We start from the raw sequence: 142,049 nt of genomic DNA, 5'->3' as shown, positions 1-142,049 counted from the left end.
GATGAAGTTTTCCCGAAATACAACTAGAACATTTACATGTAGGGTTATTTCCCTAATGGCCCCCAACTTTGTGACCAGCTTCTCGCCTGGCCCCCAACTTTGTGACCAGCTTCCTGCCTGGCCCCCCTACTTTACGAAAAATATCCATATGACCCCCTTCCGTTATAACACCGTCACTCTCTCTCCTCCATCATGTTTTTTCTCTCTGCCAAGTCACGCCACATCATCTTTTACGCTACCTCATCATCTTCTCCGGCATGGGTCGCCGGCCGGCAAAATTTCCGGCCGGTGACCTTCAAAAATTTTTTTTTCTCTCTCTCTCTCTAAAAAAAAATTATTTTTTTCCTTTTTTTATTCTCACCTCTCTCTCTCTCTAAACTCCGGCGAAGGGAAACCCTTCGCCGAAGTTTAGAGAGAGAGAGAGGAGAGAATAAAAAAAAAAAAATTTCTTTTTTTTTTTAGAGAGAGAGAAAAAAAATTTGAAGGTCGCCGGCCGGCGACCCATGTCGGAGAAGATGATGATGTGGCGTGACTTGGCAGAGAGAGAAACATGATGGAGGAGAGAGGGTGACGGTGTTATAACGGAAGGGGGTCATATGGGTATTTTTCGTAAAGTAGGGGGCCAGGCGGGAAGCTGGTCACAAAGTTGGGGGCCATTAGGGAAATAACCTTTACATGTATTAACTACAAACTTTTTGAATTTCAAATCATTGTCCTTAACTACTGAGTTAAAAATTTGCAGATAGGGATGAGCTAAACGACGATGCTAGACTTCAGAATTGGCTCGAGAACCAGAAGACAAGGAAGGAGCAAAAAGGGAGACTAAAGTCAGTCTAGCTTTGGTGGAGGATAGACGGAAAAAGGTCTTCGTCAATCATTCCGACGAGGAGTCTCCCACTGGTTGGAATTTCCTGAACAAAGAAACAAAATCTATCGATGACGACGAAACAACTAAAATCCGAAGGAGATGTGATGATCCAAATATTGGTCATCAGTTGACGAAGTCAATAAGTCAAAGAAAGCCCAAGGATCAAACTGGTTAACTAGTCTTCAAGTCATTAGGGAGGTGAATACGAATGAGATATGTCATTTAAACTCAGAATTGGGAGGTCTCCACGTGTATCGTAGTAGAAATTTTGTCGATAATGAAATATATCAACAGTTTCGACCACTGCGGTCGAGATACGTCATCTTCGCCAATTAAAGAGTGCTCCATATTCTGAGCACAAAGATAAATAGAAGATAACCTAAAAAATTGATTTCCTTCAATTAAACATGAAATAAGCTTTTTTTTCTTTCCCTATTGGGACAAGTGATCACAAACACTCCCAATAGTTGAATGTATTAGTTTGCAAGATTGGGGAAATCATCTTGCATTAATGAAGCATCATTTTCCATTGATGAAACATCATATATCTCTTGAGACGTATTAAACGCCGTAAATATGAATAAACAAAGTTATAGTGGTTATTGGTGATGGTTGTTCGTCGTAGAAGAAGTAGGGTTTTATGATGGAGTTTGGGGTTGAAGAAAGATGAACATCGCGACGACAAAAAACTTTAATATATTTTAGTGGCATTTTTTAATTTAATTTTTGAATCCCTATAAATATTTATTTATTTAAATAATGTTCCTCCATTACCAAGCGGTCCAGCACCCAGCCACAGTCTTGCGTACCAACTAGGAGGACGTTTCCTATATAACCTCGTAAACGTTCATTGCTATCAATTGGGTCCATAGCTCAGTGGTAGAGCATTTGACTGCAGATCAAGAGGTCACCGGTTCGAACCCGGTTGGGCCCTTTTTTTTGTCCAATTAATTATTTTATTTGTCTGAGCCCTTCTTGCCAAATGGTGACCTTTCCTAATTCTTTTCATGTAGACTCAACGGTGATACTTTATGAATATGGCAAATTCATCAAAAGCTAACTAATCTTTTTAGTCCCCTTCATCTCTAGGATGCAGAGTGGATTCTTTGGTCTTATTTGGAGAATAAGATAATTTATTTTTCTCGTTTATAAAATAGAAGTTGATGGACTTGAAGAGTTTTTTTTTTCATTCCTAGCTAACAACTTTGAAAGTGTGTACGAGGGAAGTAATACAATTACTTAGATTTTCGACCCAGTTTTTTTTTATTAATGGCTATAAAGATTTTCAAAACACTTGATGAAAGTTTATTGTGAAGAAGATGCCACATCTGTTATTAAATCGAACTTTATTTATACAATTACTTAGATTTTCGACCCAGTTTTTTTTTATTAATGGCTATAAAGATTTTCAAAACACTTGATGAAAGTTTATTGTGAAGAAGATGCCACATCTGTTATTAAATCGAACTTTAAATAAATAAATAGCATTTTAACAAATAACAACAAATCGTCAGTTCAACAAAAAAAAAAACACAACCTCAGGGGCATAAAGACTTCCAATCATTAAGAAGACAACTTAATTTTTAAACCCAACTATCAAAATCTTTTTTGGCCTCTCATACATCTTCATCACCACAACTTCCAACCATTTGTCTCTCTAGATTTTAAGACGAAACTTCTTGTGTTGAATCTCTCTCTTTCTCCCTCTCTCTCTCTCTCTCTGGGGCTTAAGGCAAAAACATAATGAAACTTATTCCCGACCAACGACATTAATTGGTTATAGATTAAAGATGGTAAGAATGAAGAGCTCTTGCCCGTTTCAAGGTTTGAGTTGAAAGTCAATAAAATGAGCTAGTAACTCTAGACTAAGGTGCTTTCAGCGAAGGGGCGGGGGGGGGGGGGGGGGGGGGAACTGGTAGGGGCTTGGAGTCGGTGTTGAACATGAAGATGAAGAGGGGTAAAAAACAAACATGTTTATTTTTAAGTCTTAAGTACGTTACCTTTTAATAATAAGTCAATTTGGTCCAATTGGATCGACCAAAGTCTTCATACCGCCAACTTTTTTTAACTTACCCACACACTGAGGCCGCCCCGGGCCAAACCAACTAAAGCGGTCGTTTTGAGCCCTATCGTAGTTAAGGACTTCAAATTTCGAATTTTTTATGATACAGTCAAAATAATAATTATATTTCAAATAGATACAAGAGATGAGTTAAGTTATGGCTCAGTGGATAAGAACATGATTTTATGTAAGAGATCAAGGATTTCATTTCTCTTCTAAACATTATTAAGAATTTTTATTTTATTTTTTCGAATATGCACTATATTAGGGCTCCAAAGTTTAACTTCGCTTGTGGCCTCCCAAAGGGGTTAGCCCTAACTGCACATCATGTCTAGCCGAATAACCTAACTATGGATGCCGTTAAAACATCTCTTGGTTCTCATATCCTCTTTGTTCACAACATTGTTACACAAAATCAATACAAAACAATCAACAACAAATCTCAGTTACGACATCTTTTTTCCTTCAAGAGAGTCCTTATTGGAATTAATTATAGGGAAATTTTATAGGCAATGCGCCAAACTTGTGAAAGGCAATGTGTTTTCCACCTATGACTTGGTCAAAAGAAGTCGACCAACTATAGTTAAAGGGTATGTCCAAATTTGAAAGTGCGTATCACCCATATTTTATTCTTTTCTTCTTCTTCCGGCAAACAGTCGCTGGTCGGTGATCTCCAACCGACGATTTTTTTTTTTTCACTTCCTTCTTCCTCCTCCCTTTTCCTTCCTTAATCTTCTTTCTTTTTCTTTTCTATCTACTTCTATCTCTATTCTCTCTCTAGCATCTCCGACGAAGGGGTAATCCTTCGCCAGAGTTCTGGTCTGAGAATCAGACCTTGGTCTGGACTTAGCGATCCAGATGAAGGGTCTGATTTCCAGACCCTTTAAGTTTCCAGAAAGGTCTGGTTTTCCAGACCTCCGGCGAAGGGTTACCTCTTCGTTGGAGATGCTAGAGAGAGCAGAGATAGAAGTAGAGAGAAGAAAAAGAAAGAAGTAAAAAAAAAAAGTCGCCAGTCAGAGATCACCGGTCGGTGACTGCTTACTCCTTCACCAGAGATAGAAGAAGAAGAAGAAGGAATTTAAGGAAGAAAATATTTTTTGGTTATGATTGTCGGCCAGAGATTCGTCGCCCGACAATCTCCGGCCGCCGACAACCTAATATAATAATAAGGGGATGGCATTAAATTTAAAAAAAATAAAATAAGGGGATGGCATCCAAAAGAATGTTTACTGGTTAACCAAGTTTTGCTAAAAAAATTGTTTGTCCTACTTGTAAAAAATGTTGTGTTAATGATATTGAAAGAAACTGATAACACAAATATCTCTTTCTCTGTACAAACACTTACAAGAGTTAGACTATAAACACAAATATTTATAACCTTATCGATGGGCAAACCTCAGTCCCCAGATGTTCTTGGTAAACCACTCTAAATCCTCAACGATCGTTATAACTCGAAATTCAAACAGTTGTTGTACATTATTACTTTCTGGCTTTCTCATTACCTGCAGAACAAATTTGAATGGTACTAAGAAACTGAATTATGATTTCGTTCCTATTTTATAACTCAAGATTCTGCAAAATTTACTCACCAAATATACTAGATTTTAATGGAAATCGAAGTGATGAACCTTTCGTTTTCAGATCCTTCAATTGCTTGATTTTATTTGTTTTCTCGCTTTTCCCTGAACTACTAGTTTCTCCTGTTAAAGAAATGCTTCTCTTCTTCACTTTCTCGTGATATACTGTCGGTGGGGCAAGCTTTAACGGAGGCAAGTTTTCTAACTGAAACGTTCTTTGCACCTTCTGAAGATTATTCAAGATCTCAAACTGTAAAACACAATATGGAAAGGAAATTAGTTGCGGGTGAGAACAAATTAAGGAAACAGAAAACAGTTATCATCGAAATGATCTAGGGACTGATTTTTTTTTCCAACTATTATCAGCTGAAAATGTTGACTGGCCATGACATCAGAAACTTCAGACCCTATTAAAGAGTTGTAATGGGACTTTGACCCAACGGTTTGCATCTCCCTTAATTCCCGGAGATCACGGGTTCAAATCTTGGTGGAAGTTGTTTATCTCAAGATTTATCCCATATAATTACAGGACACAACAAGTAAAAGTAGTGTAGATGGGTTTTAAGGCTTCCGAAGGTGGCCTTGAACGGTCTTGATATGGCCTTTAAGGGTCCAAGTGTAGTGTTTATGGCGGTTAATCTGCTTATTCAATTCATATTGTATCCTCACAATATAGTATCCTGATGATCTATTAATGCCACGCGATGACTCTTGGAGTCCTTCGCCAAAAAAAAAAACCATAAAAAAGTTAATTGAAATTCATTTCAATGTTATGTTTCAATCAACTTTACATATGGATTAACCATTGAGGGGGTCGTGGAGTGGTTGAACACCTAGGCGTAAACTCACGAGGTGACAGACTTCGTAAACTCCCAGGCAATCTATCAATAATTTATTCTTATGTATGATATATATGGTTAAATACTTATATCTTTTTCGGCCCCAAATCACCCCATAAATGTCCAGGATTCCATTTTGGCCCTAAATTTGTCTTACTTTGCAATATTGCCCTTCAACTATTTGTCTTTAACTTCTTTCATTTTTTGTATCTTCTCTCTTATTTCATTCTCTTTTCTCTACTTCATTTCTCTTTGCTCTTTTTCAGTCGTCGCTAGCAGAAGGTTGACGACACTTTGCTGGCGAGAGGTGGAAAGGAGGAAAGAGTGATGAAGTGGAGGAGGGAAAAGAAATAAGACAGAGAGAAAAGAATAAAAAATAACAAAAGAAATTAAAGACAGCTGAAAGGCAAAACAGGAAAATAAGACCAAATTGGGAGCCAGAACGGAAACCCAGATACTTATGGGGCCAAAACGACCAATTCGTCACAAATTGGGAAAGGAATTCACACTACACACACATATATGTGTGTGTGTGTGTGTCTGCTTGTTCAGAAACTCCATTGTGCAAGAGCATATAACCAGAGAACTGTCACGCCGAATGGTGAGTAGGACACGTCCTGAATTCTTACTTCAAAACAATGGTCGGGTGTGTTAAAAGTTTAGAATGATGCATGAATAAGTGGCGATACCAACAGAAAAGAAACAAACGCAAGAAAATTCCAGATAAGAAAGAATCTTAATTACCCGCGAGATCTGCTGCAGCCCATAAGGTTTCTCTGCATCAGATTCATATGAATGTTGAGTGATGCCCGTTGTACCTTGTGTTCGTTTTGGTCTCAATAAAGAACTTTTTACCAACCCGTTATTTGTAATCACAGATTTATTCCTAGATCGTTGTTTCTTTTTCCTAGGCAGACAAACAGGGCATCCTGCTGAGGAGTCACCGTTCAAGGATTCAGTTTCTTGAAACTCGCATTGAAGATGGGTTGCATGCCCACAATTGAATACTCGAATACCAGACGTCGAATGCTTCTTCGTAAGAGAGTAATTGCAGATAGAGCACAAAAGACTCTGTGGTGCATAACCATGAGAAGCACCCTTTTTTAGTAGACTCATGGTATAGAAAGTATCTTCTTCGATCAACGATTTGGCAGTGTCCTGACATGAGAGTACAAAGTCAACATACAACTTTTAAAAGCAAAAACAATCTTTCAACATACAACGATTAGTCATAGGATATTGTAGAACATCTGAGGATCTCCATAAAATGTTTCTGTATAAAGTCCACATTCAGAGGTGTTTGGTGTCCGACAAAATGTATTTCGCATGATATATATAAATCTTTATATATATACATACATATATATATATATTTTAAATATTTATACGTGTACTTCCAATTTTAGATTCTCAAATATAAAATAGAACTCCCCCACATTTCTTCCTCTATAACTTCCCTAACATTTTTCCTATTAAGGAGGTTAAAGTGTAGTCATTAGCAGCTACTTCAAGTGATAATCATCTAACATACATGAGAGAAAACACACGCCAATCAGAAGTAACAATATCAGATATTTTTCATTGCATTGCAGCCTATAAAGTATAAACTACAACATGCACATGCTTTAGAGTAGTCTGTTTAAAGCATAGAAACCTGAGATATAGAACAACTACAAAATCGGATTGAAGATTCTGCAACCACTAACAAGTATGGGTGCATTAGTTTTATGTTTAACATTTTACAAGAGCATAAAAATTTCGTGTGAGATGCATGCTTTAATATATGCTGATAAAAAGTGTAAATAGGAAGTCGAAAATACCAAAATTCTTCTTTCGAAGCCATAGGTACCAAGCATTCCCAGTATGGTGAGTTTAAAATCGCCAAACTCTTGGTCACCATTATCAGAAAGGAGTTTTGCCATGATTGATGGAAGGCGTAAATATCCAATCATCCCCTCGACAATTTCTTTTATGAACTGCGCAAAAACTTTTCTGAAAATATGAGCTCCTTTATGGGACTGTGATATCCTCCATTTATATGTGGCTGCTTCTTTATCATCTTGCAAGTCAAACATCTCTTTTGTCTTACTAGCATATTTTCCTTCCAATGGCATTTTGCCGTCATAAGAATCTCTTAAAGGCTCACAAAACCTGCATGAAGCCCAAGGATCATCAAGATGAGAACTTCAATAGCAGATCACTTGTTGGGAGCCGCTCACAGTAGTCCATGTTCATGTCAAACGCAACATATATGAGCTAGCATGAGGAAGATTGATATTAACTTACGAATCAAGCAACTGGAACCAAAGAGACTCTGATTCCTCAGGATCCAAGCGCACGGTGTTCCGCTGGCATAAGCCAATAGAGGCATGCAATATATCGCGAATAGAATTCACCTGAACAATATCAATATTAACCATTACGCATGTTTGTTAGATTAACACTTGCCAACTTAATAAGTCTACAAGATTCTATATCCATCTACCAACCTCTCCCATCATTAAAATCGTGTTAAGCTGCCCCTTTTCAGTAGGGCTACTGCAAACTATATTTTCAACTGCCGCTTCAAGAGTTCTAAAATTTTCGTTGAGGCCTGATAGAGTAAGAAGCAGAGCACTCCCAACATCACCAACTCTTTCTAGTAAAAATGCAGCTGCATCTATAACTTGATATTCCTGGCACAAACGCAAACAATTCTCCACTCTATAGCTTTCAAACGTCTCCAAGAATTTGAGAACTGAATGGCGTTCATACTGACACAATAGCTGCAAAAGAAAAAAAAAAACAAAGATAAGACATTGAGAAGAAATGTGTATGAGGACCCTTACTAAAATTTCCCAAAAACAGCGAAGTTTTAAAAGAAACTAGAAGTCTAAACAGTGAATTGGCGTGTGCAGCTTGATACAATAGAGAAAGACGTATACAGATATCCAACAGGAAGTTCCTCCAAAATGGCCATTTCTAAACAATATGGGGAAGATGAGGTGAAGATCCTTGAAAATTGGCAAAATGATCTCCATCTATTAGTGTAATTTTTCACAAGATTGGAAGATGACGAAAGATCCTCCAAAACAACAAAAGAATTCTATATCCATTAGTTTGAGAAGAGACAGTGAATAGGACAGGAAAACTAATACCGACCCCACAAAGAACTTAATAATCCATCACAACTTCTACTTCGCAGGGCGTGAAGCATATGTGTACTTTTTATCCAAAAGCCAGCAGCCAGCCTCGTAAATCTGCCTTAGAACTAGATAATACAGCAGTACTAAAGATAATTAATAAATTAGAATGTAGCATGTTTGCTAAGAGTTAAACATAACAAATTTAGCAACATAGAGGCTGATCACTCGGGAACACAAGTTAGTTGTAAGTAACTCGTGACTTAGCTAGAGGACTGGCCTAAGACGAGTCCTATCAGATCCCCGAGTAATCACAAAGTGACTCGTGAAGTTTGGATCATGTCAGATGATCCGCATCACTTGACTTGGAGAGTGACCCGGTTGTGTTGAGTCGTAAAATGATTCTGGGACACAATCTGCTCGATCTAATTTTTCTTCTGATCTTGAGCTGCTTAAGCAACTGAAATAAATTGCAAAACTTATCCTTTTTCTTATTTTTTTCCTCTTCTCAAGCTTTATTTACTTCCACCTTTGAGATATAAGTCTGGATATATAACCAGACACATAATTGCAAAACTTGGGACTTGTTATTAATCTAGTCAGTGTCAGCTCCTAGTGCAACAGCATTAGACATAGGGTTAAAGGTAAGTAAAATTTGAACAAAGAGGCAAATCACTGCATCGTAAACAACAATACGGAGTACTCCTACAAAAGAACATACTGATACTTAGATTGACTGCTCACCTGGAGATAAAGTTCTACCACCTCGTCAGTTACACTAATTGATTTATGCTGTAGAAGCTTCGGGAAACCAGAGATTCTCTCTAAATACGATTCCACTTTTTCGTCTTTTACTCTTCTTCCATTTGGTACATCCAAAACATATTCCTTTTCCATAGCAGAGAAGTCAAGTCTCCCGGACAAGTGAACCTCAATGGTAGTCTTTAAATAAAGAAAGAGGCTTTTAGGATGAGGGTGAAGCTCAGACAGGATAGTTTGACTCTCTTTATGGAAATGATCAATGGTCAAAAAAAATGTCCCCTCTCTGCAAAAAGCGAACCACAAAGGCATGCTGATAATTAGATTTCACATAATAAAACAACAACACTGTTGATCTGTTAAACCTATTTGAAAATATACCTGCTTAGAGTAACCAGCTCAGGAACTCGGGAAATAACTGCTGAACGAAAAGTCGCTAAATTATTATCTCTCAATTGTAGCAACATGTTGTTGATAAAAGAGAAAGCATGAACAGGTTCCTCCCGATCTTTCAAATAGCTATCTAAAGCATCAACGTGCTGACCTCTAGCAGTATGAATTAAGCCACAAACCTGTGGATCGACGTACTTATCACAAATTGATATAGAATTGCCGAGTAATGATTATTTTTATTACTACAAAGAGGAATTATCAGAATCATTGTTCAGAAGTACCGCCATACTAGTTGGTAAACAATAAAAGATGTCTAAAATACCTGGTAATATTGAGCTTTCTCACAGAGATGCAACAAATGAAAAGAATCCCAGTCAGTTTCTGGAACGACCCTCAAAAGGGCAAGCACCTGCTTCTCTCTTCTTTTAGAAGTTTCGTTTTTCTGATTGGGACTCTCTGAAGTCAGGAACTCCAGGACATGACTTAGTACAGGTTCTGAAATTGTAGCTCTTTCATATGCAACAAAGCAGGCAATGAACTCAAGCAGATGACCTTTATCTTTGCTTGAAGGCCATACTTCTGGGGACCCAGTATCAACCGGAGAAGAACGGTCAACTCCTAAGATGTCCGAATCAACAATACAAGTAAGAGCATTTACTGTGTGTTGGACCATCAAATTCTGGTTTTCTTTGCTCGTTCCATTATTTTTATCGTTATCTTCCACACCCCCGTCATCCAAAACAAGGTTAACATTTGAAACTTCTTCCAAGAAAGCAAGTCTGAGAACATCTAAAGTGGCTTCAGTGTCCATCCACAGAAGATGGTAGAGATTTGGGTAAGCTCCAGTGGGCGGTTTGAATCCCTTCACTACATCTGAAAGCTTCGCAACTGAATCCTCGAGAAGAAAATGCACAAGTTCCCTTCTAACTGATGGCAAGCGAGTAGGAGAAATTTCGCCGTGTCCTGAAAGGTTAATGTCATAAGGATTCAGTCTCTCTAAAAGACTTTCCAGATGTTTATATCCACGAGAGATGTTGGAGATCCAAGCGTCTCAAAATGAAATAATCAAATTAAAGAAGGTTCGCAACTAATAATGGAAACAGTTTCACGTTTCGCGATACTCAATCGAACGGTGAACGTAGAATTGGCACATATTGGTATTAAATAGCTAGCTTTCTTTTTCCTGCTATTAAGGAATGAGTAACTAATGGGGTTTAAAGGTTGGGTAGGTTTAAGATAAGTCCAGATAAATAATACAAACTCCCCAAAACATCCTTGCATAAGTTTCAAGCACCAACTTCAAATGCATACCTGGAGGAAAAGCAAGACCTGTAAAACAATACTTCAGATAAACAAGCATCCGATACCTGTATCATGAAGAAAATAACCATTTAAGAGTAGGGATAGCTTGTATAAGCTTTTCCATATATGGTTCTAATAAAATCTCACTTGAATAACCAGAGGGAAGAAAGTAGAGTAACATAATATTGAAAATGACAATGTTAACAAATACACCAAGGAAACTATTTAGCAAATAACAGGACTCCACTGTTTTCCTACTTTATTTTCTTTCTTCCAAACAGACCAAAAATATCTTCTTTTTGTGCTTGGCAAATAGTACAAGTTATAGAAGGATACCCGATAGCAGATGCATTTTCTATGTGTTTATTTTGCAAAACCAGCAAAAGCTCCTCCAATGGTGCTCTGTAATCATCTAAACCTTTGTTGAAAAGATATATCAAAGCTCCGTATAGCCCATGTTCTCGACATAACCTTACTACCTAAAAGCCCAATTCAGAAAGAAACATCCGAAATTATGTATTTAAACTAATTCCTATGATTATACAAATTTTACTACTTGATTGACAAAGATCTTCGAGCTACATTATCAAAGTTACCTGATTGAAATCCAAAGAAGAAATGTCCATGTGAAGAACACATTGTTCAACACGTTGTAACCATCCTTTGCTGCTATAATGTTCTACCAGTGCTTGCATAATCTATAAACCAATAAAGACAGCATAACTAAAACATAACTTATCTGATAAAAAACATAATTAGAAATTCACAAAGTAGTAAACACTATGGCATGATAAAGTGAGTACTGTTCCAACCTCTAACTAAAACATCCATTTGAAGATCAGTGAACTAAATTTGAAAATATATGCTTTACTCAAAGAACTCAGTAATAACTAATAAGACATCCAAAAGTTGGCCAAAATTCACCTTTGTTGCTATACAATAAGTGGGCAAATTAAAAGTGGAAAGATATAAGCCTGAATTTGCTAAATATGGTGAATATTGACTTCTCAGAAATACCTCGGGAGGTAAACAGCCCAGCATGTCCTTTAGTATGTATGGCTCCAAAAGCTCCAAAAATGTACCTGTTACCGCGGATAAGTTGAAGCCAACAATGAACAGTCATAATATGAAGTTGCTCTTCAAAAGGAAGATATTGATAAGAAAACTGGATATAATTCATGCAGAAATATTAAAACTTAATGAGATAAGCCACCATTATAGAGGGAAAAAGGTATAAAAAATCTTCAAAAAACGCTGTAGAGTGAAGGATATCTGAACATAAATATAATTTGTAGTTAGAATGCCTGCCGAATATCTGTCAGCCAATGTGACCTGAAGCATGTCGATCAACTTTAAAATGACAATATCAAAATCAGATTAAAAAAAATGAAATCATGCAGAACGAATAGACAGCAGCACGGACAAGTATTACCATCAACTTAGTAAAATTTCAACAAAATTAAGGGGACTAACCAAATTATCAATAAATAAGGGGTTTCATTAATCAATTAACTGATAAGCCAAACCTTTTTCCATTTCATTTTTGACAAGACGATAAGAACTCAACTATCACAACCTATCCCTTTTGGACAACCACTTAACAACTTGTGAACTTGCAGCCATCCTGACAACCTCTAGACCAGTGTCATCATAACAAACCCATAAGATGGCTACAACACATTTTAATTCAGTATGTAATATCTATAACAAGTTAGTTTAGATTATTCTTGTAGCTAATTATAATTTCTATGATTCTATCACATATGTACCTATTGGAGTATATCTTAGTTTGTCTATCACACACAAATAATCTTACAAATTTTTAGGCAGACACTGGAGATATTAACATTTAGAGTAAAAGATAAAGAAAGTCCCCTAGAAACATGTAATATAATAAAAGGACAGGCTAAATATAAATATTTCCATAGATGGATGCATGGTGCCAAGTGTTGCAACTTGCAAATTTATGATATATTTCAGTGAACTTCTGTAAATAACTACATATACAATCTCTAAGAGATCCAACTCTAATTCATAGCTCGAAAAATTGAAAGTCAATAATGTAAAAGTTATTGGATGCATGTCATGTCCAAACTTCTTACCTCCATGTTTGACAGCCACAAATTTGGAGAATATGTCGTCAAAAAGTATGTCAATCCTTTTGATGTGGACGCAAAATTCTACTGCAACACCACCAACCCTAGCAAATTGCTCCTCCATCTCAGTCTGCACAGAACTACTTATACTCACTGAATCATCTAGTTGTTCCCTGCCGATTTGGTTACAGAATGCAACTGACATGTAGGAAAATACTTCATCCACGTACGATAAGACCAATTCCACAAGATATGGCATTATAGCCTCCCGTATGGCATCAACAGTTCTTGGAAGATCAATTACACCATGTGCTTGACCATCATAGAGCCTCATTGCCATGTCTAATGCACCCATCCAGTCACCTGCCTTTTGCAAAACCTGGATACGTTCCTTCCATGGAAGTAGGCGAGAAATCACAAGTTGCGTTGAACCAATTATATATACAGTAGCTCCTCTAACAGCTATACAATTGTGATAAGCCTTCTCAGGATTCCCAAAGACATTAGAAAAGTAAGTATGATAAGCAATAAGGTCATCAGCTCCAGAACCATTTGCAGAAAAACTCGACCTATGAAGCTCAGTTCCTTCCTTCGCAAACAGACAGAGATGTCCTCTCAATGTTACAACCACCAACATCTGGATCAGAGAGAACGTAGTACCCATACTCACTTTATAATAATACGCTTTTTCATATAATTTATTTTATGAAAAGGAAAGGAATAGAAAAATGCATTTCTGCATTGCTTACCTGGTCATCCAACCAAGCTACACCTATTGCTGCACTATCAAGGGTCCATTCTCTATATACTTTCAGCTCTGATTTAACCAACTTGGCGACTTGGACTTTGCGGTCCCATGCTATTGCAAGCAATGAAGCTTTGTCTGATGTCTCAGTAGAAACATTTTCTGGTAGACAAAGTAACTTCAGATAAATAGAAAGTATAGCTCTGAAATGGAACAATGTTAGTTCATACCTGTAGTCTGCATTGTACACTTCCACGCAGTGTAAGGCATGGAACCTTCTCGAACCCCATCAGGCTTAGGGAGTTGAGCATAGACTTCCAAGTTGGGAGTAAGCCTTACCTACACGAAAGATAAGGCGTTAATGCGTTCACAAGCAGGCAATTTATATGTAAGTTGAGCAACAAATCAAGTAGGCAATTCAGATATGTGGGTATTTTGAATTATCATCTAACGACTTCATACCACTAAAGCAGTTTGATGGGTGACAAAGATGACCACACCTTCTTCGACCAAGGACGATGCTTCGCTGAATAGCTTCCAACGAGCCTCTGCCCCAACTACTCCTCCAACAACACCACCCATCATGCTACCTATACCACTTGAGGAAGCTGTAGCATTGCCAGGACCAGATGTCAAAGGGCCCCCAGAGACATCAATCAGAAGAGGAGAAGCAGAGAGTACAGTGCCTGTTCTTTGACCATCAAGAAGACACTGTTTCGAGCAAGGGACAAACGAGATTCTCATTCATATGTTAAGTAGGGGAACTCAAGAACTAACTAATTAACTCCTGATTTTCAAGCAACAGTAATTCCAGACAAACCTGTGTGTTGTTGGAAAATCGATTAAGCAATGGAACCACTGAAAACGTGTGTAAGAGAACAAGCCCTTTACAATCACCAGTAACAGCTTTAAAGTTACGGGTAACTTGAAAATCCTGACCTAGAAACAGGGTGTGAACTACTGGTGCAGTATGTTCCCCAGCAATTAGTTTTGCCACTGCAGCCCTAGGGATATCCCAAAGTGTAATATGACCATCTCCATATCCAACTAAAAGAAGGTCCCCTTGCTGGTTGAAGCACATAGAGGTTACGGGAGAGACAGATTTATCACCTTGAGACCCAAGATACAACATCTGCAATATAAAGGAGATAATTTCAGCGTGAAGTAAATCAGCAGCAACTAAATCAACATAACATGAAATGTTAGTCATATGCAAACAACAAACACAGATCCTTATATACACGGGTTCCTTTTTTTCTGAACAATGTATACACTAACTTCTATTTATTATCAAAATAGTAAGCTATCCACTACCCAAAATAAAACACTCATTGTGTGAAACAGTCTGCAGATCATTGATCTTCTCATAGATTACAAAAAAAAATACATTTAGCTCTTTAAGGGGAATAATACTCCTTTTGTGCAACCTTCCACTAGACAAACATATAATTAAACAAGGCTGCATGAAATAACCTTGGTGTCCATATGATCAGCATAATGAGGAGAATATTTACTGGGAGCAACAAGAACAAGCCCTTTTGACATGCCCACAGCAATGAAGTTAGCATGAACAGCTACGACTTTAGCAGAGCCATGATCACGTCTGAATGCCTGAGACGATATTGTTCGAGTTATCATATTATCAGGATCTATTTGTAAATACCCTACGGCAGGTGGCCCTCTCCGAATACCCTCAAGCCTCATTGGTTGAGCTGCCACACCCTCTTCCCAATCCAAACCAGAAAAAGCATGTCTCTTTTCAAGTTCCTCAGCTAGCTCCAAAGGCTTCATAAATGACTTCCCGTTCCTTCTATTACTCTTCTTACTATCCGATCGCACCAATATTTGATCAACAAGCTCAGTGGTGTCACTCTTTTTAGTATCATCCACAGCAAGAGTTTCTTCTCCCTCTTTAGCACTATCTGTAATTGTATCCAACCTCAAAGAATTTAAGTCCTCCAAATATGTTGCCCCTTCATGCTCAGGACAAGAAGAAAGATTCTGCTCTTCAGCATAAGCGTTTGAATTCAATTTACCAGCATCTTCTGTAATTGCAACAGGGGCAGGTATATGATCTTCATTAACATGGGTAGAATCCAAAGTTGAAGATTTCTCATCCAAATTTGTAGTATCCTCATTTGAATCTGCTATATCCAAAACTGATCGAATTTCAACTAATTCAGAAACTTCTACTTGTCCAACTGAAGTCTCTTTAGCAGGAAATGCTTCAGTTTTCTCAGGTAAAACTTCTGCAACCACATACCCTCCTGAACCATTTTCATAAGAATGTTCTCCCACCACTGTTTCCACTGGAGAAGAGAGAAAGTTCTCGCCTTTCACATCTTCCTCGCCTAAATTCGTTTCTATCTCCCTACTTTCAGATCGAACACTACTAGAAGCATCATTCGAAGAAGGTAATCTATCAAAATTGGCATTGTTATTATCTAATTCAATCTCCGAGGCACCAATCAAAGTACTAAATTCTTCAGTTTGTAAAGATTTTCTCTCTCTACGAGACTTAATAGCTGCCGCATGAGGAGTGGGGATAGAGCGAGAAGCTGCTGCAGCAGCAGCAAGTGCCGCACCTGGTTTAGGATTAGGTTTACTACTTCCAAACAACGTAGGCAATGGACGTGATAAACTACGCCCTAAAAACAACGAATTACCAGAATACTCACCAGAACTTCTCCGATTAAACGAACTAACTCTCGAATCAACAAACCTTTCGTCCAATTTTGAACTATCAGGAGATTTTAGGGTTTCATCAACGGTCGATGAAACTCGAGAAGTTGAGGTAGTTTCAGCACTGGAAATAGAAGAAACATCTTCATCCTTAGAAGGAATTTCATTTTTAGAGAGAATAGATGAGTCTTTTCTAGAGAGAGAAAGATCAGAGATGCGTTGTTGATGAAGAATTTCGGTAGCAGAAGTAATAGTGTGAGAAGAAGTTGGTGAAGAGGAAAGGGAAGAAGAATCAGAATCGTTTAGAATTTCATCGACGGTTCGGTGAGGGAAGTTGTTGAGATCATCTTCATCGTCACTGGTTTGTAATTCGAGGAATGAATCGAGATCTAGCGCCATTGGAGGTCTGTTGAGCTTCTTCGTCATCATTGAAGAAGAAGAAGAAACTTCGTTGTCAATTTGGAAGCTTCTTCCTCGCTCGCCATCGTTTGAAGAGAGCGACCAGAAAAGATAACTTCCGGTATGAATGTTAGTAAGCCTAGCCAACTGTCACGCCTATAAAATTTTGGCTAAGTAATGGGCCCGTGATGGGCTTATGTCACACCCCTTTTCTTGACGGGAGCCTTTAAAATTGGCTATAGAACCCAACAAGATATCACATTGGGCCTAAAAAGTAGACTTGGACTATGTTTGACACATTTTATGGGCTAAGAAGGGAGGAATTACTTAGAGATATATGAAGCATTAAGGAATACTCTAGAAGGTTTCTACACACTTCCAAACCATTATATCTTACACATGTCTTAACCGCTCGTTATAAGGTTTTAGTACTAGTATAAATAGGGGTTAACCTCGTCATTTGTTAATCATCCAAGAAGTGATCCAAGCAAGGAATCAAAGCAATAGTGTAGAGTTTGAGTGACTTGGGAGTTGTTCCAAAAGCTTTCTTGTAATACTTTGAGTTCATCAATAAAGATCAAGTTCTTGCATACTTTATAAGCTTGCCTTTCTTGGAGCATTAGTGTAGAAGCTTGCCTGATAGTCAAGGTTACTTAGGCATTAGGGAGATAGAGGCTTAGACTTGTACTTAGGAGGAGGCTATGACAAGTGTCACACGGTACTAAAGTAGGAGCGATACTCTACCCCGTGACACTACGGTCTCGAACAGTTAGGTCAACCGAGCATAATATTTTCAAAACACACAGGGCGAAGTGCAAAAACTGAAATTCTAACGCCCATCCGCCGTTATGCACTCCCTCCTAATATATAGCCAGTCTTCCCGAACATCTCAAAGCATGTGCGACCGTCTAATCATCCTGACCTTGCTTATTATGTGGCATGACACCTTGTGTCCTAAGATACGAGCTACAATTGTGTCGTCTCATAAGATACCCTCGCCCATCGTAAAAGATACTGACAATAGTGTCAAGCACACCAGTCTACCATGTGGATCTTGTCATCCAATCTTAAGCTTCCGGCATACATACATCCCGGCTTACCATTTTGACATCAGGCATCGGAGCATCTCATCTTGCATAAGCTATCTTAGCTTTCATATGGCGAACATAGCATGGTCTGACCCCTTAAATAGCTTCATTCTCTCAATGTTAAAAGCTAGCACGCAGCACGGTTCGACTCAGGCACATGAAGATTAAGCATTTAGCCCAAAGGGAGGCCGCAATAAGCTATAGCCAGGTAGTACCCAAGGTCGGAGACCTATGCACATGGCACATGTAGGAAGGGAGATCACCCCTTCCTATATACGTAAAACTCCCGTTTTGGCTTCACCTGAAACGTCATTCTTTCAACCAGGCATACTTATTCATATAAATGACACTTATGTCCATGTTTCAGAATGAATGCAACGGACACCTTCCATTGGATGTCATGTGAGACCTTCCGAGACCAAAGCAGAGCTCTTACTAAGGTTTTTCTGGATTCACCTCTTCGTTTGCCTCTAGGCCATCACAAAGTTCAAGGTGCTTAGGACGGTCTTGCCGACCTCCTAAGTTACGGCTCAAGTGGCACAATTATGTCGGGTCCACTTCCCTGATGGCTTCAATGAGTATCTGCTTACGTGTAGCTTCGGTCACTCTGTTGACGTCTTTACTCGGTCAAGGCTAACCAATATTTAACTAAGCAGGGAAGACACAACATCATTTAGTCACCATAAATAGAGGTTTGTCCCAAGACAACACCTTTTTTACTTTTGAAAGCTCACAATGTCGACAGGGCTGGAAGATTTACAGAAACAACCTCGACCCGAGCTCTGCTCTGCCTAAAAAAATTAAGTACACCAACTGGAGTTAAATAGGCACAAAATTTCTCACAATGTCGGGTCTACTAGTAAAAAATTTCTCAAGGGTCACCGCATTACCATGATCAACAGTCGTTCGACCCAACTACAACGCCTAAATCAATTGTGGATACTTAGATAAACCCAAGACACAAGATCAACTACGTCCCTTCGCGATATCTCGCAATGAAAGTGGCACCCCTTGCCACGCCAAGAGACAACTCGTAATCGAGCTAAATAGGCACAAAATTTCTAAAAATGCCTCAAATAATGGTCTCCGTCTGCTTGGTGAAGCACCCCGACAACCATGATCTGTCGGACCCGTAAACTTTGCTGAATCAGGCAAGGTCGGCTGACCTCAAGAGATCCGAAACAAAAAAGTCCATCCACACGTCGAGCTACACAACTAACCCACTCATCTAAGTCACATGTTCCACGCAACAAGGGTTAACGATCTAACCAATCTTAATCCAATCATCGAGAGATCATCTTGCGTCTATAGTCCATCTACAGGCTAATAATCGCGATCGACAAGCTTTGTACCGCGAGTTTACATCTGAACCTACCTGAACACAACCACTCCCTTAGCTCACCCACTTCATACCCACTTTGAAGGACCACTGCTGTTTGGACCCCCCTCAATGTATGCCACGTATCCCCCAACAATCTGATAGTAGTCATTAAAGACACCCCTCAGTACTCTAATTGAGGTCTTTAAATACCCTGCGATCCTTGCACAAATGTTACATTATAATGTGTCCATGATCAACTCCTCTCCATTAAAAACTCCTTATCGATATAATGGGAACAACTCGAGAGACAAAAGGGATGGGACAATCCTTTGACTATAGACTATCATTTTTCTCTCTAGAAGATCACTACAGTTCAAATTCTCCTTAAAGGGGTGACACATTCATGACCAATTTTTTTATTCTGGAGTACTCTCATCCTCACCTTCGATAAGGAGTAATAGAGAACATCCAATCACCATTAATGCCCATCTCTTAGAGATTTTGGATTCTTGTTCGTTCATATAAGCATAGAGCTGATTCGTGGCCCCTCTACAAGTAAGGCTAGACTCTAACGACAATGACTTTTACCCTAACTCTCATTATTTTTGTTTCCTACTTAAATGCTCTCATAAAATAGACCATCGAAGTCCATTTAGTTGGCACCACCCCGGTGTCATAGGGCTTCAAGGTCTTTCTTTTATTTTCTTGTTCCTGGGTCTCTTCACCAATGTCGTCATTGACCACAACCACAAGATTTGAGCGGGTAACCCAATTGTAAATCTGATCCTTTGACTTTGATCATTAACCTGTTGACCATCGGTGTTCTGAACGAAGATACTTTTTACCGTCTATAGAGAGATATTCGTATACTATTAAAGTCACTACCAAAAAATGAACCATTCCTAAAGGTCTAAAATTCAATCCTAATAGGTATCAGGGACGATTTAGGATTTGTCAGTACTAATGCAACACATATAGTTTTAGGGACGGTTATTATCCTTCCCACTGTTATCTGGGACGAGTAAAGGGGATAATTAAATTGTCCAATAGTTATTGAGGACTGATTTGAGTTGTCCTTATACGTACTAGGTTTCCTCCCCGTCCTACGGACGGGGAAGATCCCTCTTGGTTAACGCCTTTGAGGAAGAGAAAAATAATTTTAAATTATAACATAAATTACATTAACTTTCCTTCATTTGTAAATTATATTCCAAAATTAATAGAGGAGAGACAACCGTGTGTTTAAAGTGGAGAGAGGGAAAACTGTATTTATGGAAGAAATATCACTAACAGAAAAGACTTGATAAAAAAAATTGGGAGATTTAATTTCAATTTTAAGTGAAATAGTTAGGAGAGAAATTAGGAAGATAGGGGAGAGTGGGTTAGTTATTTTAGATCTCTCCCACGATTTTCTACTGTAAAGTTGGTAGTTTCTAAGATGTAATCTGTGGAGGAAAAATAGGGAGAGAAATATGTGGGTAGTTATTCTAACCAATTTTGACTGATTTACATAGATACCCTTCTTTTTTAGTGTATTTACATAAAAAGATTTTATATTATCCGTCGGATGTGTTCCGAACTAAATCTCTAAAATAAAATGGATGGCCAGACTTATCCCCTGGATAACCGACTGATCTGTTTTAATATAATAGATTTTGGGACGCAAAAAAAATTCTTGACACCAATAAAAAGTCATACTTAGATTTATTAGGGGCGGTTTACTAATAGTCACTAATATGTTTCATAATATTAAATATCATTTTTGTATTTAACACTGTTCTCAGCAGATCACCCATTGATATTCTTTACTATATAGAAATAAATAAGTGTATATTTCATCCATTTCACAATAACTCTAATATACAATCTGCATTTTACTTAAATTAAACTCAACTAATAACCAACAATGTTTGAACTAAAGCTTTACTTTCTATCTATACTAAATAGCAATTGTAATCTCAATATTTAAGGTATTTATATGTCAACTAACAAAAATATTACTTAGCAAATTATATAGTTATATACCAAAAACTAAATCCATAGTTGTTTTCGCTTGAAATCTTCGTATCTAAATGACAGTCTCTTCATATAGCAATGTTGACGCACGGAAACAAAATAACACATAATAAATGAAAATTAATGAAAGAGTATAAATGAACATTTGATTAACATATTAAAAAATAACGTACATTCAACAAAAAAGTCAAATAAAGGGTTTAGAATCTCAAAGAAGTATATAATAAACCTAACACCCAAGAACCTAACTAGCTAGTTCAAGTATACCACAAAGACAACACCTTAACAAAAATACTACTTCAAATGCGAAGAATAACTTTCAATTTGATTAAGCAATCAAATTTGAAAGGTGAGCAATGAAAACTACCCTTTAAATTTATTGGGGATAAACCAAAGATATAATCTGCTCAAACCCTTTAATTAAGATTCGATTGAGATCCGTTGAATCAAAGAAAAAGACAAAAATGGATAATAATAGAAATTCAAACTATTTGAATGTATAAAATCACTTGAAGTAAAAAAATAAGTCTTTAAAAAATTACCATGAGGATAAATCTTGTTATCTTGGAATTAAGCTCAGATAAAATCAATCTGGATTCTTATTGAACAGGAGATAGACAACATTATTGGCTTCAATATTACTTTGATGCATATACAGTTATGAAACAATAGCTGCACGAATAGTTCTACCAAGTTATTAGGAAAACGATATAAATATGTGATTACTCTGTGATACATTAGGAACGTACACACCGAATTATTAAGAACATAATATAAATAAAGTATAAGAGTGGGTCAGCGTGAGATACAAGAAATTCTAATTTGTAAACATCCTAACATGAATCTTCAAAATATCTAACATTTCTTTACAAAATCCCGAACCTCGTGCCATCATTATCATAACAGAACTTGTTGCAGATAAAAATCTTCGGTCATTTGAGTTTAAAAATGAACTATAAGTACACCAAAGTGAGAACTTTGTTAACTTAAAAATCAAGTGAAGAGGTATCATAACCTTAAAACATTTCAAGTGAAGCTCGAGGGGAATGCCAACTTGCACAAAACGAGACAGACAGAGAGAAATAGATAAAGACAAATAGAAGGAGATAGAGTTCTAGTCCTTAGACCACAATCCAAAGAAAACTTAAAATGAAGTGCGATATTTGTCTTTGAGTGTGATACACTAAAATAAATAAGAGAAAGATGAACAGAGAAGCATAAACCTTCAACAATGCTGAAAATAGAAAGAAAAAAAAAGAGTAATATAGAGAACGAGTAATACGAAGAACTCAGGTGTCATAAATTATAATAGAAGTTGGCTTGAGGGGTATTTCTTCGACGAAGGGAGAAAGGTTGACCCAAATCTCTAAGAACATTTTCTTGAAACCCAAATTTGAATAACTTAGAAAAAGGTCGAAAATGGAAGCTAACCAAATAGAGAGAAATAAACAACATATGTAAGATACCTCAAGCACATTGAATATTCAATCGAGTTCTCAGCCAAATTCACGGAGCACATATTAAAATTGGGTTGTAAAGAGCATTAACAGTTATGCACAACATGGTAGGTTTACCTCTTTCAATTGTGAAATAACAATCTAAAGTGTGAATAAAGTTAGATGCGTCAATCAGTGATGATGATGACATGTAACTTTAATTTTTCTCCAACATTACATTGTCGAAGGTGAACGGATGTTCTCGAGAGGATCGCATCCTTAAGAGGGGGTGTTAATGGTGATTGGATGTTCTCGATTACTCCTTATCGAATGCGAGGATAAGAGTACTCCAGATATGCGATTCTCGCACGAATGTGACATTGCTCCTTGCCATTAAAAACTCCTTATATCCCTGTTCTTGCATATCTGGAATTCTCTCATCCTCACCTTACAAGGAGTAATAGAAAAACATCCAATCACCACTAACGCCACTCTTTTAGAGACTTTGAGCTTTTGTCCGTTCATAGTAGCTGAACCAGCTTAAAGACTCGTGGTTACCCCTCTATGAGCTAGGTTAGACTCCGATGACTACGATTTCTTTCCTCACTTTAGTTATTTTTATTTATTCCTTAAATACTTCCATAAAATAGAACGTCGAAGTCCCTTTGGCTGTCACCACCCTGGTGTCCCAGGGCTTCATGGTCTCTCTTCGACTTGTTTCCTTTCTCACATGTCTCCTATAAATGTCGTCGGTGTCCACAAATATAAGATCCAATCAGTCAACCTGATTGTCAACTAGACCCGTCGATCCGTTGACCATCAGTCTTTTGACCGTAGACATATTTTACCGTCTACAACGAGATGCTCGTATACAATTACTGTTATACCTAGTAAGTAGTAGAGTAATTTTCATTGTATTATTGAATGGAAACAATGCCTTTATATAGGCAATGTGATTAGGATTTACATATGGAAAGATTGTGTAAAGATTAGGATATACACAGAAAATATTGCTACAATATATATAATATATATTATTAACCTACTCCTATGCTATTACCCCCCCTCAAGATGAAAGGGCTAGGGAGCACCTTGAGCTTGTTTCGAAGAGCGATGAAGCGAGGTGATGGGAGACTTTTGGTAAAGCAGTCTGCTGTTTGTTGAGATGAAGAGATGTAGTTCAATGTAAGCAACTTAGAAGCAACCAATTCCCGAATAAAGTGGAAGTCTAAAGCAAGATGTTTGATCTTCGAGTGAAAAACCGGGTTTGAAGCAAGAGCGAGTGCAGAGACATTATCACACCATAGACGGGGTGACTGTGGCAAAAAATACTTGAAATCGCGAAGAAGAGAGCAGATCCATACAACTTCAGCTGCACAATGAGCTAGTGATCGATATTCCGCTTCTGTAGATGATCGAGAGACTGTAGGTTGTTTCTTGGCGGACCATGAAATCGGAGTATCACCAAGAAAAATAATAGAACCACTTGTCGAACGACTGTCAGTGGGAGATCCGGCCCAATCCGCATCAGCATACCCATGAAGGAAAAGATTAGAGGACTTAGAGATAATGAGACCGAAATCTATAGTGCCCTTAATATAACGCAATATCCTTTTAACAGCGATAAGATGAGTCGTTGTAGGCTGGTGCATAAAAAGGCATACTTGACTCACAGCATAACTTATATCAGGCCGAGTCCAAGTGAGATATTGGAGAGCCCCAACAAGACTTCGGTAGGATGTAGGATTCTCTAGAGGCACCCCCTCATGAGGAGTGAGTTTCGTACTAGGAGCCATCGGAGTGGAACATGGTTTAGCACCATCCATGTTAGCTTTAGTCAAGAGATCTAAAGCATATTTAGATTGGTTGAGGAAAATGCCTGATTGATCTCTCTTGACCTCCAAACCAAGAAAATAATGGAGATCACCCAAATCTTTCATTGCAAAAGAAAGGCCAAGCTGTTGAATTAAAGATTGGCAAGCGACAATAGAATTTCCAGTCACAATAATATCATCTATATAGACTAGGATGTATAATAAAACTCCATTGTTAGAGTAAATAAAGAGAGATGAGTCTGATAGAGATTTGCTAAAACCAAGTGTCATGAGAGCATCACCAAGACTCTCATACCAAGCCCGAGGAGCTTGTTTAAGACCATAAATGGATTTGTGGAGCCTGCATACATGATTGGGAAAATTAACATCTTTAAAGCCCAAAGGTTGTTGCATAAATACCGTTTCATGAAGAGTACCATGAAGAAATGCGTTTTGCACATCTAGTTGTCGAATAGACCAATTAAAATTTACAGCCAACGTGAGAAGAACCCGAATAGTAGTCGATTTAGCAACAGGACTAAAAGTCTCTGAGTAATCAACGCCTTCTTGTTGGGAAAATCCCTTTGCTACCAATCGTGCCTTATACCGTTCTATACTACCATCTGAGTTTTGTTTAACTTTAAAAACCCATTTACAACCGATCACATTTTGAGAGGGATCTGGAGGAACAAGAGACCATGTACCAGCCTTTTGAAGGGCTTGAAATTCCAAGTTCATAGCTGACAACCATTTTGAATCCTTTGCCGCCTGAGTAAAAGAAGAAGGAGTTGGAGGGATAGAAACAAGTAGCAGAGCAGAAGGGATTGGGTATTTTGTAGACAAAAGAGCTTTTGGTTTAAAAATACCAGCCTTACTCCTTGTAATCATGGAGTGAGAATTAGTTAGAGAAGGGGCAGTTATAGAACTAACCGTAGGATTTAAGGTCTCTGGCAAAGTGGTGTAGGTTGAATTGGAAGCATGGGTAAGTGGGTTTTGGGAATTAATAGTTAGAGTTGGCATTACAGGAGGTAAGGTGGGTGGTGAAGTAGATATAGGTGTGATGTATGTTGAATTGGAAGGGGTGGGTGAACTAACAAATGGATTGGAGGGAGTTTGAGAAGATGATGAGATTGACTGATCATTATGATTTAGTGAGGGAATAGAAGAATTGACCATTAGGTCATTATTGAGGGGCAATGGGACAGGTTGGGCAGTCTCAATAGATGGAGACAACTGAACATGGGTTGGAGAATCTGTAGGAGATGTTGAACTTTGAGAAGATTCTGTTGCATATCTTGGATAGGATAGAGGAAATAAAGGATTTTGAGAAATTACAGGTGCACCTGATGAAGAAGAAATCAGAGAGGAGAAGGGAAAGTGATCTTCATTAAAAACTACATGGCGTGAAATGTAAACACGCCCACTTTGAGGATGAAGACAACGAAATCCCTTATGAGAGCTACTATATCCCAAGAAGACACATTCAAGACTGCGAGGAGAGAGTTTAGAAGTGGAGTAAGGACGAAGCCAAGGAAAGCAAGAACAACCAAATGTTCTTAGGGAAGTATAGTCTGGTTTAGATTTAAAGAGAGCTTCCCAAGGACTTAAAAAATTTATGGAACGAGTTGGAAGGAGGTTAATGATGTGATTAGCAGTAAGAAGTGCTTCTAACCAATATTCTGAAGGAAGTTGAGCCTGAATAAAAAAAGTTCGAGTGATGTCAAGAAGATGACGGTGCTTTGATTCAGCGGTCCCATTTTGTTCTGGGGTATGTGGACAGGTAAAATGGTGAGTAATTCCCGAGTCAGACAATAGTTTAGCAAATTCTTTGTGCAAAAATTCCCCCCCTCCATCTGTACGAACAATTTTGATTGAATGACCTAACAAATTTTCTATTTTGCTTTTGAAATTTGAGAAAATATGTCAAAAATCAGATTTTGAGAGACAAAGGTAAAACCCAACAAAATTTTGAATAATCATCAATAATGTTTGCATAGTATTTGTAACCACTATTTGATGGTACAACTGCAGGTCCCCAGAGATCAATATGTAAAATTTCTAAGGGTACAGAGGTACAATTATTTGAAGGATAAAAATGAAGTTTCTTGCTACGTCCAAGATGACATTCTTTGCAAAAAATCGGTTGAAAAGTAGAAGCTTGAGGAAGTAAATGCTTGAGTTTCTTAATTGTCTGGAACGAAGGATGACCAAGCCGTCTGTGCCAGGTAAGAGTAGTAGGAGAAGACACTGAAAATGCTGAAAAGGTAGGCTGAATTGATGAAGAAGAACCAAAATGTAGAGGATAAAGACCACCCTCAGAGTGCCCGCGGAAGAGCATCTGGTCCGAGAACAGATCCTTAACAACAAAACCAAAAGGATTAAAAGTCAAGGAACAACAATTATCAGAATTAATTTTTGAACTGATAATAGATTATGAGAGGCCTTGGGAACATGTAAAATATTTTTAAGAAGGAATTTTTTGTTATTCTAGATAAAGGAAGTATTACCAATATTATGTATGGGCATACCTTCACCATTGGCTGCTGATATTTTTTCAGACCCATTGTAATTGGAACTAGATGCAATATTGGAGAGATCTGGTGTAACATGATTGGAAGCCCCTGTATCGGCAAACCAAGGATTAGATCCGAGAATATTGGCCGAAGCTAACATGGCAGCCAAATTATTTGGTGGAGCACGCCCTTGATAAGAAAAATTCATTCGATGATAGCATTCGGTAGCCAAATGTCCCACTCGATGACAGATCTGACAAACAGGTTTATCAGAATTAAATTGAAAATTTCCATTGGATTTCTGAGAGAGAGAATTGTTGTTGCTGAAATTAGGTTTGGTATTGCCCCTTCCTTTATTATGATAATTACGATTCTTATTTTGATAGTTGGATTGTTGTTGAAACTGAGATCTATATCTGTTATTAAAATTAGAAGCTAAAAAGGCTTGAGAGTGAATGGAGGTATTAACTGCTGCTTTAATTTTTTCAGAAACAGTGATCTCTTCACTAATAAGTAGATTATGTAGTTCGGCAACAGAGACAGGCGGACTTCGAATTCGAATGGAAGTCCCGAATGAATCGAACTCAGATGGCAGTCCTCTTAGAATACTAACAATCACCTCATTTTTTGATGCCGGGCTACCGGCTGCTGCAAGACTATCTGTGATCTTTTTTATATTGGATAAAAATTCTACCATTGTAGACGCCCCCTTTTTACATTCTCTTAATCTATCTTGTAATTGGAGAACATGGGCAGTAGAAGCTGCTGCAAAATTTTCTTCGAGATTTAACCAAAGTTCCCGAGAAGATGATGTTCCAACGACATATGGAATCACCGAATCAGAGAGAGTAGAATTCAACCATATGAGTAAGGTATGGTCCTCCTCAACCCATTTAATATACTCTTGATTGATAATGTTGGTTTGTCTATTTTCCTCATTAATAAATTGAGGTGGACATAACCTAGATCCATCAATGAGATCATATACTCTGAATTTCTTAAGCACTGGTAAGAATAGACTCTTCTATGGTAGATAATTGTCAGATTGTAGCTTAATAGGTATAACATTACCCATTGTATTGATTGACAATGATGTTATCCTAGGAGCCTCCATTAAAAATTAAAAAACTTGAAGAAAGGAAAAAAAAAATGCAAAGAGAACTGTGAAAAAAAAAACTCTATATTGTGAGTGGCTCGGATACCATAGTAGAGTAATTCTCATTGTATTATTGAATGGAAACAATGCCTTTATATAGGCAATGTGATTAGGATTTACATATGGAAAGATTGTGTAAAGATTAGGATATACACAGAAAATATTGCTACAATATATATAATATATATTATATATATTGCTACAATATATATAATATATATTATTAACCTACTCCTATGCTATTAGTAAGTGTAGTTGCTAAAGGGGTCGAAGATGTAGGTAGTAATAAAGATGAGGACAATTTGGATTTCTCTACAAGTTGTTTGAAGATGAACAAAATTGAAGAACACGAATTTAGGGATACATCTCCTATGTGATGACTTTGAGTTATTTTTCTAAGAGGAAAATAACATCTCCTTGAAAAATTATATAATTTTGAAGAAGATAATTTGAAAAGAAGGCCTGCCGCGGCTTCGGGGAATAAAGAAAATTCTCCGGGGAATAAATTCTCGAGGGAATCTAGATTTTTTTGAAAATTTTCTGGGGAATAATTTTTTATAGGGAATACAGAATACAGTTTTTTGAAAGTTCTCCTCAATCTCATCTGTTCTCTCTGCCACTTCATCTTCTCGACAACTCATCATCTTCTCCGGCGAAAGTCGCCGGCCGGCCAATTTTCTGGCCGACGACCTTCAAACATAAAAAAAAAAAATTAACTTTTCTCTCTCCTCTCTCCTCTCTAAAACAGATCTAGAGAGAGAAGGTCTGTTTCAATGGATAATTGGATTTTACCGCCAGCACTTTCTTCTTCCTTCTACTAAATTCTTCTTCAAGAAGAGGATTTCCTGCTCAAGAAAACCCATTAGAGCAAAACTTGAACAAAACCCCTTGGAGTATCGTAAGCTTGGAGATTCCGACCTTCAAATTAGTGAAATAACTTTGGGCACTGTAAAAATCTTATCTTTTCTAAAGCTTCATGCTGGGGTTTTTCTCTTCTTTGATTGTTTGATTATTTAGATGATATAATTTTGGGTTTTAGATTATGGGTATCATTTAATTCTTCATTTTTAAGCTTTAATTTTAGGTTACTTGAACTATACTAATGAGTAATAGACTAATAGTTCAGTCTGAAACTGTGGATTTCTCTCAAATTTGATGAGAGTAAATTTCTTTATGACCTATACAGAGTCTTACAGATCAGAGAATCTACCTATTTTAGATGATATAATTTTGGGTTTTAGATTATGGGTATCGTTCAATTCTATATTTTAAGCTTTAATTTTAGGTTACTTGAATTTTTATACTAATGAATAATAGTCAGTCTGAATTGTGGATTTCTCTCAAATTTGGTGAGATTTATCTTCTTGCTGACCTATACAGATTAGAGATTCTAACTGTTTGTTAATAAGTTTGCAAATTGAAACAAAAAAAGAAAAGTTTGGAGTTAGAATAGTATCCTTTTTCTTCAAATTCATCCGTAACACAAGTCGATACTATGAGGTAACAGGCTATGGTGGTTTTGAACGTTCGGTTGTGTTACCTTCTTTGGCTATCCACACCCAAAAACAAACGTCTAATCCATTGAAGGTCTGTTCGTGAGAACAAACCTTCTCTTTCTCTAGATCTGTTGAGAGAGAAAAGAAAAAAAAATTAGAGAGATAGAGAGAGGAGAGAAAAAATAAAATAAAAAAAGTTTTTTTTTTTTTTTTTTAATGTTTGAAGGTCGCCGGCGACTTTCGCCGGAGAAGATGATGAGGTGTCGAGAAGATGAAGTGGTAGAGAGAGGTGATGAGATGGAGGAGCCTTTTTTATAGCATCTTCTAAGATTAGAAGCCGCTACTACGACCCACTACTTTGTGACCAGCTTCCATTTTGGACCCCTATTTTTCATAAATTCAAATTTAACCTCCTATTTTTTATATTTTCATGTAAATGGCGTAACTACCCTTCCTAATTTCAAAATAAAAATATAAAAAAAATTATTTCCACCTCATCTCTCTCTCTCCACCTCACCTCTCTCTCTCTATCCACCTGACCTTTGTCTTCTCCGACGAAGGTCGCCGGCCAGAAAATGTTCCGATCAGCGACCTTCAAAAAAAAACTTTCTCTCTCTAAATACTCTGTTCCGAATAGACCTTCGAAAATCTGCTCGGAACAGACCTTCGAAGATCTGTTCGGAACAGACCTTCGAAGATCTGCTCGGAACAGACCTTCGAAGATCTGCTCGGAACAGACCCGTGAAGGTTTGTTCGAAACAAACCTTCGACGAAGGAAACCCCTTCGCCGGAGTATTTAGAGAGAGAGATAGAGATGAGAGTTTTTTTTTTGTTTGAAGGTCGCCGGCCGAAAAATTTGTCGACCGGCGACCTTCGTCGGAGAAGACAGAGGTGAGGTGAATAGAGAGAGAGAGAGGTGAGGTGGAAATAATTTTTTTTTTTAATATTTTTATTTTGAAATTAGGAAGGGTGGTTATTCCATTTACATGAAAATAGGAGTCCAAATTTGAATTTATGAAAAATAGGAGGCCAAAATGGAAGCTGGTCACAAAGTAGGGGGTCAAATAGGAAATAACTCAAAGTAAAACAACACATGGAAAAGAGAGAGTGTAAATAAAGGCCAGCGCTTTGGGGAAAGCTAAATAGTTTCCGGGGTGTGAATACTTGGTCAATTTTGTTTTAGGGGGAAAGCAAAATACTTCTCCACCTCACCTCACTCTCTCACCACCTCACCTCACTCTCTCTCCACCTCACCTCTATCTTCCCCTTCGCCGGAGTTTCTAGAGAGAGAGAGTGAAATTATTATTTTTTTTCTTCATGGTCGCCGGCCGGAAAATTTTCCGGCCGGGGACCAAATCGGAGAAGACAAAGAGGTGAGGTGGAGATAGAGTGAGGTGAGGTGGAGATAGAGTGAGGTGAGGTGAGGTGAGGTGGAGAGAGAGTGAGGTGGAGAGAGATTGAGGTGAGGTGGAGTGTTTTTTTTATTTCCCCTTAAAATTTATTTCCCCGGGAAATCTCTAAAATTCTACATATTCCCTCTAAAATTTCACACCCCGGAAACTATTTAGCTTTCCCCAAAGCGCTGGCCTATATAAACTATAAAAGTCATAATTTAGAGACGCACCTATCTCCCTGAAATTCTGAAACATGTAATAAAGATGCCATTAATTCACATGATCATGGGATTTTGGAATGTCTAAGTTAAAAAAAACAAGCGAGGAGAGAACTTATATAAAAAAAGTTAAGAAAAAAGAATTAGACCTCCATTAATGGATGCCAATAAAATAAAATTTTTAAAAAAAATTGACCTCCATTGATGGAAGTCAATGAAAGAAAGAAGGGGACAAAGAATGTAGATGGGTGGAGTTTGTAAAGAAGAAAGAAAAATAAGCTGAAAAGAGATAAAGGAAATACATCCAATAAGGGTATTCTTGGAAAGACATAAAAGTTAACCATCAGTAAATGGTCAACGGATGAAAACTTTAAAATGAGGGTCATCGGGGTATTTTAGCATAAACTAGGGGGCCACACAAGAAAATGGGGCATTTGGAAAATAACCCTATTTTTCTTAATTTGTTCCAACTGTCGTTTAGATTCCTTCTTTCCGCTATGTGATCTCACCACCCACCCACTCTTCCTTCCCTCATAAAACTCACCTTCTCTCTCTCTCCTTCACCATCTCCTTGATCTCGTTTTCTCTCTCTCTGTTCTATATAAACATCTATCTTTTCCCTCTCTAATGGCAGCTGAAGAAAACCAGCCCACTGTCCAAGACACTGAAAAACCTGAGCACAAACCAGAACCTCAGCCGAAAATGAGTGCAGAATCCTCCCCTTCATCAAAAGGTTCACCACCCATGGCTTCCAAATCCTCAAATGATAGTACCGGTCGCTCCGTTCTCTCATTTCTACTCATTTTTGTCATCTTAGCTGGTCTAACAGCTGTAATACTATGGCTAGTTTACCGTCCCCACAAACCACACTTTGCGGTTGTCGGTGCAGCCATTTACCAACTCAACACAACTTCACCATTACCATTCATGTCAACTACCATGCAATTCACAGTTGTTTCAAGAAACCCTAATAAAAGAATATCAATATATTATGATCATCTTACAGCTTATGTATCGTATCGGAACCAAGCGATTACACCGTCGGTGATGTTGCCAGAGTTGTTTCATGATAAGAAGAGTACTGTGGCTTTGTCTCCGATATTGGGTGGCGGAGAAGCTGTGGTTCCGGTGAGTATGGAAGTGGTAAATGGGTTGGTGAGTGATGAAGCTTATGGGGTGTTAGGGTTAAGGTTAGTTTTGATGGGGAAGTTGAGATGGAAATTGTCTGGTGGATTGAAGAGTAGAAAGTATGGAGTAATTGTGAAATGTGATATGCTGGTTGGTTTTAAGAAAGGGTTTTTAGGTCAAGTTCCTTTGCTTGGATCACCTGAGTGTAATGTTGATATATAGTTTATGAAAATATAAGCTCAAGCTTTTCTTTTGCAAATCAATCTCTCTCTCTCTCTCACACACATTTTTTAGCTCATTAATTATGTTCCAAGATCTTAGATCTTTCCATTTGTTAGTTCTTCTTGTTAACAAAATCTAGATCTAGATTAGTCCCACCTCTCAGGCATACATTCACCCCCTCAAACTACTTATTCCGACCAAACACTCAAACTTGCATTACTCCCAAATATCTTGAAGTCATACCAAACACTGAAATCTGATTTTACTGCAAGAAATTCATTTTTTCTCGTGAGAAAAAAAAAACGGTTTTCTTACCCAAATATTTCACACGTATCAAACGGTTTTCTTTTTTTTACTAATTGTGTCGAATATATGACTACTGTGTATGAGATCAACTATTCATTTTTCTTTCTAATTTTTCTTATGGAACATTAATTTTATGTATCCCCATTTCAACACATATAATACCCACTTATCTTTAAGTTTCAATGATATATACAGTGATATCTCATAACATAGTTAATATCATAATAATATTTTTTTTAATTTTAACGACAATGTGAAATTGTACGGCTCACAATTTTATTGTTAATTATTTAAATAATTGTTAAGAATAATACTTATTGGAAACAACATAGTTAATGAGTTCGAACTAAAACATAAAAATACTGCAAAAGATTTTGACTTAATTTGTGACTTGATGACTCAACTTTACTTGAAGACAAAAAATTTAAAATTTCGTTACGAGCTTCACCGTTCTTTTATCTGAATGAGTTGATGATTAAACTTAATTTACTCAATATCTTTTGTCCACTATGCATTTCTCTTAAAAATTCAGTCCTTCAGTCCAAATTAGTAAAACGTAGAAATCTATATAATAAAACAGAAGGGGAAACGATGACTGGGAGAAACATCATTTTTTAATAAAGGATATTGTCTAGAAGTCATTTTCAAAATTTAAAATATAGTCGTTCTTAGAAATAAAATATGTTATTTGAAGAAAAAACTAACCGTGTCCTTCGAAAAAAATAACTAATTTAAGAAAAAAAAAGATATTTCAAGGGTTAAAAAAAGAAATTAAAATCTCTCTCAATAAAATAATAACTAATTTAAGAAAAAGAAACAAGATAAAATAATACCAAAAAAGTAAGATATTCAGAATATAGCAATATTAAATATGAAAGTCGGATGACATGTTTGGACTTTGGAGAGAGCGCTTAAAACAATACTATGGGACGACGACTCCATAAGCATTGGGTTAGAATTTCGTCACATTTGATTAATACAACTATCCGTGCCCTGGGACACACGATACCCCAGTTTAATGTGGAAACTGTCAACATTTTGTCCAATAAATTATTTGAGAGTCAAATGGTAAATTTGACGAGAACTCATTCTTTCATAATTTCTCTTATTTCTTGTCTTATTTGTTTTAACTCTTTTCTTTGAGGACAAAAGAAGTTAAGTTGCCGTTTTGTTTCTAATGTTGATGGTGATCAACACAAACAACTTTTTGGGCACTTGGTTTTCCATGCAACATGAAAATGAGCCAAAAATGAAACCCTCATTCCTCACCAACCACTGTCATCTTAGGTGAGGTTACTCGTGTGGGTTGAATCTAGTGGATTACTAGACTAATCTTATAATCTAGGTGCTTAGAAAACTGTTGTCATCAAAACAAGCTTTACTGCTTTGTGCTCAGACATGTTATTTCATTGGTCAATCAATACAAAAACTTATTTTTCAGGTTTTTTAGGCACAAAAACGACATTATTTTTTATAAAAAGAAGTAAGATTTGAAATCTGATCACCCCGAAAGAAAACGTGCGTGTTTTATTATCTAATTAAATGGAGTTTGTAGTTTAGTATGTGAAGTCTTTTGAAAAGAAAATCATGAACAACAATTTTATTAAAAGAAAACAAAACCCTAAATAAATTAAAACATCACGTACGAAGAGCGATAAAAACAGTTGTTGCATAAAAACTACCGATCGAAATAACAACATGCGGAGTATATTTTAATATAATTTTGTCTATTGGGTTGTTCTATCTGAGACATATGTTATATAACCATAAAATATTAGGTTTATTTGAGAGAATTGTTTAGCTAGCTCTTATAGCCGTTTGAGGGCAACTATTTTAAATTAGCTATTTAGATCTTGATGGTCTAGTTTCTATAACCGTTTCAAGGGAAGGGCTTTTCAATTAAATAATCAGATATTAATGACCTAAACACAATTAATAGTACGTCGGTGCATTTATTGGTGACGGGAGATCCAATGCACTGATATAGCAGCAATGTATCCTAGGCGATCAGAAAATCAATTTTAAATCCCGCATATGAGATAGATATCATTTTAGGGATCTGACTTGCAAGAAAAAAAAAATCTGACACTAATAAGAGTATTGGTTATTTATCAAATGACTCTATAATTTATGATCAGCTTCCCTCGTAGCTCTCTTAATTTATCAAAAATATCCGGATGATCCTTTTTTATATTTTTCTGTCCACTTATTGTTAACTTTTCTTTTTAGGGTTTCTAAAAATACCCGCTTTTTAATTCTTCACGTCATTTCTCTCTAAAAACTCTTCGTCGTCTCTTTCTATCCCTTACGTGTTCTCTCTCTAAAAATATTATCTTTAAATTTTTTACCGGTAATCTCATCTAATGCAATTCATAAAATTCTCTGGTCTCTTCAACAACTTGTGGAGAAAAGGGGGAAATCTAAAAAAGACCCTAACCACCGGGAAAATCAAAGGATAAATGGATTATAGAATTCAAAAACCAAATCTTAATTTTAAGGGTTAATTCCGTTTTGGCCCCCGATTTGTGACCAACTGGCCGTTTTGGCCCCCGATTGTGTCCGGCAGTTCGTTTTGGCCCCAAAAAATTCCTAAATGGCCCCAAATTTTTTTAAACCTCCCAATTCTACCCCAATGACATTTCTGTAATTATTTTTTTCCTTTTTCTATGTCCACACAATTACCACATCACTCTGTCCACCTTACCCTTCTTCTCCGGCGAAAGGTTGCCGGCCGGAATAAAAAATTCCGGCCGGCCACCTTTACTAAAAAAAAAAAATTTCTTCCTTTCTTTCTCCTCTTCTTCTTCTTCCTTTCTCTCTCTTCTTCCTTTTCCCTCAATCTCTCTCTCTCTCTAAGCTCCCCTTCGCCGGCAGAAATTTCGGCGAAGGGGAAGGGTTTCCAGATCGGAAACCCTTCGTGAAACCGAGGGTTTCCGGTCTGGAAACCCCTCGTCTTCACGAAGGGCTTCCAGATCTGGAAACCCCTCGTCTTCACGAAGGGCTTCCAGATCTGGAAACCCCTCGTCTTCACGAAGGGCTTCCAGATCTGGAAACCCCTCGTCTTCACGAAGGGTTTCCAGACCGGAAACCCTCATGGACGAAGGATTTCCAGACCGGAAACCCTTATGGACGAAGGGTTTCCGGTCTGGAAACCCTTGTCCCCTTCGCCGGAATTTCTGTCGGCGAAGGGGAACTTAGAGAGAGAGAGAGATTGAGGGAAAAGAAGAGAGAGAGAAAGGAGGAAGAGGAGAGAAAAAGGAAGAAATTTTTTTTTTTTTTTTAGTAAAGGTGGCCGGCCGGAATTTTTTATTCCGGCCGGAAAAGAAGGGTGAGGTGGAGAGGAGGTGGTGTGATGGAGGAGAGATAAGGTGAAGTGGATGATAAAGAAAGGGGTGATGTGGTTTTTTTTTTTTTTTTTTACCCTTTTTCAGAAATAATTCTATTTTGGCCCCCGAGGATAATTTCGTCAAAAATTTGGTCCTTGGGGCCAAAACGAACTGCCGAACACTTATGGGGGCTAAAACGGCCAGTTGGTCACAAATCGGGGGCCAAAACGGAATTAACCCTTAAAATTAGGGTTAATTCCGTTTTGGCCCCCGATTTGTGACCAACTGGCCGTTTTGGCCCCGAATTGTGTCCGGCAGTTCGTTTTGGCCCCAAAAAATTCCTAAATGGCCCCAAATTTTTTCAACCTCCCAATTCTACCCCCATGGCATTTCTGTAATTATTTTTTTTCTTTTTCTTTGTCCACCTCATCTAACAATCACCACATCACTCTGTCCATCTCACCCTTCTTCTCCGGCGAAAAGTTGTCGGCCGGAATAAAAAATTCCGGCCGGCCACCTTTACCAAAAAAAAAAAAAAAAAAATTCTTCATCTTCTTCATTTCTCTCTCTTCTTCATCTCCTTCTTTCTCTCTCTTCTTCTTCTTTATCTCTCTTCTTCTTCTTTATCTCTTCTTCCTCTTCTTTATCTCTTCTTCCTCTTCTTTATCTCTTCTTCCTCTTTCTTTACCCCTCTCTCTCTCTCAATATAACTCCGGCGAAGGGGCGGAGCCCCTTCGCCGGAGAACCAGATCCCGGTCTGGTTTGAAACCAGATCCCGGTCTGGTTTGAAACCAGACCGAGATCTGGTTTCTAAAACCAGATCTCGGTCTGGTTTGAAACCAGACCTTCAAGGTCTGGTTCTCCGGCGAAGGGGCTCCGCCCCTTCGCCGGAATTATAGAGAGAGAGGTTAGAGAGAAAGAAAGGTAAAGAAAGAGGAAGAAGAGAGATAAAGAAGAAGAAGAGAGATAAAGAAGAAGAAGAGAGATAAAGAAGAAGAAGAGAGATAAAGAAGAAGAAGAGAGATAAAGAAGAGGAAGAGAGATAAAGAAGAAGAAGAGAGATAAAGAAGGAGATGAAGAAGAGAGAGAAATGAAGAAGATGAAGAAATTTTTTTTTTTTTTTTTTTTTGTAAAGGTGGCCGGCCGGAATTTTTTATTCCGGCCGGCAACCTTTCGCCGGAGAAGAAGGGTGAGGTGGACAGAGTGATGTGGTGATTGTTAGATGAGGTGGACAAAGAAAAAGAAAACAAGATAATTACAGAAATGCCATGGGGGTAAAATTGGGAGGTTGAAAAAATTGGGGCCATTTAGGAATTTTTTGGGGCCAAAACGAACTGCCGGACACAATTCGGGGCCAAAACGGCCAGTTGGTCACAAATCGGGGGCCAAAACAGAATTAACCCTAATTTTAAAGATACATACCCTATGGTTTCTTCCTTAACAAAAAAAATACCCTATGGTTTCTTTTTGTCCTGCCATGAACGCGCACTCGACGAAACAACATCAAAATAAAGCCACAAATGGATTATGGAACTAAAAAAACCAAACCCAAAACCCCACCTTTTTCAAATATTTTTTAATCAAACCAGAAATATTAGGATTCTAGATTCAGAAAGTGAAGTGTTAGAATTCCAAACCAAAAATAGTAGTTGAGCTAGAATCTTGAACTTATGGGCATGGATCTCTACCTATAGGTTCAAAAAGTGAATGCTTATATTAGGATTCTAGATTCTGGAGTGAGAAAATCATTTAAAGACTCTTTCTCTCTCTCTCACGTTAAAATTCCACAATCACAGAAAAGAATAAACAGTAACGGCGTAACAAGTGGAGTATTCTAATTCTAGTCCTAAAGCTGAGACATTGATCAACAAGGTCACAGACAAATTTGGTGGCCACGATTGATCATCTTCATCATCTGATTCTGATGATGATAAGTCCTAATTAAGATTTTGAGATGATTCTAGATTAAATGAGTTTTTACGTTCAAAATTAGGGTTTAATAGATAATTATATTTGTGATTTCATTTGTATGATGTGATTATTAATCTTGTTCGATAGTTTTTTTTTGCATAAATTTTTCGATAGTTAGATCAGGCGGGATTTCATTCGGTTATGCTTTACTCGTATAAATTTAGAATTTTATGAATCTGAAGTGCTTTTTAAGGAGCTCAATCACCACCAGATGTAAATTTACTTTCACCCGTTCATCCAACTTTACCTTTTGGTGGAAGCTTATAAAGGTGATTAATTGTGTTTAGGCAACTCTATAATCTCTTTCTCTTGTGGATAGGTATATGGTGTCTTCTTTTATTCAATAGGGGATCTAATTGTGGGTTTTGGTTAGGATTTTTGAGTCAACAGTCCAAAATCTGGGGGGGTAAACCCAAAAAAAATTCACTCTTGCCCAAAAATTAGTTGCAGGTCCAAATGTCAGTTTTTTTTTATTCCCCTCTTGCCCTTGGACGGGACATGCTGACGTTTTCCTGGAAAAAAAAAAATGACTGGTAAATAAAATAATTTACCAATACACGAAAAATTCAAAGTTTCAAAATTTTTGAAATTTTGAAACGAAATTTCAAATTCCCGCCCAGCAAACCATCTCTTCCCGGTAAATAAAATAATTTCCCGTATACAAAAAATTTCAATTTTCAAATTTTTTGAAATTTTCAAACGAAATATTTTTTTCGAAATTTTAAAATTTTCAAACGAAATTTCAAATTCCCGGGCAAATTTTCAAATTTTTTTGAAAATTTTAAATTCCCGCCCAGCAAAAGTGTCTAGTACAGAAAAAAATTTCCAGTAAATAAAATAATTTCCCGGTCACAAATTTTTTTTTTCGAAGTTTTGAAATTTTCAAACAAAATTTCAAATTCCCACCCAAATTTTCAAATTTTTTTACGAAATTTCAAATTCCCGCCCAAATTTTTTTACGAAATTTCAAATTCCCGCCCAGCAAAAATGTCTAGTACAGAAAAAAATTTCCAGTAAATAAAATAATTTCCCGAAAAAAATTCGTTTCTCGGGAATTTTTCGGTAGTTGTTCCGTAATTTTCTGAACAGTACAGATTCTGATGGACGGGTTGTCAGATTATTTTTCAGAAAAAAAATCGTTTCCCGAGAATTTTCGATGGCATGAACGGTAAATACTTTATTTTCTAAGAGCCCTTTACGTAATTTTGACCCCCAAACTGACACATTGGACCTCCCTTTCATTTTTAGGCAACTTTGGGTGGGATTTTTATTTTGGCCCCTTTTTTGGACCAATGGCCCAACCCCTCTTTTGGTTATTGATTTCTTCTTCCCAGTATTTTCTCTCTAAAAGGTATTTAGCGAGAAAGAAAGAGAAAAAAAAGAAAAAAAAGACAAAGAGATGATGAGATAGAAAGAGTTTTCAGAGAGAGAGAGAAAGTTGAAGAAAGAATTGAAATGAGGGTATATCTAAAAAGTTATGAAGAAAGTTAACAGTCAATAGACGGAAAAGTAGAAAAGAAGGTCATCTCGATATTCTCGATAAACTAGGGGGCCACGCGGGAAGCTGGTCATAAACTAGGTGGTCATTTGGGAAATAACTTTTTTTTTTTGTGAAAAACCCGTAAAATAGGCCTAATAGAAAATAAAGTCTACTATATAAAATATTTTTTTTTTTAAAAATCACTTTTTGAAAATTTACTTCAAATCAAACTCAACGAATTTCTATGGTGTTTTTCCCTTCTCGAGGTAACCCACTTTTCAACTGATACCCTTTCTACTCTTATATATATATATATATATATATATATATATATATATATATATATATATATAATGTTACAAACATGATTCAGTTGCTTACAATAAATTATGTTTTGCACTGATTATTACAAGTTGTAGACAACACATACAACTATGTTGTTAACAAGTCTGACTTTGCTAAATGTTTATACTTGTATGGGTCAAAATCAGTCATCTAGAGTGTTCCTAAAAATCCACGATTAATGAGTCTACGGGATAACCAAGGCCATGAACTAAATGGCAAATGGATCCGACCCATTCATCTTCGGACACCCGAAGCAATAGAAAAATGTGCAAACACCTTTGACAGAAATTCCAACTATGGATAAAGAAGTTGGTCATCATCTCCTAAGTAGATCTCCCTCCGCATATCCGTTGAAGAGGTGTAACTGTTATTTAAGATAACAGCTGACCGAGAATATCATGAATATACCCGTTAAGAGAGGGTTACATTACCTATATATATAGTGACAGTTTTGTGCGTTAATGCAATGAAGACGAAAATTTACCACCTGGTGACTGTCAACCACAAAACACTATAAAATGACTGAGGAAAGAATGATAAATGAGATGGAATGTACATTCGACAATTAACTAAAAACACAGAAAATCTTACTTTCTCTCTCACATCCAATATTCGTTTGAACAAGCACCATTACTGCCTTACATCCAATTTCCTAGAGAATACAACTCTTTATTTTGAGGAAGCAAACATCCACTTTCCCTCTCATATCCAACAACCTTACGATAGAGGTTGCTTACTTTATCTTTATCAAGGAGGTTGTCTACTTTATCTCTTCACGAAGGCTGCCTACTTTATCTCTCCATAGAGGCTGCCAACTTTATCTCTCCTACACAGAGACTGCCTACTTGAGAACGACGTTCAACTTTCCTATCACCCACGTGACTTATTTTTACAAAATACAAGGTCGAACCCTGATCAGTAAGGCATACAACCCACTTTATTTACTATACATACCCTCTGATCGAAGACCTTCCACTTTCAAGGCAGACTTCACAAGGGTTGTCTTACTCAACGACAAACCTCATAAGCTGTCATAGTCTCCTCCAAGCAAGTTAACCTAACCTGTAGAGAACTAAAGATCGAGCTCCAGCTACAGTACGAGCCACGCCATACTCCGACCAACCCCTCGACAGTAACATTTCAAAGAAATCATTCATGTGTTTATTACTTTTCTTGCAAGTTTACCGTCAGATTTCCTTTGGTCGGCAACATCCCGGCGTCTCAAAGATCTTTCGGTCACGTGTGTTTCATTTTTTGTCAGACAGGTTAAAGCACAAAATCGTCGTCAGTGCCCATATCATTGACTACGAGTGAAGGTCTGAATTCTGGTCAACGACCGGTCCCGCTGACTTCTTAACCCGCAATTTCAACCCCTCCCAATACTGAAATTCTCTTACTTTATGCCACATACATGATTCACTTGCTTAAAACAAATTATGTTTTGCACTAACAAGTTATGAACTGCTGATTGTATATAGAATTATTTTGTTAACAAGACTAACTATGTTAATTTTGTTTGTCAAATGCAAAAGACAAAACGCAAAATATTTTTGTAAAATAATTTTTAATAAAAACGAAGTTGTTCAGAAATTTACTAAATTACTGAGAGCAAATTAAGATTTGTTTTAAAATTTTCAAAAATATTTTTCACGTTGATTTGGACGAAAATTGTAGTAGAGACGAATTCACCAAGAATTTTCATTTCGGGGGTAACAATGTATTTTTACAAAGTATTTTTTCTCAAATATAATTTCACATTGAGTCCTAGTTTCCTATCATCCCCAAATTTTGAGATTTTAATTAGCTCCCACAGAGAGGGAGAGATGTGTCAGAGATGCTGGATTTGTTGTCTGTTTCGAAGACCCAACTGGGTTTAGGTTACCGGAGGCTATAGTTTAAAGCCCAAACTTTACTAAAAAGAAACAGATAATAAGTGTATCTTTTTGAATCCCTAGTCTTCCACATGCAAATACACAATTACATCAGAAATGTGTTTAGTGATCAGGGGTGGCCCGTGAGCAAAGCCACCAAAGCGGTCGCTTTGGTCCCCAAATAATCAAGGGCCTCATGTTTCCTATTTCGCATGTAACTTTCGAAAAACTAATTATACTTTAAACCAATTTCAAACATAATTTAAAGCGTAATTTAGTGGCAAAGAGTTTATATCTTAGATAAAAGGTCAAGGGTTTGATTCCTACCTTTTGCATTGTTTAAATTTTATTTAATTTTTTTCTTATATTCATTGTATGGGGCCCCAATTTTTAATTTCGCTTGGAGCCTCCGATATACTTGGGTCGGCCCTGTTATATATCTATATAATAAAACAGGTTGAAAAGTGCTGACTGGGACAAACATTGGAGATAAATCCGACCGTCCGTTTCAGATCAGAACTAATTTGAATCGTTGGATTCTTCCGTTTTAATATACACATATAGCCATTAATTCCGTTTTAATATAACATAAAATGCACGTTGATCTTTCGGGGGCCGTTGGATTCTTCCGTTTTAATATACACATTTAGTCATTAATTTCATTTTTTTTTTGTTGAACTTGTCATTAATTTCATTTAGTCATTAATTGCTATTAACATAAAATCCAGGTTGATCTTTTGGCACCCCATCTTCTCATGCACATTGAATCTAACGGCCCTTATCAACTTTTCTTTGTCCATTCATCTTCTTTAGCTTCATATCCTCTCCCACAAATCCTAACGCCTCTATTCCTCCGTCTCCCTTTTCAATGTCATTGAATTTTCAGTTACTACATCCATATCCTCATAAAACTTCTGCTTAAAATGCTTTGAAGATCCTCAAATCGATAAAACTCTCATTTGGTTTGTATGAGCGACATCACGAGCTAGGTTTTTTTTTCTGTCTTCATTTGATTTTGTTTAATCTTTTCTTTAATAATCACTATCATTCTTCTTAGATAGAGAGGATTTAATTCAATGATCTCTACAAGTCAAGCTTTTTAAAGGTATATTCACCCCTTCTATTTTTCAGTTCTTCTTTCTCTAATTTGTATATGAAATTTATTTTGTTTATTAGGTTATTAAACAACTTTGTCTGGCTACTGTTAGGAATGGAAAAAAGAAAAAGGGATATATGCCAGGGAGAAAAATAAAAGTTGGATGGGGTGAGCGCATGAAATCGAACTGGGGACCTTCATATACTCAACCATTGTGTAGTCTTTAAACTATTCTTCTTTTTCTTAGGTAAAGAAAAAGAAAAAAAAAATCTCTATTAACTGGTGTTCTTCGTACATATTTTTTTATGTTGCAAGTATTTATCTAAGAGTGTCGTATATTTTATGTTTTCCATGGTTATATTGGACATTACATGGTATTATTAGTTGTAATCGTAATTATATTAGGGGTTTTGTAATTTAAGAATCTCTATAATTGAAGTATCAATGGTTTTAATTGATTCACTGATTGAGTTCAGTAGCGGATTTTTTAGGCTTGTTTTTAATATGATAATCGATTGATATGTCCTCGATTAGATGCCATCGAATGCATTCTCAAAGTAGATTTTCAATTATTTTTCCATCTCTTAGCCTTTTAATTGATTTGTTGATTCGTTAAAGTGTTTGGTTTTGTTATCAATTCAGAGAATGCTCAAAGATCGAGGCTTTGGAATAAAATGACCAATTGGAAAGATCTTGAGTAAATGAGCATTTGTTTCTCGGGCACTCAAAGTAGATAGATAGCTATAAAATGTACTCGATCTGCTATATATCTATAAAGGACAAAGTTTGGAAACAATCTCAAGCTGACCAAGAGAGACAGGTAGATAGCCAAAGCAGTGTATTAACTCCCATAAGTGAATTCTTGTGTTTCTCAAGGCTTTTCGTACTCCACTTTCCTCAAATCCGAAGACCATTGTTTCAACCACATTATGAAAAGATCAAAGAATGGAAGACCAAAGAACTCTATCTTTGTTGGTATTTTTATAGGCAGCGGTTTGGGTTGCACCTCAAGATTCTACAACTATAAAGAATAAAGAGCAAGTAAAATCTGACTTTACAACAAAAAATGTATAACCTCGAAGCTTTTGAAATTATTTCAGATACAAACTTATGTTTAATCTTCTCTAATGTTTGTACTCTGTCTTGCAGGTGAAAGAAATAATGTTATGATTAGTGGTTTTGAAACCATTTACAAAGATTAGTGTTGAGAGCATTTATCAAAAGGAGATAAAGCTACTTCTTTTCTCTTGGCGACGACACTGCAATAAAAAATCCCAATGTTGTTTTGTCACCTTCTGATTTGGGTCGTCGTGATGCATAACTCCGAAAGATATGTACAAGTGGATCATGATCATGCTTGACGCTTACTATTTGAATAATGAAGAATATGATATTAGTAAAGTGAAAGCACTGTACAAGTGGTTCACGATTCTACGAAACAATGGAAGAAGGATTATTGAAAAACCGAAAGTGTGGGACAGAAGACTTTGAATTGAAAGATCAATGAGTTTCCCTCTTACTTAGAACAAAGTTATGTGAAGGAAAATAGTAGTTCATGGTAATTATGGGGTGGGTATTGACATATCAAATTTTGCCAGGGAATCGTCCAATATTTGTCCAAAGACGGGTTATGTTCAATTGGGTTAAAAGGGTTGAAAAGAATGAGGCTTTTGATAAATTTGGCGATCACTGTATCAAAGATTTGTTAAGGTTTTGCTCTGGTCGGTGTAATGTCATCAACCAATGTACAATAAGTTCATTTGTTTTGGGCCTTAATGGTACTTCCATCTCAGTTGTCCCTTATCTACCATCTTAAATGTGAAATTCTTGTAATCATGTTTGTGCTTCATTAAGATTTTTCTTCATTTTGATATTATTCAATGGAATCATCGTAAAAAATGTATGCATTTCTTCGAGTTTACTGGAAGTTTATATTTATGTTTGAAACTTATTTTTACTGTGCCGTAGGCACGGGCTATACCAGTGGCGAAGCCAGAAATTTTTATGAGTGGGGGCACCTTTTTGTTATAGCTAATGAAAGAATTTCATAGTACGCGATTAAGCTAGAACCGAAAAGCAAATATAACAAATTTTATTTATAGTTTAGATATTCAATAGTAATTTTAATACATAACAAGCAATCTCAAATTTTCTCATCAATATGGTTCAAGAATATTTCCCCAACTGGATTTCCAAAAGATATTGAAATAAAAAATAAAGGAGGAGATGAAGAGATATCGGTGAAGATTGAGAAGAAACGATGGTAGATGATGACGAGGAAGTGATCGTAATGGAAGAAAAGATGAGGATAAAGTTTTCTTTCTAATAACATATTTACTATGACAAAAAAATGTAAAAAAGACAATTTTGAAGTCCAAAATACAAGTCATGGAAAAATCACACAAAATCAAAATTAATGGGGTTGTTTAAAAAACTCTTCATATGCCATTTTATTAAGTTGGTGACTTTGAGTAGGTCAAAATTGAGTTATCTCAATTCATAAGAAGCAATTTTAAGCCAAGCATACTCTTCATAATATATTTTTAGTGAACAATTTCAACTAACTAACGTAGTAGACATTCTAGAGAAAAATATGTTGGTAGAAATTCTAGAAAAAAAATGATTTGCATGGTTCTCGATCCCTTGACCTTTGTGATGTAACTCCACTGTTTCACCACCTAAGCTAAGAAAGGATAGTATTTAGAAATTGAAATAGAGATATATAATATAGTAGCACATGAAGTATAACATAAGCGAGTCACATTAGGGTCGTGGGCCCCCACGGGCCCCTATGTGGACTCGCCCCTGGGCTATACCTAGTATATATATATGTAAGAATACGTTTGTTTCTTAAATAACACACACTAAGTTGCACAAAATTAAATAGTACAAGGCGGAGAGTTAGTTGCATTATGTTTCATGAAGATAACGGTGTAATGGTACCATGATTTGTAAAATTTTGTAGATTTTGTAGATTTTGTGTTATTGTTAATATTGAACTTAGGATGCTATTCAAACTAATTTTTTTGGCCATAGACAAAAACTTTCTAGTTTAAACGGCCGGACTTAATTGTGGCCCCACTATTGTGGTTTTGATGATGTTGTGAACTGTGAACCAGAGATGTCCTGTTTCCTTGTGGGCTGGGCTTAAGCACTTAGAAAACTTGTTTAAACTTTTTGTTGGATGTGAGGCTCCCAACTTGTGGTGGCTCAAAAGAGACTGTTTGCTCGTTTTGGACCACGACCCGCTCTACGACTTCCATATGAACTTTCCAAGTAAATCCATATTTTCGCCTTCCATAATATACAGATTCAGGCTCATAGGAGGGATTGTTGGACATCAAATTCAATTGAGCCTGTGAAATTGATCGGTTCTGTTACTCAGAATTAAAGCTATAGTCTAATTGAATCTTATTGCTATTAAAAGTTTTCTGCATAATTGGTTTGTTGTTTTGGTGTTTTAGAGTTTGAAGTTATAATACTCCAAAATGAAGTATAAATGTATCTTTGAACATGATTCATCTATGTAAACCTTTTAACACCAATGTGAGACAAAAATATCTTAGAAGAGAGACTATTTCATACTCGACTCGGTCTATTTAATATTTCTAATTTATTATATATCTCTAGTCTTGATCTTGAACCCGACAGACTTTCTATCTCTTTCCATAGTTGATATTGTTTGTGATCGTTAAGCATATTGTCAAGAATTCACAATCTACAAATTTTTCCAAAATGGCTTTCTCCAAGAGGATTTAAAAAATCTATTTTAAATTTTTAGAAATTATTATAGTTTAATCTTTTTTGGGTGCCCCCATTGTAGACAAGAAAAAATCCCTCTACACTTATCCAATTTAAGCACATCTTTTGCCACTAATCCTCTTATATTAATATTTAACTAATATTGTTTGACATATTGAAAGTTACTTGTTCAATAAGCAACTCGTTTCATTTGGTCATACAAAAGGTTGTCTAAAGTTAAGATTTGAGAGTAGATGGATCACAATCTTATCTACTCACAAATCTTATCCAAAGAGAACTTCTAGTGACGCTTAACATTATTGCTGTTGGCGACCCTTTGCACATGAAACACCTCCCAGTTTTGGCTTTTTAAAGGATGTCGTAGAGCCGTGTCTTGGGAAGGGCGAGCAGGGCAAACGCCCAGGGCCCCCCACCATAGTGGGGCCCACTCCTCATGATTCCTATATAATATGTAGGTCAGTTTTCTATTCTCCTCCTGCCTTTGTACATGTGGCGTCAAAAGGAGACTTTTATTCTTTTACGCCCATCAGTCAAGGTAATTTCCAACCAACTTTGTTAGTTTCCTATTCAATTATTAATTTTTCTCTCTCTCAAACTTTTCTCTCTCTAACAGACTAACAATTAATAGGGATTTCGCAAATGTAATTAACATATCATCTAATTAACAGCAAAATAGGAATTTCACATATCTAATCAACACATCATCTACCAAATCAACTTATTTTCTTGTTTAAAATATTTCATTTTTTTAGGTTGATTTAAGATTATGTTCTTATATATTTATAGGATTTAATCAATATACATTGTTAATTAATTACTAAATTATTTGTTATTTTTTCAAGTCCGAATTATTTTGAGTTTTGTTTTTATTTTACGTATAATTTTTTTTATATATTTTGTTTATACACCTATCCAAAATTTGGCCCCGGGCCCCCAATTTCTTAGACACGACTCTGGATGTCGTGACCGAAAATGTGGGACGCCTATAGAAGCACCCTATGCGAAATGGGTAAGCCAAATCTGAATTAGCTAGAAGCCTTCGTACTAAGCCACAAGGCCCACAGAATCTGGCTCGGACACATCCTCACTCACATTTTTCTTCTTCATAAGACATTGGGAGGGACCGTGGTTAAGGGACCCCAGAGTATTTGGTCCTGTCTTGTGGTTATACCTGTTCCTTTGATCCCACGGCTAGATTAATGTTAGATAACTTGTAATTCTCCAGGTTGAATAAGTCGATGGGGTCAATCTTGAATTTGATTTTCCTATTGATATTTTTTATTGATGAAAGGAAATTGCATTAAAATCATCAAAGAACAAGGTTTTTACAGAAGTTTGGGTACAAAAGACGGAACAACATTCCAAATAACTCTCTGCCCATGACTTCTACCCCATTTCGCTAAAGCATCAGCCTGGATGTTGTTTTCCCTAGGAGTATAGGTAAAGATAATGCCTTGAACTTTATCTTTTAGAGCTATCACTTGTTTCAAGATCTTTTTGGATTGCCAATGAAGCCCTTCACCGTTGCCGTTGATGTACTGGATTACTGTTTGATTATCGCTTTCTATATGAATATGACTGTTACCCAGTTGTATAGCCCATAACATACTAGAATGAACAACGATGCTTTCACATTCTTCCGCATTCTGACATCTTATTGAGTCTGCTGCTGCCATGATAAAGTTCGCATCTGCATCGTGAATGATGCATCCGATACTTGCTGGTTCAGTGATGGTGGCAAAAGAGGTGTCGACGTTGAACTTTAGGAATGGTGTCGAAGGAGGTCTCGATTTTTGATTATTTGGTTTTGCCCTGCATTTGTTAGTGATAATAGACTCAAATTTGAGTTGGGTGGTCGAAGTATTGTTGATCCTTGAGATCATTTGTATAGGGATTTGTTTATTGGTAGAAAAACAATTTTCGCATCTGGCTGTCCAGATAAATCATAGTATTTTTGCATACAAATTGTTAGTCTCTTCATCGAGGCTTTTCCATTGTTTTATCCAAAGCTGAACCATAGTTAATTGATCCGACCTGACCTGAAAATGAAACCAAATAGCTTTCGCAAAAGTACAATGTAACATCACATGATCCAGAGTTTCGTGTTCATTACAGTTAATACAGGAGTAGGAGTTGCCGATAAGCTTTCCAATCTTGTCTTTAACTGGTAGACTGTTCGTACAATACTTCCATAAAAATAGTTTAATACGAGGAATCATATTCATATTCCAAATAAAGAACCAATCATTTTGATCCTGCATAGGTTCTGCACTCCCTGCCCTAAGAAAGTTATACATAGATTTAATCGAAAAATTACCTGATTTAATCAGCGTCCATGTTGATTTGTCTTCTTGGTCTGCCTGCAAGTTTATGCTAGCGATTGAGCTGCAAATATCACTATTAAAACAGTTATTTATGACATTCATATTCCAGTTATTATTCGTTATGAGTTGCGCCACCCATTCCAGATTAGAACTACTATGATTAATGAGAGGGGGGGATCCTCTTGATACTTTGGTAGTATAGAATAATGTTTTGGAAGTCCATAGAGTCATTTAGCAGCTTGGTTAACAGTAACTTGTGTAAAATGCAACATCCAGTATGTTAGGAGAAAATTATATAAATAGTAGAGATCTAGTAGCTAGCCAGATGGGGAAGGAGCAAGCCAAACGCCACAACAACTTCTAATTACCAAATTAACAAATGAAAGAGTGAAGTTCATTGTGATTTGAGAAACTCATTCATCCCTCTATTTGGTCCCTCCCCCAGCTCTCCATATGATGATGTGGCAACATATCACTTGAGCGTGGAGCAAAAAGAGAGAAAATTGTGAAAGTATATACTCAAGCGATATGCCGCAACATTAGGCAGAGGGCTGGGAGAGAGACCAAATGAAGGGATGAATAGAATTATTGTTTCGATTTAGTGGTAACATACTCTAAACCGGAGAAACTAGATATCAAATCCAAATGTTCGGATTGAAAGAAATCATTACATAAACAACTATGACTTATAATCTGAAAAATCATAGTCGATCAATCACAGTTTAACGATTGATCTAGTCGACATTAATTTCCCAATCATGTATAGTAACATGTTTGAAAACTCTAGGTCGACCACATCAGCAGTTGCATTATAGTTAGGTCCAAATATCTAGACATAATCTTTGGGCGCATGTGAACGACAAGCTGATCTAAGGCACACTATCCACTTTTTTTTTTTTTTTTTTTTTTTGTTGAAAGAGGCACACTATCCACTTAGTCAAAAGATATGGAGCTAGCAGCCCGCCTTTGTTTACCAATTTATTAATTATTCTAAAAAACAAAAAAAAATTATTAATTATTTTATCCTCATTCAGTGAATCAAATTATTTAATACATTAGATAAAGACAAATCTCTCTCTTGTCTCTAATCCATTCTCACCTATAAATACCAATCAAAACCTAGCCAAAACTCACACAAATATTACTTCCTCTTAGCCCCCTCTGCCCTCTCACTCACTCTCTCCTATATATCAACATCATCAAACATGGCAGCAACTAACAAAGTTTTAGTATTGGTAATGGCTATGGTGTGTTTGGCAGCCATGCTTGAGATCTCAAATGCGAGTTCATTAACAGTATGGAGCGGACCGGGTTGCAATCAACGTGGAGTGATTCTAAGAAACTGTGGATGCTCAGCCATTAATCTTCATGGTGGATACCAATTCATATACAATGGACAAAGTGCTGCTTTCTACAACCAGCCTGGTTGTAGAGGTGTTGCTCATACTCGTTTGAGTTCTTCGACTTCGATGTGCAGTGGGTTTGGATGGAAGAGTATGTTTATTCAGTGCAAGAAATAGAAATGCCCCATCATCACTTCTATATATGTATAATATATTGGCCACCCTATGCATGTATGTGCATGGCTAAGGAATAAACCTTATATTATAATTATCTTAAATAAAAGCATGCCTGCATATTTTTATGTACGGTGAATGATATTAATGGAGCTATTTGGTTTGTGTATATCAAAATGAAATCATTTTCGTTAGATTGTGTTTTTTCCTATTACTTAGACACGACTAAGTTTGAATCGAAATTAGGTGATTGATTGACCCTTAACTAATCCAAATCAACTATTCAAACGATTCGGACAAAACAAATGTCCTGGTGTTAAGTTTGTGGTCGCTCAATTCAAAATCGGACATTATATTCTTGTTAATTATTGGTTTCGAACGGAAAGGATTTTTTTCTTTTCTGAAGTTGTGGAGCACGTGTGACTTTTAAGTATCTTAAATAAAAAGCATGCCTGCATATTTTTGTGTAGGTGAATGATATTAATGGAGCTATTTGGTTAATTTATGTATTTCAAAATGAAATCATTTGCATTAGGTTGTGTTTTTTTCTCTATTGTTTGACCCTGACTAAGTCCGAATCGAAATTAGGTGATTCAAATCGGCCCTTAACTAATCCAAATCAACTATTGAACGACTTGGACAAAACAAATGTCATGATGTTAAGTTTGTGGTCACCCAACTCAAAATCAGACATTATATTCTTGTTAAGGTGGCCAATACGCGGACAACCGTTTTTCTTATACGGACAACTATTTTCATGTCCGGTGTGAGTCAACTATGCTTGACTTAGTTGACTTTGATTTAATAAGGGGACAACTACATAAAGTCTTAAATACTAATAATTAGTTATTTGTGGACTATTAACAGAACTAATAGTTAAAATATGAAAACCTAAACTGTCTTCTTCATCATGTTCTTCCTTCTTTCTTCTTCCTTCTTCTTAGTCTTATTTCTCCACTACCACTAAAAGTAAACTGTAGTTTCTACCACTTTCCTACTTTTTTTATCAAACTCTAAATGGATAAAGAAGATAAAACCACTCAATATCTACCAGAAGAAGTCTTTCCAAGCATTTCTATAATAGGTATTAATGACATTGATGAGGTAAAACCATAATTTTTACGATTTGATTTAGTATTGTTGTTTGGGTGGTTTGGAAGAATACAAAACAATTTCATGACAAAATTGCTAAATTCATATATTATATTTGAAATTTTTGTAGAACAGAACATAGTTGCCTTGAAAGTCTGGCAAAGCCAGATTTTCGTGGCAACTTTGCTTCTGTTATGCCATATTTTCGTAGATTTTCTACGAAAATATGGTCTAACAGAACATAAGTTGCCTCGAAAATCTGGACCTTCCAGATTTTCGAGGCAACTTATGTTCTGTTATACATACCACGAAATTATCTTTGTTTTTCGGTCATTATCTTTTTTGGTGTTTGTATTTGTTCAAGTATGTTACGTTTGGAAAGATTCTACAACAACTCCCTTGTCTTTGTTTGATGCCATAACCACCAATGCTTCTCCAAGAAATTTCTCTCTCTAAAAATTTGGGTGATGATGAAGAACAAGTAATAGAAGAGTTGAAGACTAAACTAGGGTTTATGGAGAAAGAGGGAGGCCATCAAATAATACATCTGTATCTAAGAGGACTTGAATGAAAACAATAGAGAGTTGTCCCCTTAGAAACTGACGTCCATATAAAAAATTTGATTTTTTTGGCTTGTCCACATAATATAGTTGTCCGTATAAGAAATATGGTTGTCCGCGTATTGGCCACCCTTGTTAATTATTGATTTTGAGTGGAGAGGATTTTTTTTTCTTTTCTGGGGTTGTGGAGCACGTGTAACTTTTAAGTCTATCGTTTGTGAGTCTAGCTCTGCTACCAAGTTAAGTTTGTCGTCATCCAACTCAAAATCAATTGATAATGAGTGGGAAATACCTAAACATTATATTTTTGGTTGCTAGATACCTCTTCTCTTATGTGGGACTACTCTCACATCTGAAATCTGATTTGATCAGTTAATTCATATCTCCAGTTAGACTGGTAAATTAACGTGGCAAAAAAGCAAAAATTATGTAAACGGATTCACAAAGTTGAAAAAGGAGATTGTTTCCTGGACACTTAGCTAATAAATTCTCTCTCTCTCTAGTAATTCTAAATCAAGAACCCTAATATTCGACCTTTAGGGTCTCCTTTATGATCTTTAATTTGTGATCTTAATTTAGGGTCTTTTTTTATTTTATTTTTGCATTACTGTACTCTTTTCCCTTCATGTTGTCTTTATTTTTGTAAGTTTCATGTTGTAGTTTACTTTCGTAAATTTATGTTGTACTCAAAGGAGTCAAAACTCTCAAATCATATAAAATGTATCGAATTTAGTTTCTATATATGAATGAAATTTCTAGTTTAACTTCAAGAACCCTAAATCTCTCTCTCACGCAACTAGTAATAATTCCATATGCTTCTTCTCCAATACACATCAATATTAAAATTTCTTTGTAAGGTAAAGCTTAAGTAACTACAAAATTCAAAAACTTATAACTAGGGAAAGAATAACCTATAGGCAATGCGCCCACCATTTTGTTGTATCTTAGTCAATAATGGTATTTTTTTGTTGTGACTCGTCAATAATGTTAGCTACGTAGTAGACTAATAATACATTGGTGGGCAGCCATTTTTCGTCTTAACCAACAGAAGTCAACAAAGTCAGGTGGTTTATCACAAAAATGATCGACAGGATCAGCTATTTTATGTGTTTTTTAGCACCAGGAAATTACTAAGTCCTGAAGACAATGACAAATATATTTACGTGGATATTACACAAACTTAGCCCGATTTGGCTATATTTTTTTTCTTTTTTAATTGTTTTTTGGGTTTGTGCAGGTCACCGCTTATACTCAATTTGCCACTTCATCACCTTACAACCTTGGGACAATTATCTTACTCCAAAATTACTCTTATTGTTTTGTTTCTCTGCTTTCCTCAAGTCTAGTTATATCAAAGTGGATTCAACTGGAGTAAGTAAAACTCGGGTCAGACCCAAATTCTACTCTTAATAATTAGTAGGGGGAGTTAGCAAATAGATACTAGAGCTAGAAATAATTAATAGTTAGAAATCATTGTATCACTTATCATTATTGTATCTATAAAATACATCATACAAATGATACCATTCCCATGTTCACAATAATAAAAACATCAATCCACAATTTGATGAAGAGGCGGATCTAGAATTTAGAATCAGGAGGAATTAATTTATTAATTTTTGAATTTTTAGTCTAAAAATCTACACCTAAACACACATTTAGTCAACCCTAATATTAATATAGGATTTTAAACCAAAATAATAACTATAATGGATATTTAGTCCAAATTGACCCATCTCCAAAGAAAAAAAAGATCTCTATCACTTCTATTTAATCATAATACCCATTATAACCTTTTATATAAGAAATAACCCACTTTTGAAAAACAATCCCTAAAATTCTCTTTCTTTTTTTTTCTCAGATTTTTACAATTGATTTCAAACTAACTATCTGTTTCGCAATATACACGTTATTTAGTATCAATTACGTATATTTCTACAACAAAACACATTTAGTATAGTTAAAGTATGTCTAGATGTCAAAGTTACAATGTTTTTCTGTTTATTGATTCTTGTTTTGTTTCATAAATAACGTGTTATTTATTGCTAAAGTTTCATATTTTATTTCATTTTTTTTTATATGTGTCATATATAATACATTGTGTATCAACAATGTTTCTTTCCGTAAGAGAAAAAGACTAAAATCCCTTTCTCTAGGAATATTGGACCTTAATACCTTTTTAAATTTTATTTTGAGCCTAAAAACCATAGGCCCGTAATTTATATACCAAACAGAAAAATATTGCAAACACAATAACTAAGAACAGAAACATTATCTACATGTTGTGTTTTCCAATTATATTTTTTTAATGTTATACTTCAATTATTTTATAAGTCATAATTTTATTCTCTTACTAAGTTTATCTCTCACCCACTTTATGATTTCGTTATTATTTGTTTATATGTTATCGACCACTTCTAAAGATTGTCGAATGACTCTCCGGTTTCAATTTTTTCTCTCTTCTTTGTCTCTCTTTTATCTTGTTCTTTATTGTTTTCTATTACATTTCAACCACCACCCTATGTTTTACTTCTTAGCGAAATTAGTGTCGTATGTTTACCATAGTTTACTTTATACGAGGAAAGAGTTAACATCTCAAAATTTGTCTTTTGTCATAAACCTAAATACAAATTTAATTTTCTTTTTTGCTTCTAGAATTTAGGTATGTCTGATGGTAGAAAAATATTCTTTTATTACTATATAAAATGATAAAGTATGAAACAATTATGATCGAGCAAAAAATATCTTCATCTTGTGGAAGCAATTTTCTAGATAAAAAATTATATAAAAAGTTCACTTAAGTCAGCCCTACCTTGAAAAAAATTATAGCCTTGCTACGGTACGGGAGCAATGACTCAGAGAGGAAAACATTGAAATGTGGGTAACCTTAAGGGTAAAATCGATCATTCCAACCGCCAAACTCAAACACTTCATCTCTAAGTAAACTTTACTTCCTTAAATAATTCTTGGGTAATAAAGGCAACCATAAATTTGTCTATGGACATGATGCAGGCGCATAGGCGTGTGGGCCCACGTCCACGCGTGCCCACACCCTATTAAGTCTTAATAGTAGTATATTTAGTAGAATAGAAGTTACTTTAATTTGATGTTTCTTTATTTTAAAGTTTCTATGTTTAAGTAGTTTATTATTTTAGGAATCCTAGTTTGAGTCCATCTAGGAAGGTTTATTATCTTATAAAAGGGGATCTAGTCTATGTTATTATTCACCTTGAAGAGAAAATCAATTAAAGTTAATAAGAATTTAAGTTTAGTTTATCGTTTTCTTTAATTGTTCTTAGTTTATTTTATCATTCCGCTGCGTCTACATCAAGTGGTATCTAGAGCCATTTTTTTTTTTTTTAACCAATCACAATGGTTAATTCTACCGTTCCTACTCCAACAATCAAAGAGAAGACACCAACTTTTGCCTCCGAATGGGATAACATCAACAAGAAGTTATCCTCGGTAACAAATTTGGAAGAAGCTTTCGAAAATTTCAAGAAGGAAACCATGGGAAAAATCGACGATTACAAGAAGGAAACCATGGAAAAATTAGAAAATCACAAGAAGGAAACCATGGAAAAATTCGATCAAGTCAACGAGTCAATCATGAAGCTATCCAAACAACTCGAAGGCATATGTAAGTCCCCCTCTTCTACAACTACTCCTTCTTCTCCTACTTACATTCCAGCTTCATTATCACTTCCAACCACAACACCAACTTCAAATTCCATACTTGGTCAACCTAACATAAACCCCACACCACCACCTTTCTCTTTCCATGATCAACTTACATCAAACAAACCCGACTCATTCTCCCACTATTCCACTACTAACCCAAGTACCACCCACCCTTTTCAAACACCAAGGCCACACTATTTCCCAAACACCACCCAACTCGAAACCCAACTCGAAAGCCACCGAACCGAAACTACCCGGCCTATCATGGATACACCCATTCGTCAACACTCCCGTACCATCTCACCACATCTCACGCCCAACCGAGGATCACCAACTCATCACCACCAACCCGATTATCACCACCCATCCAATCACCACGATACGGACACCGTGACCCATCCCACTCGTGATTTCACGGACAGCTACACCCCTAACCGAACCCGCCTACCCGATTCGGCCCCGAACAAACCTACTCCAAACCGAGACGTGGGTTACCCATTCATCGATAACCAAAACCGTGAAGATCAATTCAAGGCCGAGTTCCACCCTTACCAACATGAAGCTCGTCCACCCAACCGATCCAACTATTATGAACCAACTAGATTCAAAAATAGACCAACCTATACGGAACCGAACCATCACGGTTCAATACAACGTAACAATTATATTCGTCCCCCTCACAAGTATAATGATCCGGATGACTACAACCTAGAGGATGATCACGATTCTACACCACCTTCTTCTAAGTACCGTATTCGTATGGACGTCCCGGCTTATGACGGTTCCATCAACATTGAAAACTTTTTGGATTATATAGCTCGAATGGAAATCTTCTTTGATGTTATGCAGGTTTATGGACAAGAACAGGTTAGATGTGTTACTGGTTATCTTTCAAAAACAGCGTTAACATGGTGGAAACAAGAATCCGAACAACGAAGGTTAGCTAATCTTCCTCCCATATCCTCGTGGTCTGAACTCAAGCCACTTATGATGGCCCGTTTCCTCCCTCCAGATTATGAAAATCAGTTATGTCTGGAATATCTTCGTTGTCGTCAAGGACGACGTTCAGTTGAGGAATACGCCTCCGAATTTCAGCGTTTAAGTATTCGGCTTAATCTACCCGATACTGAATCCATGAAATTGGGAAAATTTAAAGATGGTCTTCGAGGTGACATTAAGGATCTCGTCAACCTCCGTCCTTTCTCTTCCGTATCGGAATGTATTAGTGTGGCTCGATCTTTTGAATCGGATTCTAGATCAATTTTCAGGGGCAACTACAATCGTCCTAATTATATTCGACAACCTACTGATGATACTGATCTTCCGAAACAAACAGATGATGGAGCTAAGATTGTTCCCGAAAATCCTTACAAAAAACAACCTCCAGGTAAGTGTTATCGTTGCTTTGAGACAGGTCACTATTCTAATAATTTCCCATTACGCGGTAAGGCAAATTTGATGGAAAAACAGGATTACTTGGATGAGGAGGCCGACCATGTCAATATTGACCCGGATTCAGGTGACCGTGTTATGTTAGTAACTCGTCGGGTACTTTTTACTCCTCTTGAACATGATCTTTCTCAACGGAAAAATTTGTTTGTTACACGTGGAACGGTCTTGAACAAAGTGTGTACAATTGTTATTGATAATGGGTGTGTGGAAAATTTGATTTCTTCCAGACTTGTGGCTTACTTGGGTATTCCTACTATTCCTAAACCACACCCTTATAATACTGCTTGGATTCAATCCGGTACTGCCACCCGTGTTGATCGAATGTGTACTTTTTCCCTCTCTTTTGGCTCTTTCTATTTATCGGACATTACTTGTGATGTTACCGATATGGATCTTTGCCATATTATTTTGGGACGTCCTTGACAGTCGGATGTGGATGCTATTTACAAAGGTCGTTTGAACGTTTATGAATTTCCGTGGATGAAGAAGATTATCACATTATTACCGATTTCAAAGGGATCCGATGAGCTAGCTTCCATCATACATTCGGTTCGGGACGAACCTTCTGGGGAACGGGGTGCTGATGCAGGCGCATAGGCGTGTGGGCCCACGTCCACGCGTGCCCACACCCTATTAAGTCTTAATAGTAGTATATTTAGTAGAATAGAAGTTACTTTAATTTGATGTTTCTTTATTTTAAAGTTTCTATGTTTAAGTAGTTTATTATTTTAGGAATCCTAGTTTGAGTCCATCTAGGAAGGTTTATTATCTTATAAAATGGGATCTAGTCTATGTTATTATTCACCTTGAAGAGAAAATCAATTGAAGTTAATAAGAATTTAAGTTTAGTTTATCGTTTTCTTTAATTGTTCTTAGTTTATTTTATCATTCCGCTGCGTCTACATCAGGACAGCTAACATCATTTATAACACTACGTCCCTTAGATGACCACCACTTGAAATAATTGCCTCATCAAAACTTTGTCAGAAAAATTTAGTGGGACAAAGTCTAATGAAGGAAAAAATGTGCACTAGAAGAGATTTTGAGTGACACTGGATACACAAATAGTTGCCTCATTAAAATCTTGCCAGAAAAATTTATTGGGGAAAAAACTGGACAAAGGAAAAAGATTACAGAGTGTAGATATGCAATACTAGCAGTGCAGGAAACTGTACGTGCTAATATGCTTTCCCTAATGAATATCATATTTGAGACCGATGTATTCTTATATCATCAGAGTATTTAAGCGTCGCATTTTAATGTCTTCTATTAATTTTTCTGAAAGTTGCAGTAGGCAAAGACTTGTTAAACAAGACAACATAATTCTCACATGATTGTCTTCTGGATATCAGTTCCGTTATTCTTTTGAAAATGATGTGAGTAAAACAACTTCAGGAGATGTACTATTAGTCCTACCGCCTTTGATATATCATTCTCTAATTGAACAATGCATGCGGAATCATCTTCATGATGTGAGTAAAACACCGTATTAAAAGAACATTTGCAAACTCAATGTTTAGATCAAAGCTTCTGATAATGTCGTTTGCAATCAAATATTATGGTGCGTGAATAAGATGTTAAGTTTGAAGACATCCAACTCAAAATAAAACAGCAATGAGTCGATATAACCTGTGAAACTATCGTAAGAATAGTACATAGTATAAATTGGACACAAACATCATATTAGTAACTTTATTAACATAACAAGTAATCCCAAACAAACTTTATGTTAAGAGTTATAATTACTCCCCGGATATGGATATATATACATTGAAATTTTTGCATTTCCTCTTTGTTTCTCACTTATTATTTTTCATCATCTTTATTGAACTCACAACAATGAACAAGAAGCTCCCAAGTGCCCCCAACAACACCCATCTGTCAGCCTGCACTTTCAAAGAACTTAGTATGGTTATTTCAATTTTCTTTAGACTTTAAAGGACACTGTAAAATAAAGGAAAATAGTCTAAACTCCATAAAAATCTTTTTCTTAAGAAAAAACATCTATATCTAGGTTTTTACGGTTCAACCACCGTTTTGAATAAAGTTCAATTGCAAAAGATTGCGAATAGTATGTAACATATATGCATATAGTTAGTATATAGTTTGTATAGACCTACACTGTTTTACGACAATTATAAAATAGTTTACTATGAGCCCATTTCAAATTTATAATATATAGTAGGTGAACCGGGGCACGGTGGTGAACATAAAAATAAGTTCGTAGAGTATTTCCGTGAAATGAAACTTGCAACAAAAAGTTCACACTTCTCATAATGAGGGAGGCCATGAGGATGGTGTTTTAAGGACCATGGAGAGATTTAGGAAAAGTTACATAATTACTTCAAAATTGAGTAAATGATTGATTCTCCAATTTGAGATGACAATTTGAGGAATTTCAATAACTAAAGATAAATGGGATGATCAATCTCAAAAAGGTTGCCTCTAAAGGCCCCCTTCTTGCCGCTACTAGCCCATTCTTCTCTTGGCATTCTCTATAGGCTTCAGACATGCCTCAGTCTGTGTTATTCAAGCCCAGCACGGAATAGACCCAGTTCGAGTGCCCTCGGAATGTCTCAATCGTGGAGGTGCTAAAAGAGAAGCGGGCCAAAAGTAATTTTAGGGGCGCGAAGAAATGCTCCCTCTAAGAAAACATGTTTTTTAATAATGATAATGAACATAATGAATATAAGTCATTACAGGAAAATGATGGTTACCTTCTTTAGCTTATCGAAGAGATCATCATCACTATCAGAGTCGCTGTCATCGCTGCTACTGCTGCTGTGACCACTGCTGCTATCATGTTTGATTCTTTTCTTCCTCTTACTCTTTGTCCCTCTCTTCTTTTCATGATTGTCAATATTCTTTTCCTTCTTTTTCGAACTAGAACCCCTATGCTTTTCTTCCTTGGTTGAAACTAAATGGTTTGATGCCTTAGACTCCTTCGTTTTGTGTCTCCCTTGTTTCTTGGGTTCAATTACTTCCTATTTTAGAATTGAAAAACCATGGCATGCAACATTAGTACTCTATATTGTACAATTTTGAAGTTCTAGAGCATACGCGGCCATATAGCCTATCTGGAACTAGTTTATTTCAGTCCGTTTGAGAATAGTCCTACATAGACTAAGTATAATTACATCACCGAGTAAACGTTTGGTGTGCAGAGATGAAATACAATTACTACGAATTGCATTCTGAAATAGTATTTGGTACATATGAGTGAATCATATGTCACATTTGGAGATCCCCTAAAGGGGAAATTTCAAAAGGCAGGGGTGGGCGGGTTTGCGGTTCGCTTTTCGTTGCAATCACATGTATAACGTATTGTGATTATTATGAATTACATTACGAGATTGCTATTCGTAGTAATCGCATTCCATTCCCGAGCACCAAACATGGGCAAATGTTTATTTTGAAAATAGAAGGATTACCTTCTTCATCTTGTTAAGGATCTCCTCATCACTTTCACTTTCGCTGCTGCAACTATACATCCTGTAAATCTTGGCATACATCTTACTTTTCTTTGACTTCTGTGTTGATGTTTCCTTATCGGCCTGATTCTTTTTCTTTTCCTTCTCAACTGTTTCGTTCAAATCATTCAAGGTCGTAATAGTCTCGGTGTTACCGAGGTTTACGGGCTTTGAAATCTTGAAAAGGGTATCATTTGGTTCATCAATGAAATTTGTATTTTTTAGAGCGGAAGCCATGAGAAAATCCCAAACAGTTAATACAACTTTCTTTCAAGGAGCTGCATATATATTTGTAATTTATAGTATTGAGAGGAGAATCCCTTTTCGAGTTAGCAAGAATTGTTTATGCTTTATATATACTCTATCTTTCTATTTTTTGTACAAGTATGGAATAAAGAATCTCAACTGCTTGCCTACCGATGGGGTAATACTATATCGCATTTAAATCGATCTTGAGCAAAAGTTATTGAGGAGCAGAAAGACAATATTGTTTTCAAAGAAAAGGTTGATATATACTTATTTCACTATACTTAAGGGTCCTAACTTTTCCGTAAAGAGCAAAAGAAAATACATTATGTAGAAGCGTTTAAGAAAACGAAATGTTTAGAGGCCGTACAGAAATGTTCTATGGATGCAGCAAGTTATTGCTAAATCAGCCACCTTCCCAATGAAGTAATGAACCACCAAGAAATTTGGCTGCGAGTGTGGCGCCTTTAGTAGGAGGCGCACCTCCAACTGAGACGCGCATGGGCTCCGCGTACGAAAGGCCCCACTGCTAGCACCCATTAGCCTGACTCAAATGCCTAAATAGGAACTCCAAGCCTACGATGTTGTTTGTTTTTTCTGGGTGTCTGGATCTGAATTGGTTGAATCTGAATTGGCTAAATCTGAATTGGCTAAATCTGAATTGACTGAACTGAATTGGCTGAATCTAAATACTAAATTATTTTAAATTAGATGTTTGTTTGCTTAATCTAAATCATTAAATCTGAATTAGAAAGTTGACATTTATACCCTTATTGGTCTTGTAAAAAAAGAAAAAAATCCTAATTTTTCTTTATCTTTCTTTCTCTCTCTCTCTATCTACCTCCATCTCTCTCACACAATCTCTACAGTCGAAGATAATAAGCTACCCCTTGTCAGATCCAGCGAGAGTTTGGAGCAAAATAACCAGATCCGACCAGGTTCGACCAAAAACACCCTCGCCAGATCCGGCGAGGGTTCTAAATGAAAGACACCTATAGAGAGAGAAAATGAAGGAGAAGATGGTAGTGTTTCTGGGCGGTGATGGTGGTTCTGGTAGTGGCGGCTGTGGTGGTTGGGGTCGGTGGCGGTGGTGGTGCTTGTCGGTAGGGTAGATGTGGCTGGCGGTGTAAAAATATGGAAGAAAAAAATTTCATTATTCAGGGTTATAAGTGTCATTTCCCTAATTTCAGATGTTGGGCTCTCATTTCAAACTTGCTTTAAAGTCTGAAATGAGAGGCCTTTTATTCAGCCTAGTGAGATAGTAAAGTAATTCAATCCAGATTTCAGAATTTCTTAAATAAAATAACAAACATCTGAAATCTGAATTAGGCTGCACTTCAGGTTTTAGATCTGAAAAATTAAAAAAACAAACAACACCTTAGTGAAATTTTAACAACACCACACTTGTGTTATTCACACCAGTAACACAATTGAATTGGAAAAATATTTAGAGTTATTTCCTGAAAGGCCTCTACTTTGTGACCAGCTTCCCACGTAACCCCCTTACTTTATCAAAAATACCCAGATGAGCCCATTTTTATATTACCGTTAAATGTCTGTCAACTCTCTCTCTCCTCCATCTCATCACCTCTCTCTGCCACGTCACCTCTCCCTGCCATATCAACTTAATTTTTTTCTCTCTCCACCTCACTTCTCTCTTCTCCGCCAAAGGTCGCCCGACCGGAAACTTTTCCGGTCGGCGACCTTTGCCGGAGAAGAAAGAGAGAGAGAGAAAATAAATAAATTAAGTTGACGCGGCCGAGAGAGATGACGTGGCAGAGAGAGATGCCGTGGCAGAGAGAGTGATGAGATGGAGGAGAAAGTGTTAATACACATTTAGTGGTAACAAAAAAAGGGGTCATCTGGGTATCTTTGATAAAGTAGGGGGCTAAGCAGGAACCTGGTCACAAAGTAGGGGACCTTTTGGAAAATAACCCAAACATTTATGACAAAGTCAAGTTTATTCACTCTGTAACTCACCAATACATCGATCTTTCTCTCGCTAGAGAAGTCTCCCTCTAGCATATCATCTCTAGCCCATCTCTCTTTCTCTCTCTCAGTCGTAGTGAGAAAGAATCATAACCCTTAATCGAGGGTTCCGTTGGAACCATTGGAGGTTCCATTTCAGTCGAACCCTCGATTGAGAGAAAGAAAACGGTGTTGGTGATGGAGTATTCTAACAGTTTGTATTGACGAGCCCTTTATGGTGAAAGAGGTGTCCTACGATCAAGTTGACAATGCGATCAATTTGGTCGAGTAGCAAATGATGATGAAGATCATGAAGTTCAATCTTTTTGAGGATCATGGTGCTTAGCTAGAAACCAACTACGATCTGCAGCTCAATTTGGGGGGAAAGTACATAAGGCGCGGTACAGGAGTCGCTGCTACTCGTTTATTAGCAGCTCAGAGTCAGTATTTAAAACCCTAAATTTTATCTTCATTAACTGTAGTCGTTTGCTTTTATGGTCGATTTTAGGGTTTTCACTACAAATCATTTTGTTTTCTGAAGTAGTGTATACATTGTTTTGTTTTTGAACTGTAATCTGTTAATTTTTCTTTGAATCTAAACCTATTTACATCATATATGAGATCTGAGAACTCTTAGTTTTACTGAAATGATTTGTATTAGCCAATTATAGTAAGTCCAGATCTTGTATGATGTCCAATATATAGATCTTCAAAATCATATATTCTTAAAATTTTACCCTCTTATTGTAAAGAGGAAGTGAAGTACTCAAAGCCCCGCCAACCAGAAGACCGTTATGCCCGTCAGGGGGCACTCTCCATGGCGGACTTTGTGCAAAGTTTTCTTGGATTTACCCGGTCTGAGCCCACCCATTAACTTTATTGAATTTCAGAATGTCCTAGCTGAAATACCTCAGCCCCGTTCCTTCATACATACGGGTGTCCGAGCCCTGTCCATAAGCCAACCCTAGTTCCAGGTCCTGGGCGGGACATACACATATGCACTATCACTATATTATTATTATTATTACGAGGGTGTAGCCCGTGCCTTCGGCACAGAGAATATAGTCAAACATGATAGACAAACAAATACTTACTACAGACAAATTTGTACCACGGATGATCATAAATATAATGTGACATACTGCGTAATAAAATCATTTGAAGTAAAATGCTTGAAACAACACTACGTTACATAAATAGAAGATTCACATTTTCAACCATCACCACGCGCTTTCAGTTTAATTGGTTAGGAAATTAAAAACTATATGAAGGATAAAAAAGCTAAAGTACAAAAAACATCAAAATCTTTGAATTAGAAAACTGATAAAACTACAAACCTTACACCATAATAGCTATATAAATCACCAAAATCTTCGACGACATATTCTGAAACTGATGCAAAAACCTTGCTTAAACTCCTACAAAACAAATAAAATGAAGAGGGTTGCATTTAGTGTTGTTATAAAGGCCAGGCTGTCCCGCCCGGGTTGGCCCGGGACCGGCCCGTTCCGTACAGGCCCGACCCGGGCTGTACGGATACCGGGCCAGGTAAGCCCGGGTCTGTTGACGGTCCCGGGCTGGGCCTATAGTTATGGCCCGCCCGGCCAAAACCGGCCCAGCCCTGGGAAGAACCTGGATTTCGACCCGACCTGGCAGGCCGTTGAGACGGGTCGAGTTATCCGGCCCGGCCCGTCTCAACAGTCAGATTTCAAAAAAAAATTTTAACCAAGTACAAAAACGGCTATTTGTGGTTTTTACCATTTCTACCCCCCAACTAGCCGTTTTCTAGTTGTTGGGGGGAGGGGGGGGGGGGGGGTAAAAAGTGACATTTTACTTCCCCCCCCCCCTTTTGTTATAAATATCCCCTCTTCTTTACTCAATTTCCATTCAAAACTATCTCATCTTCTCTACTTCTCTTAACTTCATCTTCAAGCTCTAAAATTTTCATCTTTATTATTTTACCTCTCATTCTTTAAAACTACTAAGATTCAAGATTTCAAAATTTTCAAGTATTGGTTTAGTAATTAAAGAGGACTATTAGTCAAGAGTCAAGTGATCAATTATTGAAGACTTCAATTAATTACTTTAGTAATCAATTATTCAAGACTTCAATTAAGTGTATCAAGTAAGTAATTTACTTCCTTATCATATTTGAGTTTTTTACGTATAATTTATTTTCTCCTATCCTCTCATTTTTATTTTAGTTATGGATAACTATGATTTTGGTAGTCCCTCCGGACATGATAATGTCCAAATGTCCGGTGAAGAACCAACTGTAGAGACTAATACCCCCAGAACTCAACAATCTAAAAGAAAATTGAAATCCGATGTATGGAATTATTTTACGATGGATGAAAGAACGGTAAAAGGGGTTAAAAGTATGAGGGCGGTTTGTATGTTTTGCAAAAGAGATTATGTCGGAGACCCTTCGAAAGGATCGTCTACTTTAAAACGACATTTACAAACTTGTAAACCTAAGCTGAAGGGGGTGCTCCAACTCAAACAACCATAGTTGGAAGTCAAAATAGTAGCCAATGTTGTAAATTGTCGGTCTATTTGCTTCAATGTGTATCGATATTTGCATGCAACTTAATGGAATTAAGAGAAGGGGAAAAGATATAGGTAATGAGCTATACTAAAACAAAAGAGAAAAACTTGAACCAAACTTTATTAGCTGAATTCTTTCCAAACCTTTTCCATCTCTTACCAATTCATCCAAACAATACACCAAGTACATCTATTTATAGGGTGGGAGAAGTAATAGGAAGTTGACACATAACCCATGTGTTATCACTTGCATGGTGTGTTGTCACCACCAAGATGACACTTTGCATATGGAGTTGTAAAATGGTGACACCACTACAAAAATGAAGGCTATTGCCGACGGAGAAAAACTGTCGGTAACATAGGAAATACCGTCGGCAGTATACTTTGCCGACGGCACAAGAGTGTCGGCTTTAAAGCGGTAGGCAATTTACTGCCGACGGTTCAAAGGATGTCGGTCCCAATATTACCGACGGGATCATAACTTCTCCCTGCCGTCGGCAGGATTCGTAGGGATTCGTAACTAATTTTTATTGCCGACGGTGTTTCCTTTTAAAATCACTGTCGGCAATGGATTTTGGCGCCAAATTTTTTTCGTGCCCTTTATAGTTGCCCTTATTCTGCCGACGACTTTTAGCCGTCGCTATCAATTTTTGTCGACGGAATATATACCGTCGGCAATAATTTTCTTAACTGTTTTTAAAAATCGATTTTTGTCACCCACATACTGCAGCAACATAATGAACAATTACCTGATAAACATAAATTCGAAAGAAATTCATAACAAAATAACCAAAAGCATTCATATATCTATTATATAAAACTCCTTTCTTCAACCGTCCAACATCAAAATCATTCACAAAGCATTCATATATATAACAAAACTCCTTTCTTCAAAATTCATACTTTTCGTCATCGATTTCAATCCCTACAATGAAAAAGAAACAAAACATATCTTAGTATCGAATGGCTTAACATTGAATTTGATTCAAAGTTCACCAAACAACAACTATAGCAATTATATCAAAATAAAAAAACAACTATAGCAATTAGTACTCTCAGACGTAATCATGAATTTGAATCAATCTTTCAGGAGGAACAGTAAGATTATAACGGTTCCGTAGCCGAAATGGATATAGATTAACTAATAAGCAAGACATTGTGGTATGGCCTGGACAAAACCATTCTCTCCAAATGAAGTATAAAATAGTCACAATAGTTAAGTTTAGAACTTACTTCCACATTCAGGACCACCTATCAATTCGGTCCACTTAAGATATATTTTCTTCCTATATTCTCTCCACAATCAGGACCCACAAATGAGACTCAAAACTTCTCAATTCTCTCATGGTTCAACATTCCACGATTCCACCTAAAGACTTAATGAGCAGCATGAAGACTAATATTATACTAGAACTATAGCTAGGTTAACAACTAGAAGGCATGAATAACATGAATAAAATTAGCACTAATGGGATTAACTTCAGCAACTGTGCTCAGGAAACCTAAACAACCTAAACTCTATCTGTAGTAGTCCTAACTTGCATAGCAAGTTTACCTCAGCCAAAACATGTAACCTATACGAAAGTAACTACTAATCATAGTTGCTGAACTTACATCGTGAACTTACAATGAAAAAGAAACAACACATATCTTAGTATCGAATGGCTTAACATTGAATTTGATTCAAAGTCTTGCTAGACTAGGAGTAATTGGTTCTGGAAAGGAAAGAGGATAGCTGATTCATATCTATCACATTTGTAGCACAAAACTCAAATGACATATTCATGATCAATTGCTTATAGAATTTAACTACTTACAAGGAGCATTGGAGTTCAAGAAATGATATACGAAAATCAAGTTCCCAATATTATTCTAAATGTCTAGTATTCCCCATAAATAACTAATGAGGATTCATTCTCACATGTAAAAAGCTGAAAAAGTAAGTAGTAGTTTTAACCCTATTTTTCTTGATGAGGAAACCCTAGCTATCCACAATGTATTTGATGCAGATTCCTTCAATCAAAATAACAAAGATATGAGACAAATATTGTAGCTAGTAAGAAGAAGAAAAAAAGAAACCCTAGCTAGTTAAATTAATATTGATCCAATAAGTTTGGGTGTAAATATAGTACTAGTATTTCATCATCTACATATATAATAAGATAATACAAAAGAACATACCCCCAATCAGAGAAACTAGCTAGTGCTTACTGTTTTAAGGGTTTGAGTTGATCATCCACATTTATAGTTCTGTACTGACGGAAACAAAAGAAGAATTTGAAATTAACACAAAAACCCTAAAAAGAGAATTTGAAATTAAAGAGACTAGTTAATCAACAAGAGGCTAACCAAATAGACACCCAAACGAGCAAAAAGGTTTGATTTTTATGTGTCTAGGTTTGATTTTTGTATGTGTCTAACAAACACAGAGCTCACCGTTGATCAAAAGAAGAAAAACCCACAACTTTAAAACACAACCCAATAATCAAAAAGTGATAAAAATACAAACCCACATACGTAATCCATGTTTTGAAACTTGTTTCCACTCTAGGAGGAATTAACCAAAATTAATCCTAAGTTTTATGGTCTTCCTCCTAAGAATTCGACTCAGGCTAAGACTTGAAGCACCGATTCGACGTCGGATTTTAAACATAAATTCTATCAAGATCACACTCAAATACGACCAAGTCTCAAAAAGACACCTGTTTCTAGCAAGTCCATTGACTTCTGAAAAAGCAACTAAAAATCTGTTGATGTGTATATCGAATGCATAATCTTACTACTACAGCGGTAATCTCTATAAAACCCAAACAAATCTGGACTTTGGATATGGTGTTGTAAGAATAGGCCTGAGTTTAATGGACTAACAGCGCAATATGCCTTACTGAAATACGCTTCGGGTGCTCCTGTTCAGTTTTCATATAAGGAACTTTAGAGTTCAACTGATGGGTTCAAGGAGAAGCTCGGCTCTCGGGGGTTTGGGACTGTTTATAAAGGAATTCTTGCTAATAAAACAGTAGCAGCAGTGAAACAACTTGAAGGGATTGAACAAGGAGAGAAACAGTTTAGAATGGAAGTTGCAACTATAAGTAGTACCCGCCATTTAAATTTGGTTAGGTTAATCGGGTTTTGTTCCGAAGGTCGTCACAGGCTTCTAGTTTACGAGTTCATGAAGAATGGTTCTTTAGATACTTTCCTTTTTGCCGACGAAGGAAATTCCAATAAAATGTTGAACTGGGAGACACGATTCAACATTGCCCTAGGAACTGCAAAGGGTATAACATACTTGCACGAAAAATGTCGAGACTGTATCGTCCATTGTGATATTAAGCCAGAAAACATACTTTTGGACGAAAGTCACAAAGCCATGTCTTCTTTAAAGCTTTCTACCTCAAATAAATTAGTAATCCTCAGGTGCAAGATAAGATATAAACTAGACATAATCAATAGTTGTAATTCTCACTATAGATAATTATCAAAATTCAATAAAAGAAACCCTAGACTGGAAAACACAATTCATGGAGATTTGAGTTCATGAGTTAATAACTCAAGGGTTTCGAAATCAAAATACTTGCATCAAATGTCCCTCAACTCAAGGGTAGGAAATGATAAAAACAAACCCTAGAAGAAAAAGGGTTTCGAAATCAAAATATGATGACAAACACTAGAAAAAGGGTTTCGAAATCAATAGTTTTCTTTGGCCGAAATAAAGAAAAAGGTCTAAAAAGAAGTTTGAAGAAAAAGGGAAAGAGTAATTGAAGAATACCTGAGTTGTTTGAGAGATTTGAGTTGATGAGTGATGAAGGTTTTCCCCAAATCCTTCGAGCAAGAGAGGAAAAGAGAGATGAGTAAAGTGCGAGCTAGGGGCTAGGGCGTAAGAGGGTCAGGGTCAGCGCCGACGGGCTTCGAGAAATCCGTCGGCCAAGGTTTCGCGGAAAATATTTCCGCCAAATCATTTCCACCGCCGACGGTGAGTAAACTATTTTCCGTCGGGAAAATAGTTTCCAGAATATTTTCCCTCTTGAAATGAATTTGTAGAAGGTTTTCACAACCGGGAAAATTCGCGCCATTTCTTTATTTCGGCCAAAGTACTTCTACCGACGATTTTCCAGGGCGTCGGCCAAGTTGTCGGTGAAAGTTGGTACCGAGCTGTTAATTGCCGACTGATGAGACATGAAAATGTCCCATCTGAATCTCTTAACTCGGGATAGTTAGTCCAGTTCGAGCGGTTACTCTGATGATTTGTTTGATTTTCTTTCTCAGGTCTCATTTACGGAGTTCGATGCGAAAACATCGTGATAAAGACTTACTTGAGGGGCATTTTGGTCATTTTAATGACGAGGGTATTCTGGCCAATATTGATGATCGGGTTAAAGTAGAGTCCAAGACGAGCCCGTGGGTGAAAACGGAAATCGAATTGGAGTCCGGATGAACAAACTAGAACCGGTCAAAGTTTAAGTCAAAATGAAGTCAATATAGATTTTCAGTGACACGTGGCTTCATCTAGAATCCCATGGTAACCTCTTACACTATCCCATGCTACACCTTATGATCCTCTTAATAGCTAATAAATCAAAACAGGAAGTTCCCATTTATCTTTTATCACCCGTGATCTTTTAACGGGTCCCATCTTTTAATATCTCGTCACCATTAATAGAGGGAATGAGACAGATTGATTGAAATCTTTTGGGAAGGAAATATTCAATATTCCATTAGAGAGAGAAAGAGTTTGGAAGTTTTCTTTCAAACAACATATGAGAGAAAAGGAGAACTATCTCTTTGGGAGATTTATGCAGGAAAGGAAAGCAAAGAAGGTAATTAAATTCTTTCAAGATTAATGAAAGGAAATCTAGGGAGATTGAGAGGTAGTGATGGAAATAAACCAAGAGCAGATTTTTGAAGATTGATTCGTGATAGAGAGAGAGAGAGAGAGAAATTTATTTCTCTTTAAAACAGAGATCGAAATCACCAAAAGAAGGAAATATGAGCTGATTCAAGGAGATCGATAGAGAGACCGGTACTGAAGGAGAGGATTGAGATAATGAGAAATTGGAGATAACAGTAGAGATATTTTGGAAGACTTTTAGAAAGAAATCAAAGGAGAGATTTCTAGAAAGTTTGAAGACAGAGAAGTCAGAAGAACTGCAGTTAATTTTTCTTATCTTCTCTCTATATAAACAGGGGCATGAAGAGTTGAATCTCATCTCGGTTTGGGGTCGGAAAAAAATCACCATCTCGACTGGAGAGTTTTCCTCTGGTAGCTCAACCAAAACCGACTATATTAGAGAGAGAGAGAGTGATGTAAAGAGCTCACGGCTAAGAAAGAAAAAAAGACTTAGAGAGAGAAAGGAAAAAAAACCAGAGAGCTATAATTCATTGGATCATCTTCTTCATCTTCATTTTCTGAATTTCTTTTAGTGACAGAGAGAAATTAAGAGAGGTTGTAGAGAGATAAGAACAGTAGAGAGAGAAAGAACCGAGAAGCTTATTTTTCTGGTTTTTGTTTCTTTTATTTGTAATCTCAAGTTCTTAGTGAGAAAGAGAGAGAGATTACAGTGGAAGAGAGAGAATTAGAGAGGAAGACAGAGAGATTGTAGAGAGAGAGAGAGATTAACAGTGAGATCAATTCTCGGTTTTTAAATAAATTTCGATTTGTTTCATTGATTCCGGTTAATTAAGTTAAAGAGACAGAAAGTAAAAGCTAGAAAGAGGCTAAGAGAAAATAAATCAGAAGGTTAGAGAGAGAAAGTAATTGGAGAAGACGAGAAAAAGGCGTGGAAAAGAATTTTCTCACGGAGAAAATACTTCCGGGAAGACGAGAAAATCGTTTTCCCAGAGGGCGCGTTTGGCAGAGCAGTGGAAAATCAGAAGGAAATTACTTTCCTAAGGCTCTGTTTGGCTGGAAAATTTAGTAAGAAATCCAACTTTTCTACTTTTCTTTCCTTTTTCCATATATTTAAGCTTCCATCCTTTATCATGAAGAACTAATTTTCTATTTAGGGTTTAGATGAAGTCGTAATAATCATTTTCTCGACAATTTATTAAAGTTTTTACCATATTAACGATAAAATCTTCCGGGTTTTTAGACCGTTCATGGACTAAAAACCTGAGTTATATAAAGAACTATCTAATCAGACCAAAATTAATTTGTCGTTAGAATTGTTAGGAAGACGGATTCAGAAAACCCTAGGCTCTCCCCCATTTGAGTTCCTTGTATCATTTGTAATTATTTTCTTTCCGTAATTTTATTTTAATATTTTATTTTATTACCAAAACCTCATCAAAACCAAAAATCAAGTTACTTCCAAGTCTTAGAATAGGTTTCACTTAGTCTCTGAGGAACGAACCGGTCTTACCGGAATTTATTACTTGACGCCCGTATACTTGCGGGTGGTGACCTATTTAGGGTAACCTTTCTAGGCCCATCACCGACGGTTTTCTGTAAAAACCGTCGGTGGAGTGCACTACTGGCGACGACTAAATAGGTAAGCCGTGGGTGATACTATTACCCCCGACGGCATTTGTCTATTCCGTCGGCAAAGGCCGTCGGCAATAGAGCGCATTTTTGTAGTGCACATAACCTCATGTGTTGTCACTTGCATGATGTGGTGTCACTTAACCACAAACACTTGTCATATGGAGCTACCATAAGGTGACACCACATCAAGGTGGTATTGTAGAAATGGTGGGTTGCTATAGATATAAGTTGGATAAGAAAAAGGTATATTAAAGGCACCCAAATCCCTTGCATCATCAATGATTTTATGGGCATCCACATCCCTTATAACAGCCAACCATTATTTACATATAATAGTAAAAAAATGAGGGAAGATTTAGCTTTATATATTGCAAGTGGTGAACAACCTTTAACATATGCCGAAGATCCAAAATTACAAAGTTGGCTTAAGAATTCCGTTCAACCCTTTTATCGTAAAATTAGTAGACAAACCATTAGGAATGACATCATTGAACTTTTTAAAAATAAATTTTTTTTTGTGATGAACGAACTACAAAATGTGAACGGAGGAATTTCTTTTACTTCGGATATATGGAGTGGTTGCAACAAACTCGGTTTTCTAGTTGTAACCGCACATTATATTAACTCTGAGACATGCATTTTATGTAAACGTATTATTGGTCTTCGGTTATGTAGTTATCCTCATGATGGTAATCAAATATATCAATACATATCTAGCATAGTTAGAGAATATGGTGTTATGAAAAAATGTATTAGTATTACTTTTGATAATGCGTCCGCTAATACAAGTGCCATGTCTTTACTTCAAACTCTACATTTTGATTAATTTTACTGTAAAAAATTCACTCATGTTAGATGCGTATTTCATATCATTAATTTAGTTGTTAAAGATGGTATTAAAACAATTTCAAAAGATGAGAATCTTAATTTTATTGAAAAAAATTCCTATGCTCTTACTTACATTGATAGTTCAAATAGTAGATGGCAAAATTACTTGGAAATGTGTAAAGCTAGGGGTATAAACCCCAAAAAATTTATGGCGGATGAACCCACTCGTTGGAATGCGACATACCTAATGTTAAAATCGTATAGTGGTTATGAAAATGTAATTATAGACTTTGTTGGATTTGAAAATCATTTTTTTTTTGTTTTAAAAAATGTGATTTATTTTTAAATATTCTAAAGGTTTTTTTTATAAATTTATCACTATACTATCCGGTATTTATTATCCTACCACAAATCTAGTATTAAGAGAGCTATATGATATGACCGAAGCTTTTGTTAGTTGTAGGCATTATCAAATTTATGATAAAGTAACTAGTAAAATGGAGCTAAAATTCAAAAAGTATTGGCAAGAAATTCCTAACTTATTCATTTTAGCTTCATGCATGGATCTTAGATTAAAGGTAGAAAATACCTCTCTTATATGATTTAATATTTATGATAACCTTGGTAATCGCCCAAATTTTTCAATTGACGAATATGTGTATGGTTTATTAAAAGATTTACATGAACAATATGAACGGATATATGGTACTCAAAGGATTCAAACTAGTCAAAATATTGCTTCGTCTAGTGAAAATCATTCATGGCAAAGATTGGTACTAAGTAAAAGAAATAATCAAGGTGATCAAGATTGTAGTGATTGTTTTGAACTTAAAATGCATTTACAAGGTGTTTTAGACAATGACACAAGCATAAATGATGATAACTCCGATGTTCTACAATGGTGGAGACAAAATGGAATCTATTACCCACTTATGCAAATTATGGCACGTGATTTACTTTCTCCTCCCGCATCAACCATTGCATCGGAGTCGGCTTTTAGTGCATGTTCACGGGTTTTGACCGATAGAAGGAACCAGTTAAATGACGATATTTTTGAAGCAATTATATGCGTGAAAGATTGGGATGATTTTGCAACTAGACAAACCACTTACATAGAGGAACTTCAAAAAGAATTTGAAGATCTACAAGTGGAAGATGAAGTAATTGTTGAAGATTAGTTACTTATTTATCATGTTGTGTTTTAATTTTATTTTTCTAATGTAAAGATAATTGAAAATGATTGATAGGTTAAGTGGGTGCCAACCTAGTTGGGATGTGCTTAATCTATAGTGATCCAATTATCTACCTTTTGTTTTGTAATTTTTTTTATTTCATTTTATTTTAGTTAAATAAAAAATGACTTTATTTCTACCATTTAAATGTCTTTCATTGATGTTTCTAATTAATTTAGTTGTCTTGCAAAAGAATAAAGAAACTAAAAGAATTACATTAAAAGACAAAAGAGTGACCACTAAAAGTAACACCAATTAATTTGAAACCACTAAAGGACAAACTAATCTAGATAAAGAAACTAAGAAAAAAAAGGTAATACACAACTTATAGGCTTTATGGAAAGAAAAAGTGTTTGCAAATAAAAAAGTGGTGTTCCTAAAAGAAAAATTGATGTAAGGCCCGACCCAACTGGCCCTTTTTTTGAAGCCCGTGGGCCGGTCTGGCCCGGACCAGTCAAACCCGGGCCAGTTAACAGTCCCGGGATGGGCTTTTGTATTACCTACCTGGGTTGAGGCCCGAACCGGGACTTTTCAACCCGGGCCGGCTAGGCCCGGCCCGGCCGCCCCAGCCCCGCCTTTATAACATCACTATTTGCATTCAACAAAAATAAATTGTGATTTTGCACTATAGAACATAAGGATTGAGTAAAAAGGAGTCTTTCATGTTCTGGAGATGAACATAAATAAACAATGTTGAACTTAAGAAACAGATTAGTTTACATCTTGAGAGAGACATAGCCTAGAATGGTAAAATAAGAAATAACAAAAATAGTATCACAAAAAAGGTCAAGAGAATGAGACCTAAACAAAATTGAACAAAAATGTATTTCTGATGACACCTAAAAGCAGAGAAAAGAAAAAAAAAAAAATCATCATTCAATACATATTTGTTGAATAAACTTCTTATTAAGTTCTCACATGAGAGGTGGTCCTTAACTACGGAATAAACAGACATCTTACTTCTTTGTACGTAATTGTTGAACAAAGCTTCATTTTCTCTTTAATAGCTAGAAGTTTCTTAACAAAAGTATGAGCTAATGGTGCGAGTTGGCTGTGTTTTGATGATTATCCATAGCTCAAAATCTTCGTGGAAGCAACATGCCGATAAAAGAAAAGGAATTCTCAACTGCCTAAACTTTCCCTTATTCGTTTTCAACTCCAAAAAGTGAATATCCACTAATGAAGGCAAGCCGATCGACTTGAAAGATCATGCAAAGGGTCGGTTTTCACATGGCAGGAGAGCCCAATAGCACGGTTGCCCTTCCGCCACAAACAATTCTAGTCCAGCCCATCAAGAAGATGGTCAAATATACAACCTTTCCCTTCTTATACATACAAATACACAATTCAAAGAATAAAGTCTTATTAAAATTAAGAAAATACATGCCGTCTGGATCACAATTAAGCAAAATAAATCTAACTAAATGCATAAAGAACGCTTTAACTTCAACATTGCAAAATAAATGGAATGTCCTTAGATCGGGGGATCGGCTCGGTCTGTCCCCAATCGGGTCCATGAGTTACTTGGGTGGATCGGGGATTGCGAATATTACCCGCTAGCTTGAAACCGCCTACTGGTACCCGAGTCTGTGGCTGACCATGGGCACCCGCTACCCGTTGCGGGTAGATCCCGCCCAACCCGCTGAGATTTAGTAGGCGGGCTCGGGTAAAAATCTTTACCCGAGCATCCGCTCACACTCGAGTCCGATAAGCAAGCCCGACGGGTGCTTGTAGATACCCACTCATTTTAGTGTGCATCACAAAGCCGAAAGAAAAAACTCGTTTCAATAAGAAGGAACGTTGGCTGTTAGATGAGCGCTTTCTTAAATATACCTTATTCGTTAAATTTAGGTTAACCCTAAATCTACCGTACTCGTCTTATATACCTTCCGTACCCTACCCCATTTTTACCTCTTACAGCTCTTATCTCCCATTCTCTCACTATCTTTTAATGTTGTTAAGAATTTGAAGGATTGAGGAGGTGCTCCTTGATTAGGTTTACTTTGATGTTTCTATTATGTTGATTTTCAGATGATGGATCTAAGTACCCAATAGCTGAACTAAGCTTTTAGATTTTCATTTTCTTTTATTTTTATCTCATCTATATCTCTTCTAATCTGATATTGTATTAAGTATTTTAGATTTTATATTTTGTGTTTGTAATGTTCTTGTACCAGGTAATTGATGTTTATATTTCATTTTTCAAGATCTATTGTGTTTCATGTTTCTTAAGATTAATTTTTGTGAAATGTAGATCAAGTATGGATCTATAGAGAATACTTATAACCAAAATTAAATACAAAAACACAAATCAGTATTTGATCAGTATCAAATCCTATCTACTGAGATATGACCACAAAAATGAGTAGAATACATAGAGGAACAAATAAAAAAGTGATTCTGGGGTAGAATGGAAACTTTGTCTGAAGCCCGAACAATCCGTTGCCCGACAACTCGACTCCTGTAGCGGGCTTGAGAGGACTTTGAGCAGAGAAAAGTTAAAAACTACCCGCCTGATTCCCACCCCTAAATTCCCAACTGCGTAGTTCATCACCAAATGGAAACACTCACATAGTTCAATTTTGATTCTATAGTTTAAGGCTGAAATGAAACAATCACATATAAAACAATCACATATAAAAAGATGGCTTTTCATACTTAAGATCTCTTCATACCAGAAGATCACCCCCAAAACAGAGTTCACATAACTCGCCCCCTAAAAGGATCAATCAATATTCATTCTTTTACTGCAAAGAGCACCCTGACTGTCTTGAGCGTCGGAGCGGTTTTCGAACCCTTTGCAGGTTTTCCCCCCTCGGGAACAGACAAACAGGAGCAAGGAATCAGGAGCTTGAGTGAGGAATCAGGAGCAGGAGCAGAGCAGAGAAGCAGAATAGAGGAGCAGAGCAGAACAGAGGAATCTCCCCTCTCTAAACAGAATATACCATCATAACAGAGGTTGTCATGCATCAACTCCCTTTTTCATGCTGATTTAACCGGGAGCCAATTTTCGACATAAGCAGGGCTCATACCGCAAAAGAAAGTTAAATGCTACAAGGAGATTCAAACACAGGCCACATGGATGTAGTACAAAATACGTACCAACTTTTTTTTTTTTTGTTAAAGAGTGCTTAAATTACTCAAACTAAAAAGCTATTACAGTAATGTTTAAACAGAAAGTAAGGTACATTCTTCCAAGTTTGACGCTTGATCTTCTTCCTGGCCCATTTTGCCAGCTGGTCTGCTTGAAGGTTTAGGCTTCTATTGGCATACTTGTATATGACACTTTCAAAGTAATTCCCTGTATCCTGAATTTTATAGATATACGCTTTTGTCTGCCACTGGATTCCGTGCGTATTGTCTTGGAGGTGCTTTATAAGGTTGTGATTATCGCTTTCAATGACAATGTTTTTGTATTCATTGTCCTTCGCCCATATTAATCCTCTGAGGATAGCGATTGCTTCACTCTCTTCACTGGTTCTGGATCTGGCGTAATCTGCTTCTGCGTATATAAATTTGGTTGCTGCACTATGGGCAATTAATCCTATACCCATATAATTTCCTACTGAAGTAAACGAAGCATCTACGTTGATCTTGATATACGGGTTATCTGGAGGTTTCCATTTTTCTGTATTTTGGCTTTTTTCCCTTGAAACTTTTTCTTGTTTTTCCGGGAATTGATATATTTATCTTTATTTATCTTTATCTTCAAACTTTTTTTTTTTTAGTCTATCTTCAAACTTTAAGCGTTTATTGTAATTAGGTGTAACAGACCCAAAATTTATTTGTTTTTCAGATAAGTGAACCCTCGGGGCGGGGTCAGTGGGGCTGATGGCCGGCGGCAACTCACAGGAGACAGCTCTATCCACTACTACCCAATAAAGTCCTCTCCAACAATATAGTTTTGTAGCTTATGTTCTTTTTTTAGTACAATGAAAAAATTGTCAAGTTTCGTGAGTTTTTTTTTTTTTGATTAAAAGTTTCGTGAGTTGTGCCTCACATGTTTTGAATAATAATATATTATTAGGGTTCAGAACACCAAGGTGTGGATTCTTATATACAAGACTAGTTCCCAACCATGCGATTTAACCAAAATCTATCAACCGGCCGACATGATAAAGATCCAATGGCTTCTCAAGCCGACATCTCAAAAAATTGAATACCCAATCACTTGGAATAAATATAACTAACATCAACGTAAGCAAATTGATTAAATGACGTAAGCCCTTAACGTCACTCTTGCCTAATCTCTCTATCTTTTTACTCGAACAATAGAAACAAGGGTGTTATAGATTTTGATGACATTTTTTTTTCTTGTTTTATCATTTTTCATTTCCTCTTTCTCTTTCATCATTTTTCTCAAAGAAACTCATGAGGTGGAAAAGGGTGTTGAAATGGTCAAGTAGTTTAACCTAGAGATGGATCTTGAAAACTAGGAGAACTCCACCAATCCATTATGGAATCATGGATCAAAGAATAGAAGAAGACTTCTTGATTATTTTTCTTAGTCAAACTTTCTAGGTTTTTTCTTCCTTTCCTATAAATGGAAAGATCCACTTCTACTCTCTTTACTAATCATCACATGGAATCCATACTTATTTCTATGTTTCCAAAAACAAATACTACCCATCACTTTCTGTTTCCTCATTCAGCAGATCTCTGACTAATTTCTCTTTCTTTGTTTGTTTTAACCTCTTTCTCTCTCCTAGATCTCCCTCTCTCTCTCTCTCTCTCTCTCTCTCTCTCTCTCTCTCACTCTAGATCCCATTCTTCATGGTATCTCATTTGTACTAGAGGGATAATTGTTTCAACTTTCAAGTGATAATGGACATTAATAATAATGGGAATCAGTACTCAGAACAAAAGACTGTATTGAATGAACTAATCCAAGGGAAAGAGCTAGTGAAGCAACTAAGAAGTCATCTAGATAAATCATCTTCAAATGGAGAAGTGTTAATAAATAAGCTTCTATCTTCCTTTGATAAAGTTATTTCGATATCTACGAATAAAATTCCTATTGATATTACCTCTTTTGTACCATCCGAATCCACAAGATCGAAAAGCGGAAGTCCACCGTCGAAAAGTGGAAGCCCACAGCATGATCTTGATTCAGATGCTAACAATACACTGAAGAGAAGGTTTGTGTTAAAGATTTAATTCATGGGTATTTTGTTTTCATAGTATTAATTCACAAAGTTATTTATTGTGATAAAAAGAAAATGTTTTATAGGAAAATACAAGCTAGATGGACTGAAAGAGTTGATGTTGGATTAACACAAAGTAATGGGATTGAAGGACCTCTTGATGATGGTTATAGTTGGAGAAAGTATGGTCAGAAGGACATACTTGGAGCTATGTATCCAAGGTAAGAATAAGCTAGTTCTTTTCCGTCCAAATATATAATAGGGGAATGCTAAGTGTACCCAACCAATACTTAATTTGTGACATTCATGACATGCTGAGTTATCCAGGTAAAAGAACGGTCTATATCGTAGTCAAATTTTGAATTCTTTTGTCTTTTAGTGGAGGTGAGTCGGTATGTTATAAATTAAGTCAAAATCCTTTGTGTACTTATCACTTCCGATATAATGTTTGTTGTCACGAAGAACAAACAACCAAGAAAAGTAGTAAACAAAATACACAGTAACACGTTACACAATATATTTACATGGTTCTATTTATTAAATTTATTCCACGAAGGACAATAGTGACGTGCTGATTTTCATTATGAACGAAGAAAAAGTTACAAAGACATCTCTAGAGTTTTAGTTTATATAGTTAGCTCATTGAAAATTCTAATCCCACCGCCTTACCGCCTCTCGTTCTAATTTCGCAATATACATGAATACCCATTAGAAACAGAAGCCCTACCTTGCCGGCAACAAAGGTCAACACTGCTTATCAACCAACTTCATAGAACAACCTTGCTCTAGCGGGCCAAAATTTCGTGTCAGGGCCTGCAAGCCCAAACGGCAGTTTACCATTGTCTTGAAAGCGGTTTTACGGGTCACAAATCGGGTTAGACATCGACCTATATTTAAGACACTTTCTACGAGTCTCCACCCTGACTTGCTATACCATATCAACACCTCACGCCACGCCACTGTCGCAATCTATAAGGGCTTGCCCTCCAGGGGCCCTCAACATTTGTAGATTCCAAGCAAGTCTAAGCATTGCTTAAACTTCAAAGTACTAACTGCTTTGGTTAACATATTAGTTGGATTTTCTTCGGTGGATATCTTCTTCAATGAGATCTTTCTTTCTTCCACAACATCTTTGATATTGTGACACCTGACACCAATGTGTTTAGTTCTCTCGTGATAGATTTGATTTTTGGTCAAGTGAAGAGCACTCTATTATCATAGTTGACATTTATCACCTCATGCTTCAAACCCAAATCACCAACTAAACCCTTCGATATTGCTTCCCTCACTGCCTCTGTTGCTACTGTGCATTCTGCCTCAGTTGTAGACAATACAACTATTGCCTATTGTATTACTATCCAATTCACGACACTTCCACAAAGAGTGAATGTGTAGCCCGTCAACGATATTTTTTTTCATCAAGATCTCCTGAAAAATCCAGATCCACATATCAAATAAATAAATATTAAAATATGGGCAGGTAATGGGGCTCGAAATGTTGGTTATGTCCTTCAAAATTAATATAATGCCAAAGAACAAAATATTTTTAGCAATCTAAATTTACTTACACTTTAGAGCTTTTCCATATGTCTCAGGCTATCAAGCAAGAGAAGAAGAAACTTTGCACCTTAAAAGGAATTTGTCTATTCCTAATTTGCATGTACGAAAACGAAAACTCAAAAAAAGGTTTCTGCGAAAACACGGCGGTCAAAAGTTCGATTAATCATGGAGGTAGAATTCATATCATTTATTTTCTTGTGTTAGAGCATCTCCAAACGTGCTCTATATCTCTATATATATAGAGGTTTTGGAGCTCCAAAGAAAAGCATAGTTTCTCTAAAATGTAGAGATTTGTGAATAGTGATCCTTCACATTTGAAGGCTCACTATTTACTTCTCTAAATGATAGAGGTGATGGGACATATATATTTTTGGTCCTTAGTTCTCATAAAATTATATTTGAATTCTTAATATACTTTATAAATTGACACTTGTGTCCTATTATTTTTGTATTCTAATAAACTAATAATACTATTTAATTAATTATATAATTATAAATTACCATAGTTAAAATTTTATTAATAAAAAAAAATACTTAATGGAATACAAAAACTAGATAATAAATAAGACCATATCGCCTCGTAAAATTTAATCATTTTTCTAAGACGAAGCATTACCCCGTCTTGCCTATAAATGCTCAACCAAAGCATTTCTCAACCCGTAATGATCCTCTTTATCTTTAATTTTTTTGTCGAGATAGGAATTGTGCAAAACTTTCTTGTGTAAAACTTTCAGTGTCATCTTCTTGGATATCTTCATCTGAGTCAAATATTTCATAAATATGCTCAACATCCTTTTCACGTTCATCCTCTACGATCATGTTATGCATTATATTGCATGCATTTATTATATCATGGAGCACCTCTTTATCCCAAAAACGTTCAGGTTCCTTAATAATGGCAAATCTAGCTTGAAGAACACCAGATGCTCGTTCAACATCTTTCCGACATGCTTCTTGCATCATTGCGAACGAGCAATTGTTGACAATCCTACTTTCTTAGTTGTGGATTCTCCAATTCTTAAATATTCATCAACCGAGTCTGCTGCTTTTCCATACGCTAACATTCGGAAAACAACAACTATTTTTTGCAAAGTTGACAATCCTACTTTCTTAGTTAGCAATATTTTTTTTTTGAAAACATCTATAATGAGATTTCACTACATTGGTAATATGTAGGAATAAATCCCTTCTCATTCGAAAATGCCTGCGAAATAAATTAGATGTGTAGTTTGGATTTTCCGAGAAATAGTCGTTCCATAGTTGAATATCTCCTGCTTCTCTTCCACGATTAATCACCTTGTGTCCAAGAACTGAACTTGTATGGAATTACACATTATCATCGTCATCATCTTCTAAAATATAATTAGTGAGAGCATTGTTACGTGTATGCAAATATAAGAGAACTTTTTGTTTTCGCTCATCTTCTTTAAGTTCTTCTTGAAGTTGTTCAAGTGGATCTACATCGTAGTTAGGATTATGAGATGGCCCCTCACCGGAATTCATGATGGTGATATTGATGTGGTAGAGAAATGTCGGATAATCGATCACTCCAATTTGTGTCTATTTATAGCTTCAATATAATCTTGTGTTGGGTCTTGCTAAAACTCTTGGAAACATAAAGCTAAAGATTTTATGATCAGAAAATCTTATCGAATCTGAAAAAACTATTACAATACAAATTTCTTTATCAGTCGCGTCATATCAAATAATCTTGAAAAAAAAGCTAAAGATTTTATGATTAGAAAATCTTATCGAATCTGAAAAAGCTATAAGAGTACAAATTTTCTTATCAGTCGCGCCATATTAAATAATCTTGAAAAAAAATAAAGATTTTATGATCAGAAAATCTTATCGAATTTGAAATAACTATAAGAGTACAAATTTTCTTATCAGTCGCGTCATATCAAATAATCTTGAAAAAAAAAGTAAAGATTTTATGATTAGAAAATCTTATCGAATCTGAAAAAACTATAAGAGTACAAATTTTCTTATGAGTCGCGTCATATCAAATAATCTTGAAAAAAAACTAAAAATTTTATGATCAGAAAATCTTAGCGAATCTGAAAAAGCTATAAGTGTACAGATTTTCTTATCAGTCGCGTCACATCAAATCATCTTGAAAAAAAACTAAAGATTTTATGATCAGTAAATCTTAGCGAATCTGAAAAAGCTATAAGAGTACAAATTTTTTATAAGTCGCGTCATATCAAATAATCTTGAAAAAAAAACATGCAACAGAAATTCGTCACGTATATTAGAGCAAGTACAAATGGAGAATGTGCAAAAACATGTACCCCTTGTCGAACAAACTAAGAAGCGTCATCAACTTATGATGTTTCAAGCTGAGAACGAACGTAACAAAATAGAGGTGGAACGTGATAAAGTAGATTATAATCGTGCACAACTAGTAAACAACATTATGAAGAAAGACCTAAGTTCTATAATTGACCCAGAAGAACGTGAGTATTTTCGAAAACAAAAACAAGTAATTATGAGAAAAAATACTGGAGCGGGAGGATCTTCATCAATTTTTACTCAATTTGGAAGTAGGTATTGAGGTGGTGGATATGGAAGAGAGTATAGAGTGGTCGATACGGAAGTGGTGAGTATGAAGCTGGTGCACATCAAATTGGTAGATACGGAAGTGGTGGATACAGAGGTGGGTATGGAAGTGTAGATGGAGGTGAATCTAGAAGTGGAGGCGGAGATGGAGACTTACGGGAATACTAAATAATTTTACGGGAGTAGTTACATAACAATATTAGTTTATATTTTCTTATTTTGTGGTAATGTACGCATTGTAATATCTCTAATATTATATATTTTTTACTATAATATTTGTATATATATAATCCATATTAACTATATTAAATTTATCAAATTTTAGAAGTTATAATTAATAAAAATAATAAGTTATAGATTTAAAATTAATGACATAACAAAGATGTCAATATAGAGACTTGAATAGTGTTTTTCGTTTGGAGTGAAACTCTATTTAAGGAGTAAAAATATAGAGGTTTCACGTTTGGGGATGCTCTTAGGGTCTAAATAAAGTAAATATAGGAATAAACTTTTATGTCCCTTGGATAATTTTAAGAGTCTTTATATGGTCTTTAGGGTCCAATATGTGGTTGATGATGGTAGTTATAGGACTTATTCAATTAATATATTAATTCCTGATGTGTCCGTCCAATATTTCTTTGTTTTTGTTTTTTTTTTTTTGAGAATTCGACTACGATCTACATTAGTCGTTACAATGCATTGATACATCATGAAGATGTAATAAGCACGATAACCGCTTAATATAAACCAAGCATGAAAGAGGCCTAAAGGCCAACAAAAAAGAGGCCTAAAGCCATTACATTATTTATAGCCTAAATTACATAGGATAAATCTTGATGGCAAACTCTTTCCACCGAAGCGATCTCACGACCTCACGGGCTTAAGAGGACTGTTCAACCACTGCACCAAAGGTTGTTGGACGTGTCCGTCCAATATTGAATATAATGACTCCTGTAGTCCATGTATGAAAAACAAATATTTGGTACCATGATGTTGACTTCTAGTTCTTCAATTTACTTCTAGTACCATGATGTTGATCACTTCTAGTATTTGAGTTTAGTTCTTTATTATTGCCTCTTGTATCACATTATTTATGTTCTACTTGCTATAATTCTAAGACTTTTAACTTATTTAGTCATTGCAACTGATCTTATAAGGAACCAGTCACTTTGGTTTTTACCATTGATGCCAAGAAGTAGAAACAACTAATGTTTTGTAAAGATGATTTTCATGATTAGTAGAAATCCACCGTATAAAGTCAACCCTTAAACCGATCATCCTCGCGTGGTTATGCAGCAAGCATATATGTATGGAAAATCATATTATTTGTTTAAACAAAACTAAGATAAAGTAATACATTTGTCGTCTGTCTTTTCGTTTAACTATATTTTTATCATCCAACCTAGCTAGTTATATTAGTGCTTAGTACATACACACTTCTCTGGTATTTAGAGCTTAAATGTTATGCTTTCAGGAGCTATTATCGATGCACTTATCGACATAATCAAGAGTGTTCAGCTACAAAGTATGTTCAAAGAACAACCAACTCAACAATTTTCGAGGTTACATATCGAGGTAAACATACTTGCATACATGTACCTTATCCAGTAGAGGTTTCACAATTGCCTTACAACAAGCACAAGAACAAGAGCCAAGAGCTGCAACAACAAAACCTAAAACAACGATCACAAGAAGTGTTTGTGTTAGACTTTGAGCATGGCCTTAAAATCAAAACTGAAGACTTACAGACTGACAGTACAGAAGAGGCATCTTCTTCATCGTTCTCTTTCACTCCATCGATGCCAACCGAAATCGCTAAGACGGAAAATCAGAGCTTTTTGCCATCACCACAACCTTACTTCTTGCCATCCTCCCATGGCATGAGGAATAATGTTGGTGGTACGTTTCACTTTAATACTTCAGAATCTTGTCCTACTTCTCCATTTGTCAGTAATGATTTTGGACTTGAAACTGGAGATTTCGACTCGGATTTCCCATTCGACCACCCAGACTTGTTCAGTTAACTTAATTGAAAGATCATATTTGCAGATTTTAAGCCTATTAGAAGAATATGAATACATGATAAGAAATAAGGGCGATTATCTAAATGTAATTCAGCTATGGAAGAGTTCTTTTTCTTTCTTGAGTTTGTCAGAAATTAATTTACTTTGTTTGAGAGGAAAATTTTGTTGACTGGAATAAGCCACGGCCAACTCCTTGTATGTGGTCTCCGTCTACTTAGACTTTTCTCTAATGCGGGAATACCTAGATCTTAGGATGCAATTGCATGAAGGAGAATCTGTGTGGTGCGAAATCTTATACGGGATTCTTTCTCGGATAATGTAAATCGTAAAATTATTTATCTACAAAAGTCAAAAGGCATAATGTTTGAAGAAATCAGGGTTCTAAAATCCACTATGTGTCACGAAATGGGCAATTAGTCTTGGCTCGGCTAAAAAGAGGCCATTAGTTCAAAAGATTTGGATTAATCTTAGTTCAGGCAAAATTATTGGACAAAATAAATATTTTTGATTGGAGGTCCAAAATTGTTTTTCTTGACTGAAATATTCTGCTTCTGAAATCTCGTGATATCCCGAAAATTCCCTTAAATTTCCATAATACATTATAAAACTTCGTAATGTGCCTTATTTCGGACCTTATTTTTATATATGAACACTCACATTGTATTATGAACGTTCATAACGTATCATGAATGTTCATGATGCATTATGCTAAAAGCGTATGTCGTTCTTTAACTCAATTACGCAATTTGGGTTTAGATCGTTGAATATCATTTGGACGGGTCGAAGATGGTATTTAGAAACAAAAAAAAAATTCCTAGAGATTCACATTGCTACATAGAAAACCGTTTCTTAGACTAAATCTCTATTGTTCTGTTTTTTTCTTTATCAAAATCCTTTAATAGTTGAGGGGTGTGGACCAAAAGAGTATTAATTGGGCCCAATTTTTGGATCTAATACCCAACAATTGAACGTTAAAAGGTTTGGTTCCACTTATTTATTTGTTTCTTTCTTTCACATACTGGGTTTTCCTGGGTGTCCGCAGAACATCTCTTCATCCTCATAGTATTGGGCTGGGCACGTGGTGCGGGGTGCCGGAGGGCAGTTTAGTGGTAAACTCTATTGCCTATGGACTTCTATTAGGATGTAGGTTGAATTTGGGCTCTATTTGGGCTTGTGGAAACAAGCGCCTTGTAGGATGTAGGTTGAATTTGGGCTCTATTTGGGCTTGTGGAAACAGGGGCCTTAAGGAATCCAATCTGAGCCCGTGTCCAACCTAAAACATTATATTCTTGATTAATTAGCAGAATATAGTTATCGGACGTGAACTTAGCTCCCACGAAAAGATGGTCTGGGGGTCAAAAGCATACTCATGTACGACAAAAATCAAAGGATGTAATCCGCAGCTAACAAATAAAAACTTAAATTGACATTCTCAAAACAAACAGAGGCTAAAACTATGATCGATAAGTTGGGCTCTAAAAAAATTAAGCAAAAGTTACATAAGATCACCAAATTTCTTTGCACAAGCAACACTATCATCAAGCACCTTCTTCATGTCATATTTGTACACAAAACCCATGTCATTCAACTTTTTTGATCCCCATTGTATTCCCATCTCCTTCTCCTCACACCTGCATTACCATTCACAAATAACTCTCATCTAATTCATCAATGAGTGAGGGTTGATGCCCAACCACACGTTGAGCAAAGCACACTTTTTCTTCTAAGCAACATTTTGTAGTATAACATAAACAGATTAGAAAGTAAAAAACATGGCGCGAATGACCGAGGTCCAAAACACTCTTGGGCCTTCTTGGACTCGGTAAGCAAAGAAAAATGATAAAAGAGGCTACAAAAGTAGACTTGTATCTAGAATGAAAAAATCCATCAAGAAAAGAAAAAAGAGTTAACTCGAAAATGGAGACCGTAATTGATTTCGTGTAGGTCTAGATTAGGCTTTAACTTGTAGCATCTTTTAGCATTGCTCGTAAGGAAAACCCCCAATATTTCCTTTGCCACGGAAACATCTTGAGATTCTCGGCCTAGTTAGGTTTCAAATAAGAACAAGAGAGAATCATTTGAAGATTCATAACATGAGATGTTCAAAGATCAGCCGGCTCCACCCTCTCTCATTTTACCTTAGAATGGGGTTTTAGCAGATCTTAGACCTATAATCATGTTATTTTCCTGGATCATCCCCAAATATGTACTAAATACGGTATATAAAATCGACATATGATGGGTTTTACTAAAACGACTTACTCTTTTGCTACTAGCTCTTGAGGATAGTATTGTCGGAAGTACTCGGTTATCTCCGCCGCTGTCACAAAATTACTGGCGCACAAGTATCGACCATTTATCGAAGATTGATCCATGCAGAAGAGATGAGCTTCAACGGTGTCATCAATGTGTAAAATAGGAAGTTTATAACCAAATAAGGCCTGTAAGAACCTTAGGCAATGCAACCTAGGACCATGGTTTGTAATTCCAAGTAGTGTTGAAGCAAGTATTGCTGTGCTTTCCGGTAAATAAGAAAGAATTGTATCTCCTCCAATAAGCCCACAAACTAGGGTTACAACCTCAAGTACTCCACCATTGATGCACTCCTTGTTACCAAAGCTCAGGATCTCTTTCTCTGAATGAGTCTTTGAATCTGCATATGCCTATAAAAAATAACATTCTGGGTCATGCATAAAAAAGGTAGGGCTCATAATTTGTGGACATAATAGTTGACATTTACCGTACAAAAGACATTAAAAGACAACGTGGGTCCGAAAAAAAATGGGCCCACCATAGGGCAAAAGCGGACGCGGCAGGCTCCCATTGGACGAGTCGTTTCTCTCTCAACACGGCCTGTCGAATGGGCCAGGGCAATTTGCCCTGTAATCAGCCTATTTGTTGGGGCAGTTTAGGATTTTTCTACCAATGTGGATGACATCAATTATCACCAAAATGTAAGCTAGTTGAAATGATTCCATATTTCCATACCTTCAAATGGTCATTGGAATAAGAAAATTGAAGATTGAGAGGAGTCCAACAAGACTCATCCACCACATTTTTGTAGCCAGTGCCATCTTGTTTCAATGGTGATGCAGCTACTATACTGGCTGTGTAAATAAGTCTTTTCACTGTTCCTGATTTGATGCAGGATTCGGCAATGCTCCTTACCCCACCTATAGCTGCCTCTGTCACGTCTTTGTACTGCATATCCGTAGTGTTACATACACTTTGAGGTCTAGAAGTGGTAATATAAGACAAAGAAACTTTGTTTTTATAGAAATGAAAAATATAAACAAAATTATCTGAAAACACATTATTTAGGTGTCGTTTCACAACACATGAGTTACTTTTTTGTTTATTTAAATAGAAAAGTAATAGAGTTATTTTCGTAACGTGAAAATTTCTAACTTCACTTAAGTTAGAATTTGACTTTCTTTATAAAGTTTATATTTTCAGCGTTTGACTTTAAAGTTGATCAACGTCTCTTCAACATATTCACGAATTTTACTTGAGACTTTTTTTCTTTGGTTTATTTTTGCTCCACCACCACAACTAAACTTCCACCACAATGTTGTACCACCACCACCAACCACCACTATACACCTCCATCACCATACCTACGACTTCTACCAACACTGTACCTCTACTACCACCACCGTACCTCCACCACCACACCTCTACCACCACCATCACACCTCTACCACTACCATCACCATTGTATCTCAACCACCACCACCAACATTAATACATTATGCATCCACAACCACTATCTCGTACTTCCACCACCGTCGTGCCTCCACCAAAACCATCCCCATACATCCACCATCCCCATACAACCACCACCACCATCCCATACCTCCACCATCGCAGTAATTTCTTTCATTCCTTTATTTCCTACCCACGTGTGGGGCTGGGAAAACGGTTCGAAATCCCAGGGTCCGACCAGTTCGGCCCGAACCGTGAGAGACCGATGACCGAAGCCAACCTGAGGCGGGCTTACCCGGCCCGATGACTCGGGCTTATAGGGCTGGGACTCGGACAGGCTCTCAAATCCGAGTCCCGGCCCGAAAAGCCCGTCCGCTACCAGCCCGATAGAGTCCGTCCACTACCCGAGCCTGAGAACCCGCGATCCGCGTGAAAATCTTTAGATCCAACGGCTGAGATAGGGTATCTCTTAAAATTAGAGATCAACCGTTAGATCTAAGCCCATTTCCCCTTCATCTCTTATAAAACCCCTTCTCCAACACAAACCCTTAAGCTAACCCTAATCCCTCTCACTATCTCCGCGCCTCTCTCTCTCTGCGCCTCTCCCTCTCTAACTCAAATAGAAACTTCACTTAACCCTAACTTCACTTAACCCCTTCATCAACAAATGTTGAAGTTCTTGATGGTGATCTTCTCCGGCAAGCAGTAGTTCCTGATTATGTTTGGTGGGAAAACCCTATTTTGGGTTGTTGAAGCAAATTCGAGTTAGTGGAAAAACCCTAATTTGGGTTGTTGAAGCAAATCAGGGTTTGGTGGAAATGTCCTAATTTGGGTTGTTGATGATTTGTGCAAGTTCGAGTGGGATCTATAGCTTTTTTTATTCCTTTTGGTTAACTTGCTTTCTTTCATTGTTCATAAAATTGTTCTAGGTTTGGGAGTGTATCAGGAGAAAGGGTTTGGATATTTTTGTTTTAGGTCTTCAACTGCGATTTGATAATTATCCCGATCGGAGAGTTTGGAAATTGAATTTAAGATCTTTTGTTTAAGCTCAATAATGGCGAAATGGGTATAGAGGGAAGAGGGCGATTTTGTTGTTGCTGGAGTTGTGATTGTTGATGATGATACAGGACTTGTTGATGATGTCTGTGTTGGAACTTAGGGTTTTTTTTACCGTGACTATTAAAGAGAATTATTTATTGAAAACTTGAAAAATTAGGGTTTTTTTACTTTAAATGAATTGTGAAAGAATTTGGAACTTCGGGTTTTTTACTTGTTTTATTTTACTAATTTTTTTTTACTAAAATTACCTGAGCCCGTCTGGTCCGCGTCCGGTGGAGCCCGCTACGGGCTCTGATATTGGGACTTCTGTCCGGCCCGATCCACCCGACTCCCTATCGCGGGCTCGGCTTATCCGAGCCCGATCTGCCCGAGTCCGGCTCATAGTTGTCCAAGCCCGTCCGAACCCACCCGATTCCCACCCTTACCCACGTCCGATGGTTTAGAGACTTCATTCTAGTTTTGTGAACTTACCAAAGTTTCTTTTAGATAATTTATTGTTTCTTATAAGCTTCATATGTGATGTTATTTGTCTGTTTTGATGAATATATCGAATATGTTTACTGTTTTGCGGAGAAATACTTTAAAGTTAATTTTTCATGGTGGCCGACGCGGAAATCCAGATTGGCGCGTTACAATCTATAGAATTAGAAAACCTACTAAAAAAAAAATTAGAAAACCCAAATTATTTGGATGTTGAATTTAGAATCAAACCTGTGAGTTATTATGGGTGGTATGTTGTAAAGGAGTAGCAACATGGAAAACAAATTCACAACCCTTGATAGCAATATCAAACTCATCAGGATTATAAATATCAGCTTCAAATAAATGTAATCTTGTCTCTGCACCTGGAAGTTTCTTCAATAGATCTACTTTATATGTATCTCCTACATGTATAAATTCCCAAGTTAAAGAGAGAAAGATAGAGATCTAGAGAGATAGAGAGAGAATAGGGTAAAAGATTAGACATACCAAGGTTTCTTAAAGTAGCATGAACAATATGACCATCTTGTAGGAGCTTTTTAACAAGAGAAGAACCTATAAATCCAGCGCCACCTGTAACACAAACCTGCTTGCTTCTAACATTCATCTTCTTATCCATTTACAGTACTTATGTTCTTTGTTTTTTCATATTACCCATGATTCCATGAAGCTTGTTTGTATTTGTACTCAATATTGAATGAGTGCTTATGTGTTAGGAAAGAATTTGGTATAAACAAACAAAGAAGATAAATGAATAAAAATAATAATTTATTAGTTAGTGATGCATAAATAAATAAATAAAAGCTTAGGGTCTCACATTTTTTTTTGGTTGAAAGAGGGTCTCACATTGTTATTATTTCATAATTTTTCACTATTACCTTTTTAAATAATCTATGTTCATATAGATCTCATTAATGAGGACGACAAGCGCAAGGAGTTGATATTATTTAATTAAAAAAAAGAAGTTGATATTATGACAATGGTTGAGTGGATGACCACAAATAAGAGTGTAGTGCCGTAGTGTTTTAGGATATGTGTTCATCTTTCTTCATTTTTGATGAGGACATCTTCAAGGGTCCCACTTGCTGATTAGATTAGGAAGTCATTTTATTTATTTTGGTTTATATTCGATTTTTAAAGTTAGTTATTTGTTTTTCGTGTGTGAGAGACGAGTGTAAGGAAAATAAATGTAGGTGGTTATGTCATAAGTAGATGTCACATGTAAAGTAGGGTAGTTCCAAGTAATTAATTCTCTAATATATAAATAAAATATACTCTGCAAAGAATAATATAAATTAAAACTGAAAAGTTTGAAAGTTTTAGAGTGATTCCCAAACTACTAGCAATTGATATACTGGAGTACTATAAAAAATCTATACAATGACCAAATAAAACGACCAATGTAGATGCTATCTATGTGCTCTAGGAATGTCAAATTCAGATAATTTCCTTCTGATCTTCTTTCAGTAACTTTTGTTTGTTGGTATATCTCTAGGAAGGAGTTTTAACGTACCTCCTACGGTCTCATTTTCGATAAGTAGTCAGTCGACTAATTAATTTCTCGAAATACATGTTTAGTGTTACACTACTCAAATAGGGTCCATAGTGTTCTGATTTCTCGGCAAAGACGTACAACCTGCCATAGAGGGATCTTGTTGGGAGTGGATAGAATAGAACAGGTTAGGGAAGAATCAGTAGCAAGTAGGACACGGTTGCATTTAAATTTCCCTAACTTCGGTGTGAAGCCATATTTGGAGTGATTCTAGTAAACTATTCTTGCCGTCGAACCTAGTATTATTATGTATTTTGATGCTTGGTTATAATAGATGAAGAACTTTGTTGTTGTCCACATTATTTCATACAGGTTTTATTTGAAAGTGTCAACGGGTTGAAGGGCCCGACCCCTTACACTGCTACTGAATTAATTAATCCAACTGAAATAAAGAACTAATACAATGGTATTACGATGAAAACAAACTTAAGTATGCCGAAATCTTATTACACCTCTATTGTCATCACTTAAAATTTTCTTCAGCTTGTCTGGAAACCTTCTGGTTGCATCTCTATTGTCCCAATAGTTGGTTGCATCTTTCAGAGGTAGTTTTTTGCCTGGTTTATTTCCTTATACACGTGAATGATCGAGCATTCTTCTAAATGGGTCATAAAGGATCTAATTTCATGAACCAACCGAGTTGCCTGTTAAGGTGGAGGTTTAGCCAAATTTCGATAAGAACGACACTGTTAGAGAAGAATCAGTGGCAATCTTAACTTGTTGAAACCCAAACTTGATTGCTAACTGTAGACCGACCTTTACGCCTTGCAATTCATACACTGTTAGAGAAGAATCAGTTTCACACGATAACTTCCTCTTACCCATTAATTAGGTAAGAGTTTCTATTTATTTTTCTTTCCCAATAATCCCAGGTATTTTACCTATCTATCTCTACTTATCTTCCAAGATTTAGTTGTTGCCTTAGACTTGTTACTGACCTTTGTTTCTACCTTACACACCATAATGTTAGTATTGATCATAGACCTTTAATTATTTAGTAAGGGACACTATTGTAGGACTTAGGAGTGTAAGGGACACTTTGGTGTACGAATATTTTATCTCAATATTTTACTACTAACATATGTAATGCAATTCTGAGTATTAATTTACAGGCACACCGGGTGGACACTGCTAGATGGTCTTTAACTAAAACAGGTAACTTTACAATCAAATCCATGTATAACTTCTTACGAGCTGCGAGTAACCAAACTGAGACGAAGGAATGGAAATTTATATGGGATCTGCCTGTTATACCGAGAATAAAACTATTCGTCTGGAAATGCTGTACTAATAGCCTCCCAGTGCGAGACAAAATCGGTAAATTCATTGGAGAAATTTATAACTGTGGTTATTGTAATGACAGGGAAACCATGATACATGTGCTGCTACATTGTGAATTTGCTAAATCTGTATGGTTTTTATTTAACATCATTTCAGAAAATATAAACAGTTTGCAGGATTGGATTATTTCTTGGAAGGAAGTAGATGCAGACACACAGGTTCTCTTCTCAACAGTTCTGTGGCATATTTGGAAGGCTAGGTGTGAGAAATGTCTAGCCCAATCTAACACGACTCATGAGATGATGATTACCTGGATTAGAGGCTCCCCCAGGCTTATCAGTATCGGTCGTGACAATGAGGAGGTGCAAGTAAGTGAACAGTCGAGCCACATCTCAACCTCATTTGTTCAAATACAAGTTGATGCCTCGTTCACGGATGTAACGGAAAATGCTGGAGTTGGTTGTTTCATGCAAGATGAGCAGTCAACGTTTAGGGCAGCGGCAACTTATATGGTCAAGGGGCAAAATGCCGAAGAATGTGAATGTTGGGCTATCATAAAGGCGTTGGAGTGGGCTAAACAAAACAATATACACTGCATCCGTATCGAAAGTGATAACCTCAATATTATAAGGCGCATAAATAACCAACAATCGACAGTCTACTGGCAATCGGAGAATCTTATGATTAATATTAAACTGCTAGCAGATGAAGTCGGTGAAGTTGGCTTCTCTTTCATTCCGAGAGAGAGGAACACGAGGGCGGATCAGTTAGCAAAATGGGGCCGAATGCATGAAGGCAATTGGATGTGGCTGTCGGAATAGGCTTTTCGGGAGGTTTTTCTTTCGGTTTAGGAGTTTCTTTCTTTTCTTTGGCTCTTTTTTCTGTTTTCTCAACAAAAAAAAAAGGGACACTTTGGTGTGAACCCACTTGGAGTGATTCCAAGAAACTGTTCTTTCTATTAGTAGTGTTATTATGTATTTTGATGATTGGTTACAATAAATGAAGAAGTTTGTTGTTGTCCACGTTATTTCTTATCTTTACTTTCTCTTATCCACTAATTAGACAAGATTTTCTATATGTTTTTCTTTTCTTTTAATTTTACGTATTTTACCCATCTATCTTTACATACCTTCCATCATTTAGTTGTTGTCTCAACTTGATTGAAACCTAAGCATCCCAGTTAGTAGTGATGTCTAGACCTTTAAATATTGTTGGGTAAGTAAGGACACTATGGTAGAACTATAATAGGCTTTGTATGTTGTCATGCATAAAGTCAACATTGTCTGACTTTTAATTGCTCATGTTGATGCTTGATGTTCTTGGATATGCATGCCATGACCATTTACATTGTCCTACATCAAAATTGAGTGTCTGCCCCGATAACAGGAGTCTTGTGAGAAAATACTTTTTTGATGAACATAAGTATCATACGATTCCATATGTGGGTTAAATTGGTCTAATTTGAAATTTGGGTCATTCAATCTTTTTATCAGTTGCCTCGTTAAAATATGGATTATTGGGTCATTCAATCTTTTTATCAGTTGTCTCGTTAAAATATGGATTATTGTAACTTCCAAGGTACTCTGATTACTTCTTTTCTTAAATCTTTTTTTTTTTTTAGTTTAGGCGCTCAAATGCCATTTCTTTTTTGAAGATTTTCTTTGGCTTACTTGTCCTTCTAGGGAGGATAATTATAAATCCAAAATTTGGAGATAATAAGAAATATCGCTTAAACTTGAATAATATTGTAAAAAGACTCATTTCGTAAAAGTACAATGTTACTCTCGAAATGAAATTTTCGGTCTAAATCAATGTGAAAAACATTTTTGAAAATTTCTCAATTTGCTTTCAATAATTTTATAAATTTCTGAAAACTTTCGTTGTTGCTCAGAAATTGTTTTGCAAAAGTGTTTTATATTTTTCTTTTTCATTGGAGAAACACATTGACTGGGACTAATACGGTTGGCCGGAATTTGTAATTACTCACTTGCCTACACATGAATTCCAATTTTGTTTGTCGAAACTTTTGTTTTTTGTATTAAGACAACCCTAAATTCTAATTTTCATTGAAAGATAAATTAGGGGAGTAATTAGTTAAAGATTTGGGTGGTAGAATATGCATAATTGAGCCATAATAGTTAGCATTGTCCCACATTGGCAGTGGAAGGAGCAATATGAGTGTAAAACTAGAGGGAAACCCTTACCTCTTGAGCTAGTTTTTTGGGTGAGAGATCCAACACCACCCAAAAGTACTGTTAGGGCCTATGAGATACTAAATTTCGATTCAAGACCACCCAACACTGGTATCATAATTCAGGACACGACAAATCTCGGTCGAATAACTATTGAAATTTAAACTCAATGTGTGAGAGAGATTGCTAGAATAATCTCACATTTATAGCGGAAGGGATACCTAGTGAGTTTGTAAGTTTAGAAAACAGAAATGATACACCTCCCAGCTCATTTCTCGGGCGAAACCCGGCCGACTGAGTTGGCTTGCCAACCGGGAGGTGTGTTATGACGTGGAAGTCAATTTTCTTAAGTTATTGGGGGAATTTAAAAGGAGTCTCTGATATTAGGTATAATTACAGTTGAGGACACTTATTAAAGTAAAAGAAATCTGATTTCTTTCCAGCAAGAGGCTCCCGACTTTTTAGTGACTTTTACCCATCTTCACGAACAGAAATTTTCCCCCAAACCGAGCTAGGGTTTCGTGGTGTCACCAAAACAAATCGACGCTTAGTTACAACCGAAAATCACCATCATAGGGTTTCTTGGCATCTCTCTCTGTCAAACTCTCATCCTCTCTCTCTCTCTCTCTATACAAGTACGTTCTTCAATCTTTTTAGGTTTATCTTGAGTTTTTTTCAGTTTTGTTGGAGTTATGAAAGAGAATTATAAATCTAGTTCTTTCTTTTTAATACAATAAGTATATATTTGGGTTTATCATCTTGATTCTTCTTTACTCTTACATATATATGTTGGTTTGAGGGAAAATGAAGTTCATATTTCAGTTTAGCTTAATTTATGGACATTTCTCAATAGAATTCTTGGGATGCATATCATTGCCTGTTTTAGGTGATGAAATTGATACTTATGTTCTTTATACCTATATATTGTTGTTGTCTTTTTAATTTACTGCAAATTTTTCTTTCATTATTGAAGAAATACAAGCTTCATTCCTTAAATTATGGTTAAGGAAATCCGTCTCTAGTATAATTTGGACCAATTTTAGTATAATTGGGATATGTTTGAATCTTGATTTTGACACTTAACCTACAGAGAGTTATCCATTTAGCTGTTGCTTCTAGAAGCATCGAGTTATTCGGTGTCTTATAAGGTACCCAACAGTGAGTGGTGTATTTATGAAAGAATCTTAGTTTTTCTCCATGGTCATTGAACCCTAAATGTCTTATATGTGATCCAAATTAATAGAATATTTTTTGCAGAGATGTCGCAATCTTCAGAAAGTGAACATATGGATGATTTTGAGGTAATGTCCGAGAAACAAAGTGACAAACATAAAGAAGTAATTGTACCAAGTGTTGGTTTGGAGTTCCAAACCATTGATGAAATGTATGAAGTATGTCTTTCTTATGCTAGAAAAGAAGGGTTCTCAATATGCAAACGATCATCAAAAAGAGAGGGAGGAGTAGTTCGATACATTACACTGACTTGTGGGAAAAATGGGTCAGCTAAATCGGCAAGTAGCAATCTTATTCAACCACAACCTACTAGTAAAACTAGGTGTCAAGCCAAAATTTGTGGGAAGTTGAATGAAAGTGGGAAGTACGAAATTACTAGTGTTCTTTTAGAGCACAATCATATTCTTAGTCCCGGAAAAGCTCGCCACTTCAGATGTTATCGAAAGATTAATGGACGTGTGGCAAGACAACTTGAAATTAGTGATATGGCAGGAGTTGAAGTGAACCGAAACTATAAGCAACATGCTGTAGCAGCTGGTGGACACGAGAATGTCCCATTTAATGAAAGAGATTGCAGAAATTATATACAAAAGAAAAGAGCAATTCGTCTTGGGGAAGGAGATGTTGCAGTTATTCAACGATACTTTTTTACTATGCAGAAGAAGAGCAATGGTTTTGTTTTTAGTATGGATTTAGACGATGATGGTTGCTTACGTAATGTGTTTTGGGCAGGTAGGAGGAGTAGAGAGGCATACAAAGAATTTGGCGATGTTGTAACATTCGATACAACCTACCTAACAAATAGATATGGTCTTCCTTTTGCTCCATTTGTTGGGATTAACCATCATAGGCGATTTATTCTTTTAGGTTCTGGTCTATTGTCTAATGAAGATACAGACACATTTAGTTGGTTGTTTAGGACTTGGCTTGACTGTATGGATGGTAAGGCGCCTGATGGTATTATTACAGATCAAGATCAAGCTATGCGGTGTGCTATTGAGGAAGTTTTTCCTAACACAAGACACCGATGGTGTCTTTGGCATATAATGAAGAAGATACCTCAGAAACTAAGTAGCTACAAAGAATACAAGAGATAAATACTACGATACATGATATTGTTTATGACACAGTTAGCATCGAAGAGTTCGAGTCTAAGTGGAAATATATGATGGATCATTAGTTTATGGGATAATCGATGGTTGGATGATATGTATAGAGAGAGAAAACTATGGGTTCCAATATTTGAGAAACCTTACTTCTGGACGGGAATGTCTAGTACCCAACGAAGTGAGAGTATGAATGCTTTTTTTGATGGATATGTTAACGCGAAAACCTCATTAAAGGTTTTTGTTGGACAATACAACGTCGCTTTAAAAGATAAAGTTGAGAAAGAGGCAAAAGAAGACTTTAGGTCTTATTATTTTGTCTTGCCTTGTGTGACTCATTTTGAAATAGAAAAACAGATGAGGGACATTTACACACTAGCTAAGTTTCAAGATTTTCACTCCGAACTATCTAGAAAACTTGCTTGTGACTATGTGGAGGTTAGAGAGTATGGTGCACAGTATGAGTATTTAATTTCAGAGAAAAAGGAATTTAGTAAGGCTAGATATATGGTGTCGTTTCAGCCTACTGAGTGTGAGATTAAATGTAATTTTCTTTTGTTTGAGTCTAAGGGCATTTTATGCCGACATTCACTGATGGTGTTGTGTAGAATTGATGTGAAGGTCATACCAGAGAAATACATTCTAAGGAGATGGAGGAAGGATGTGAAAAGATCTCATACACGGGTTAATGTAAACTATGGCGGGTGGGATACAACACCAGACCAGAAACGTTATGATGAATTATATTTGTTATTTACTGATATAGAAGATGAGGCATCTTTGGACGAGAGAAGCACTAAATAATGTATGTCGAAATATAAGTTGAAGATGAACTCAATAGAAGTCAAGAGAACTAGTTCAGGGACAAGTCGAAAAACGGGTTATACAGTCGAATGTGAGGATAATGCACGTGAAGATATCCATGATTCTGTGTTAGTTAATTTGAAGGGTCGTCCAAGAGAGACTAGATTTAAAAAGAAACCATACAAAAAGAGAAAAGTAAGTCGTGTTTGTCTAACTTACCTCTATAATGTTTCATATATTTTCTTACATTGTCTACTATATTAAATCCTATTATGTTTGTGTTTATTTTATAGGTTTCAACTTCTAAGATGACTTCATGTGAGCCCGAGGTGAAGACACAAGAGAGTTTGCCCCAAGTATATTCAACGCCGGAACCTATGATGGTAATTTGTTAACTTACCTCTTTTCATCTTATTTAGTTAAAATTCTTAGCATGTTTGTGTTTATTTTATACGTTTCATCTTCTAAGATGACTTCATGTAAGCCCGAGGTGAAGACACAAGAGAGTTTGCCCCAAGTATATTCAACGCCGGAACCTATGATGGTAATTTGTTAACTTACCTCTTTTCATCTTATATAGTTAAAATTCTTAGCATGTTTGTGTTTATTTTATAGATTCCAACTTTTAAGATGCCTTCATGTGAGTCCGAGTTGAGTACACAAGAGAGTTCGATTCGTTGTAATCAAAATATATTTTCTACACCGAAACCTAGGATGGTAATTTGTTTAACTTACCTCTTAATATGTTTGCGTTTACTTTAGTTTAGAAATCTTAATATGTTCGCTTGGTGCAGTCTCACATGGATTTATTGCTGGGAGTGTATCGTCCTCAATTTGCAAGTGGTTCAAATGTCCCGTTTTCAGCAAATGTGGGAGTTCGACAATCTGATTATGGAAGGACAAATTTTCAATTGATTGACGAGTCCGACGATGAATTTGATTTTTCAGCCGACGAATAAGAAGATTGCGTTGCCGATGGAAGGACTAAGAAGAATGCGTTTAATTTTGTGATTATTGTGGTGACAAACTTAATTTAGTAATGGTTGGAACGTAGACTTAATTTTGTGATGGTTGTAACAAATATTTAATTGTTGTGATGACACACCGACAATCAAACTGTTTAACCGAGAATATTTGAAAACTTAATATACCCTTTAACTGCTACCGCGTATATACAGACTGCTAACAGGTTCAATTCTTGCTCACGAGTTGATGCACGTCCGCTTGCCCTGTTAGAGATGATAAAGCTCTTCGAGATCAACATCTCTGCCCATAACTGAAAAGTTTGACTAGGCTCAATTCTTTCCAAGATTAATGAACTGAAAAGTCTCATAGCCCATAACTGAGTCTGAGATGGTAAAGTCAATGGGAGTTGAAACCTAAGACATGTAACCAAAACCCTAAGTCCCAATACAATCTAATAATTGAACTTTTTGAATTCAACCAGGACAACTAAATGAATTTTCTTCAAACTAAAATGACTACCAATACTCACCACCAGAAGAAAGACTGACCAACATCTCCTTTAAACCCATTTCTGATAAGGAAACTAAAAAGTCAAAAGTCACAAAGATGAAAATTAAACACAGTAAGTAATTTAGGGCAATCAATAGAATCAAACAGTTTGAAAAAATAACAAGAAGAACAAGACATTTAAACAGTACTAAAACAAAACATAAGCCCTGAAATTCATTCTGACAACACAAAAGTTCATATCAAGATCTTGAGTTCCTGTTTAACTGCAAGCACAAATACAACTAGACTACTTCACGACTATCTCGATTGTTCAACGAAAAAACACAATATTACTACATGACATTACATGAAAATAAACCTTACAACATAAATAACCCAAAATAAACTACATAGATAGTACATGGCATTACAGATGACTACATCTTTCCGATGTCTTTCAACTTCAACTCTGCGCTTTTTATAAGTTGTTTCTTCAATGCTTCACATTGTTGGTAGTGCTCCATGGCTTTACGAGATTCCAACTCTAACGACAACAATTTTTCAGCAATGCGGCTTATTTCATCGTCTTCTCTGGTAAACGCCTCCGTTATGTCATCAGAATCATAGATGTCTTCTTCAAAAATGTGAAACCTACATCCACGCTTTCCATTATATGACGACTTTGGGCAATAATAGAACCTTCGACCTTCCGATTTTGATGTGATGAGCTTGGCAGGACCATCCCCACATGGACATAAGCGAAGTTCATCCAACCAACACCAAAATCCACATCCCTTGTCATGAAATCCTCTCTACACATATAAAAAGAGGATAATACACATATAATGAGTTATCGTAACTATATACTTCAAAGATTCAACATATAAAATATAGTAAAAAAAACGATACCGCTTGTGGACACTTTGTAAACCATCGATTAAGATTGCGCTCAGTTCTGGAAAGCAACACTTTAAGAAAATCACTCGAGCAAGCACACAATATCTGTTTTCTTTCTTGTACGGAATCCATTTTCATTGATTTTCTATTTGTCAAAAATAGATAACCTTTATTATAAGCTCAAAATAGTATTTAAATAAACACACACGACCACACCATTACCTTTCACTTTCGGTTAGTCGAGCCATCGCCTGCAAAACAGTAACCTAAGCAAACAAAATACAACATCACAATTTCGACACAGTATCAAAAAATATCTACATATGCTAATAACCTTCATATCAAACTCGTTAACTAGCTAACAATTTCAAGGTTTGAATTCAACAAATGATGGGAAAGTTACGATTTTGTTGGAAACAACATGCTGCTCAATTCATTTGAAATAATGAAAACTTTGAACTCTATAGATTAAAAAGTCTGAGGAAATGAAGTAAAAGTCACAAATTTAGGCAACTATGGTTCAATTTTGTAAGTTCAATTCAATTTGAGAAACAAAAAGCAACTCAATCAGATTATGAGACTTGTTTGTTCATATATCAGTAAATAGATTCCAATAGCATCAGTTAACTAATTCAATTTTCAACAGAAACTTATAAGTTATGAAACAAAATCAGAACCATTACAGCTAAAAGAAATACTAAGATTACAGAGATGATGATTCTATAGATAAGATACTATTAACAAATCAAGATTCAAACATATCCCAATTACACTAAAATTGGACCAAATTATACTAGAGACGGATTTCCTTAACCATAATTTAAGGAATGAAGCTTGTATTTCTTTAATACTGAAAGAAAAATTTGCTCCTTAACAAAAAAAAAAAAAAAAAAAGAAAAAAGAAAAATTTGCAGTAAATTAAAAAAACAACAACAATACATATGAATAAAGAACATAAGTATCAATTTCATCACCTAAAACAGGCAATGATATGCATCCCAAGAATTCTATTGAGAAATTTCCATAAATTAAACTAGACTAAAATATCAACCTCATTTTCCCTCAAACCAACATATATATGTAAGAGTAAAGAAGAATCAAGGTGATAAACCCAAATATATAGTTACTGTATTAAAAAGAAAGAACCAGATTTATAATTCTCTTTCATAACTCCAACAAAACTGGAAAAAACTCAAGATAAACCTAGAGAGATTGAAGAACTTACTTGTATAGAGAGAGAGAGAGAGAGAGAGGATGAGAGTTTGACAGAGAGAGAGAGATGCCAAGAAACCTTATGATGGTGATTTTCGGTTGTAACTAAGCGTCGATTTGTTTTGGTGAAACCACGAAACCCTAGCTCGGTTTGGGGGAAAATTTCTGTTCGTGAAGATGGGTAAAAAGTTGGGAGCCTCTTGCTGGAAAGAAATCAGATTTCTTTTACTTTAATAAGCGTCCTCAACTGTAATTATACCTAATATCAGGGACTCCTTTTAAATTCCCCCAATAACTTAAGAAAATTGACTTCCACGTCAGGACACACCTCCCAGTTGGCAAGCCAACTCACCCGCCCAGAAGTAAGGTTTCACAAATATTGGAACCCATCGTTTTCTCTCTCTATACATATCATCCAACCATCGATTATCCCATAAACTATAATGATCCATCATATATTTCCACTTAGACTCGAACTCTTCGATGCTAACTGTGTCATAAACAATATCATGTAGCGTAGTATTTATCTTCTTGTATTCTTTGTAGCTACTTAGTTTCTGAGGTATCTTCTTCATTATATGCCAAAGACACCATCGGTGTCTTGTGTTAGGAAAAACTTCCTCGATAGCACACTGCATAGCTTGATCTGTAATAATACCATCAGGCGCCTTACCATCCATACAGTCAAGCCAAGTCCTAAACAACTAACTAAATGTGTCTGTATCTTCATTAGACAATAGACCACAACCCAAAAGAATAGATTGCCCATGATGGTTAATCCCAACAAAAGGAGCAAAAGGAAGACCATATCTATTTGTTAGGTAGGTTGTATCGAATGTTACAACATCGCCAAATTCTTTATATGCCTCTCTACTCCTCCTACCTGCCCAAAACACATTACGTAAGCAACCATAATCGTCTAAATCCATACTAAAAAAAAAACCATTGCTCTTCTTCTGCATAGTAAAAAAAGTATCGTTGAATAGCTGCAGCATCTCCTTCCCCAAGACGAATTGCTCTTTTCTTTTGTGTATAATTTCAGCAATCTCTTTCATTAAATGGGACATTCTCGTGTCCACCAGCTGCTACAACATGTTGGTTATAGTTTCGGTTCACTTTAATTCCTTCCATATCACTAATTTCAAGTTGTCTTGCCACACGTGCATAAATCTTTCGATAACATCTGAAGTGGCGAGCTTTTCCGAGGCTAAGAATATGATTGTGCTCTAAAAGAACACTAGTAATTTCGTACTTCCCACTTTCATTCAACTTCCCACAACTTTTGGCTTGACACCTAGTTTTACTAGTAGGTTGTGGTTGAATAGGATTGCTACTTGCCGATTTAGCTGGCCCATTTTTCGCACAAGTCAGTGTAATGTATCAAACTACTCCTCCCTCTCTTTTTGATGATCGTTTGCATATTGAGAGCCCTTCTTTTATAGCATAAGAAATACATACTTCATACATTTCATCAATGGTTTGGAACTCCAAACCAACACTTGGTACAATTACTTCTTTATGTTTGTCACTTTGTTTCTCGGACATTAGCTCAAAATCATCCATATGTTCACTTTCTGAAGATTGCGACATCTCTGCAAAAGATATTCTAATAATTCGGATCACATATAAGACATTTAGGGTTCAATGAAGATGGAGAAAAAGTAAGATTCTTTCATAAATACACCACTCACTGTTGGGGTACCTTATAGGACACCGAATAACTCGATGCTTCTAGAAGCAACAGCTAAATGGATAACTCTCTGTAGGTTAAGTGTCAAAATCAAGATTCAAACATATCCCAATTATACTAAATTGGACCAAATTATACTGGAGACGGATTTCCTTAACCATAATTTAAGGAATGAATCTTGCATTTCTTCAATAATGAAAGAAAAATTTGCAGTGAATTAAAAAAACAACAACAATATATAGGAATAAAGAACATAAGTATCAATTTCATCACCTAAAACAGGCAATGATATGCTTAGGTCTCTAAGTAAAGGAAAACTCGTAATAGAATCCGATGCTTTGAGAGAAGGGTGTAGTCAAGGTGCGAGTTTAACGAGCGAGGAGAGTGATTTGGCCCATAGAAGCGAGGATCCGGAAGAGAGTAAGCTTAGTGCCGCAAGGAACAGGCAACTCCTGAGCTACTAAAACAAGAACTCTTTCACTCGGGCTACTTTTTTTATCGGGCAAGTTGCCACCCGTTTGTTCAATACCCGAACTCTAGTAAGTAGCTTAATCTGTCGAGAAGAACCATCCCTACCGGATCAGACATGTAACCAGTCTTCTCCGCTTGAGAGGGAAAGACGACTGCTCTGTGAACAACCCTGGTTGCTGGTCCTGCTCCTGCTGCTGTCTGAACTGACACCTCTGCTCCAATACATAAGTCCCAAGAATTCTATTGAGAAATGTCCATAAATTAAACTAGACTAAAATATCAACTTCATTTTCCCTCAAACCAACATATATATGTAAGAGTAAAGAAGAATCAAGATGATAAACCCAAATATATACTTATTGTATTAAAAAAAAAACCAGATTTATAATTCTCTTTCATAACTCCAACAAAACTGAAAAAAAAAAACTCAAGATAAACCTAGAGAGATTGAAGAACTTACTTGTATAGAGAGAGAGAGAGGATGAGAGTTTGACAGAGAGAGAGATGCCAAGAAACCCTATGATGGTGATTTTCGGTTGTAACTAAGCGTCGATTTGTTTTGGTGAAACCACGAAACCCTAGCTCGGTTTGGGGGAAAATTTCTGTTCGTGAAGATGGGTAAAAAGTCGGGAGCCTCTTGCTGGAAAGAAATCAGATTTCTTTTACTTTAATAAGCGTCCTCAACTGTAATTATACCTAATATCAGGGACTCCTTTTAAATTCCCCCAATAACTTAAGAAAATTGACTTCCACGTCAGGACACACCAACCCACCCGGTCGGGTTTCGGCCGGGAAATGAGCCGGAAGGTGTATCATTTCTGTTTTTTCATTTGGTCCTTCTATCAATTATCTTAGCAGCCACCTCCATAAACATTTATTTTATTCTCAGAACAACCAAATGAAAAGATAACATAGTATTTAATAGGCCTGCTTTTTCATTTTGAAATTAAAAAAGGCAGCATGAAGACTACTAAGAAAGAAGATAAACTTGGAAGTACAGTTTACTAATCTCTAGTGGTTCTTCCATTTGTCGGCTACCTCAGCGAGTATCTTGGTGGATGACCCATTTTCGCTTAATACTGTCATAGTAGATTCTTTAAGCTCTATGATCTTGTTCCTAACGTTTATTCCTTTTTCTCCCTCAATGAGGCTTTTAATTACTTGGCTGATCTCGTCTCTCTCTATTAATCCGTTTTCATTTGCCTTGGGACGAAGTGCTATCTTCACATCTTCCACCAACATGAGTGCATTCATCTTTTGCTCGGCATAAAGAGGCCAAGCAATCATCGGTACACCGTTTACAATACTCTCAAGATTCGAGTTCCACCCACAATGAGTCAAGAATCCGCCCGTTGAGTCGTGGCTTAAAATTTGGGTCTGTGGTGCCCATGAGTGCAGTAATAAACCCGATCCCTTTGTTCTGTCCAAGAAACCATCTGGTAGAAAATCAAATGGGTCATTGCTAATGTGGCTAAAGTATGAAGCACTTGCTGTTTTATTGGGGCTTCTCACTACCCACAAGAATTTTTGCCCACTTAACTCCAACCCATATGCTAGTTCAATGAGCTGCTCATGAGATAAGTTTCCACCACTGCCAAAGGAGACAAAAAGAACCGAGCCACGTGGCTGATCGTCTAGCCACGTCAGACACGAGGATTCGTCGACCGGACTAGTCATATGATTCTTCACAAGAGGTCCAACCGGGTAAATGGGTGGTCTTCCGGGTTCCTCCTCCATCAATGCCTTTATAGCACCCGGTTCCAACTCCATAAAGCTATTTACTAAAATACCCTCAGCCAATTTATACCTTTTTGTTTGGTGTAAAAACCATTTATAGGCTTCATTTTTTCTATCTTGAATTGTGTCCACAAATTCGGATCCAGGAAGGGGCATACAACCCGGAATGTGAAAGGGTTCGGGTAAATCTCTGTACTCACAAGAATAGGTGTCATCTAGGTGAGGTAAATTTAATGTTAGAAGCAAACATAAAGCAGTAGTCGGGAAGTACATATATGATGGGACATCAAATTCTTCGGCGATATCGAAAGCATCCGTTCCAAAGAGATCGGTGACTAATGCAACAACACGCTTAGTAGCCGTAATGATCTTGAACTCTTCGCGGATATAGGGTAAAGACCGAACGATAGATAATGCGATTAACGTTTCAAATCTAACATCAGCGGGTTGATCATCGAAACTAACCGGAGATAAAAGTGTGTAGTTTATATTTTCCGGGAGACCATCAAGGTAAGTTTTCATCGGTTTCGACGGGGAACTGTAGGATGGGATGATGAGGGTAATGGTGAAATTGTGTTGGAAGACAAGTTGCTTAGCTAGCTCAGCTAATGGGGTTAGATGTCCCATTCCAGGGGTAGGTAACATCAATATATGAGGAGCTTCATCATTTTGAATAGTTCCTTCCATTGTATTTGTTAGTAATGTGATTTTGATGAAAAGATAATGAGGAATGTGTTTATATAGAGGTATGAAGATGAGGTTAGGTCCTATTAGTTTTTGGGCTGCTAGTAACAGTGTCAGCCTCTTCTGAACAACTTAACATGTGGGTCCCACATGACCTTATATTGTACCAAAGCTGATGTATGTATTGCAACCACACTAAGGCGTTGTTGACCGCCTACAAAAGACAAGAGGTAAAATCGTCATTTCGCACGAGAGAGAGAGAGAGAGAGAGAGAGAGAGAGGCGATACAAAAATCATTTTCCTATACACTAGTTAGTTGACCAGTGAGAGATGTGAGATTGATCCATAGAACGAATAAGAGAGCATGCATGTTGGGAATGTGTGAACTTCACAATTTCCCTATGAAAATGATAGATGGAGAATAAGAATCAAGATAAGTGATGAAGACTACTTCATCTTTGAAATTATACCGAGAATAAATAAAAGATTAGAACACTCTTTTGCCATATTATGGAGAAATGTGCTTACTTAAAGAAACCTATAATGCTTTTAGAAAATGTAAGATTCTAGGCATCTCTCTTGTAATCAAGGAACGAAGGATAAAATAAAGGATTTTGCTAACTTGTTTAGTAGCAACAAGTTATAAATAAACAATATCGTATAATTTTAAGAAAGACGATATAAATGTAAATGTTCGCCAAATAATTATGACGTGGAATAGTAGCTCAATGCAGTGGAATGAAAAATCAAAGAAAGAGAGGAAATGTGTGGAAGAAAGGATATAGCAAGGAGGCAAATGAAATTCCTCTTATTATATGGATACTTTCTATTTAAAAGAATTTGCCCATGAATATTTTTGTTTTCTACACCATTTGTTCTCCATAAAAAGGAATGGCAAAATAAGCCTAATATGCCACACCTAAAGTATAAGTTCAGGTGTCTCTAGTTATTGTTGTGGATCCAGTTCTTGCATACTGTGACATTTTAGGTAACAAAACACCATCTGTTCTACGTGTCCGCGATTAATTTACCAATATTTGGCAGCTGATTTTTAAGAGGCCATACATAATACGGCGTAAAGACATAAGAAAAATGGTATAAAGACATCCAATATCGGAAAACATATATGAAACGAGGATTTACGTAGTTGATGGAAAAAACACGACTTTCATGTTTAGACGTTGATGGATACTACCACCTAAGAGAATCTCCAATGGAAAATTCAAAAAATAAAACTTAGATTGTCATGTGTCAAGTCTCAATTGAGATCCTCTTTCCTATATGGCACCACTAACTGAGATCCTTAATTCGAAAGACAATTTCAGTGCAATTATTTAAAAACAATTTTGGCAAAAAATAAAACTCAAATTGTCGTACGTGTCAACTGTTTAAAGACAATTTCTCCTAGTTATTAGTAAAAGTACTCTTATTAGAAACAAAAGTATAGGAACTTCGGTCAAATTTTGTTTTTCTGAAGTTTAAAATACGATTTTATTGTTGGTCAGATATCTAACATTTGGATTTTGTTTGGCTAACAATATTTGTTTTTAGTTGGTTGAAAACCCAATATTTTTACAATTCTTTTGCAACCTTTGGATTTTGTTTGGTTAACAATATTTGTAGTCGCAACCTTTTTGCAAGCAGTCGCAATCCATTAGCAAACCAGTTGCAACCCTTTTGCAACTAGTTGTAAAATTCTTGCAATCACCTGCAAAGGTCTTACAAGTAGTTGCAAATTTCTTGCAAAGAAATGCAAATTAGGAACATACTTAGAGAGCTGAAGACTAGAAAAATTGAGTGATCTTTGTCTTGATCAAAACAAAAAATTTAGTGAGAGTTTTGATCGAATTTCCCATAAAAATACTTTTTCTTAGGGAAGGGCACTTTAATCTCGGATTCTCGGGCACAATTTGGCGGGATATTTGTCTTGCGAAGAGTTTGTTTCATGATCAGCTACTAGTGATATTGAGTAATAAAAGTTCTTGCAAAGAATTGGGTAATGTGTGAGAGCATTCCATTAGATAAACTGGTAGGATCTCTCTCACTATGTGGTCCCTCGACTAGATATTGGGATTAATTCTCTCGCAAGAGTATATTTAGGAAGTGTAAAAGCTACATTTTTGTACTAGATATTGGGATGGCAAGAGTATATTTAGGAAGTGTAAAAGCTACATTTTTGTACTAGATATTGGGATTAGGGTGCGTCTAAAGGCGCCTCCCTAAAATGCTATAGGGGCCTCCAATTGATGTTTGACCGTAGTCAACACCCGACATCTATAGGCGCCCCCCACTCGGACTGGCCCAGTCCGAAATAGGTCGGAGTACTGTCCAGTCCAATAGGTCTCAGACTGGCCCAAGTCGAGGCCATCTTTAGACTTCAGACTGATCAGTCTGAGAGAAGATAGAGAGTAAATCTAGGGTTTCTTCATTAATGGTTTGGATCTTATTAATGGTGGGGTTCTTCGTTACACTTGAAATTGGACAGTAGATCTAGGATTTCTTCATCACACTTTCGAAATTGGACAACATATCTAGGGGTTCTTCATCACGCTTTTGATATTCGCTGGCAAAATGTACGATTTTCATTCTGTTTTTAAGTTGGTTTAAGATAAAGAAAGTAGAGAGAGAAGGAAGCCGAAAAAGATTGAAAACGGATTTAGAGTTCAGGGTTAGTCTAGTGTTTAATTCTTTTGAAGATTAATGGATTTTAGTCAGTTGATTATTAGATTGAAAGTTTAGAGAGAAAGGAGAAAAACGAAGAAGAGAAGAAGAAGACGGAGGTGCTCAAGAGGCCCCTATAGATGTTTTGGGAGGCGCCTACATAGGAGAGGCCCCTACAGTAGTTTTGGAAGGCGCCTACAGCCGCTCCCTTGGGATTATTTCTCTGACAAGAGTATATTTAGGAAGTGTAAAAGCTACATTTTTGTACTAGATATTGGGATTAATTCTCTGGCAAGAGTATATTTAGGAAGTGTAAAAGCTTACATTTTTGTAAGTGAATAGAGTAAGAAGAATAAGAATCAAAATAAGTGATGAAGAATCTTATCCATCTTTCAAATTGAATTTAGGGAATATATGAAAGAAAACACTGTTAAATTACAATAGGGTTCTCATACTGATTTCGGAAATTCTAAATTTCGTCAAGAAATTTATGTGATGAAAGAAAATAATAGAAGATACTACAAAAGTAAACCCACTCCAAACGTAAGTAGGAATCAACCAACCATCAAAAAAATGAAAATGTCTATCAAGTGAGAGAAATAATTAACTAAAAAATGAAGATCGTTAATTTTGTTTAATTCTGGGATAAACTTTGACATGTAGGTGTTTGGTTAAAATAAATAGGACAACCATATTTGCTCCAAAGAGAACCAAAGGACTACTTGGGCCACCATATTAGTGCAACAACTATTTTGGCCCCTTGCCAGCAATTTCAGTAAAAACAATTTAACTTTAATTCGTTTTTCTAACATTACCCACTTTTTTGGTTGTTTTTATTCTCTTTTATTTATACATCTTTCTCTTTAATTTATATCTATTTTCCTTTTTTATGTTTGTTAAATTTTTTTTCTCTATGAATTTAATTAACCTTTTGTTATTGTTCAAATTCTCTATCATATCTGATTCTCTCTTTTCTGTTTGAACTCCTTTCTGCATTCCTGTACGATAACTTTATAAATTTTAATTAAACTATTTTTTTCTCCAATTGATTCTCTTTTTTCTCTCTCATATGTGTTTCTTTAATTCTTATTTCACTTCTGTTTGAGGTTAACTCTTCTTCAGTTTTTGATGAATCTGCATTCACCTCAATCGGAGTAGAAAATGAGAAAAAAGAATTAATTAGAGAATAAAAAGTTAATAACAGAATAGAGATAGTTATAGCAAAGAAGTTGCCAAAAATTTGTCCGAAAGATGTAGAAGAAGAATGAATCAGATACTAGAGAGAAATATAAGATAGAAAAAGTTGTGGAGAGAGGAAAATGGAAGAGCGAGAGAGATAAAAAAAAATAACTAGAGAGAAAAATGTAATAAGAAAGAGAACAAAAACGAACAAAAGAGGGTAATATTGGAAAGAAAAATAAAAGCTTAACTTTGAGTAAATTAACCGAATGGTCGGTTAGGAGCTAATATGTTTAGCGGGGAAATCAGAGAGGATAAATGAACTAGATAAAGAGAAGGGATTAAGTGCTGAATAATCGTCCCCCCTTTTCATTGATCAAGAACATCTTTTATAACGCTCACTTTACAACCATACGAGCAATTAAAATAAATATGACTTAGGGTTGATCATGCACTTATCCCACTAACTTAACATGGATAACGGAAACTAACTACTAGATAATAGAAATTAACTACCAGGGAACATGAAAACTAAATTAGCCACATATCATTCCTTCTCGCGCAGAATGTCCTTGTACTCAAGGACAAAATCAAAACACGTCTTTGAGAAGCGTCATTTATTCTCCCATGTAGCGTCCTCTGGTGGTGCACCTTTCCACTTTACTAATATCTCGGTTTTCGGGCGATGAGCTCCTTTACGAATGATCTGGCTGCTGAGAATAAATTCTGGTTGAGGCAGAAGCTCTGACGTGTCTGAAACCGATGGTAGGACTTGAGAGAGTGGCGAAGTTGGGTCGAGTTTCCTTTTTGAGAGGTTTTCATGGAAGAGATCGTGGATTTCTGGTTCAGCAGGCAACTCTAATTTATCTGCAACTGGCCCAATACGCTTCATGACTCGATAAGGACCACAAAAGCGTGGAGATAGTTTCATTGAACTTCGAAAAGCCATTGTAGATTGACGATAAGGATAAAGCTTGAGAAATACAATGTCTCCGGCCTCGAATTCTACTTCACGTCATTTTTGATAGGCCTTGGGCTTCATACGCTCTTGGGCAAGTTTTAAATTAGTGCGTAATTGTTCAAAATTTCTTTACGGGACTTTAAGTGTTCATCGACAGCTTGAACCTTTGTAGTACCCGAAACATAAGATAACATGGTTGGCGGTTGAACTCCATAAACAGCTTCAAAGGGTGATATTTTGGAAGCTGGATGCACAACAGTATTATAACTATACTCATCCCATGCTAACCACTCCATCCACTTCTTTGGCTCATTGTAGGTAATACAACGAAGATATTGTTCAAGTGTTTTGCTGGCAAGTTCAGTTTGTCCATCAGATTAGGAGTGATAACTTGAGCTCAAACATAACTCAATATCCTGTGATTGAAACAAAGCTCGCCAAAAAGAACTTAAAAATATATTATAACGATCACTTACAATGGATGCTAGAGCGCTGTGATGACGCGTGATTTGGTCTATAAAGGCTTGAGAAACTACAACTGATGTGAAGGGATATCGTAAGGAACAAAATGAGCATATTTTTTCAATCTGTCTATCACCGCCATTATGACAGATTTTCCTTTGGAATTTGGGAGCCCTTTAATAAAATCTATTGCTACATCAAACCGTACCTCAGCTGGAATTGAAAGTGGTTGAAGAAGTCTCGCCAGTACCAAACAGTCAGTTTTGCATCGTTGATACGTATCACAATTTCGTATAAACTCCTTCACACTTTTCTGCATTTTGGGCCTATAGAAACACGATTTGATACGTTTCTTATGGTATCCAAAATGTCCTCTGACTGGCGTGGAATGGTGTTCTGCTATAATAACTAGAATTAGAGATGAAGTATAACTTACTACAACTTTTCCTTGACGAAACCATACACCATCACATTCAAAGTATTTGTGAAGGCTCATTTGAGATGATTCCACTGATATTTTCAAGTAAAACGAATCATTTTGCACCTCATTCTGCAATTGTGTCCACAAACTAGAGATTGGGGTAGAGATTCCAGACAACTCCAACTCTACTCTTTGAGAAATCGCATCGATCAGCACCTTGATTTTCCTTCCCTTTTTATATTGAATCACGTAGTCATGCCCCAAAATCTTAGGTAGCCAGTGTGTTTGAATTGAGTTGTGATTTTTTGTTCTAATAAAAAATTTAGACTCCTCTGATCAGTGCGAACAATGAAAGGCTTCCCTATCAAGTAATTAAGGGCGCCAGTTTCTGATTGCTTTTACAGTTGCCAGCATTTCCTTTTCATATGTCGACATAGATAGAGATGAGGTCTTCAAAGACTCACTAAAATAGACTATAGGTCTGTCAGCGTGCATTAGAATAACAACAACACCACAAGTGTCACTCTCAATTACAAAGGGATGTGAAAACTCAGGTAACTTCAAAACTGGCAGAGATCTAAGGGTGTGTTTCATGTTCCGAATTGCTACTTCCACTTCAGAAGTCCAATGATACCCATCCTTTGTAAGGAGACGATATCATGGTGTAGTTATGCTTCCAAAATAAATAATGAACGTGCGGTAATATCTTCGAGAAATCAACGTAATGATTGAAGGGTTGTAGATGTTGGCCATTCCAAAATAGTCTTAATTTTTGATGGATCAGTAGCAACTCCTTCCTCTAAAATTAGATGGAATAGGTGTTAGAAGTGACTCGAATATGGATTGGTATCGAACCCGGTTTACGAGCCGCCAACCCGTTTACAAGGTCTCGACGCCGAATATTAGACCCGTTAGCGAAGCTGATTACTAAGACAGAGCTAGTATGCGAAGCAGGGCTGTGAGGCAGAGTTGGACTCCGAGACAGAGCTGGAATGCGGAAGCTAGGCTTATGTCGGTTGTAGAGAGAGTCGGTTGTAGAGAGTCGGTGAGGCGGTGGGATTAGGGTTTAGTGGCTATATAAACTAAACCCTAAGCCGATATCAGTAAGCACAATCTCACGAATCTCTTGTGTAAACTTGTTTGCTTATCATAATGGAAATCATCGCGTCGTTGTCGCCGTGGAGTAGGCCTCACCAACCGAACCACGTAAATCTATGTGTTTTGTTCTTGATTGTTCTTTACCAAGCCTATTGCTTGTCTTAGATTACTCGTATTGTTCACATTAACCCTGATTGGGCACAACAATAGGTACTCTGTAACGTCCCATGTTTTCAGTTAAAGAAATAAAAGCTTACAGTTAGAAGAGAGAGACTATTTTACATTTGGGCCAAGTCAAAATAAGGGTAAATCAACACTTGGTGCAGATTTTAGGAGGTTCTGTACAATCAGATAAAATTCAGGGGTCGTTTAGAAACTTGACGAAAATTGGAGGATCAAAGTGTAACTTCGGCAAATTAAAGACAAGAAGAAAAACAAATTTTATATGTCTTGTGCCATTTTTTTCTTGAGAGGGTTAGGGTTTGGTATGAGAAACTCTGAGAGAAACCCTAGATACTCAAGGGGGGAAACTTTCCCTTTGGATTGACGGCAACCGCCACTAATCACAGTCGGCCTAACATCGCTTATAAAAGGCCCCCCACATCGTCCTTCATAGGACACGATCTCTTTCACCCAAAAAGATCACAAAAAACTCAGAGTTCTCATAACTCGCCCCCAAAAAGATCAATTAATATTCATTCTTTTACTGCAAAGAGCACCCTGACTGGCTTGAGCGTCGGAGCGGTTTCCGAACCCTTTGCAGGTTTTCCCCCTCCCGAACAGACGAACAGGAACAAAAAGCTGGAGCAAGGAGCGAGGAGTAAGAGCAAGGAGCAAGGAACAAGAGCCAGGAGCTGGAACAAAGAGAAGCAGAGCTGAAAGCAGAAACACGAAGCTGATCAATCCCCTAAACTTAACGGAGGATTCGAACATAACGGAGGTTGTCATGCATCAACTCCCTATCTCATGTTGATCTAACGGAAAGCCATTTTTTGACATCAGTTGTAACCTTGAGGCAGATTGTTTATTCCAGCCCCGGTAAACTTTTTCTAAACGAGGCGTTAGGTGTTTCGATGTTTCTTTGGTTATATGTTAATGGCGTTTTACGTTATTTCAAAGTTATGTAGTTATTGAACAAGTCAAACAAATATGTATATACTAACACTTTTAGTTATTTATAAATTATATGGTTTTTATGAGACTTTTGTAGGTCTTTTGTGCTTTGGGTTTCGACCCTAAACTGAGTTGAGTTAGTTTGAGTTTGTTTAGCTTCCGCTCTGTCGTGTGATTTTGTGTATGCGAATGTATGGTTTGCATGACAGATTTTACAGGTGCGAAAGGTTCGATTTACGGAGGAGACTCTGCCAGAATTTTGTCTCGTCTGTGAATTGTCGGGGCGTGGTCTTGTCTATTTCGGGACACGGGGCGTCACATACTCCACCGGCAAAACTCCAAATGACAGTTTGACAGTTTACCATAGAGTTTATTAGTTAACAGAATTTCCAATACTGCCTCTAAATGGTGTAGGTGTTTCTCCCAGCTTTTGCTATAAATTAAGATATCATACCAAAATGAATTTTCGAAGATGTGGTCGAAATAAGTCATTCATGAGGCTCTGGAAGGTGGAAGGGGCATTTGTTAACCCTAGATGCATAACGATAAACTCGTAGTGGCCCTCGTGAGTACGAAATGCCATCTTGTGGATGTCTGCATCCTTAACCCTAATTTGGTGGCACTGTGTAACTTATCCAACAATTCATCTATTACGGGAATATGGTATTTGTCTTTCACTGTAATATCAATAAAAACACGATAATCTACACAGAGACCCATCCTTCATCTGCCTTACGAACCAATAATGTCGGAAAGGATAAAGGACTATGCTTTGACGTATCAAGCCAGAAGCGAGTAGCTCCTTGACAATTTTTTCAATCTCTGCTTTTTCGTAATATGAGTTTCCATATGGTCGTACGCTTACCGGCCCAGAATTAACCTCCAAAGGAATGTTATGGTCATGGAAACGTTGTGGCGGTAAGTCAGTAAGCTCAATGAAGACATCAATATATTTCTACAACAACTCATCTATGTCACTCCATGCTTAGAGGTAGTTTCAGATACATTACATAACATGATATGTAAAAAATAACCGACACCTTCTAGGTTCTGAAGTTGTTTGTTGGTAAGAATCTCCAATTCAGATCTTTGTCGCCCCTTAAATTTGATTGATTGACCATCTTTCTGGAAGTTTATAGTCAGATCCATATAGTTGGTTTCCATCGGTCCTAACGTCATCAGCCATTGAACTTTCAAAACTGCTTGACAAACCGCAACCGGTAGCACATAAAAATCAGCAGTGACAAAGAAGAAAATGATTGGAGAATAACCGTTTAACCTAGAGAGAGAAAGAGAGATCCAGATCTAGTTTTCGGGCGAAGGGTCTCCCTTCGCCGGATTTTCCTCTTTTTTGCATTCATTTTTCAGTTCTTCTGCTTTCACTTCATCTTCTCCTCTTCTTTGTTTTCATCCGATGAAATTTCGGTTCACGTTTTTTTGGGGTTTGATTATACGAATACTTCTACTAGGAAGTTATCATTAGGTTGCTTTTCTCTCTACTCTTCAATTTCTGAACTAATAAGAGAATCATGTTGGTAATAGAATCTCTGATGGAGAGATTATTGGACAGTTTGGCTCTTTGATCCTCTTCATGGGGATTTCCCTTTGTTGCCATTGGTTTGATATTATCTTAATTTGTGTGCCCTAATGGAAAATATCTCATATCTATAGTTTTACTGAAACTCACAAAGGAAGGCATTGGATTAATGCATAGTAGTCAATATGACATGTCCGATTTGTTTTTGGGTTAGGAGGAGAGACAAGACCTAACCTACAAAAACCCAACCACCACCACCACCTCCTCCACCATTATCCCCTTTCTCTCTTTCTATCTATCCCCTTTCTTTCTCTCTATCAGAAACTATTCCGACGACAATGTGCCCTCTTAGGCTGATTTTGGGACTCCTTTCTGCTACCCTTGCTGGATTCTTCGTCTTAAAGAATCTAAAAAACAAAGACGATTTTGTTTCTGAAGAACAACCCATTGATGAATCAGCACCCTTAGTCTCTCGACCAACAAAGGTACTATCTGCAATTGGTTCTGGATTCTGGACTTGTGTTGATATGGCGAGTGGAAGGTATTTGTGGAGGCCTTTATCACCTTCATCAAAGAAAGAAGCATGAAGATGAAGAATTTTATTAGTTATTATTGTCCTATGCTTTAATGGTGATGGCGGCGGTTATCTCGTGATGGCGGCGGTTTCCCGGTGATGGCGACGGTTTTCCGGTGACGGAGACGGTTTTTCGTGACGGTTGCGATTTTCCAGTACCATTGGTGGCTCTTTTAGTTTTTTCAAGTTATGTTGTTGACCTTTAGGGTATTTTTATCTTTGATCTTTAGGATCGTTTCATATTTCTTCTTTCTTACTTTCGTCAGTGTCTAGTCAATTTTTCTCAATACATGAGCACTTTACATTCGAAGTTCTGCGAACTTACTTATGTAACTCTCAAGTATCTGGCCGAGAGGAATAACATTTTTATCCCTGTAAATTTGTGATTGTATCACTTATATGAATGAAATATGGTTTCGGGGTTTCAAAAAAAAAATCAACAGTGACCATAACATTTTTTATCTTTAATGTGTGAGCAAGACAACAATCAGAGCAAAGTATACGTCCACAATTATCAACCACCACCTGAAAAGACGTATCATTCACAATATGTAAGGATATTTGGCTACAATAGTTTGATGAATAAAATTGTGGGTGCTCCCTCCATCGATCAACACTGTAATGTCATGATCTCTGAGTTTCACAAACACCCTAATAGTTTGGGGTTGGTTGATGAGCCTAAAAATAGGTCTATTCCCGCAAGTATACGGGGTCAAGTTATAGTATTTATAATAAGATCGAGTATCGTCCCAAGAGATAGGTAGGTAACTTCAGATATTGACGGCGAGTTTAACCCAATAATCAAAATGTCAATAGCTAACTTAGACTAACACACACACCCCACTTTATAAGTTTGATGATTGATTTGTAAGAAATAAGAAAACAAAAAGAACTAACTAAACTATCTAAGTAAGAGGTGAGAAGATATCTAAGGTTATAAAATCCACCGCATAATTTCACTTTATAAAACAAGCACTTAATTACTTAAATCTCTTTTATATTTACTCGGGATCCAATATAATGAACTATTTGGATTCCGGATGATGTTCTAGATAAAACAATTTTATAATCACTAATTCTAATTGTCTTCCTTATAGAGATTCGGATCACTTAACTATTATTCATCATCTAAAAAGCATACTCCATCTAACAACTTAACGAAAGTATGAAATATCTAATTATGAGGCATGAATAATGGAAAGAAAATCCAATCCATATAGATAAACAATCAATAGACATTAAAGCACATCAAAGGATTTAATTAATCAAGAACAAGTATTATAAAGATCCAAAATGGGTTTCATTCACAACCTTAGATTGCTAAATTAACTATACATGGAATCTAGAATAACATTCATTGACATTGTAAAATAAATGAAAATACTAAGAAATTAATGGAAAGAAATCACCAAGAATGTTCCAACTCCATATCCCCATGTATCTCCATTTTATCCAAGATTTGCTCCATTTTTGCTCAAGAATTTTACTCCAAGAAATCCAAATAATAGCTATTTTATTGCCACCCAAATAAGAAAAAAGAAAGAGAAGGGAGAAATTAGATCTAGAAAGAAGTTGGAAAGAAGAGATGAAGTGGGTAAAGATGATAGAAGAATATGGAAGAAAGAAGGAGATGACTATTAATGGTAGAAAGAATAGTGGTAGAGAAGAAGTAGTAGTATTAGTAGAGAAGATAGAAAAAGAATGGGAAAAATGGATTAGGTTGAAGAAAGAAATAGGTAAGAAGAGGTTGAAAGAGGAGAGGGAGATTGAGAGGGTTTGCAAGTCTAGGTTTTAATGGAGGAAGGGACTTATTTATATAAGGTTTTGGTTTTGGTTGGGTTAAATGGTAAAAAGATTTAAAAGATAGGGTCATTTTGGGAATTAATGGGTTAAAGTGCAAAAAACCTAAAATAATTCAAATAGGGCTGGCGGCTAGGGTTAGTTGGGCATTCGGATGCTGGGCTGTAGCCGGGTATAAGATAATCGGATGATACGGTTCAGGAGCCGTTAGATTTTGGAGCGCTCGGATCTGGACTATCAATAGAGAGCCACGTGGCCGGGAGCATGAATTTAACAAGCTTCAGGTGTACGGGATAAGTGATAAAGGCTGGGACTCACAGCAGCCGTGCGATCTACAAAACACGGAAGGTAACGGTCACGATTACAAAGCGAGCAAGGGACTACTGGATTAAATTGAAACGCGCTACACTGGATCGTGCTCGATGGCCACACTTCGCTGTTCCCCGGGTATACACAACTTAGATGCAATGGCCTCCAGACTTCGCCACGTGTCCGGCGCAATACCGTATGCCCGAATTCTACCGAGAGTATCCCACCAAGTCAACAGCATTTGACCCAACTTTGACTTTGCCTAGTTCACTCATCCGGACTCCGATTTGACTTCCGTTTTCTCCTACGGACTCGTCTCGACCTCTACTTTTCAACCACGCACTGACCTTGGCCAAATTACCAGATTGTCCTTGACTCCAAATGACCAAAATACCCTTCATGCATCTTTTCCTCGTTTTTAACCGTTTTTCACATCTAACTCCGCAAAAGACACCTAATCAAGAAAACCAACCATTTTATTATAATAAAGACTTGAAATCGACTAACTTGGCTAAATTAAACGACTTAGATGGGACATTTTCATGACCCATCATTGGTTGATACCAGTCATGGCATGGAATGAACTCTGGTATCAGATCTGGTAGGTTGTCTGATTGCTCTTATAGTTAACTTTTCTCTTTTCTATTTCAACTCGTTTCTGCATTCCTGTACGATAACTTTATCAATTTTAATTAATTTTTTCTTCCAATTCATTCTTTATTTTCTCTCTCATATTTGTTTCTTTAATTCTTATTTCACTTCCGTTTGAGGTTAACTCTTCTTCTCCATTGACGTCAATCGGACTAGAGGACGAGGAAAAAATTAATTTGAGAAAAAAGTTACTAACAGAAGAGAGAAACATAAGATAGAAACAATTGAGGAGATAAATATCAGATATTAGAAACAAATAACACAAATGTTGTAGATTTGGGGCATCCAATATATCTATGGGGAAAAATGACTTTGATCAATTAGATTGGATCAAGGGGCAACTTCATTTTAAGTCCAAAAATTGACTTTTTTTGCCCTTTAATTCTTATTTCACTTCCGTTTGAGGTTAACTCTTCTTCTCCATTGACGTCAATCGGACTAGAGGACGAGGAAAAAATTAATTTGAGAAAAAGTTACTAACAGAAGAGAGAAACATAAGATAGAAACAATTGAGGAGATAAATATCAGATATTAGAAACAAATAACACAAATGTTGTAGATTTGGGGCATCCAATATATCTATGGGGAAAAATGACTTTGATCAATTAGATTGGATCAAGGGGCAACTTCATTTTAAGTCCAAAAATTGACTTTTTTTGCCCTTTAATCCAGACAATGGAAGTTTTTTTTGCTAGAAGTCCCTTCCACTTAAACGAAAGGGACTCCAAAGAGGGTTTCCAGTGACACCTCTTCGAGGTTTTTGTGGTTGGTCGGACACGAACATCTAGTGGTTGGTCGGACACGAACATCTAGTGGTTGACCGACCACGAAACGTCTCGTGGTCTATCGTCCGCAAGATGTTTAGTGTACGTCACGTGGTGGGTCGACTACGAAAAACTAAGCTCTCATAGAGGGTTTCTCTGGAAATCCTCCTCGAAGTCTTCTAAATCTGAGAGGCCAGCGCTTTGGGGAAAGCTAAATAGTTTCCGGGGTGTGAAATTTTAAAGGGAATATGCAAAATTTTGAAAAGTTTCCGGGGAAACATATTTTATGGGGAATATGATTCAAAATAAAAAACTCTCCCCTCACCTCCCTCCACCTCACCTCACCTCCCTCCACCTCACCTCACCTCCCTCCACCTCATCTTCTCTCTCTCTCTTCTGCGATAGGTCGCCGGCCGGAAAATTTTCCGTCCGGCGACCATGAAAAAAAAATAAAAAAATTTCACTCTCTCTCTCTAGAAACTCCGGCGAAGGGGTTTCCCTTCGCCGGAGTTCCGGTCTTTTCTTCAACAAACCGACCCCTTCGCCGGAGTTTCTAGAGAGAGAGAGTGAAATTTTTTTTTTTTTTTTCATGGTCGCCAGACGGAAAATTTTCCGGGTGGCGACCTAATCGGAGAAGAGAGAGAGAAGATGAGGTGGAGAGAGAAGATGAGGTGGAGGGAGAGAAGATGAGGTGGAGAGAGAGAGTTTCCCCTAAATAAAATTGTCAAACAAAATTGACCAATTTTTTACCAAGTCTTCACACTCCGGAAACTATTTAGCTTTCCCCAAAGCGCTGGCCATCTCAGACGAAGGGGGGGTTCAACGACGAAGAACACAGTTCCATTCCTTAAGCCAAAAATAAAGAAACCCATAAGTCAACGTCTTTACTCTGGGAAGATTTTTTTTTTTTTTCTAATGCCCCAAAGGGCCTGCCATCACGCAACGTCGGTTGGTCAGAGAAACCATTTTCTTCAAGTGAGGATCTTGACCTGACGCCATTGTTGCTGGAAGAAAAGTTTAGAGAGGGAAAGAGAGAGAGAGAGAGAAAAGATGATTTACAGAAAATGGAGTCTGCTTACAGGTCCACCTGCAATCTTGGGCTCAATCGTGGCAACTGTTATCGTCGCTAACTTCCTTTTCGTCAATAACGTGAGTCGTTCCACTACTTCCAACCCTAATTTTCTTCATATCAAATCTAACAATTGCTACTTTTATACTTGTACTATAATTAGCATACTAGAAAACTGTTAATTGAACTTTTCATTATCATTCAATGTTATCTCAATTGTTCAATTTTTCATCCTCAATTGGGAAATTTTCGAATTAAGGGTATGTTTGAATTTGATTATACATTAATAGAGCTAGTTGTAACAATTTAGGTTATATGGATCTTATCAGTTACCATTTTCCAATTGGATGATCTTAAGATCTAAGAGTTAGATGGATGAGTACTTGAGCTGTAATTTTAGATGATATAAGTATTAAGTTTGTGAGCATCCAAACGTAATCGAACCACAATGAGTGGAGAGATCCTCTATACGTCAATAATGATAGGAAGCCTGAAATGGCCTGCCCAAAATTGGGCCAGAATTTCAGGCCTTATTTCGGTCGGCCATTTCAGGCATGTTATCATTTTTGATATACTTTCTACTTGATCATGAGATGTCGGTCCTTCCTTTACTTCATATACGACTCTTCTTACACGTCCCTTCACTTGTGTTGGTCTACGAGTCATTAGGTTTCAAACTCAAAAGCAAGTAGCAATTAGTGAAGAGGTTGTAGATCTTATCTTACTCGGTCGTGATACTTCCGTTCGTCGATGTGAGACTATTCTTACCATAAGTATACGAAGCAGGAGGTGGTATTGGAGTTCCATGAATCCATTCTAGTAATTTTGTTGAGTAGTAAAATATGTGATTACAACAAGAAGTACATGCTTCAGTTGTATCTTGGGGTAGAACAACTCGAAATGAATACATTGAGTAACCATGTGTTTTACTGTTATTAAACCCGAACTAGCCAAAGCTCTAAATTATGCTTATCGGTATCAACTATGAAACGAATAAACAAAAGCAAATGAACAAACCACATGACAACTTTTCCTTCTTAGGAAACTAGATAGGTTTTGTGCGAGAAAATAGTCATATTCGTCTAACGATTCTTTTATACGATGCTGCCATTAAACCTAAGTAGTTGGCTTACGACTCTGTTCCAGTTCCAGCACGACAATATATGGGGAGAGAACCCAATCCCAGTGAAGTCATTGTTGCATCCATGTAATTATAATAATAATTAAAAATATATTTTCAACCTTATTGTCTATGAAATTTTTTGTTGTTTTTAAGTTGCGATGCAATTTACAGGATCCTTTTTCTCGGACTGAGAAAAGAAAGGAAGTTCCATCATCCACCAAATAGACGACTGGATAGATGGGCTGGTTAACTTTCAGACCCCTTTTAAAGAAAATAAATTAATAAAGCTCCAGTGTTATCTCAAGTCCAGCATTGAAGACTATCGGAGCACTTCAAAGTGAGTTTTTTCTTTCTTTCGCGTACATTTTTTAAAACTTAAATTTTTGTTACCTGAATGCATTAGATGTTCTTTGATATAATTATTCAGTATTTAAGTTCTCTAGAATTTTGAGTCTATTTGTAGGCTTTCAGCTAGAATTATAATTTTGAAATGCGAAAACAGTATTCCTTTAATGAGAATGGTTCTTAGCTTTTGCTTATCTTGTATTTATTTTTACTTCTTTAATCCCAGAAGCATGAGCTATTATGTAAGACTTTCAGGTTCTTTTATGTTTTGGTTTTGGTACAATAGGTGAAACCAGACTCGTGATAAGTGGTTTTGGACCTTTTGGTTGAGAATCAGTTCACAAAATTGCAATCAGTTTGTTTTCTGATTTTTAAGTACTCATTGCTATTTGTTGAACGATGAAGAACCAGAGAGCCTATGACTCACTTCATCGAAAAATTCCCTTGGTGAAATCTGTAAATGTAAATCCATTTAGAAAGAGATCATATGCATATTCAATGAAATGGTTATTCTTATCTGCTAAAATAACACTTCAATAGTTTAAACTAATAAAAAATTATAGGTAAATTTGCTCTTGTCCAATCATTTCAATTCAGTTCTATCGATATTGAGACTCTCTCTACCTAGAATCGGATTGAATCCCTTATAAAACTAATTATGAAATATCACCTCGGGAAAAGGGTTGTAATTCGAAAAATTAATCATCCATGCAACAGATTTTAGTTACATTTGATCTTCTCTGTGTTCTTTTGTTTGTTGTTCTGAACTACTCAAGTTCAGACTTCATTAGAAGTACTTTTAACTCGAATTGAAGGTGCTTTGTATCTACATATAGAACTATGTTAGCATGAAAGTCTTTGCCTGTCTGTCTGGGGCTCTGAGCTCCAGTATAGAGTCCGAGGGTTCTGGCTAGTGTGGAATAAGTTGTACAAACCCTTTCCGTAGAATTACTTGTATAATATGTCAAACCCATAAGAAATAGTAAACAGTTCTAACGTCAAGTTAATCACAACAAGATCTCTTAAAATGGAAAATTATCAATCATTGGACCTAATAACTAAGAAACAACTCTCTCTAAGCCAGCAGAATATATATACTGCAGAAATTCAATACAATTAATCTTTGGTCATCACAAAGTGGCAGCTCAAACATCTGAAACTTTTCCTTCTTTAGGCAGCAATTTGTGGAGCTTTCATTCCAAATCCATGCTTTAACTTTTCGATTCTGTTTCCAAGGTGAAAATGATGTTAGAAATCTGAAGAAAAATGCTATTCGATGCACAAGAGTTTTTAAACATCTCCAAGGAGATGGTTTTATACTTCACTATTTTTTTTCTGTAGGGTATGCTACTATGCTGTATGCAAATAGTATGATATACTATTTCCATTGTATCTTCAGCAATAATACAAAGATGGCCCCTTAGTATTTTTGTTTTGTTCGGTTGGATACTCATTACTCGTACACCCGTAGATTAGATTACGTATACACATCTTGTGTATTTGCACGTAATCATTTTACAGGTACCATTCAATGCTCATATAACATGAGTATATTGTAACAATTGGCGGCCCTTAAGTAAAAACTTCCAAGTAAATGCAATGGACTTAAGACAACGTATGTGGGCTTTATCCTTGTTTGGACTTTTATCGTTCACACTGTACGACAACTGGTACAAGTGTCTGATATTAAATGTCGAAAAGTAAGTTTCGGGAGGCAATTATGACTTACGTAGGGGCAAGCTTGCCGAGGCTCTCCAGCTCTTGACCTGAGTTTTCCTCCACAACGGTTCCCGTAATCTCAATGATATAAGATTTATCTTTTGTTGTTGGAAGTCCTCTGCTAGCTAGTAAATCCAAGTCGTTGTGATGAAGTTCTCTCCCATTTACGAAAACGCCAGTATTTCCACCGGCACAATTCTTGGGCATGGGGTAGTTGAATTCTTCAATAGATGGCTGCAATATAAGTAAGTATCTTGGTTAATATATATGGGAAAGAGCGAGAAAATTGAAACTTCATTACTACTGAAAGAGAGATGAACATTTGTTCAAGAATATCTAACCGGAATTATGCCGAGACATGGCTGACCCATCACACCCCAAAATCCAGCTCGGACGTCATACCTGGAGTAAGGCAGACAAGAGAACCCATAAAGATATCATATCCAAATAGCCTACTCAAGTTTCCGCAAAAACTCCTATGTTAGGTCAAATTAGTCGCCTGCTCAAGTGTGACATTCCAAGTTTCAAACATATGACATGTATGAGCTTTTGAATCATTAAGTAGTTACAGAGAGAAAGTTCTCTTACTACAATTGGCAACAACATGACGACAAGGATGACAACAATAGGAATGAACACGAAACATATCTACAGAATGAATGCAAACTTTGCAACTTGAACAAGAAGAAAGTGGAAAAGGAAGATCTTACCAGTATTGACCAGGATGGATACGTCCAGCTTGCTTCTCCGCTTTCTTAACCAACCAATTTGGTATCGGCTTCCCATTCACCGAAACACTGGATACTTCATTCTCCTCAATGTGGTTAGATCTCGTGGCCTCTCTTAAGCCTTTCTTAATCAAACCCGCAAAGAATGACATACCACCTTTGCTATTCTTACTCTGATCTTCTTCTCTAGTTGCCTCGTTAGAATCCTGAGACGTCCCAGTATTCGAGTACTCATTGAACGAAACTTCCATCTCAGTTGCCAATGATGCATCTTTTAAAGAGTTCTGTCTAGAGGTAGACTTAATCTTACCCATCTCTTCTTGATTCATGTGTTTACTCTTGTTTCCCTTCTCGAGCTTGTCCACCAACCTCTGGTAAGAAGAATACTCAAAATGCTCACACAGAGACGATCCTGGAAGTGGTGGAACCACACGAGCGACTACACAATCCGGACTTCCCTCACCCTCTGATGTACTGGAAGACGGAGATGGAATATCGTGTAGCTTCTCTGCCTCACTTAAGTTCAACTTTGGGTTATGACCAGAATTATCATAATCTTCGGAATAAGAGTTGGTGATATCCCGATTAGCTTGACGATAAGAGTGTAAATTACCTTCTTGGATTGCCTCAAGGGGTTCGTCATTCGCCTCCAAGTAATTGTTTTCATTTTTAGTACATACAAGGTTCTTACTCTCCATCGAAATTGTAATAATAGTAGAACAAGCCCCACATTTCAGCTTCCGTTCTTTCCGTTCCATCTGCAGAAACTTTCTTGGCAGTTGCAACAATTGGAGGCAATTATAGCATGTCACGAATGGAGCACCACCCTCTACCGGGTAATAACGGCGCCCACTCCGCTTAGCTACAACTGGTCTTTCTACACGCCCACCACCAGCACTACCAAATTCTGAATCAAAATCAGTTGACATTCGTGCACGGGGATGTCGATGACGACGTAAGGGAGGAGGATTGGTATCTTCAGGATAATAAGCCTGTGGGCGAAAAGTCTCACGGCTCTCAGGATCATAGAACGTTGTTCTACTTGGCCCATTGAGGAACCTTCTATCTGTCGAAAGGGTAGGTTGGACTAGTGGTGGAATTTGGAAATGTTTGTTGTAGCATTGATAACAAGAGCAAGCAGGTTGGTGAAAGAAAGTATTGTTCGGGTAAACTGCGTCTCGATCAAAATCCATGTACCTTCCATGGTGGTAATCATGATAGGGTCCGTGTGGGAAACGGTCTGTTGGCTGATTTGGAACTCTTCCATGGATGGGAGGCCCATATGAATCATGGTATCCATGGATTTCAGTAGGAGTATGTATTGGATGATAGAAATTAGGCAAATCCAAATCAGGTCTGTTTGTTAGAGGAACTTGGTCATGACTACGGTCGAAATATAACGGCCTTCGAACATGTTCCTCAGGTACAAAAGGCCTCCGAGAAGCTCTAATTGATCCAGGCGAGTCCACAGGTAACCTAAAATCACGACCATCAGGTCCACCACACGGCTCAGGAAGATGACTTCTTCCATCAAAGAGAACTTTTTCTTTCGGTTCACCACTTACATTACAAGACTTCCTCAATTGATCTTGCAGCTCCTGAAGTTTCTGCAAGAGCTCAGCTCGATCTTGTTCATGATACTCGACTCTCCTTGACGCATTTGAATTGTTTGGGTTCAAATTTGATTCACCATATCGAGAATTAGACCCTGAGTTCGATATTGGTTCACCATAGCTATAATCACAACCCGATTTTTGGTAGTTTGATGGGCCTTCATCAGGACAAGTACTACTTAAAGTTCTAGCACCTTCATCGACAATTCTTTTCGTTCTTGAGTTCATGATTAAACCATCTCTTTTTGGATCTGATCTATAAGAAAGACTAGCAATTCCAGTTTGGGATTGGGGTTTCATCTCCCTAGTTTCCTTACTAGTATTCGCTTTCATGAATTCATCTTTATTCATGTTTATATTATGATCTTCAATGGGAGCTTTAGATGAACGTCGATATTTAGAACTATAACCAGTAGTACTAGTAGCCATGATTTCAGTTAGAAGTTCTCTTTTTTCAGTTAACCTAGAAGATAAAGAAGAAGAAGAACTAGAACTTGAATTTTCTTCTTTCTCTTTTCTCTGAGTATTATCAATATCCATACCATTAATCTTCCTGTCACAACTCTCTGTTTTTTCAAAACCCATTTTTTCTCTCTCTTCATTTGACTTCTCAGATGACCCATCATTTGAAATTGATTTCATTTTCACTGTATTACAACAAAACTAAGTTAGAGAGAGAAAGAGCTAGAGAGAGGGAGAGAGAGAGAGAGAAATGGGTTACCTTGAAGAGCAGTGCCACAACCACCACATTGATAAACAGGAATATCAGGGAGTTCAGGGAGAAGGTTATCACATTTAGGGCAACGAACAAGTCGAACTTGTGTTCCTTCCATCATTTTTAAAGAAACTAAAAAGATCAAAATGAGCCTATAAATGAACTTCAAACTGAAAATCTCTAAAAACCCACCATTTTTAAGCAACTAAAACTTCAAAATCAATTTACTTAGAAGAACTTAGAAGAAGAACCACCATTAAAGGGTTTTGAAGAAATGAGGAAAATGGGTAGGAAGAAATTTCAGAGTCCAAACTTTCTTAGTTGGGAAAAATCAAAAATGGGTAGGGAGAAATAGTACTAACAGAGATATTTCTTCTGTTTTTGGAGCTATTTTGTTGAAAATCAGAGTTATAGGACAGTCACGTTTTAAAGTCATGCAAAAGAAGGATTAAACCGAGGAAAGTTAGAGAGAGAGAGAGAGAGAGAGAGAGAGAAAATGGGGAGTTTTGGATGAACAAATAAAGAAAGTTAGCATTTGGACTACGAGAGAATCAGAAAAGTATTCTTTAAAGCTGAAAAAACATCATACCATTTGGACTGAGAGTTTTTCTTCTTCTTCTATTAATAATTATTATTGATTACAACAAAACAAAAAAGATCAAGATTACTCATCTAAGAGAAGAGGTACCTTGACTAATCTTATTTATTAGATTAATTAAGAAATTTTAAGAAACTAGTAGTAAACTCTAATTTAAGTATTTATATTATTGTCTAATTGTGAATTCAAACATGATCAATGATATTGTATTATGAGTTAATTCTTATATGCCCCTTAATTTTGCCAAGTTACTTTTTGCTCCTCATTTTATGACCATCTAAAAAATTGACTAACATTCATGTGAAAAATTTGTGTAAATTCCAACTTTATCCTCTACAATTATTTGTTTTGCTTCCTGAATACTCTCATTTTTCTATGCTTAAAGTTAAAAATAAAGAACAAATCTAGCCACAAGGAAGTCTATGAATTTCCACCCTTTCTTGATCACAACTCACAAGAGGGAAAGCTCTACCCTTTCTTCAGATGAAAGGAGAGTTGTCCTCTTCCTACAAGGGGAGCCTCAAAACCACTGATTTTTGGTGGTTCTTCAAGTGAAGAATATAGTGGAAAGATAGAAGAGAGTAAAGAGAGAGGTTGGAGAGAACATTAATTACTTGAGGAGGTTTAAAAATAAATATTTTTTCGTGGAGAGAACAAATAAAAGAACAAAGTATTAATTTCTTAGTCACAAAGTTACATGTAATATTAAAAAAGCCACCATATTTCAAGAATAAGACGAATGTCTAGTAAAATTAATGTAAATAGGTTATTAGCTCTTAAAATAATTGCTAATTAGTTTTTAGGTCATTGCGAACTTTTATTATTCCAAAAGCACAATTTCATAAACTTAATCATGTATGCTCTTTCTCACCTCTGATCAACTACCGTCTCTGTCTCTCTTATCTCTCATCATTTAACATCTCTCTGATCTTCTTCAATCTGCAATTCACACAGGAAGATTTGTTCGAATTCGATTTGAAGTCTAAACTTTTGCATTTTGTTAATGGGTTGTCTTTATTTCTCTTATCTTGGGGATCCAAAATCTTTCTGGAAGCAATTAAAATCTTCAAACTTCCCTTCATTACAGGCTTCTTTGGGTAAGCCATTGTTAAAAGAAGAGCTAAGTTATAATGAGTGTCGAGATTTGGGTGGGAGGGGAAGAGTTGTTTCGATGACGGAAACAATAGGAAAGTGGAAGAGTAGGATCAACTGATTGAGACTTGCCAATGAGATAAAAGAAGATATCAGAAAAATTTGTAGCAAGGGGTTTGTTAGGTTCAGAAGAAACAAAACTATTACGGTTTTAGATGAAGACGATCAATTAGGGATTTCAATTTGTGCAAAATAATAAGATTTTCGAGGTTTCTACTTTGTCCCCATGGTCGTTGGAGCAAATCGTGTTCGGCAGATAAACAAGATCGCACACGTTTTTTGCACACATACAAAAAATCCACACATGTTTTTCACACATGTACAAATTTTAGACCTAAGTTTTTTTTTTTTTGTTGGAATTGATTTTTGAAGTAGACCCCTTGATTTAATTATAATAAAAAAAAATGTGGTTTATATGCCTAAACTCCTCTTAAGTTAGAGTTGTTCTTAGAACTTAAATTGGAGTTGGTGAATGTATGAAAGTAAAAAATGTAATAAAGGTGGTCATAAATCAAAGAGGGAAAAAACATTGAGTTCCTAGGTTTTAGTACAAAGAGAAAATAGTGGTATAATTATGAAATATAACCTATGGTATTCCACAAATAAATTTGGGAAATGATAGAGTGACTTAGAAATTGGTACTTAGAGGGTGACATATTTCCTTATTTAGAAATAAAAGCGGTCCCCACCGTAGTCAAACTTTGAAAAAACCTTGTCTTTTAGTGATTCCACATCAGCTGGGCACTAAAATGCCCAAAAAATTTGGGCTCTCTAGCATCTCCCAATAAATTTACCCCTCAGGCTTAGCTTAGGAGGACCATTGGATCCCTTGTATACCTACTCAGCCACTCCTGGATGCAACTCCAAAGAAATTCTTAAACCTATTTTGAAGAAGAAAGAAATTCTTAAACCTACTCACAAGTAATAAGTATTACAAATGGTACTATACAGTACTGTTAGGGTTTTCCAAGTTAACAATTCATAACAAAAAGAAAGAATTAAAGGGTGGAAAAGCAAAAGAAAATTTCAGCCTTATTCAGATGTCAGAAGACACTTTTACTTCAAATAATATCTGAAGTTAATAAAGAGTATCAATTCTCCCTATTCCATTTCACTCTCTATAATTTTCCTTTTTAGGAAAATGATTTTGATTGGTAGTATGGTAGAAGCATTTTCTCACAGATTAACTTGAGAGTGAACTTCATCAAAAAAAAAAACTTGAGAGTGATCAAAGACATTCATATATTTCCATAGAAATAATGTTAATTGACATGTTTCAAAACAAATTGTTTACGAAGACGATACATGAAATTTTTGAACAGATATCTTCCAAGATTTTTGTTCCTATATTTTTTCTATATTAAAGTTTAGAGGAGGTCTACCTATGGTCTAATGTATGTTGCATTCAAAAGTATACCAGCATAATTAAACATCTAACGCAAAATTTCTAATATCTCTTTATGCATTTATTATCTACGCTCAGTTGTGAGTGAAAAGTTGGAAAATCTCACAAAATGGTGAAGTTGGTTGGTAGTCTACGACTAAAGTGGATGATGTGTAAAAGAGGAAAGTGATAAACAAATAGATAAGCTTTCGTTTTCTCTATTATAACGTTTTCTCAAAAAGAAACTCTTCAAATAATAACTAATCTTTTGCGAATTTCTCTTTATTCTGAAGAAAAAAAAGAAAAATTAATCGGAAATATCAAAACTCGTAGATACAAAAATGAAAACTTATAACAATTATATAATATTTATTTGTGAAGTTTAGTTATTTACAATAAGTTTTTGTTTGGGGCTAATAAAAATTTCCTGAATTTTCTAGTCCTATCCAGTCTTCATTCAAGTGGAGGATATTAAAGAAGAAAGTGAAAGACAAATAAAGCTTTTGTTCATTTTTATTTTTCACTTTATTCCTAACGTTTAAAGCTTGAATTTGGCTGTTCTCAAAAGAAGTGAAATAACTCTTCCTTATTTCAACACTCTTCCCCTTTTCTTTCTTTTGAATGGAATATGTTCCTCCAATTTCTTTCTTTTTCTACTATCATGGATTCCAATCTCATAAGTTTACTTTCCAACAGTAAAGACATATCTGAATAAAGCTAAAAATAGGTATGTTGTTGCTATAACACCTCTATTGCTTAAGATCAAGCACAAAAAAGTTGGGGAAGTGTTAAAGGCGCCTCCAACGAGTGTAAAACTCTCCCTCAAATTTGTGTTTAGGGAGACGCCTATAACAATAAAAATATCATAATAACATTCTTTTTCCTTGAGACCCATCTAGACGTAAGAGGCAACTACGAGATTCAGAAGTTGATATGCATTTAACTAATACGAGCTCGTATTTTCCTTAGTGACATCAGTTTCTTAGATCAAAGGCCAAAAAATTATGTTATTAGTAACTTCCATTTGGAAGGTAACTTCTCACTGAAGGAGGAGGGAAGCTACACCTTATAGAATGCAACCTTATCCTTCAATTCTTTTTTAGAGCGTATAGTTGTTGAAATAATACAAAAGAGTTTAAGGATGAGGTAATGAGAGTGACAAATGTCAAATGGTTACGTTTGCAAATACTTGAGAAAATCGGAAACTACCCGCTTTAAAAGTAAAAAAAAAAGTGAACATCGTTATTGACCTTTTTTTTTTTTGTTGAATAAACATCGTTATTGACCTTGATATAGAGTTTTTAAGACGAATGCCCTTAGCATGTATGTAGGTGACACTTAAACTAGACCAAATTGATATCATTAAATGGAAAGAATTGTCCCAAAACAATATTTATTTTCTCCTGTGAAACTTAAGTATTGGACATTGTTGTTGTAAGGAACTATATGGTTAAAAAGTGGAGCTACAACATATAATCATGAATAAATACATGGTTGGAATAAGTAACAATGAAGTACTTTTTCATCTTTAGTTAATGTTATTTGATTATGTATAAATACATCATGAATAAATACATGAATTAACTAAGCCTAATAATTGTCTTCGTTAAAGACATCTTCGATCTTTAATACCATAAAAAGGCCTGTAAGGTTCATTTTATTTACACCCTTTAACACTGTTGGTGCCAAAATTTGACTTCTTGGAACCAGTCAAGATGTTGAAACTGCTACATTGAATTCCGATATACTCCTCATGATCAGCGGGACGAAACCTACAAAAAACCCGGAAACTAGTCCGACGCTCAAGACAATCAGGTTCACCTTACAGTTAAAATATTGCGTATCTAAACCCGAATTTATGGAGTTGTGACTTACTCGTAGATTGTGGTTTTGTCCGCTTTAAGACAAGATGATAATTATGTTTCCATAAATTAAATTTTCAGTTACGTTAGTTTCCGACAAATATTATTAATTTATATGTTTTATTTATAAATTAAAATATAGATATCTATAAAATAAAAACAGAAGGGAAAACGATGATTGGGTCAATCATCCTTTTTTAATAAAAGATATTGTCATTTCATCAAAAAAATAAATAAAAGATATTGTCTAGAAGCCCTTCTCAAAATTTAAAATATAGTTCTTCTTAGAAATAAAATAATCAATTTAAAGAAGAAAAAAATAACTGTTTCCTTATAAAAAAATAACTAATTTAAGAAAAACGAAACAAAAGAGGGTTAAAAAAAATAAATTAAAATCTCTCTCAATAAAATAATAACTAATTTAAAAAAAATGAAACAAAAGAAAATACTAACACTAAAAAATTATGGTATCGAGAATATAGCAACATTAAATATGGAAAGTCGGGAGAAATTAGGGTTAGAATTTCGACACATTTGTGTCTGTGCCCATGGGCACGGGATATACCCTAGTCTAAATAAAAATGGAACATAATCACCGATTCAATATAAAGACATAACCTTTCGAGCATAATGACTTAGGGACTTGAAGTAACGACTTAAAATTAATTTTGGAACTACAAACAATTTATTAAGTACTCAAATATAAATCAAAAAGTAAATAAGTCTAAAATTTTGCATTCAAGAAAGTAAAATGGTCAAACCTAAAATTTTGGAAGAATGAATAGTTCCTCTTGCCATAACCCTTTACCTTTCTGTTAGTAGTTTTGTTATCCCCTATTCATAGTTTTTAGAGTTTCTATGCGGAGAATCAAGAAAATTGGAAGATTGGGAACTTCCTTACTTTATCACTAGTTTCCTTACTGTTGTAATTCTTAGTGTTGGTCTAAATGCTAAACCTGATCTTACTATCGAAACTTGGACACACCAAAAAGCTCTAGAACGTCTTCAGAATCAGCAGATCGTTCTCTCATCTACAACTGCTAATGATTCTAATTGATTCCGATGAAGTATAGTGTTTTGGTGGTTTTCCAGTGATTTTCCAATGGTGATGGTGGGGGTCTGTTTTGTGGTATGAGATGGTGGTGGTTTTATGGTTTGGTTCGTGGTGGTTTCCTGGTAGTAACGGTGGTTTCTTCGTATTGGCGAAGGTTTTTCAGTGGTGGCGGCGGTTTCCCGGTGATGGCGGTGGTGGTTCCTTTGTTTGGGGGAAATTTAAGTCTAAGTAAAATATCTTTGTCGATCTTTAGGGTCTTTTCATTCTCGATCTTGAGGATCTTTTCATTGTCTAGCCTTTAGGGTCTTTGCATTTAGTTTTGTCTTGTTATTCCTTTCCCTTCATGAGGCACTTTACTTTCGAAAGTTCTGTGTAGTACTTTACTTAAGTAACTCTCATGTAGTTCTCAGAGGAATTAAAATTCTCAAACCAAGTAATATTGTGGATCCTAAAAAGGCACAATTTCGTTTGTTCCAAATTTATAGAGATTTAAAGCACCATGGAGTGATCCTCCTCCAAAACTTGTACTTTTTAGATATTTTGGAGTTTTAGCACTTCCAAACTCTATATCACTATAATTTAGAGATTTGTGAATAGGCATATCTCTAGACACAGAGATCTAGACAATTAACATGTTTTTGGTCTCCAGTAACTATATAATTTATATTTGAGTCGCTCATGTGTTTTATAAATTGACATTTATGACTCTTTGTACTTGTATTCTAATTAATTAATGATATTATTTAATTAATTAATTATAAATTAGTATAACTAAAATTGCATTCATAAAAGTAAAATATAAAAGCAAATGATAAATTATACCATATCGTCTCTCACAATTTAATCGTTTTTCTTAGACGAAACATCACCCAGTTTCTCCCATAAATGTTCAACCAAAGAAGGTAGAGAAGGTGAAGTCTCTGGAAGAAAGTCGCCCGCCAGAGATTCTTCAGTCGATTTTTTAGGTTGAATAAAGTGAGGAGGAAGAGAATGATGAGTGCAGGTGAGTTGGATAAAAATAAAACACAATTACAAAAATGTCATGAGGGTACAATTGAAAGGATAACACAATTTAGGGGTCACACTAAATTTCCAACACAATTAGAGGTCAAGCCCTCCAATTAATCACAACTTGAGGGCTTGAATAAAATTAACTGTAAATAAAAATAATGTGAGGGTAAGAAATCGCGGGTCAAGAGGTCAGCTGGACCGGGTCGTTGACTGGAAGTCGAACCTCCACCTGTTAATAATTTTGCGGTCACCGACGACATCCTTGGGCTCAACCTGTGACAAAAGAGACAGGAACGCACGCGACCGTAAGTCCCCTGGGACACCGGGATGGTGCTGGCCTAAGGGGGCTCCGACGATCAAGTCAGTAAGCTTGCAAGAGAAATAATATGTACGTGGATATTAACCTTGGAATGTTACCGTTGGTTGGTGTCGGAGTTTAGGTACAGCTTCTAGAGTGGCCGGAGCTCGCTCTCTACGGATTGACTGACTTGTTGGAGAGAGGTTATGAGGTCTATCCCTGGCTAAGGCAATCCTCGTAAATGTGGTGAAGTAAGGAAGGTCTGACCTCTAGGAGAGATAAAGTGGCTTGCTTATGCTTTAATCGTCAGGAGAGAGAAAAGTAGGTCGTCCTCTCTGGATGAGTGGTTGTCAGGAGAGATAAAAATAAGTCGTCCTCCTTTGAATGTAGGTTGATCTTCTTTGAGGAGCGGTCGTCAGGAGAGAGAGAGATATGTGTCGACCTCCTTTTGATTAGTCGTATGTGGTTCAATGGATGTTTGATTAGTCGATCACAGAGAAAGAATAGGACGATAGTAATAGTGGGGGTGTCGTAGATGATTGATTGGTCCCTCTGTATGAGAGAGAAAATGATGGGGTGCACTCGATGATCGTGGATCGAGTGCCCTAACGTGAGGTTGGATGATACTATTGAGTCTGTACTCGATGTGTTTGCCTGGGATCGGATGATCTGTATCATCTTCTTCTTGGTCCTTTTATAGAGTCTTCGATCGACTGCTACTCGGTGATGAGTTGTCATCTTTAATGGTGGTAACGCATGAGTTGTCACCATTAATATGGATTCTGTAACCCCTGACGGATATATCTGGGATATTGTCATCTTGAATGACCGTAACGTCTCTCCAACAGAAATACGGCAGGAGGTCCGTTAAGTATTTGAGGGCGGACCTCTTTATCCAGAGCTGGATGTGCTTTCGTACTTAGGTTGTTGAGGAGGCGAGGGTGGACCTCTTCCTCCAGGGCTGGAAGTGCTTCAATATTTCAGCCTGGTAAGGGGGCGAGGGCGGACCTCTTCCTCCAGGGCTGGTAGTGCTTCTTTACTTTGGCGTTACTTAGGAGCACTCGAAGGTAAATGAGTCGGGCCCATTAGCCCTTAGTTCATGGGCTTGATCACCAAGTAAGCCCATTAATCATGAATTTCTCGGGGCACTCCTGGTGACGTATTTTGGCCCATACAAATAATAAGTTGATAAATTTAAAATTAATAAAACAATAAAGTTGTCAATGTAGAGACTTAGAGCATCTCCAATGCAAGACTCAAGAAAAACTCTAAAAATTCTATGTGTCAAGTGTGAAAAAAGGATCTCTAAATGGTCTCTTTCCTATTTGGCCATTTAGAGACACTCTATTGCAAAACCTTCTCCAATGTGACACGCAAGAGAAACTCTAAAAACTTATATTTTGGTTTAAAACTAATTGATTTGCTTATGTGGTACTTAGAGTTCTTCAAGAGGACACTCTAAATTTAGAGTGTCCTCTTACGGATCTCTAAAATAAATCTTGACACATCACTTTAGAGATTAATGTTGAGTTTTGCATTGGAGATGGATTTTAAAGAAAAACTCTAAAAAATCCTATGTGGCACTCTAAGATTCAGAGTTTGAGTGTTGCATTGGAGATGCTCTTAATAGTGATGAGTGGGGAAAATGGTTATTTGGGTTCAAAATATTATTAAAATAACTAAAAACACCTAAATCTTTTCCTATTAAGTAGAAGTTATCAAAATATTATCGGTAATGGGAGATGCTAGAGTGCCCAAATTTTTGGGCATTTTAATGCCCAGCTGATGTGGAATCACTAAAAGACAAGGTTTTTTCAAAGTTTGACTACGATGGGGACCGCTTTTGTTTCTAAATAAGGAAATATGTCACCCTCTAAGTACCAATTTCTAAGTCACTCTATCATTTCCCATTGGTAATAATAGGTCAAGTTTAAAATAATTTTGATATTTACTGTTATAAGGTCATTTTCTAATTATTTTGTTCCCAATATACTCTTGTCCATTAAATTACTTTCTCTCTCAAGAAACCCAAATTTTTTCTATAATTTTTCTTCTTTCTTCCTTCTTCTGGGAATCCTTCTCTTCTTCTTCGGGCTTAGTATTATTTTCCAAATCAAATATGTCGAATTTGGAAAGCCGACAGCAAAATTACCTCCAAATGGGCAAAGTCAGGTTAGTTTATGTATTAAAAGTCCTGCGTTTTTTATAAAATTCGAAATGGTATTTGTTGTGCTCGATTTCATAGCATGATTCGTCGAGGGCTTTAGTTGTTCCTGAGTTTGCTTTTGAAAGTTTAGGGCTGAAAGATAATGGGTTCAGATGTTGAAAGATAACGGTATTAAAAAAGTGAAGCTTTTTTATGCTGATGATTCAACAATGAGTGTTTTAGTTGGTACTCAGATTGAAGTAATGGTTGCTATCCCTAATGATCAACTTACTTCTATGAATGATTATGATAGAGCTAAACAATGGGTTAGAAGAAATTTTACTTGTTATAACTTTAAAGGAAGTGTAAGCATCAAGTAAAGATTCTATCTTTTCTTTCTTCTTTACATTTTTTCCCTTTTTTTTGAATCAAAGAAGTTAAGTTTTGTTGTTATCAAGGTTAGATAGATTTGATTTTCATATTGCCATCAATCTAGGGTTCATAGTCTTTATGATATCATGGGAATCTAATTCATTATTAAACTCATATACAGATCACAAACTAACGTTGGTTTCTCATAGGTTGTTGATATGATAATCACTTAGCAAGTTACTGATTTTGTTGTTCATAAATGCTTTCGATATTTGTACTACTATTGGCAAATAAGTGATCAACTGCTCAATTTGCTAATGTCTCTGCCACGTAATAACGTGTTTTTATTCGTAGTACAAGACTATTGTTCCAGCCTAATTCACAACCCAAATTTACTTAGTTATAAAGTTGTATATCATTCGAATTTTGTCGGAGAGTTACGTTTGTTTCTTCATGTTTCTGATTCAATTTCTTCATCCAGGAATGCGTTTGTAAAAACTCGACCAAATAACTCAAAGAAGCCTCAACAGAAAACAACTTGATTGTCGCACATGCAAACGCAGTTTGTAAAATCGTAAATGCAAACTCAGTTTGCAATATTGCAAATCCAAACACATGTTTGCAGTTTACAGATTGTTGCAAACATGTTTGCAGAAAAACGTGATCAGATTTTTTTTTGAGTTAATTCCGAAATAGCCCCCTACTTTGTGACCAGCTTCCTTTATGGCCCCATATTTTCTGTAAATTCAAATTTGACCCCCTATTTTCATGTAAATGTCATAACTACCCCTCTCATTAATATAATTTTAAAATAAATTTAGTTAGAAAATTTTCTCTCCACCTCACTTCCACCTTTACCACACATGTCTCTCTACCTCACCTCTTTCTTCTCCGACGAAGGTCGCCGGCCGGCAACCTTCAACATAAAAAAAAAAAAAAATTTTTTTTTTAAACTCTCATCTCTCTCTCTCTCTCTCTCTAAAAAAAAAGAAAAAAAAAAACTCCCTTCTCTCTCTCTCAATATTCCGGCGAAGGGGGGTTCCCCTTCGCCGGAAAAACCAGACCTTGAAGGTCTGGTTTGAACCAGATCTGGTCTGGTTTGAAACCAGACCGGGATCTGGTTTAAACAACCAGAACTCGGTCTGGTTGATGAAACCAGATTCCGGTCTGGTTTTTCCGGCGAAGGGGAACCCCCCTTCGCCGGAATATTGAGAGAGAGAGAAGGGAGTTTTTTCTTTTCTTTTTTTCTTTAGAGAGAGAGAGAGAAAGAGGAGAGTTTAAAAAAAAAAAAAAAAAAAATTATGTTGAAGGTCGCCGGCAGGAAAATTTTCCGGCCGGCGACCTTCGTCGGAGAAGAAAGAGGTGAGGTGGAGAGAGAGACATGTGTGGTGGAGAGGGATGTGAGGTGGAGAGAGATATTTCCTAACTAAATTTATTTTAAAATTATATTAATGGGAGGGGTAGTTATGGCATTTACATGAAAATAGGGGGTCAAATTTGAATTTACAGAAAATAGGGGGCCATAAAGGAAGCTGGTCACAAAGTAGGGGGCCATATAGGAATTAACTCTTTTTTTTTTTTGAAAAATATATTGAAAGTGGATCTTGTTAGAAAGCTAATGAAAAACCATTTCTAAATATATAATTTTTATAGAAATCCGACATCTCAAACAAAAGTTATATCGATTTAAAGAGCAAAGAAAAATAAAAGAATTTAGTTACACAAAATGACAAAAAAAAATATTTTAGTATTTCCACACTTTTTAACCTAAACAATAATCTTCAAATGTTTTGTGTTTTTCTACTCATTTTCAATATTATTTGTGGCATTTCTAGAGATTATCCCTAGGTGAAACTCTATATATGGAAGAAAAATATAAAGACTATGGTGCTGTTTGTTTTTTTATTTATGTCTGAATCTGAATTTGCTGAATCTGAATTTGCTAAACTGAATTTGCTGAATAGGTTTACAAGTTAGAATGTTTGTTTTTCGATCTGAAATATTAGGTCTGAAAATTAATCTTTTACATTTATACCCTTATGAGTAAATGATCAATTCCTAACACAAACTAGAAACTCAAATTTTTTTTCCCAAAAAATTATACTAATAAAGTTTCTTTTCTTTGCTTTTCTTTTCTTTTCCTAAAACATCCCAAAGAGACTCCCAACTACAATCCAATAAAAAAAAATATTCTCAACTCATTCATATTCTCCATTATTCATATTCTGTCACAGTAGATGAGCCAATTCAAACAGCAAAATACTTACTACCTAAATACTACTAATTACTGTGGTACTCCTAGACACAATTGAGTATAATTTTTTGTTTATATAGAAAAGTTACTGAGGAGCCAATTCAGTGAACACATCAAACTCTCTGTGTAGTCGATGACTGAAATCGTAGTCCGGTACCATGCCTTCCCAGCTGGCCTTCTTGTCCTAAGCTCCTACAAATTGAATAACAAGATATACTCATTTAGCAAAAACATAATTGACAAACAAAAGCATATCTAAGCTGCATGGACTAGCTGCTTTATTCAATTTCGATCCTACTTAAGCTGCATGGAAAAGCATATCTATGCTGCATGGAAAAGCATATCTAAGCTACACCACAGTTTCATTGCTCTTGTGGATATCAGTTAATACTACTTTTGTCCCTTTTGCTCTACACAGTTTCTCATCCTTACATCTTACCTATTCAAATTAAAAATGTATCCCTTTAATAAATAGAGAAGTAAGCAAAAGTACAGACATGAAAGCAGGCACCACAGCCAATGCCATATCTAAAGAGGGAAGGAACACCAGCTGCAAGATACCCATTATCCAAACTAGGTAGTCCCAGTGGTTCCTTAACTTTTTTTGTGTTGCAGGACATTTATACTTCTCTGATAGCTTCTTCCCTATCTTTTCCCATGAAGAAGGTTTTAGCGAAGACCCTAAGTAGCCTGCACTGTTAACTTCTTCTATACACCAGATAATAAAATCTTTCCTATACTCGGGGGTATTTCTAAATGTAACTTTTCCCATGCTTGATCCATCATTAGTAGAGTTCTCTTCTATATCATGTTTCTCTTTTGTATTACCTCCCGTCGTTGAAAATTGGTCATCCATACCTTAATTAGCCAAAAAACCTATGATTTATAATACTACAAACATTAAATTGGTGATCTTGTGAAAGTACAATCTGGATAACAGTAAAAACACCATTTCAAGTTTCAAGCATCTCTTCATGAATAAATCATAAATTGGTTCCATACATGAAAGAGACACTTTGCTAGTTCCAACCTTTCTGTTTGCCACAGAACTACTTGCATAAGAACACAAATTTGACGTGAAATAGATAACAAACTCGGTAAGCCTTTGGCGAGAGTATAAAGCCAAATTAGTTTGTCAATTTCAGTTTCAATCCCACTTTGGTCTTAAAGTTAATAAGTGGCATACCCAAGTACCCAACTACTTATCTTGGTAAGCTCCTTTGTATTAACTAGGAGGCTGTTTCATTTTTGCACTTTAAGTATTTGTTTCTGCACTTAATATGTAAGTGCAAACTTGGAGCTTACAATTTTTGACCTAGTTTCTGAGAGATGAATACTTATTAAAGTGGTGAAAAAACAACACCTTTGTTCAAGAAATGTGAGAATTACTAATAACTTAATAGAGAGATATCACCAATTAAACCCTAATAACTCAATAGAGAGATATCACCAAGGCAATGTCATGGTTCATAGAGTCCATCGTGTGTGTGTGTGTGTCTATATGTATACAACACACACAGAGTGCAACATTGGCAACAAAATTCACCTTATACAAACATCATCAAGCAAAATACTCAAAGCATAAAAGAGAATAACTCATGGTTTTATAACAAATCTTAACTCATGGTTTTATAACAAATCTTAACTCAAAGCAAAATACTCAAATCTTCTTTCTTATTGAGTTCTGATTCAAATAACTCATGGTTTTATAACAAATTGCATTTTCCAAATACATTTCAGATGGAAATCAAATTATGGTAAGTTATAATCATGTAGATGGTATTTAACATGAAGGGTAGTGGATCAAATTAACCATAACTCACTATAAACAGGAAATAAGATATATAAAGACTAATTAATCTCAAGTCAAAACAGGCATAATCCAACACAGTCAAAACCCCAAAACAAGGCTGAAATCAATGATATCATCATCATCATCATCAAACACATAAACATAAAGGGAAAGAAAAACAAAGGGTAGTCTTCAACCAAAAGAGAAGAAGAAAGAAAAGAATCTCCCATACCAAAAA

General features: G+C 36.3%; 12 protein-coding genes, 2 long non-coding RNA genes, 1 other non-coding gene and 1 pseudogene across 18 annotated transcripts; 8 read left to right on the top strand and 8 right to left on the bottom strand.

Annotated features, from left to right (window-relative positions):
* The first annotated feature begins 1,730 nt into the window (after window positions 1–1,730).
* On the top strand, window positions 1,731–1,802 carry TRNAC-GCA (transfer RNA cysteine (anticodon GCA)). The gene has a single exon. It is a non-coding gene; the product is annotated as a tRNA-Cys (tRNA).
* A 2,336-nt stretch (window positions 1,803–4,138) lies between these two features.
* Window positions 4,139–16,986, bottom strand: SETH5 (transducin family protein / WD-40 repeat family protein). Of its 2 annotated transcripts, none has more exons than XR_015239632.1 (19): window positions 15,237–16,986; window positions 14,584–14,895; window positions 14,226–14,474; window positions 13,994–14,102; window positions 13,768–13,925; window positions 13,025–13,655; window positions 11,940–12,004; window positions 11,519–11,620; window positions 11,259–11,401; window positions 10,932–10,987; window positions 9,943–10,583; window positions 9,609–9,799; window positions 9,213–9,513; window positions 7,836–8,111; window positions 7,629–7,742; window positions 7,167–7,497; window positions 6,091–6,504; window positions 4,520–4,757; window positions 4,139–4,432 (listed from the first exon to the last, which is right to left on the bottom strand). XR_015239632.1 is itself a non-coding variant. In XM_086672834.1 (19 exons), exons 1-19 carry the CDS (start codon window positions 16,872–16,874, stop codon window positions 4,410–4,412), a joined length of 5,988 nt encoding a protein of 1,995 aa, XP_086528960.1. In that variant the 5' UTR covers window positions 16,875–16,982; the 3' UTR covers window positions 4,139–4,409. The 2 variants fall into 2 exon arrangements, 1 of the variants encoding a protein (XP_086528960.1); XM_086672834.1 differs by having other exon boundaries at window positions 7,633–7,742; window positions 15,237–16,982.
* Window positions 16,987–31,752: 14,766 nt separating this feature from the next.
* On the top strand, window positions 31,753–32,683 carry LOC147544761 (NDR1/HIN1-like protein 26). Its single transcript, XM_086635945.1, has one exon. It carries the CDS (start codon window positions 31,924–31,926, stop codon window positions 32,644–32,646), a length of 723 nt encoding a protein of 240 aa, XP_086492071.1. The 5' UTR covers window positions 31,753–31,923; the 3' UTR covers window positions 32,647–32,683.
* A 26,411-nt stretch (window positions 32,684–59,094) lies between these two features.
* LOC147544760 (uncharacterized) lies at window positions 59,095–61,165 on the bottom strand. The gene is made up of 3 exons (XM_086635155.1): window positions 60,861–61,165; window positions 60,147–60,413; window positions 59,095–59,315 (listed from the first exon to the last, which is right to left on the bottom strand). The coding sequence occupies exons 1-3, from the start codon at window positions 61,134–61,136 to the stop codon at window positions 59,229–59,231; spliced, it is 630 nt and encodes a 209-aa protein (XP_086491281.1). The 5' UTR covers window positions 61,137–61,165; the 3' UTR covers window positions 59,095–59,228.
* Window positions 61,166–66,446: 5,281 nt separating this feature from the next.
* On the bottom strand, window positions 66,447–69,571 carry LOC147544759 (uncharacterized). 2 transcript variants are annotated; one of them, XR_015223604.1, is made up of 4 exons: window positions 69,427–69,571; window positions 67,842–67,910; window positions 67,582–67,673; window positions 66,447–66,585 (listed from the first exon to the last, which is right to left on the bottom strand). It is a non-coding gene; the product is annotated as an uncharacterized LOC147544759 (long non-coding RNA). The 2 variants fall into 2 exon arrangements; XR_015223605.1 differs by having other exon boundaries at window positions 67,618–67,673.
* An 8,901-nt stretch (window positions 69,572–78,472) lies between these two features.
* LOC147544758 (putative WRKY transcription factor 53) lies at window positions 78,473–85,610 on the top strand. Its single transcript, XM_086635002.1, has 3 exons — window positions 78,473–79,336; window positions 79,429–79,563; window positions 84,939–85,610. Exons 1-3 carry the CDS (start codon window positions 79,023–79,025, stop codon window positions 85,486–85,488), a joined length of 999 nt encoding a protein of 332 aa, XP_086491128.1. The 5' UTR covers window positions 78,473–79,022; the 3' UTR covers window positions 85,489–85,610.
* A 1,282-nt stretch (window positions 85,611–86,892) lies between these two features.
* Window positions 86,893–91,759, bottom strand: LOC147544757 (NADPH HC-toxin reductase 1-like). Its single transcript, XM_086635112.1, has 5 exons — window positions 91,222–91,759; window positions 90,964–91,136; window positions 88,477–88,689; window positions 87,751–88,151; window positions 86,893–87,119 (listed from the first exon to the last, which is right to left on the bottom strand). Exons 1-5 carry the CDS (start codon window positions 91,349–91,351, stop codon window positions 86,984–86,986), a joined length of 1,053 nt encoding a protein of 350 aa, XP_086491238.1. The 5' UTR covers window positions 91,352–91,759; the 3' UTR covers window positions 86,893–86,983.
* A 1,700-nt stretch (window positions 91,760–93,459) lies between these two features.
* LOC147544756 (uncharacterized) lies at window positions 93,460–94,386 on the top strand. Its single transcript, XM_086635760.1, has one exon. The coding sequence runs from the start codon at window positions 93,460–93,462 to the stop codon at window positions 94,384–94,386; it is 927 nt and encodes a 308-aa protein (XP_086491886.1).
* A 2,630-nt stretch (window positions 94,387–97,016) lies between these two features.
* On the top strand, window positions 97,017–98,087 carry LOC147544755 (protein FAR1-RELATED SEQUENCE 5-like). Its single transcript, XM_086635759.1, has one exon. It carries the CDS (start codon window positions 97,017–97,019, stop codon window positions 98,085–98,087), a length of 1,071 nt encoding a protein of 356 aa, XP_086491885.1.
* A 171-nt stretch (window positions 98,088–98,258) lies between these two features.
* Window positions 98,259–98,900, top strand: LOC147544754 (protein FAR-RED ELONGATED HYPOCOTYL 3-like). The gene has a single exon (XM_086635758.1). It carries the CDS (start codon window positions 98,259–98,261, stop codon window positions 98,898–98,900), a length of 642 nt encoding a protein of 213 aa, XP_086491884.1.
* A 1,661-nt stretch (window positions 98,901–100,561) lies between these two features.
* On the bottom strand, window positions 100,562–105,289 carry LOC147544753 (uncharacterized). Its single transcript, XM_086637671.1, has 4 exons — window positions 105,086–105,289; window positions 101,475–101,518; window positions 101,265–101,397; window positions 100,562–101,167 (listed from the first exon to the last, which is right to left on the bottom strand). Exons 2-4 carry the CDS (start codon window positions 101,498–101,500, stop codon window positions 100,793–100,795), a joined length of 534 nt encoding a protein of 177 aa, XP_086493797.1. The 5' UTR covers window positions 101,501–101,518; window positions 105,086–105,289; the 3' UTR covers window positions 100,562–100,792.
* Window positions 105,290–105,488: 199 nt separating this feature from the next.
* Window positions 105,489–107,140, bottom strand: LOC147544752 (hydroquinone glucosyltransferase pseudogene; annotated as a pseudogene). The gene has a single exon (XR_015224011.1). The product of XR_015224011.1 is annotated as a hydroquinone glucosyltransferase pseudogene (transcript).
* A 4,359-nt stretch (window positions 107,141–111,499) lies between these two features.
* Window positions 111,500–111,835, bottom strand: LOC147544751 (uncharacterized). The gene has a single exon (XM_086635757.1). It carries the CDS (start codon window positions 111,833–111,835, stop codon window positions 111,500–111,502), a length of 336 nt encoding a protein of 111 aa, XP_086491883.1.
* A 4,981-nt stretch (window positions 111,836–116,816) lies between these two features.
* LOC147544750 (uncharacterized) lies at window positions 116,817–117,065 on the top strand. The gene has a single exon (XM_086638635.1). The coding sequence runs from the start codon at window positions 116,817–116,819 to the stop codon at window positions 117,063–117,065; it is 249 nt and encodes an 82-aa protein (XP_086494761.1).
* Window positions 117,066–121,380: 4,315 nt separating this feature from the next.
* Window positions 121,381–123,376, top strand: LOC147544749 (uncharacterized). Its single transcript, XR_015239893.1, has 3 exons — window positions 121,381–121,725; window positions 122,940–123,194; window positions 123,286–123,376. It is a non-coding gene; the product is annotated as an uncharacterized LOC147544749 (long non-coding RNA).
* Window positions 123,377–124,050: 674 nt separating this feature from the next.
* Window positions 124,051–128,533, bottom strand: LOC147544748 (uncharacterized). The gene is made up of 5 exons (XM_086674114.1): window positions 127,895–128,533; window positions 125,543–127,820; window positions 125,174–125,234; window positions 124,843–125,066; window positions 124,051–124,338 (listed from the first exon to the last, which is right to left on the bottom strand). The coding sequence occupies exons 1-5, from the start codon at window positions 128,007–128,009 to the stop codon at window positions 124,284–124,286; spliced, it is 2,733 nt and encodes a 910-aa protein (XP_086530240.1). The 5' UTR covers window positions 128,010–128,533; the 3' UTR covers window positions 124,051–124,283.
* Between the last annotated feature and the right edge of the window lie 13,516 nt (window positions 128,534–142,049).

This window comes from Eschscholzia californica, unplaced genomic scaffold (genome assembly GCF_041429995.1).
Source record: "Eschscholzia californica isolate CP2 unplaced genomic scaffold, dmEscCali1.0.p SCAF_4, whole genome shotgun sequence".
Taxonomy (NCBI): Eukaryota; Viridiplantae; Streptophyta; class Magnoliopsida; order Ranunculales; family Papaveraceae; genus Eschscholzia; species Eschscholzia californica.
Note: the sequence above shows the minus strand (reverse complement) of the source record. Positions and strands in the feature narration are given on the sequence as shown.

Excerpts from the sequence above, each read along its gene's own strand:
- SETH5 (XM_086672834.1), bottom strand. The coding sequence starts at position 16,874 with ATGATGACGAAGAAGCTCAACAGACCTCCAATGGCGCTAGATCTCGAT. Across the intron at positions 7,498-7,632 it reads TGGTTCCAGTTGCTTGATTC|GTTTTGTGAGCCTTTAAGAG; the intron begins GTAAGTTAATAT and ends GGCTTCATGCAG. Across the intron at positions 6,505-7,166 it reads GCTTCGAAAGAAGAATTTTG|GACACTGCCAAATCGTTGAT; the intron begins GTATTTTCGACT and ends CTCTCATGTCAG.
- LOC147544761 (XM_086635945.1), top strand. The coding sequence starts at position 31,924 with ATGGCAGCTGAAGAAAACCAGCCCACTGTCCAAGACACTGAAAAACCT.
- LOC147544760 (XM_086635155.1), bottom strand. The coding sequence starts at position 61,136 with ATGGCTTCCGCTCTAAAAAATACAAATTTCATTGATGAACCAAATGAT. Across the intron at positions 60,414-60,860 it reads TCCTTAACAAGATGAAGAAG|GAAGTAATTGAACCCAAGAA; the intron begins GTAATCCTTCTA and ends ATTCTAAAATAG. Across the intron at positions 59,316-60,146 it reads TCTTCGATAAGCTAAAGAAG|GCTGACAGATGGGTGTTGTT; the intron begins GTAACCATCATT and ends TTGAAAGTGCAG.
- LOC147544758 (XM_086635002.1), top strand. The coding sequence starts at position 79,023 with ATGGACATTAATAATAATGGGAATCAGTACTCAGAACAAAAGACTGTA. Across the intron at positions 79,337-79,428 it reads AACAATACACTGAAGAGAAG|GAAAATACAAGCTAGATGGA; the intron begins GTTTGTGTTAAA and ends AATGTTTTATAG. Across the intron at positions 79,564-84,938 it reads CTTGGAGCTATGTATCCAAG|GAGCTATTATCGATGCACTT; the intron begins GTAAGAATAAGC and ends TTATGCTTTCAG.
- LOC147544757 (XM_086635112.1), bottom strand. The coding sequence starts at position 91,351 with ATGGATAAGAAGATGAATGTTAGAAGCAAGCAGGTTTGTGTTACAGGT. Across the intron at positions 91,137-91,221 it reads TGCTACTTTAAGAAACCTTG|GAGATACATATAAAGTAGAT; the intron begins GTATGTCTAATC and ends TTATACATGTAG. Across the intron at positions 87,120-87,750 it reads CAAGAGCTAGTAGCAAAAGA|GTGTGAGGAGAAGGAGATGG; the intron begins GTAAGTCGTTTT and ends ATGGTAATGCAG.
- LOC147544756 (XM_086635760.1), top strand. The coding sequence starts at position 93,460 with ATGTATAACTTCTTACGAGCTGCGAGTAACCAAACTGAGACGAAGGAA.
- LOC147544755 (XM_086635759.1), top strand. The coding sequence starts at position 97,017 with ATGTCGCAATCTTCAGAAAGTGAACATATGGATGATTTTGAGGTAATG.
- LOC147544754 (XM_086635758.1), top strand. The coding sequence starts at position 98,259 with ATGTCTAGTACCCAACGAAGTGAGAGTATGAATGCTTTTTTTGATGGA.
- LOC147544753 (XM_086637671.1), bottom strand. The coding sequence starts at position 101,500 with ATGGCTCGACTAACCGAAAGTGAAAG. Across the intron at positions 101,398-101,474 it reads CGACTAACCGAAAGTGAAAG|AAAATCAATGAAAATGGATT; the intron begins GTAATGGTGTGG and ends TTTGACAAATAG. Across the intron at positions 101,168-101,264 it reads TTACAAAGTGTCCACAAGCG|AGAGGATTTCATGACAAGGG; the intron begins GTATCGTTTTTT and ends TTATATGTGTAG.
- LOC147544751 (XM_086635757.1), bottom strand. The coding sequence starts at position 111,835 with ATGGCTTTTCGAAGTTCAATGAAACTATCTCCACGCTTTTGTGGTCCT.
- LOC147544750 (XM_086638635.1), top strand. The coding sequence starts at position 116,817 with ATGTGCCCTCTTAGGCTGATTTTGGGACTCCTTTCTGCTACCCTTGCT.
- LOC147544748 (XM_086674114.1), bottom strand. The coding sequence starts at position 128,009 with ATGATGGAAGGAACACAAGTTCGACTTGTTCGTTGCCCTAAATGTGAT. Across the intron at positions 125,235-125,542 it reads ATCCATCCTGGTCAATACTG|GTATGACGTCCGAGCTGGAT; the intron begins GTAAGATCTTCC and ends GCCTTACTCCAG. Across the intron at positions 125,067-125,173 it reads CATGTCTCGGCATAATTCCG|CCATCTATTGAAGAATTCAA; the intron begins GTTAGATATTCT and ends CTTATATTGCAG.